The sequence below is a fragment of the Haliotis rubra genome, unplaced genomic scaffold (assembly GCF_003918875.1).
Source record: "Haliotis rubra isolate DU_JTF1 unplaced genomic scaffold, ASM391887v1 Scf156, whole genome shotgun sequence".
NCBI classification, from domain to species: Eukaryota; Metazoa; Mollusca; class Gastropoda; order Lepetellida; family Haliotidae; genus Haliotis; species Haliotis rubra.
The window spans coordinates 1,559,046-1,680,941 of NW_025765514.1; the positions used below are offsets into that span (position 1 = coordinate 1,559,046).

At 39.9% G+C, this 121,896-nt stretch overlaps 5 protein-coding genes and 1 long non-coding RNA gene across 8 annotated transcripts in view; all 6 read left to right on the top strand.

Moving 5' to 3' along the window:
* Positions 1-4,663, top strand: part of LOC124270963 (cyclic AMP-dependent transcription factor ATF-3-like) — a 9,974-nt gene extending 5,311 nt beyond the window's left edge. Inside the window, exon 4 of the mRNA XM_046706033.1 lies at positions 1-4,663. This exon is cut by the window's left edge and continues 254 nt beyond it. The gene's annotated coding sequence lies outside the window, so the exon portion shown is untranslated.
* Positions 4,664-8,808: 4,145 nt separating this feature from the next.
* On the top strand, positions 8,809-13,125 carry LOC124270962 (cyclic AMP-dependent transcription factor ATF-3-like). The gene is made up of 4 exons (XM_046706032.1): positions 8,809-8,903; positions 9,772-10,091; positions 10,984-11,091; positions 11,516-13,125. Exons 1-4 carry the CDS (start codon positions 8,858-8,860, stop codon positions 11,666-11,668), a joined length of 627 nt encoding a protein of 208 aa, XP_046561988.1. The 5' UTR covers positions 8,809-8,857; the 3' UTR covers positions 11,669-13,125.
* A 1,822-nt stretch (positions 13,126-14,947) lies between these two features.
* Positions 14,948-48,167, top strand: LOC124270964 (cyclic AMP-dependent transcription factor ATF-3-like). 2 transcript variants are annotated; one of them, XM_046706036.1, is made up of 4 exons: positions 14,948-15,088; positions 23,768-24,115; positions 43,439-43,546; positions 46,897-48,167. In XM_046706036.1, the coding sequence occupies exons 2-4, from the start codon at positions 23,783-23,785 to the stop codon at positions 47,050-47,052; spliced, it is 597 nt and encodes a 198-aa protein (XP_046561992.1). In that variant the 5' UTR covers positions 14,948-15,088; positions 23,768-23,782; the 3' UTR covers positions 47,053-48,167. The 2 variants fall into 2 exon arrangements, with proteins under 2 accessions (XP_046561992.1, XP_046561991.1); XM_046706035.1 differs by lacking the exons at positions 43,439-43,546; positions 46,897-48,167 and adding exons at positions 31,873-31,980; positions 33,978-40,474.
* Positions 48,168-58,340: 10,173 nt separating this feature from the next.
* On the top strand, positions 58,341-62,761 carry LOC124270965 (basic leucine zipper transcriptional factor ATF-like 3). Its single transcript, XM_046706037.1, has 3 exons — positions 58,341-58,694; positions 61,038-61,145; positions 61,966-62,761. The coding sequence occupies exons 1-3, from the start codon at positions 58,467-58,469 to the stop codon at positions 62,116-62,118; spliced, it is 489 nt and encodes a 162-aa protein (XP_046561993.1). The 5' UTR covers positions 58,341-58,466; the 3' UTR covers positions 62,119-62,761.
* Positions 62,762-74,771: 12,010 nt separating this feature from the next.
* Positions 74,772-95,591, top strand: LOC124270966. Of its 2 annotated transcripts, XR_006896912.1 has the most exons (4): positions 74,772-75,618; positions 91,008-91,115; positions 91,782-94,022; positions 94,081-95,591. XR_006896912.1 is itself a non-coding variant. In XM_046706038.1 (3 exons), the coding sequence occupies exons 1-3, from the start codon at positions 75,379-75,381 to the stop codon at positions 91,923-91,925; spliced, it is 492 nt and encodes a 163-aa protein (XP_046561994.1). In that variant the 5' UTR covers positions 74,772-75,378; the 3' UTR covers positions 91,926-95,591. The 2 variants fall into 2 exon arrangements, 1 of the variants encoding a protein (XP_046561994.1); XM_046706038.1 differs by having other exon boundaries at positions 91,782-95,591.
* A 17,700-nt stretch (positions 95,592-113,291) lies between these two features.
* On the top strand, positions 113,292-118,679 carry LOC124270967. The gene is made up of 4 exons (XR_006896913.1): positions 113,292-113,473; positions 114,029-114,276; positions 117,367-117,474; positions 117,557-118,679. It is a non-coding gene; the product is annotated as an uncharacterized LOC124270967 (long non-coding RNA).
* Positions 118,680-121,896: the final 3,217 nt, after the last annotated feature.

Consider the following 121,896-nt stretch of genomic DNA (forward strand, 5'->3'; position numbering starts at 1 on the left):
GGAACTTGTAGTAAGTGTAGACCAAACTGTACAGGTAGCAGAATTGTCATGGTTACCAACAATAGCCAATCAGGGAACAGCATGTGAGAACAAAATCATAAATCGGTAATCATTGTCACTGTAGTTGTAATTGGTTCTACTTTTTACAAGTTATAAAGTGATTTCAACTCAAGTCTCACGTGGCTGACTCAGATGAGTGGGAGCATCATAAAGTAATGGTGTCAAAATTGTTCAAGCTGAAAACTGCCTTTGCTTCGAGCGCATGAGTGCTCGATCATGTCAATCTCTACGGGTAATTAGTTTTATAGGGTATGACGTTTAGCACAAATTTTCAGTGTAGGTGCCATTCACTTGAAATGACGTCACGACGCATTGTCAGAAAACTGACAATAATGGAAGACTGTACACCAAACCATGGTGCTTCACCTCTCCACCAAGGCCATGCATTTTCAGTACTTCAGCAAGTACTTGCGACACTGTCCGTCGGTCAGGTTTGTGAAAAGCCTTCACATGCTGTTTCTTGAAGTAGCTAGTCTCCACTGATGACATGTAGTATACTTGTTTTGTATGATTTGATGATGTACATTCAACAGGGTCACAAACAATGTTTCATGTTTCATGTACTATATGTACTGAGTTGTGCATGTTGCCATGGTGATGTGTCTCGGTTACTTCCCCTTGTCTCAACGTGACCCATGTCCAATCAGATCTGTTACTGAGAAACCCTCAGTTTTGTATCTTCAAGGACAGAACCCAGTAATGATCGCACACATATGCTGAATCACGTTCATTTTTATGAAGATTTATAACAAAATCACTTTTTTCATTGTCTGGCTTGCCACAGTTTGCTAAAAGTTTAAACTGTTATTATCATTTCCTTCACGTATTAAGCCCCGATGTTATATCTTGTCACTTTTGTACAAAAGTCTGATGATTTAAAAATACCGTTTGACCTCGACATGAATATACATTTGGCATCAACCATTCCATTGTAGGGGTTGAATTTTCTCCCTGCACAGATAATGATATCACCCTTATAATTGTCTTCTTCATCACACATTGATTTACCAGAATAAAGGACATCAGATGTTCTCTCAACCACAGGCAAACTGTAGCGCAAATAGGGTTGCGCATCAGAGAGAAAATGACCAGTCTTCTTATATGCTCGCTCGTCTAAAAGAAAACTGGTCATTTTCTCTCTGTTGCGCAACACCATTTGCGCTACAGTTTGCCTGTGTCTCAACATACAATGAAAGAGTCGCACCTCCACGGTGTATCCTAAACTCTTTCGTCTTCATCACATCGGGCCTTAACTGACTCGCCCTAATATTCAAAATACTTTTCAAGGTTTCATAATCGTTTCGGTCAGAGTCGTCAAACAGGACATTCACACACCTCTACCTGGCCTACCTTCGCAAAACCTTATGGCGCAATACCCGCACTATTTTCTCACCCATACCTACACTCACTAGGATGGTATTATTCGCGAATGTCCCTTGACAGTGAATGTTCTTCCTACCGTTGTTGATACTACTACACGATTGTTTTCATCCACTGAACTTAAAACACTCCAGTAATGTGTCTAAAGTACAATAGTTAGCACAAGATAATAGTTTTAAACCGTTTCCAAAGAGTTCCGTATACAGAGGGCCCTGTTATTCCAGACAACTGCAAAGCAAACACTCTGGATTAACGTACCAAGCTAGTCAAATATCATTTGTTTTCATATCAGATTAATTTTCTCTCATGCATTTTTAGTTGCACACCATTTTTGCTAATTTTAGTTTAGTTTTCTAAGTAAATTTACTTGACGGGCACAACCGTTCCCCACCCTGTAGTTTGACTCAAGTAGAACATCAGCTTCATACAATCACAGCAATGTATATATCTTCTCATTTGCAATATATTCCCATTTAATCGAGATTATGAGACTAGGCCATTTTGTATCATGTTTCGTATATTGGCTCATGCAGTTTGCAAAAGTACAACTTTTCAGTTGGACTTCTCTATGTATGTATTTTCTGGTAAAGCTAAAATCGAAAACCATCATATTTCACCCAATTCAACACTTTTCATATTTTCACTTTGACTTCAAACAAGAAATACTTTAGGCTGGCCCAGTAGACCATGTTTGAAAAGCATCTTGCCGATGACGATTATGACAGGCTAAATGCATGTTGTTTTCTTTGTTCATGTATACCACTCAAAACAAATTAAGAACACCAGCGATTGTGTTACAACTGCCTACAGCCATGGCAGATTGACAATAGTCGTATGTAAAATCGGGTGTGCATAACCTCTTTTGACAAGTATACAAGGAGACGTTTTGAGACCATTCCTGATCCTTTACCGATTGAATTTCTACTAAGACTATAACGATAAATCCCGAAATCTTTTCCTGTTGAGTTTTTAGCTGTAATTGCAATACAACCTTAGAGATGAATAAGTAGGTTTGCTGTAGAATGTTCGCAATATTTTATGTAGCTGCCATGCCAGTTTATCCTAGATTTCTTTGTGAATGTAATAACCTCCCTTGTTCAACTTCCGGCATAGCCTCGTCTTGCTTCAAGACGTCACTTCCGACAAATGTAGATTTGATTTACAGCTATTTTAGCGTCGAATTTGTGTCATTCCAAAACGAGGCTATGCCATGGTTCCAGGGAGTTTAGTATGGTGGCCGATACACTGGATAAACGAGGGTGAGCATCAGAGTGGGATATTTCCTGTTGTTGTCTCACGCCCTTGCAACGAGGCAACTTACCAGTAGGACACAAATCTGATGACCATTGTTAGCGTCCCCGTTTATCCAGTTTATGATGATATATCGCACAGAATGACTACTGTACGCTGGATAATCGAGTGCATTGATAATTTCATGTTGTCATTCCGGATTTTAGACTGTAGGTGTTTTTTCTCGCATTGTGCCGCCAGTAATATGTATTACGTGTATTCTGTCCAGCTGGAGCATGTGATAAGCTATCAAGATAGGTGAAAAAATGACACATTTGACCCCTCCCAAACCCTGATGATCACATACCTCAGGGAAATCCAGCTTTTACCTGAAATAATATCCATTATGTCAAAAGGGTGATATGCCATGTACAAGAGGGTGCGATAATATGTACAAGAGGGTGAGGTGTTCTGTACAAGAGGATGAGATTTTGTGTACAAGAGGGTGAGATGCTATGAACAAAAGGGTGAGGTATTAAGTAAAAGCGGGTGAGGAGTTATGTACAAGAGGATGAGATTTTATATACAAGAGGGCGAGATGCTATATACAAGGTGGTGAGGTGTTATGTACAAGAGGGTGAGATGTTATGTACAAGAGGATGAGATTTTATGTACAAGAGGGCGAGATGCTATATACAAGATGGTGAGGTTTATGTACAAGAGGGTGAGATGTTATATACACGAGGATGAGATGTTATGAGCAAAAGGGTGACATGTTACGAACAAGAGGGCAAGATGCTATGTACAAGAGGGCGAGATGCTATGTACAAGAGGGCGAGATGCTATGTACAAGAGGGCGAGATGTAATGTACAAGAGGGCAAGATGCTATGTACAAGAGGGCGAGATGCTATGTACAAGAGGGCAAGGTTTTATGTAAAAGGGGGTGAGATGCTATGTACAAGAGGGCGAGATGTAATGTACAAGAGGGTGAGGTGTTATGAACAAAATGGCGATATGTTATGTACAAGAGGGCGATAAGTCATGCACAATAAGGTGGGATGGAAGGTTAAAAGCTGCATTTTCATACTTGCACCTGTCTCAGACAATGCCGTGTGTCTATTAAATGTTCTTTGGGGTAAGTTTTAAAACAAGGGCTGGGCCAGAAACCTTCCCTTCACTTCAAAGTCAAAGTACACTGCATGACACTGGGACCAGAAATGTATTTAACTCTGGTCTCTAGGTGGTGAAAATCTGGTCTCGGTACCCTTGTTCATGATATCCCCTGCTGTGCGTGATCGTTGATATGTTCTCCAAAGTATTTCAGTCCATTCGTTAATGACATTGCATAACTTGACTTTCTTCCCGTGTGGTGTGAAGTGTACCCATCAGAAAGTGTATATCATGCGATATGCTTCACGCTTGTCAGGCTGCTGTGCCATTTTTTTCAAACGCTCAAACCATTCCTGTATTTTCAGTTTTGTTATTCTCCCATACCAAAGCTTTAAGAAATGTGTTCATCCCGACTCATTCAATACCATAAATCATTGATATCCTTCATCATGTGTTTACTACATTGTCACACACGGTACAACTTAAGTTTTGTAAGATTTCGGTTGAGTTTCGTTTTATACCTTCCAACATTAACTGTAAGGTATTTCCTTATGTTCTTACACCGTTTTAGTACTTCTGTGTTGTTGTTTTTTTGTATACTGAAGTCAACGTGCATGCGGAACACATGCATTAGTGTTGTGTTACTTCCTGTTGTTGATACAATGCACGATCAGGGCCCATTGCCAAATATCTTCACCAGTATGTATAACAGTAGCCATGATTTGATTGACAGGTGTTTGTTTGTGCCGCTACGTGTCGGCCTCTGTTGTTACATAGTGTACAGTCCGTTTGAGTCAGAAACGGACCGATGAATTGCAAATTTTATCATTGTACAAAATTGCCACATAAATATAAATAGTACACATGTTTATCATTTACTAATACCCAACAGCTTTCTTATATTTGAAAATTTTCCGGACTCCACCAAAAAAGTTCTTTAAGAAACTATCATTAAAATTCTGACACAGTTCACTATTTGTTACGAGGGAGGAGTGCAGGGAAAGGGTCAGCCAGGTGTGCGAGAAAGGATGGAGACGGCACAGCACAGGCTAATGAATCAATAACTTGGTGGGCACTTGTGCACGTGCTTCTCTAACACCTGGCTGTCCCTTTCTGTGCACTCCTCCCTCGTAACAAATAGCGAACTTTGTCAAAATTTTAATGATAGTTTCTTAAAGAACTTTTTTTGGTGGAGTCCGGAAAATTTTCAAATATAAGAAAGCTGTTGGGTATTAGTAAATGATAAACATGTGTACTATTTATATTTATGTGGCAATTTTGTACAATGATAAAATTTGCAATTCATCGGTCCGTTTCTGACTCAACGGACTGTAGGTATAGACGTAGATTTCACTTGTTACTTTCATTTTGCTTCATGCTATGACACAGATTGTTTTGTTTGTTACTTTTATACCCCGGATGACTGTGTGTATACATGCTTGTGTCTGTATACATGTGTATACGGTTAATGTTGTCGCAGCTGGGGGTGGCTGCAGTCAGATGTTTACGGTTGTTGTACAGATGTACGGTTTTTTCCATTGATGATCATTATGGCATTATATTTTTATATAAGCATGAGAATAAATGAATATTTGCGAATCGTTGTGTCTTATCGTCACTGATAAACTTACACCAGAGCTAAGGTTAGAAATGGTAAGTAGACCAAGCGTTTACTTAGAACTAATTTAATATGGTACCATAGAACCCTACCCGGATTAGAATTGGTCTTCAGGAACCCATGCTTGTCATGAAAGGCTACTAACGGGATTGAGTGGTCAGGCTCGCTGACTCGGTTGACACATGTCATCGTATCCCAATTATGCAGATCGATGCTCATGCTGTTGATCACAGGTTTGTCTGATCCTGACTCGATTATGTACAGACCGCCGCCACATAGCTGTAATATTGCTGAGTGCGGCGTTAAACAACAAACCAACCAACCACCGAACCCTCTACTTCAGTGGTTCTGGTTTTCCCCATCCGGCAGTGATGTCATTATACGAGGTTGTGCTTATAGCTTCGACTGAAGTGCAGTTTGAGGAGCATGACTAAGAGGAGGATCAAAGAGATTGGTGAGAGATCGTTCAAACGGTTCAGTGTACTTTGGTTCAGTTACAGTGAATCCAGGCATCCAGGATACGTTAGGGGTGGGGCTGCTTCTATTTTGTATATAATGCAAATCCCTGTCATGCAGGCCCCGAAACAAATGTCCAAAACAATCTATGCAAGTCAATATGTTTTGGCAAGTGCAGTTTCTGAAAATGAAAAGAATCTCCGAGCGCCGTTTCGGTTTTTAGTAGAATAATTCAACTGACTGCCCGTTAGTCGCCTCTTACGACAAGCATGGGTTGCTGAAGACCAGGATCTTCACTGGTCTGTGAATTTGGAACAGCAAACCGAAACTTGAGTCTCATTAACCAATTCAGACAATGACATACTTTTCAGCCGATCCGAATTTCTCGTGTAAAGGGAAAAGAGACACTACAAACAACTATGGTTACACCGAATTCCACTTCCTTGTTTCATAAGAAAATGGTATTTACAAATTGATTTTAATTTTAAAGTTTTAAACAATCGTATTTTTATATTTTATGTCGAGGTTTAGGCAGCATGTCGTTAACTAAGACGTCACAGACTGCCCCTGTATGAAGAGGTCGTACAATGACTGACAATTCATCTGGCTCACTGGTTACACTTATTATGTGTTTTTTGCGCTTATTAAGTGTATTTTTGTAACGTACAACGTGATTGACATAATATCAAGTCCGTACCAGACCGCCGAGGCAGAGCCTCGTTTTGAAATTTGCACGATTTCCAGATTTCAGTTTGTCAGAGCACGCTGTACGACAGAGCACGCTGCACGACGTGTTTGCAAGGATTAGAAGGAGCGTAGTGTTGCAATGTACAAGTGATTAGATGTGTCAGATAATACTGATTAATATTTATATATCAAGTTGAATGAGTTGGTCTCAGAATTCTGAACTGGTTATTGTACTAAGTTGCGCAATAGGACGGAACCTAGTCAGCAGGAAACGAGACTGTTGTGTAATCAGTGTTTAGACTTGCACTGCTCTATTTACATAAAACATGCCTTGATATGATTCTACGAAAAGAATTTATAGAGATGTGCTGTGACGCAACTGTTTCGCGTGAGTGAGCGGGCGCCGGGCTGGGTTTTACCCCGCTGTGACCCAGATTTTAGTCATATGACGACGTGTTAGATTGGTGTGGGAGGGAGTCAGAAGTGCTGCAGGTCTGAACACGGCTATGTTGCACACAACCCTTAAAACATAATCATGATGAACTATGGATTCGAACCAGTCATCCTGTACAACAAAGGGACGCAACTCTGCACAGCGAGTGGTTAGCCTAGTGCTTAAAGCGTGGGCTCGTCACGCCGAGGACCCGGTTTCGATTCCCCACATGGGTACAATGTGTGAAGCCCATTTCTTGTGTCCCCCGCCGTGATATTGCTGGAATATTGCTGAAAGCGACGTAAAGCCAAACTCACTCGCTCCGACATTAAGCTAACACGCTTGGAACACTCTTCAAAGCGACGTTATGACAAATTCACTCACAGATATTCTTCCAATAAGATAACATGGATTAATGATACATGACATTATATTTAATATAAAGCTGATTGAGGACGGGCGAGATTGGTTTTATCTCAGCATGAGTGTAAGAAGCCCGTGCTTCTATCTCATTAAGGAGATTATCTATGCAGCCTCCACGATAGACAATCGTTTCAAGTCGTACTGACGAGAACTCACAAGTGGTGGGTGACGATGAACACGGCCGAGAGAGTGGTGTACATACGTTGGGACTGTAAAATAAATAAATTGTGTATACATATTTTAAATATGTACATACATATCGCCCCTGTTATTCTAACATAATCAAATGAATATTTCGACTTACACGGAAATATAGATATAAACCCATGTCAGAGAAGTTAACGTGGGCGTATTGGACTGTCTCAATAACTATTTGAGGTTACTGTCTGTACAAGTGATACCCGTGAAGGTCCGGGTTAGAATATTGATCTTCAGTAACCCATGCTTGTCGTAAGAGGCGACTAACGGGATCGGGTGGTCAGGCTCGCTGACTTGGTTGACACATGTCATCGGTTCCCAATTGCTCATATCGATGCTCATGCTGTTGATCACTGTATTGTCTGGTCCAGATTCGATTATTTACAGACCGCCGCCATATAGCTGGAGTATTGCTGAGTGCGGCGTAAAACTAAACTCACTCACTCACTGTACAAGTATGATACACGAGCACTTGTGAAATATTCCAGGAAGTTGAAAATTTAAATTTAGATTTAGATAAAACGTCTGTCGAATATATCCACGATCATATATATATATACACGTGTATATATATATTACATGATCGTGATTATATTCGACAGACGTTTAAAGTTGAAATTCAGAGTTTCAGCTTCATCGAACATTTTACAAGCTCTCGTCTACTAAACTTCAACGGCAGCCACCTTCAACAGCCAGTACCGGGGAGGTTAACCTCATACCGTCAGAGAGACACTCCAATACGCCCACGTGAACTACTCTGACATGGGTTTATCCTATCACACACAATGGCACACTGACAGCTGACGACACATTTGTGTATGGAGAGAAAGTCTAGAATATTCAAAACCACGTATGTAAAATGGGTGACGAATCAGCAAATATCTGTTTAAGCTATATGTTCACACATCTTGTAATTATTGCCACTTTTGAACAATGATTATCAAATCATGTAAATCATTAGTAACAAGAAAAAACGTTGATGATATTTTGCGTTCAAATTAGCTCCGTTCCAGTTCCTGTGAAAGGCAGATAGATGAATGGAATGAATCAGCGATGTATGGGCGGAAATGTCCGAGTATCTCCGTAAACTGCCGATATGTACTCGTTAAATTCCGCATTACTTCCTATTGGTCGTGTTCAGACACGTTCGAGACGAACAAGTCTGGGCACTTGCCTGTGACGTCACCGTAGTAAGGCCCTATAAATACTTCGGCGGCGGGAATATGCTTCATTCAGCATTTTGCACAACGACTGGCCGGTTATGAATCAGCTAGCTCGCCATCGTCGCCAAAACACCACGCTTGCCGGTAAGTGCTGAGTCAGGCAACGATGCGGTGCAAAAGCTCAGTGTTTGGGGAAATGGAGAACTTTGGACCACATTTGGCTCGGAAGTGACACAAAAAAAGGATATTGAAATATACTCATTAAAAACTGTAAAAAATAAAGAAAAAACGGAGGGATTTTAATTAATTGAAAACTTCAAATAATACAACGTTTATGAATGTTATGTTAGCTTCGCGGTTGATTAATAAAAAGAGATGAAATCTAAAAATAGTTAATTTAATACAGATATGTACAATACTCAATAGAGATTATTTTCAATATACCGATGCCAATACATAACTGGCAAATGTAAGTAAGCATATATTCATAAAAGTATTGGATAATTATTTTGATAAAAGTTTCTGTATTAAAAATGATATTGAAATATTTCCACAGGTGAGTACTGATTTGATGCGAATCAATTAATAGTGTACTTCATTCGAGAATAGTGTTGTGAATTAACATCCGGGTAACTGAGAGGGGCGGTTCTTGGTCGTGCTGGTTTAAACAGCAAAACAGCTAATAACTATATCAATATACGACAGTCAGTGAACAGTCTGTGCGTTGTCAGTGCCTCACGATGTGTGAGTTGTAACTGATCACGCCAAAATAGAGTTGTCGTTTATATTCAAGCCCGCCAATGCGCAGATGGGGAGGTTTTACCGCGTGCTATAAATAGACTGGCTATGACACAACCATGTGAAATCCACGTGGACCGACAAACGTCAACACTGCGTATTTCATATATATACAACTGTTGGTCCCTCAACCGTCACAGTCCGTACAACATTTCAGCTAAGAAAAGACGTGATAACAGGCAGCTGACAGATAATTCAACTCGCTCCATTTCAGATATGACAAACTCTCGAGCTTATGGCATGGAGGACGGCGTGGAAGAAACGCTCCTGAATAACTTACCTGTCATGGCTGTGGCTCCGATGCCAATACCCACGACTGTTACATCTATGGCTGAAGATATCAGCTACACTCCGGGTACTTCTGTCCCAGTGATGGTTGATGAGAAGATGGTGGCAGCGACCCTAGCGGCCATTGAGACTGGGAGCATCACCCCCCTCGTAAAAGAGGAGCTGAAATGTTCCATCTTAACCCGGCGGTTCGTGGAGGGAAAAGAGGATATTAAAGTAGAGTTTACCGTGCCGGAGAAGAAAGTGGTGAGTACTTTGTTAATTATATTGTTAAAGACAACATGAACAGGTTATTTCTGTGCATTAGTTTGTCAGTTATTCAAAATTAACCCATGTTTCCGGAGATGTTAGATGTACAGGCGGAAGGATGGCCTAGTGGTTATAACGCATCCGTTTGTCACATCGAAGACCTGGTTCGACACCACATGTAAATTGTATACAATGTTTGACAGAATCTCCTTCCCCCACCTCCCACTCTATTATTACGGGGGGCGGTGGGGTAGCCTAGTGGTTAAAGCGTTGGCACGTCACGCCGAAGACCCGGGTTCGAATCCCCACATGGGTACAATTTGTGAAGCCCATTTCTGGTGTCCCCCGCCGTGATGTTGCTGGAATATTGCTTAAAGCGGCGTAAAACCAAATTCAGTCAGTCAGTTTATTATTACGGTATTGTCTGAATATTGCTAAAAGCAACTTTAGACTTAACTCTGACATTTGTTTTTTCAAGTGAAACAGAATTACGTACTGTCGTCAGTAGATCGTGTTACAATATTTGTAAATACTTACATACATCCTGGTTACGAGAATGTATGTTTTTGTATCTGTTTAATGCGGTATGGTTCTATAGTTAGTGTCATATGAGATGTATTAAGATATGTAACATATATGTATATGAATAATAATATTGTACCAGTAGAAGTCGATGTTTTAATATAGGTCGGATTGTTATATTTGCAGAGACAATCTGATTTATATACTACTCAAACCTATTATTTACGTAGATGCATAAGTGAACAATTATATATGTTATAGATAGAATATATATTTCCAGTCCCTAAAAAAATACGTTTTTTACAGGTTGTTTCTTTACAAAGCTGACCGATCCGCAATCACTGACCAACAGTTGACTTTTTTGCAGTTGACGGAGGAGGAGCAAGAACGAGCCGTTGTGCGGAGGGAGCAGAACAGAATGGCTGCACGGCGGTTCAGAAGGAAGCAGAAAGACACGTCAGAGTTTCTACTCAAGGTATGCATGTATTTTATGTTGCAAAAATTATAAATGATGTGTAAATGTGTGAGCAGGTTAATGTGATTTTAAGGGAAGAGTCTTTATGTCAAGTTGAGAAAACGTACTGATGTAAGTTCGAGTCTAGGGGGCTATGTCGAAAAGAACAGTTAAAAAGGTATCAGCTTACATGTTTAGTATCGACGGCAGCAAATTATATATTAGTACGTGTGATACTGTGACACAGAATATGTAATTAATGTTCATTTGTTCAGTGTTCATTGTGTGAGAAACATAAGCAATAATCAGATAGGGGCTGATCTTTGGACATTAGATACTTTAGATATAAATAGAATTATTGTTATTTGTTGGTCACATCTCCCTTGTTATGTGTGTTTAAAATATATTTGATTTTTTCTTAAATATATTATTTCAATGTTTTCAGAAAACTCAGAAACTTGAGTCCTCCAACACCAAAATGCGGTGCGAGCTTCATCGACTGCAGCAAGAGAGAGATCGGCTGAAACAACTCCTCACAGATCACTTAATGGTCTGTCCTGTTCAAGAACCGTCTCTCAACCTCACTTTACAACCATGACGTCTACAGTAAAAGGAAATCGTTTACAGAAAAACCTAAAAAAATCGGAAACCCCCAAAACCGAAAAAAGACATTCTTCCTTGATGGACAGAAGTATCCATGCTTGTCACATGCTGACACGTCATGACATCAACGTGTCATGGTGACCTGGAAGCACGTGCCGGGTCACCGTGACATAAGGGAAGATGAATCTACCGAAACGAAACAGGAAAGCAGCAGGTTCATCAAGAGACTTCCATGACTGTATACACATATTCATGAGATATGTATGTATCTACATACCTGTGTCATTGTATCATCAACCATTCTATATTGGACATTCTGTATGCGGAATGAGTCATGTTAATGATAGAGCCCAAGTCATGGAGATTTTCTGTTTGACATGTTTCCTGTCGATGGTCGATCTTACAGTGACTTGTCAGGAAACTGATTTTATATAGATATCGACAGGCAAACTGTAAATATAAATCAGACTTAGCCAATGCATGCAAGAGTGGAAATCGTAAGGTGATGCGACAAAGAACATATAATGATATGAGCATGTTCTGTTAGTTCTGCTGGATTTGTACAATCAGCTTCATGTTAATATCTTCACTGACCGGTCTCCTGTAATCATTCGTTAGTCTATACATAATGAATATTCAACGGTGGACTCCTGTCCACCAAGCATGTTTGTAATGTGTCCGAGTTTCTGACTGGTTTACGAACGCCTCTGTTCAATGTCTGATAACCTCTGGCAATAAAATCAGCAATTTTCACAGAACTCTCAACTTTGAAATCGCTGTAATTTTTATTTTACGAAGAACTTGATTTGGCGCAGGCGCCTTATCCTGTTAAATGAGTCTTTTTCAATGTGAAATGTGTTTCGGTGTTTCCTGTTTGTATCATATAGTCAGGCTGATGTATGTCGTTCTTTACTTTATTTCAAATACTCAGAGATATATCTTCTCGATTTGTGATAACGGTTTCTACTATTTTGTACCGGAATTTATACCAACATTGTCTTCTACATATATCCTCTGTCGCCTTGTATCCATGGTAACATTCTCATTTTACTCCTTACCTTCATGTTCTGATGAAATATGTTTAAGTGCAGACTGAAGGTTTGGAGACTTTAAACTGTATTTATTTGGAAACTCTGCAGGGAGGTCTCATGACACTTTAAACGAGTTTGGAATGTGAGAAAATCAGAAACTGTTGGCGTTATGATCAGGTTAACAGTTGTCGGTTCATGTGTTCCGAAGAGTCAAGTACATTCGGAACATACTATAGCGTTGCTCTGTTTGAATTGTGTAGCTTGTATTTCATGTGCTGGCCATGTAGATTTCAGTGACGCTACAATTGTCTTTAGACGTTGTTTAGATTCGGTGCCTGTTACAGTTGTATTGTTTTGTAACATATATTGATTTTTTTTATTTTTACGTCTATTTTTATGAAATAAAAAGTATTTGTTATAATTTTCGTCTGAGAATTAATGAAGTGACCCTGGGTTTAATTACATTTAATTTGCTTGGACAATCACTGATTTGCTTCAGAAATATATGTCGGATAGGTATTTTTCACATTTGTAAAAGATGAAGACAAAAAGCTTGGCAAGCGTATTGAGTCACTAGCAAAACAAATGGCATGCATGCATGCATGCAGACTCTGTATGTATGTTTTTAAAGTGCTATCTATGGCATGTCAGTATATTGATATGCATGCGATCAGAGTTTTCATGGTTCTATACTTGCTGAAGTGTTTCATTATATTATTATCCCACAACAAAATAATCATTTGTTCTTCGGAGAATTAAATTTTCTTGTGCCATACTTCAGCAGCTGCCAACATTTCACAAGAAAAAATGTCAAAATATTCAGCTTTCAAAAACAGTAAATGTGAAAAATACCCATTCCAACTTCTTAGGGCCATGTATTGTTTACAAGGTTTGGCCTTAGGTTTACCGTATTCTAGCGGAAAGAACCGGTTTAGTAGTGCTAATAATAAACACAAACTTGCATGTCACATCACGTGACCGACGTGTCAGTGCAAAACGATGCAGATAGGTGATTTGGGTTTTTCGTCTATTTTTGTGTGTGGGATAGAATAAATATTTGAATACTAAATGAAGCATTTCTCACTAAGAGCAGTGATATAATCTGAAGGATTTTACTCCTTTCGTCCAATGGTAGTCGACATAAAAAGGGCTAGTGGTTAACAATGTGGTGTTTTTGCATGTGTGCATGGGTGACCGTGCTGTTGCACGTGAGTGAGTTTAGTTTTACGCCGCACTCAGCAATATTCCAGTTATATGGCGGCGGTCTGTAAATAATCGAGTCTGGACCAGACAATCCAGTGATCAACAGCATGAGCATCGATCTGCGCAATTGGGAACCGATGACATGTGTCAACCAAGTCAGCGAGCCTGACCACCCGATCCCGTTAGTCGCTGTTGCACGTGAATAATGACGTCACCGATCTATGTATATTTGGTGGTGCCGGAAAATACTGGAACCAAGACATTTATTAATCACTACATGTGCAGGGTAAAATATTGGTTACAGCTTTCACTCGTCAGGTACAATGCATGGGTTCGAATCACCTCATTGGTACGTTGTGTGAAACGTTCTTTTTATTGCTAAAAGCGGCGTAAAACTAGACTCACTCGCTCACTCGTGTACAGTGAATTGTAACTTTTATTCAATTCTTTTTGCTCACATCTTCGAACAGCTTGTACATATTTTAGCGAAATGTTGATTTAAGTTGTAACTATAGTTTATATTTTCACTCTGGACTTGAACATACACTTAATTCCGTTTCCACATCTTTGTGTTTTTGCTTGCATTTTAAACAAAAGTTCAGTTTGAGGTCACGTGTTGTCTCATGATTGTACGTAACAACGGTTGTCATGTGACCGAAAAGGCTGATGACAAAGTTTGGTGTATACATGTCTTACAGTGCAAAACAGAAAAGTGTTCTTACATGTGTTTTATTACCATTCATTGTTATCGAAATGTGTGTATATAAACCCATGTTTGTAGGTATTTAATGCCAGATATGTATATGAACTATTAGTCATGAAATAAAACCATCAGTGTATTTTAGCTTAATAGTGTTATTGTTTATTGACTGTGTGGATATGCAGTTGATCGCATATGAACAAAAAAAGTGTAGTATGATAACATAACCGTACTATTATACAGACCCGCGCACGTTGAACACCAGTCTTTGCATGAGGTGACACGCTCAATATGTACAGGAAACTATCGCTACACGAGTTGCCTCCCCTACCTAGGTCAGTCTCGCGATTTCGTAAAAGCCGGAGCCAAGCAGGTGATGTGAGACCTGCATGATACAGTCAGTTGGAGAGCAATGTGAGAACCACGAACTGCGACCACTGCAACATCAGCACATACAACAAAGTTCCAGGAACGAAAATTGGTAAGGATTGCAAGTAGACATTGCGTAATTTTAGCAAACAAGTGTGCGCGGTTGTGCAGAGTCGATATGCTGTAGCGGCATAGCAAGGGAGACCACTTCGAAATTACCGTAAATAATCAAATAATAGAGAGCGCATATATACTAAATTATGCAACCTATTTCGCAGTAAGAATGTTTAGTACTTGTGAATGTTATCAGACCCGGTTAGTTTCGGATTTTAATGATAGTCAAGGGAGTTTCTTAAGGTTTTGGAAAGTTGTGTAAAGTCCATTTAATTTTTATAACATTTTAAATTGATAAGTTATCTAAATATTTTTGCTCTTTAGTTACAGAATGCCAAATCTGTATTTTACTATCCGATCATTGACTTGTCAAATGACCACATCATGTGTGAAATTTAAGCCGTGATTTAAAAGAATGTAGATCTAATGAGAATTCTATCATTCAAACATGTTAAGTGTTGAGAGATTGATTAAAGAATATCTATTAAATTGTTATATTGAGCAACATAAAATATTTACAAATGTATGACCAAATGCATTGAAAACCATATGAATTGATTCATTGCATCTTCATAGACATTTTGAAAACACTTCTGCAAAATATGCTAATTAAAGAGTTTTAAATTGTAAAACTTGGCCTATTTGCCCGAATGTTTTAAAAGTATTGTCGTGTTACACTTTGCCTTTGATTAACATCAAATACCGTAAGTACATGTGCATGGCTCCCACTGCGGGATTTTGTCGCGGTGTGTTGGTCAGCACGACTAAGTTCAGTTGCGCCCTACATTGGTAGAAGTGCGGTAATGTAACCTCACATGCGTGGAAGGTCTCCAATTCATGTCGGCATACTATACACTAGTCGAGATCACGCACCCGCCAAACCGGTGACTCGCCCGTGTCGTAGTATCGTGTGGAGTGCAAACTATTGAGCTTTGATAAATTTGAGTAATAAATGCAGATTTGCAGACGCGAAATGTTGTCGTGGCGTGTAACACCCACGAAGCGACGGTCTATTTTTAGCACTGATACGTCCCGACATGTTTTTATCTAGATCAAATGCAACTGGCGGTACACTGTGCGCAGTGCTAGCAGTTTGAACGCTTTCCAGAACTGCTCGCATATTTGCAAAATGTCAGCCAAACCATCAACTGCATCACATGAATATTAGCACAATATTAGCAGTTACAGTTTGAAAAAGACGTAGTGCTATATGAATTCTGGAGAAATTGATCTAAGAATAGCTACTTAGTCATAGCTTTTCACAGCCGCATATCTCGTCGCAAGCGGCGGTGTATGGTCAAAGTACAGCAAAACTGAAGGAGGAAGTTTAAATCTAATAAATACACCCATTGTAGCTATTTGAGAAGGGCTTGTCACAAATGCAGGAACCAAACGCGAAACTTATCAAATGACAACAATCCCGCGCGTTCGTCCACGAATGGACGGTTGTAAAACGCTTTTTGTTTGAATGAACAAGCCAAGGTTATGGCTATTTTTAGAAGTGACATAACGCGATTGGAATGGCAGTTGTAAACGCACTGGGTCCGTAGCGTAGTAAACAAGAATTGAGGTCACTTGAAAATACAACATTGTTCCCGTATTGAATAAAGATATAACACACAGCGCTTGTCCAAAGAATTCAACATTGGATGCAAAGATTAAGAAGAATGTAGGGTGTTTTCGAATTTTGAAAACCCACACTGCATAAAATTTGCCATCCTTCATAGCTCGTATCTGTCATATATTTTGATAATATTAGAGAAGATATATTTTTGATATTATGTTCAAATATGGAAACAATATTGCATTGTATGGTCAAATTGTTGGACAGCTTATCCATTGTATGTGGTAAATAAATGTCATATCTAACTGATGTAATATCAACAAAATATGTAATTGTTTCCCAGTGAGATAATCTTAGTATATCTTTGTAACTAAACTATTGGGTTGACAGTTGCAGTGATGAAAATAAAAAGTTTGAACTATGAGCTAGAACTTGTTATGGGGGCGGTAGGGTAGCCTAGTGGTTAAGGCGTTTGCTCATCACGCTGAAGGCCCAGGTTCAATTCCCCACATTGTATGAAGCCCATTTCTGGTGTCCCCCGCCGTGATATTGCTGGAATATTGCGGCGTAAAACAATACTCATTCACTCACTCACTCACTAGAACTTGTTATGAACATATGCAAGTATGCATCCAGGAATATGGTATTGGGAAATATTATATGCATCCCTTGATGCATTATCCTGTGAAGGCAAATCTTTTACAGGAGTATAGATAAAATATGTGAAAGGTATGGAATAGTTGCCCAGTATGCACTGCTTGCAATCAGGCCTACCAAAGAAAACTTTCCCACTGTGCAGAAAAACGCAGAAAAGCTTATATTAATCGTGGAAATAGCAATATAAACAGTAAAAACGGTAACAAAAAACTATGAAACTGCAACATTTTTATATCTGCGAACTTTGACCTCTACTGCGCATACGCGCATTCTTTCAAATTTCCGAGCAACCGTGAATCGCCTCGCGTAGAAAAAGTATTGTATATGTCGAAACAATTGGTGTCAATCGTTTCATAAGAATGTTAAGTAAACTAAACAAGTGTGCAAATAAGTATCATGATGATAAATGCCAAATAACACAGCAGAAATACTTGAAAAAAGGGAATATGACTTTTGTCCAAGCTGGAAAATGTCAACATTTCTCTTCCATTTTTTTTCCAGTTGTAGCAATTTAAAGTTACTGTTTTTTACTGTTTCAGTAGCGAGGTATTATGTTTATGTTGCTATTTCCACGATTAATGTGGACTATTCAGTGTTTTTCTGCATAGTGGGAAAGTTGTCTTTGGTAGGCCTGGCAATGGTGATTGAGTGGATGCAGGAAGCAGTGTTTCAGCTGTGTATCCACAGTCTGTAATAAACCAAGTCTTCACTTGGAGAACTGGTGACTGGAAGCATGAGCAACAAACAGTGGGGTTGGGACATCAGTCAAGGGCCCAGTCCCACAAAGCTATAATTGTGCTTAGATAATGGTTCTCTCTCTCTCTCTCTCTCTCTCTCTCTCTCTCTCTCTCGCTCTCTCTCTCTCTCTCTCTCTCTCCTCTCTCAACAGATATTTTACCCCCTAACAGTATATATTTCATAATGTCAGATAGGTTCTCTTGTCGTCAGTGTTCAAGGTATGAAAATGAAGTTAAACTACTTAGGATTGGACACTTCGTTTTAGGATTACCAATCACAACATGTCTACTTTCAGTTTAATGTTGAAAATAGGACAGGCAAGTTCCCATACTTTAACATAGTTACGATCTGCCACTTGTAATGTTTTAGAGTTACCAGCCTGTCTGGCTTGGAATTTTGGGAGTTTTAAACACTACTATAGTCTATGAGGTGTATGGTTTGTTTACAGTGTGCCTGAACTGTCCGATGCTAGTTGTTGTTTGTTGCTTCTAAAATCTGTGTCACCATCTCTGAATTATAATATCTTCCTTCTAGTGGTGTTCCGATTAATTGAAATAATCAAAGATTGGTCGCAGTGACCAAACGACCAAGCAATCGATCACATTTTCTCATAATCGAACATAAACGATTTTGGAACTACTGTTTTAATCTTTGAAATACTTCACAATGGGACATATCGTTGAAGTTGTCAGGGCCTGAAAACGTGTTTAATTCTTAGAAAACTCACTTCACTAACTGAAAACCCATGACTGAATATTTCTTAAAGACTCCGGGAAGTTTATGTTCATGATATATTAGTCATCACTTTAAAGTAGCAAGTTGCATTATGTTATACATATCTGCAATAACAACCTGGATAGGAAAATCTGAAAACTGACGCTAACCAATTTTTATCGATGATTGTTCGTTGGTAATGAATCAATCATCAATTGTGAGATTTCAACCAATTTCCAACACTACTTCATTCCAACCAGATTTGGCTGTTATGTTATAGCTATAAATAAAGCACTTTAGTTTTATACAGGTTCTCAATCTCCTGTCTCACGTAGGCTCCTTTTGAATTTAAATGTAGTTACTTGTGTCTATGATAAAATTAGGTGTTTTTAGAAACTGAGTTGACAATTTGGGTTTGATCTTTGAGCATGTCAAGTCTGCATGTATGGAATGAGTGATGGCAATTCATCAAGTCACGGGCAGTGGGGTAGCCTAGTGGTTAAAGCGTTCACTTGTCATGCCAAAGACCCGTGTTCGATTCCCCACATTGGTACAATTTGTGAAGCCCATTTCTGGTGTCCCCTGCCGTGATATTGCTGGAATATTGCTAAAGCGGAGTAAAACTAAACTCACTCATCAAGTGACATGAAACAGTCGTGCCTGAGCATGACTGGAGTAGTGAAAGTAACATAAGCCAATGCCATATCTCAATAGCTTAATATTAAACAAGTGCTATTTATATGTCCGGCCTTGTTTCACAAATGAATTGTAAGCTACGACTGTAATATGTTTGTAAGAAGTGGCAATCCCATCCCAACAATGAGTTTGATCGAAACAGGAATTCATGTCGTGGGTGTTGATCCAGTGAATCAAGTCTGAGCACTTACACGCTACATGAAACAAGTTCATCACAATGCATTCATTGTGACGGAAAGACTGCATGAATGACATTTTCTTTGATGAATGAGTTCTCCATTTTAAAGAGAAGGATATCACATTTCAGCTCATCTAAACTGAAACACTTCCCGTTGCGAGCCATGCACTGTGTCCCCTGCAGCAGGCTGGGTCTCCACTGGAAGTAGGTTATCAACCAACTGACAGTTAGCCAGCTGGAGGGGTGGTGGGTTAGCCTAGTGGTTAAAGCGTTTGCTCGTCACGCTGAAGACCCGGGTTTGATTCCCCACATAGGTACAATGTATGAAGCCCATTTCTGTTTTCCCCCACCGTGATAATGATGGAATATTTCTAAAATCGGTAAAAAACTAAACTCACTCACTCACTAGTCAGCTATGACAATCAAATTGTCAACTAAAGTCCTAATGTTGGCATGGTCTCCTGTTTAAATAGGTTATCAACTAAGAGTTAGTCAACTATAACAATCAAATAGTCAACTAAAGTTCTAATACTGCCATGGTCACATGTATAAATATATTTGTGATCAGTCTAAGTAAACTTAGGCTCAGTATTATTGGTTACACTGCTGTACTGAGTCTAACAAAACCTAGTAGAAGGTCGCGTCAGCTAACCTTTGAGCGACCTTTGACCGTCCAATCAAACGCGAGACGGCCGAACGGATTTAACCAATCAGACAACGACTACTTGTCAGGGTTCGGCGGGACTTACAAAACGATTTTTGAATTTTCTCTTCCCTGGTCGCTGACACTGATATATCAACAAACAAAAATCCGCATAAAACACATATTTTTACCTGCAGTATATACACTTATGGGTTTCTAATGACATGGTTACTATTTGCTTATATTTTTGCAAGATGCCATCCTTGAATATTGACAAAAACGCTATTTTCAGCAACTGTTTACTCATTGCGTGTATCACTCGGAAGCGATCGTGCGGAAAATAGCATTCGGAATCGTTCGAGCTTTTTTAGGTAAAGGTTCAAACGGTAAGTGCGAATGTTAAATTCGCGATTTGGTAAGCTGTGTTCTGATTGGTCAAGCCTAAAGGTTAGCTGAAGCGACCTTCTATAAGGTTTTGTTAGACTCAGTATAGCAGTGTAGCCAATAATACTGAGCCTAAGTTTACTTAGACTGGTTTTTGATGAAATACACATCTACAATATCAAATTTGTATATTCAAAAATATAATTTGTGTGAAGTGTGTGAGATAAATTCAGGAATAGAAATTAATCAAATTATCTACAAGCCAAAATAGTGATTACACAGAACAATTACTTCAAACGTTTACACAACTACCTTCAACTAGTCTTTATGGTATCTATAACACAACTGGCCCAGGCTAGCAGGCTTGTGCTAATTTCATTGCCTGGAAATCATGATTACCAAATTGAACTAAAACTGGTTGAACACAAACATGCCTATGAACTTTGAAAAACTTTAATATGTAGTTAAGCTGTATTTCTATTCAGATGACGGCATCAGTTACATATGAACTATAGGAAACACAAACATGGCATGTCTTGCCGACTGGGACGGAGACATTTATATTGCTGTTACTCTGTTAAGTGACATGTCACGATGTGACACACTTGGGACTGCACCTGAACACATGCAAATTAGGATTCACCAAAAACAGCACTTTTAAGGGAGTTGTTAGACTAACAACTTGTCTCTGAAATAAACATATTTTACAGAAAAAAAGACTTTTCTATACACAAAAAGACACATTTCTAGACTTGCATGGGCTTTCTTGGATATGTTTGCTTCAGGGTCTGTATGACAGACTAGAGAATTGTTTGTTTCAGAAAGTATGTGCATTGGTTTAGTTTCCACTGTCTAAGTAAACTTAGGCTCAGTATTATTCGTTACACTGCTATACTGAGTCTAACAAAACCTAGTAGAAGGTCCCGTCAGCTAACCTTTTGGACTGACCAATCAGAACACAGCTTACCAAATCGCAAAATGAACATTCGCACTTACCGTTTGAACCTTTACCTCAAACACTCGAACGATTCCGAATGCTATTTTCCGCACGATCGCTTCCGACTGATACACGCAATGAGTAGACAGTCGCTGAAAATAGCGTTTTTGTCAATATTCAAGGATGTCATCTTGTGAAATTATAAGCAAATAGTAACCATGTCATTAGAAACCCATAAGTGTATATACTACAGGTCAAATATATGTGTTTTAAATGGATTTTCGTTTGTTGATAGATCAGTGTCAGGAACCAGGGAAGAAAAGATCCCAAAACCGTTTTGTAAGTCCCGCCGAACGATAAACAAGTAGTCGTTGTCTGATTGGTTAAATCTGTTCGGCGGTCTCGTGTTTGATTGGACGGTCATATGTCGCTCAAAGGTTAGCTGACGCGACCTTCTACTAGGTTTTGTTAGACTCAGTACAGCAGTGTACGAATAATACTGATCCTAAGTTTACTTAAACTGTTAATTTCCATAAACATATACCAAAGGGAGTGAAAATATTATTTTAGATGCCCCCAAAATCAAGCAATGGTCGGGGGGTAGCTTAGTGGTTAAAGTGTTCGCTCGTCATGCCGAAGACCTGGGTTCGATTCCTCACATGGATACAATGTGTGAAGCCCATTTCTGGAGTCCCCCGGCATGATATTGCTGCAATATCGCTGGAATATTGCTGAAAGTGGCGTAAAACTAAAACACACTCATTCACCTAAAGGAAGTTACTTTGCACACTAAGACAACCTGAGACAAATGAGTCCCTTGTATGCATGTGTCAGCAAATATTTGTTAAAAAACATACAGACCAGTAGTTATATTTTGAGTAAGTCCACATTTATGAAGACTCATTGGCAACGGATGCAGAAACAGCACTGATATCCATTAGAAAATGCAGGGTTACACAATATTCTATTAGTGCTGGTATTGGCACTGCGATACAATACATCACAATACTAAAATTTTAGTCACGACGATATATTGCCAAAGTATTGTGCACTGAAGCTGCGAGACAATACGAATCCCGATACTGGGGTGGTGAATGATACGTATCACGATGCTAAAATCTTTAATTCTAACACCAGCTATAAAACACCTTAAGATCAAAACAGAACCATTTTAAAGTATTTCGTCAAATTCCGCCAACGTTTTTCAATGTTCATTCGGAAATGAGATAATTAAGTTTATACACAGATTTTGTGGATGTTAATAAAATGCGAGCGCGCTATGTTTGATACAGTTCCTGACACAAGAATTTCCGAGAAATTTATAAAGGATAAAAAGTATTCATACATTTGAATCATCAAACAAAAGTAAGTCTTTTTCAGAGATATCGCAATTCAGCAATATTCAAAGTCAAACATTGATGTATTGTGGCCCATTTAAAGTATCGTATCGGGATATATGACAATGTAAAACTTTGTTCACTGTATTGGCGGCCGATGGATCGATGCATCGATGCGTATCGATTAATCGTCACACCACTATATTCTACCCTCCAATCAATCAAATCTTTGGAAAGCTTAGCGGTATTGTAAATGAGCAAAAGATTTCATTTTGTGAAATTGGAATGTTGCTGCAGAAGGTTTAAAACCGACTCACTCACTCACTCACACATTCACTGACTTGGATACCTCATTTACTTACCTACACTCAATCACTCACTCACTCACATACTCTCATTTACTTCCATACATTCCCGACCGCCTCCGTGGTGTAGTGGTTAGAGTGTCCGTCCGGAAAGCGGAAGGTCGCGGGTTCGATCCCCGACCGCGTCATACCAAAGACGTGAAAATATGGTACTTGTTGGTCCCTGCCTGGTGCTCGGCATTAATGGGTACATCAAGGACTGGTCGGCTCAGAGTCAGTATAATGTGTCTGAGTGGGGTATTCATGCTTCACTGCGGCATGGTATCTCAGTGGGCTAGTACTATAAAACCAGCTTCAGTCTGGGCTAGTACAAGCAGCCACACATACACATGCATGCACGTCGTCATATGAGCGAAATATTCTGAAGCACGACGTTAAACCCAATTTCACCTCACCATACATTCCCTCACTCACTCACTTACTTCCCAAAACTCACTCACTCACCAGCTGAATGTTTGTTGCAGGGTTCCGTGAAGTAGATGATGACGTCTGTATCGGCGCCATCAAATGTCCACGTGTCCATCATCAGCCCCGTGACATGCCCTGACCAAGTGCTAGTGTCCCAGGGGGGGACGTCGTCCGCCGTGATGAACTACGTGCAGGAAGACCGGATACAGAACTCGGCCAAACTCATCAACATGAAGAATCTGGTGCAGGACGAGAAGCTGGTGGTCGCCACGTTGGCGACGTTACAGTCGGGCGGACCAAGTGACATCATCAAGGAGGAACTCAAATACATTATCCAGTCTCGGAGAGTGGCAGAAGGAAAAGGGGAACTTAAAGTCGACTTTAGTCCACCCGAGAAAAATGAGGTAAGACATTTTATATTATCATTTGTTAGATTTCAACTGTTGCAATATTATGGTACTTTTTAAACATTATTTTGCAATAATTGTGCACTAGTTGTACTTGAATTAAGGATGTAATGATTCAGTTGTACTACAGAAGTGTTCATAGCTGATGCACAGTGAATTTTCTCCAAGTAAAAACTTATGAGTAGAAATCTCCTATGTAGATTTTTCCTTTGGTAACGTCAACCTCACTGTGTGATAATCACTTATATTGACAGGGGCCGTCAGGGTAGCCTTGTGGTTAAAGCGTTTGCTTGCCATGCCAAATATCCGAGTTCGATTCCCCACATGGGTACAATGTGTGAAGCCCATTTCTGGTAGTGGTGTTCCGATTAATTGAAATAATCGAAGATTGGTCGCAGTGACCAAACGACCAAGCAATCGATCACATTTTGTCATAATCGTACATAAACGATTTTGGAACTACTGTTTTAGTCTTTGAAATATTTGACAATGGAACATATCGTTGAAGTTGTCAGGGCCTGAAAACGTGTTTAATTCTTAGAAAACTCACTTCACTAACTGAAAAACCATGACTGAATATTTCTTGAAGACTCCGGGAAGTTTATGTTCATGATATATTAGTCATCACTTTAAGGTAGCAAGTTGCATCATGTTATACATATCTGCAATAACAACCTGGATAGGAAAATCTGAAAAATGACCCTAACCAATTTTTGTCGATGATTGTTCGTTGGTAATGAATCAATCATCAATTGTTAGATTTCAACCAATTCCCAACACTAATTTCTGGCATCCCTGCTGTGATATTGCTGAAATATTGCTAAAAGTGGCGTAAAACTTAATTCACTTGCTCACTTACTTTCGATGGTGTTACAACCTACACTCTCCTAAATTTAATGAAAAAAAGTTGTTCATTCATTTATTTTGTCCTTACTCAGCACTCCAACTTTTAAATGCCCCTAAAAGTTATGTTATAATAATCATTTTACTTTTGATAAGTAGAACCCTAGTACCTGTTACCTGCACATATTGCCTTGGTACCAGAGACCTGCCACATAGTAAACCTGACCTGACAAGTAGAACAGCAGTCAGCATAGGTGTAAACACTTCACTAAACCTTCACTACTCACCTGAGTAACTTATGAAGAACTGGCCATGCTAATCCCAATCTTACAGTACTTGGCCTGTTAATCCCTAAGTCCCAAAGAGTTGACATTGAGTTCATGTTGCTCCATAAGCTGTTCTCAGAGTCATAAGGTAATAAACATCAAAAGTGCATCAGGGCCGGTATGGTAGCCAAGTGGTTAAAGCGTTCGCCCATCACGCCAAAGACCCTGGGTCGATTCCCAACATTAGCACAATGTGCGAAGCCCATTTCTGGTGTCCCCTGCGTGATATTGATGGAATATTGCTAAAAGTGGCATAAGACCTCACTCACTCGCTCAAAACAAAAGAGCATTCTGGAGAAGAGATGGCAATACCAATGTAGCTTTTTTTAGAATTAAATCTAAAAATGGAACACTGATTTTAGGACTGAAGATTATTTTAGATACTATATCACATATGTTTTAGGCCTAAAAAGAAATGTTGTGGTTCCGATTACCTGACCTACCCTTGAATTCTGGTGCCGACCCTAATTTTGTTAAGGGGTATAAATGTGATAAGCTTTTAGATACCATTGTTTTTTCCCGCCACCGACGGACATCGGTCATTCTGATAGACAAAGTCGACATGATGGCCGAAACCTTGATTGAATAACAATTATACATTAATAAATGTGTTATTAGTTTGTACTTTACTTCTAAAAGAATCTTTAAAACAAATCCTACCTACCTACCCTACATTTTAGAGAGGTGTAATCGGAATTACAATATATTTTTTATTTGGCCTTACAACTCAAAGGAGGTGTGATAGATGAGTCAGTACTGACAGCCAAGGCTGTTACCTGGAAAACCTGTTAAGAAGACGTCTTCCAGGTCCCTGTAATTTCTATACTTGCCATAGCTGCACAGTGCTAATGCTGAATGGAAGTTAAAATATCAATATTTATCAAGAATGAGGTACCTTCTGTGGATAATATCAGTGGGAATGATACGACAACAAATTCTGTTTTATCATTTCATTTAATTGTTATGTCTTGTTTGAACAGTGTGAGAGTACATTACTGTAATTCATGAATCGGGTGGTCAGGCTCGCTGACTTGGTTGACACATGTCATCGGTTCCAAATTGCGTAGATCGATGTTCATGCTGTTGATCACTGGATTGCCTGGTCCAGACTCGATTATTTACAGACTGCCGCCATATAGCTGGAATATTGCTGAGTGTGGCGTAAAACTAAACTCACTGACTCACTACTGTAATTCAGGCAATAATCAGAGGTACCTTGGTACCGATTCCTCTGGACCTCTGATCACCCATTTAAACAATGCAGTCTCCTCATCATATATGACAGTGTTAAAGCCATAGGTTCTCTGGTAGTACTGCGATAGTCCTGCAATACCTGGTAGACAGTATTGTTGACAATAGGACTACAATAGCTGGTAGACAGTATTGTTGACAATAGGACTACAATAGCTGGTAGACAATACTGTTTACAATAGGACTACAATAGCTGGTAGACAGTATTGTTGACAATAGGACTACAATACCTGGTAGACAGTATTGTTTACAATAGGACTACAATAGCTGGTAGACAGTATTGTTGACAATAGGACTACAATAGCTGGTAGACAGTATTGTTGACAATAGGACTACAATAGCTGGTAGACAGTATTGTTGACAATAGGACTACAATAGCTGGTAGACAGTATTGTTTACAATAGGACTGCAATAGCTGGTAGACAGTATTGTTTACAATAGGACTGCAATAGCTGGTAGACAGTATTGTTGACAATAGGACTACAATAGCTGGTAGACAGTATTGTTTACAATAGGACTACAATAGCTGGTAGACAGTACAATAGGACTACAATAGGACTACAATAGCTGGTAGACAGTATTGTTTACAATAGGACTACAATAGCTGGTAGACAGTATTGTTTACAATAGGACTACAATAGCTGGTAGACAGTATTGTTGACAATAGGACTATAAGAGCTGGTAGACAGTATTGTTTACTATAGGACTGCAATAGCTGGTAGACAGTATTGTTTACTATAGGACTGCAATAGCTGGTAGACAGTGTTGTTTACAATAGGACTACAATACCTGGTAGACAGTGTTGTTTACAATAGGACTACAATAGCTGGTAGACCGTATTGTTTACAATAGGACTACAATAGCTGGTAGACAGTATTGTTTACAATAGGACTACAATAGCTGGTAGACAGTATTGTTGACAATAGGACTACAATAGCTGGTAGACAGTATTGTTGACAATAGGACTACAATAGCTGGTAGACAGTATTGTTTACAATAGGACTACAAGAGCTGGTAGACAGTATTGTTTACAATAGGACTACAATAGCTGGTAGACAGTATTGTTTACAATAGGACTACAATAGCTGGTAGACAGTATTGTTTACAATAGGACTACAATAGCTGGTAGACAGTATTGTTTACAATAGGACTACAATAGCTGCGCAGGTGGACTAACAGGACTGCATTAGATCTGCGATAGTTTTGCTGTTGGCAGTAGTGTTGGTATACAACTGAAATTGTTCTTCAATGGTGCTGCAATAGTTTCTCACGGGGTCAGAAATGGCTTTTCAATAGTACTACAGTGATTCTACAATAGTATTTCACCAGTCCTGTAATAGTTCATCAATAGTTCTACATTAGTACTATACCCGTCCCACAATAGTTCTACATTAGTACTATACCCGTCCCACAATAGTTCTACATTAGTACTATACCCGTCCCACAATAGTTCTACATTAGTACTATACCAGTCCCACAATAGTTCTACATTAGTACTATAACCGTCCCACAATAGTTCTACATTAGTACTATACCCGTCCCACAATAGTTCTACATTAGTACTATACCAGTCCCACAATAGTTCTACATTAGTACTATACCCGTCCCACAATAGCTCTACATTCTAAGATGCCTAGCGGTTAGAACAATCGAAAAAAAAATACATTATCAGACAATAAAGGTATAGTTTTTTGATGACGTAACAATTGAATGACCTTAACCCGTCACTGCGCCATTCTAGTGTGCCCCCTCGTAATCGAACCATTTTACATTACGTCACAATGTAAGCGACGTCACGATGCATGTCAGTTGTCATCGCCTCGTACGGCCTCCTACAGTAAACTACACCGTTGCATCCAGTTTCTTGGTTTGCTGTTGCTTCACGCAGCTAACATCACTGCTGGAAACATTACGTTTATGTTTTACGACGGTTAAATGTGTCATTTCGACTCACAAGTTTTCAGCGACACGGTAACGTTAAGTAATGTTTACATTCCCACAATGCAATTGTGGAATGTCGCTGACTACTCAACTTCCTCTGGATGTACTGATCTAAACTTACGCTGGTAGTAGAAATGCAACGTTCATATTGCCCCATATGGTTTACGTTAATGACAGATGTAATTAAATTAATTCAGAGAAGATATTTAATCCGCGTAAACCGTCATCAAACTGTTATCATTTGTTTTTCTGGTAACGTTAAGTCTTAACGTGGGGGCAGACACATCAATAGAACAGCCAGTTAGCCCTGTGCGAGGATTCTTAATTTAGGGCACCGACACCGTCATTTGTTTTCTGCCTTAAATTAATCGTAATTATCTTTAGAAAGTATTAAATTTGGCATCTTAGAAAAGAAATACACTTCGCCCTACCACCATGTTTAGTGTAATAAAACACACTTTCGCCCTGAACTATTATAACGTTAAAGCACTCTGACGCAAGCGTCCTCGTGCTTTAACTATAAAAGTTCAGGGCAAAAATGTGTTTTATTACACTATACATGGTGGTAGAGCGAAGTGTATTTCTTAATTAGTACTATACCCGTCCCACAATAATTCTACATTAGTATTATACCAGTCCCACAATAGTTCTACATTAGTACTATACCAGTTCCACAATAGTTCTACATTAGTACTATACCCGTCCCACAATAGTTCTACATTAGTACTATACCAGTCCCACAATAGTTCTACATTAGTACTATACCAGTTCCACAATAGTTCTACATTAGTACTATACCCATCCCACAATAGTTCTACATTAGAGGGGCGGTGGGGTAGCCTAGTGGTTAAAGCGTTGGCTCGTCACGCCGAAGACCCGGGTTCGATTCCCCACATGGGCACAATGTGTGAAGCCCATTTCTGGTGTCCCCCGCCGTGATATTGCTGGAATATTGCTAAAAGCAGCGTAAAACTAAACTCAGTCAGTCAGTCAGTCAGTTCTACATTAGTACTATACCAGTTCCACAATAGCTCTACATTAGTACTATACCTGTCCCACAATAGTTCTACTTTAGTACTATACCCGTCCCACAATTGTTCTTCAATAGTTCTACATTAGTACTATACCAGTTCCACAATATTTTTCTTCAATGGTTCTACATTAGTACTATACCCGTCCCACAATTGTTCTTCAATAGTTCTACATTAGTACTATACCAGTTCCACAATATTTTTCTTCAATAGTTCTACATTAGTACTATACCCGTCCCACAATTGTTCTTCAATAGTTCTACATTAGTACTATAGTTCTACATTAGTACTATACCTGTCCCATTAGAACTATACCAGTTCCACAATATTTTTCTTCAATAGTTCTACATTAGTACTATACCTGTCCCAGAATAGTTCTACAATAGTTCTACATTAGTACTGCAACAGTCCAATAGGTATGCAGACCAGTGAAGGTCCGGGTTAGAATATAGGTCTTCAGTAACCCATGCTTAAGAGGCACCTAACGGGATCAGGTGGTCAGGTTCAGTGACTTGGTTGACACATGTCGTCGGTTCCCAATTGCACAGATCGATGGCCATGACGTCGATCACTGGATTGTCTGGTCCAGACTCGATTATTTACAGACCGCCGTCATATAGCTGGAATATTGCTGAGTGCAGCGTAAAATTAAACTCACTCACTCACTCAATAGGTATGCAACAGCAGTGATACACTTCTGCAATAGTACTGCAGCAGTCATGATTTCCCCCAGTTCCCCTCTCGCCAGTATCCCCATCGTTCTGATGAGTACTATCCAGCCCTACAATGATAGTGTCCATTTGGAAACAGTGACAAGCCCAAATTGTTTACTGATGGTACAATGGATTGATCGAGTAATATATATAACAGTCTTGTTCTAAAGTCAGAAACAGGTTCTTATTGGATACTATATGTCTATTGGAACAAAATATATTTTATATGACATGTACCGTTAAGTTACCCAGGGTTTTGGCTCTCCATATGTTTTCTATCCGTTTGAAACTAGGGACAGGTGGGAAAGATGCTATTACATTGAGGATTTGACAGTAAATATAGGACAGTTGGGTAGGCTGGAGGTGTAAGTGTCAACTCACTCCACTGATAGCTGGTTTGAGTCCAAACATGGGTACCAGGGTGAAACCCGTCCGGTTTGTCCAGTCCGTCTTTTTACTGGAATATTTAAAGAAAATGGCATAAACAAACTTACTTGAAGATAAATTTCCCATTTCATATTGTAAAAGCTAGTATTACAGTGTTTTAAGTCAGTCAGTCTTACCACTGTTCATGAGGTATAGTATTTATTGTCACTGTGTACACAATTATTAGAATTTGGATTCGACTGACTGGATTTGTTGGTTGATCTGGATCACAACTAAACCAGGGACTATTTCACTGATGCAGGACATGGTTAGTCTCAGTTAGATGAGAAGAGACCGTAACAGAAACAGGAAAATGATACATTTAGCCATGACACTAACATCGTGAAAAGATATCAGTGATTGACAAGCTTATCTGTATAATAACATTTTAAATAGAAGAGCTTTGTCCATTATTCAAATATAAAATTTCTGTTCTCCATGAGCAAGGCCATATCACATTGTTCGTAACTTCAAACAGAATTTGGTTGGCCCTGATTCTGTTTGAAGTTACGAACAATGTACCTGTACTTATTAGTTTCACCAAAGTAGTAAATATTTTTTATGTGCTTCACTTCAGGCTGTCGTCCCGCATTAATCTGATATGGATGAAATTCTGTTCAAATTGGCCTTAAAACCAACTCACTCACTAACTGTAATCAATATTAATATATGTGTCAAGTTGATTTAAATATTTATGATCAAGTTGATTGATATATATTGATGATCAAGTTGATTGATATATATATTGATGATATTTTGTGAATTATTCTTTAAATAAGAGGGGCGGTGGGGTAGCCTAGTGGTTAAAACATCTGCTCAGGACACTGAAGACCCGGGTTCGAATCCCCACATGGGTACAATGTGTGAATTCCATTTCTGGTGTCCCCCGCCGTGATGTTGCTGGAATATTGCTAAAAGCGGCGTAAAACTAAACTCAGTCAGTCAGTCTTTTAATAAGTAATTGCCAATACTGATATCCTTCTTCAGATGTAAAATCATTTCTTATGCTACTAAAGTTTATGAGTGATATTCTTTCAAATGAGACGTTTAAGATGGTGTTGTGTGAGTTGATGATGTGAACCATGATTAGGGTGATGGTCAGCTGGTGAAAGTAGTGACAGACTAGTGTGAGGGTGTACCGTAGTCCCATGTTACCCTCTGGCCGAGAGTGGCTGGAGCCCCGCCCTGCGGCGAGTGAATATAAACCGGTCTTCTTTGCACAGCTTACGCCAGAAGAACTTAAAAAGGTTGAAAAAAGGAAAGAACAAAATAGAATTGCAGCCAGACGTTTTCTCCAGAAGCGACAAGAAAAAAACTGGACTCTGATTTGTGTAAGTACATTAATTTGAACATATTTGTAACTGTTCGGAAAATTGATTATCCAAGTGTTCAATGTTTTCTGTAAAATTCAAGCTTTAAGGAAACATCTCAAATGACATTTTTATGAATAATTTTGTGGCTTACCATGTGCATTAACAAATACTGGCCAGAATGTTTGACAATGTTGTACACTGTACACAGAATCTACAGCTTACCACTTACAGTTATACTGTTATATGTCCTACACTTGACCAGACACTGTTCAACAGTTGCGTTACTTGCACTATTGATAGAGACTGTTTAACAGATCCCTCCCTACACTGTTGACAGGCACAGTTTCCCTCCCAACAGGCACTGTTTCCCTCCTATCCCTCCCAACAGGCACGGTTCCCTCCTATCCCTCCCTACATTATGGACCAGACACTGTTTAACAGATCCCTTTCTACATTATGGACCAGACACTGTTTAACAGATCCCTCCCTACACTGTTGACAGGCACAGTTTCCCTCCCAACAGGTACTGTTTCCCTCCTATCCCTCCCAACAGGCACAGTTTCCCTCCCAACAGGCACTGTTTCCCTCCTATCCATCCCAACAGGCACAGTTTCCCTCCCAACAGGCACTGTTTCCCTCCTATCCCTCCCAACAGGCACGGTTCCCTCCTATCCCTCCCTACATTATGGACCAGACACTGTTTAACAGATCCCTTTCTACATTATGGACCAGACACTGTTTAACAGATCCCTCCCTACACTGTTGAAAGGCACTGTTTCCCTCCTATCCATCCCAACAGGCACTGTATCCCTCCCAACAGGCACTGTTTCCCTCCTATCCCTCCCAACAGGCACTGTATCCCTCCCAACAGGCACTGTTTCCCTCCTATCCCTCCCAACAGGCACTGTTTCCCTCCTATCCCTCCCAACAGGCACTGTATCCCTCCCAACAGGCACTGTTTCCCTCCTATCCCTCCCAACAGGCACTGTTTCCCTCCTATCCCTCCCAACAGGCACTGTATCCCTCCCAACAGGCACTGTTTCCCTCCTATCCATCCCAACAGGCACTGTATCCCTCCCAACAGGCACTGTTTCCCTCCTATCCCTCCCAACAGGCACTGTTTCCGTCCTATCCCTCCCAACAGGCACGGTTCCCTCCTATCCCTCCCTACATTATGGACCAGACACTGTTTAACAGATCCCTCCAAACGTTATGGACCAGACACTGTTTAACAGATCCCTTTCCACATTATGGACCAGTCACTGTTTAACAGATCCCTTTCCACATTATGGACCAGACACTGTTTAACAGATCCCTTCCAGTATTATGGACCAGACACTGTTTAACAGATCCCTTTCCACATTATGGACCAGTCACTGTTTAACAGATCCCTCTTCCAACGTTATGGACCAGACACTGTTTAACAGATCCCTTCCAGTATTATGGACAAGACACTGTTTAACAGATCCCTTTCCACATTATGGACCAGACACTGTTTAACAGATCCCTTCCAGTATTATGGACCAGACACTGTTTAACAGATCCCTCCCTACACTATGGACCAGACACTGTTTAACAGATCCCTCCCTACATTATGGACCAGACACTGTTTAACAGATCCCTCCCTACACTATGGACCAGACACTGTTTAACAGATCCCTCCCTACACTATGGACCAGACACTGTTTAACAGATCCCTCTCTACACTATGGACCAGACACTGTTTAACAGATCCCTCCCTACATTATGGACCAGACACTGTTTAACAGATCCCTCCCTACATTATGGACCAGACACTGTTTAACAGATCCATCCCTACATTATGGACCAGACACTATTTAACAGATCCCTCCCTACATTATGGACCAGACACTGTTTAACAGATCCCTCCCTACATTATGGACCAGACACTGTTTAACAGATCCCTCCCTACATTATGGACCAGACACTGTGTAACAGATCCCTCCCTACATTATGGACCAGACACTGTTTAGGAGGTGTTTGTATTGTTTCAGCAACTGGAGCAACTGGAGGAGTACAACATGCTTCTACGTGAGAAGCTGTCCACGCTGAGTGACGAGATGCAGCGGCTACGTGGGTCCATCCTCTCTCACGTCAACACCTGCCCCTGCGACGGCCAGAATAGTCTTATGAGGGAACTCAAGCCAAACAGCACACACCTCCCTTTATGACAACTGATTCACTCAATCGCTTTGCTACTGCCATAATATTGCATCAAAATGGAATACCATCTGCCACTCAGTTTTTGTCTGCTTGCGTATAGCACAGAAATGGACGTATAGCATTTGATAACAAAATATTGGGGATGATTTAGTGGAATTGAAAATGTTCTGAAATTGAAAGAATCGTGAAATGGCGTTTATACATGGGCCAAGATTGATCTCAGCCCTTTGACACTGTATGACACTGTTGTCAAGGAAACCGACAAAGCTTCTCTAGGTAGTAGTAATAATGGGTTATGTAGGCCGGATGTCCCAGCTTAAAGGTCAGAAATACCAACTGACCAGGGTCAAGTCAACATAGGAAGTCTCGATGGGTATGGGAAGGTCAAGAAAAACAGTGTTTGGATAGAAAGTGTTTTCTACAGATATACTTGTTGGGCACACTGTTTACAACAGGTCAAGAAATGGTTCAAAGGAGAAAAATATTTCAATTATGCCAATGAAATTGAAATTAGTATTATTATTTTGGGTGGATTGAATGAATGGCAAGAGAATGTGATGACTTTGTGATTGAGGGAGGGGAGACAACTCCTTATGAGGAGTTAGTCAGTGACATATCATTGAGGGGGAGGTGTTTTGATACAAATGACGTTTGTGTTGGATGCAACCTACACCAAATGTTGGTTCACCTGTATGATGTAATTGTGTGGACTAAGGAAAGTGCCTGTTTCAGAACTGTCTATTTTGAACCTGAATGTGTCAATATTGTCTTGGATATTGTAACCAGCCTTAAGAGTAATTTTGTACGTGGCATTAAAGAAACATTATGCATTTTATACCAAAGCAATTAATGTGGAGAAGTTTTATATTGTTTTTGTTTGAAAGTGTTGTACAATGTTGAATATATTTGTTTTGTATTTTACATATGCTCCAAGCATTTTAAACAGTTGCTCTATAAACCTGTTTTGGTGTATTTTGTTGAAATTGTTTATTTGATACATTATAGGGCATCCTTCCATCTAGGTCTTGTTACTTGGGAGTACAGTTGAATGTGATGTGGACATTTATTTCTATTAGTTTGTTTTGTGTGTAAATTTGTTTATGCTAAAGTTTGTTGTTGTAAGTGTTTATGTAGATTTCACCGTTTAGAATCATGTTGAGAAAAATTGGACTAAATTTATTAAAATGTCTTTGAGAGATTTTTGAAACTAGGATTCAGTTACCAGTAGTGGTTCCTGCGACTTACATCTCTGTACTTAAGAGAACCCTTGACAAACAATGCATTGATTTCTATGATGGAAATTACAAACTTGAAAACTTGTTTCATTATATAAGGATGCTGAATCAAAAATAAGTGATAGTTCAGTTGAAATAACAAAGTTGACTTTCGAATCAGTTAAGTCATGTCTGCAGAAGAAATTTGTATATGTGTGTGGCAATGATAATGTTTTGTGTTATTTTTAGAAATATATACCTTTTGTTTCAAGCCCCTGTTGCATGAAGAATACCACTCTCAGCCGCTTGAGCAGTTGGTTTGAACAACTTTTGCTATAATTGCCTAATTATACGCCTTCACCAAGTGAGGCATGTCATGGTGACTGCTACCTCAGCTGATTTGGCCTTTAATAATGACAAGAAACCTCAAAACAATTGTTTATAAATGGTGTGGAAAAGATGTTGAAATTACAAGTTAATTGTATGTAGTTTGAGAAAAATATTTGTTGAATACCGTAACTGATGTTGTGTGAAGCCTGGTTGATCCATGACTCCTGGAGGATTAGTCAGGGGGTCTATACGTGGGATGTTCCTTCTTAGGACAGGGACCTAGTTAGGATTCCAAACAAAGTGCCATTGGCAAGCAGCCTGGGAAAGGATGGATATGTCATTCTAGTTGGTCTGTGAAATACAATTCACCTCAACAGAGCCATAATATTTATTTGAAATTGTTTCATTCCAATATTTGAATTTTTATGGACATTGGCTGCAGAGTTGGAGTGGAATATCTGAGCAGGTGTAGACAGTTTCCTGTACGATTCACAGATGCCGTGACCAGAGAGAGGAAGGTCTTACATTGTACAGAGTTGTACAGTAACACTCACCACAGAAGTCACTCCTTGCCTCTTGTACTGATCAGGGCCGGTGGGGTAGACTAGTGGTTAAAGCGTTCGCTCGTCACACTGAAGACCTGGGTTCGATTCCCCACATGTGTGAAGCCCATGTCTGGAGTCCCCCACTGTGATATTGCTGGAATATTGCTAAAAGTGGCATAAAACTAAACTCACTCAGTCACTCACTAGTTCTGATTTCTTCATCAATAGTTGATTCGTGTAAAACATCCTAAATCTAATGCTTCACAGTACACATTGAGGATTCTTCTGTAAAGTCTATAAACATGAAGGTATTATATTGTGCAGGTCCTTGTATTGAAGTTTCTATTTGTGAAGGAGTGCTATTTACATCCATTATGGTAAGTGTCGTTCAACACTTCCACATACCGGGTAGTATGTAAGACGTGAAACTATTTTCAAACCTCATGTAAAGAACCTGGGGGTAGCCTCACATCTTCCATTGCTGGACATAGCTTGCATTGCTGTTCTCGATGATCATAATTGCGATATGAGTTGTTAAAAGATGGAGATGATGATGATGATGATGATGATGATGATGATGATGATGATGATGATGATGATGATGGACGGACATGAAGGAAATGAATTATTTTGTATATGTGTGATTTTGTTTACTAACATTTTCTTTATATAATTTTACAAATGTTAAAATAAAATTATAAAACAGTTAAGAAATGTTTTAAGTACATAAAAGTTGTTTTATGTTTTGAATATTTGATTGTTATCAATGATCCAAAAGTTTTGATTTTAGAAATGGTCACCAATATTGGTTACTTGCGTGTTCAGAAATAGACATTGTTAAGTGTGTATTATTCATTCTGTGGCATATATGGTTTGATTTCGTATATTTTCATTGTAATAATCATTGATTAATTTATTGTCTCTTTGTATATGTTGGAACAAGTTTCTATTTTCATAATCCAGAGTATTGTGTGTATACAGATTTAGTGTCAATGATGCTTTATTTGTCAGAAAGTAATGATGTAAAACAATGCAAATGTATTATGTATGTGCTATTTCTAAAGAATATGTGCACGCCTTATAACAAGTGCATAAATAAGTATACAGATGTTTCAGCTGTTTAGATACTGTGAATATCAAGATAGACATGTTAGTCAATGTCTGTTCAGATTGTCAGAGTTTGGTTTGTGAGAATATTTAACTTTGGTTTGGCATTAGATAGAAGGTTTGTGGTTGTTAAACACAAACTAGGTACTGGGGTGGTTGCATAAGCATTAGCTGTCTTGAAGGTGAGTTGGTGACTGTTGAACTGACAGACCCAGTCAGGTAAAAATAAGTGACAGAAATATTTCACCTATTGTATATTGAACACCCCAAAAAATGCAAGTTCCAAATATAATTTATGTTTTGTAAGTGTAGGCTTTCTATTTTGTATGAATTGATGGGAAAATGCTGAAATGACGGCGGAACTGATGTGTTGTATATGGATTTTGTACATGCAAATCTGGGGCAAAAGGGCCTGCATTTTCTCTCTGAGATACCCTCGGATGTCAGACACTGGTACAGTCTTCACACTAGAAGGTCTACAGCTGAAGATGCTAGATTGTCATATGCACAATGAGGAATGGGCGTAGGGATGTTGAAGTGTTGCAGCTGTTGTTGCCAGGCAGCTGGGACGTCATCTCACTAATATCAGAAGACTTGCACTAGGTCAAACAGGGTTTGTTGCTGATTGCTTGCAATCAGGTATATCATGAGTTACAAGATCTGGGGCGGTGGGGTAGCCTAATGGTTAAAGCGTTGGCTCGTCACGTCGAAGACCTGGGTTCGAATCCCCACATGGGCACAATGTGTGAAGCCCATTTCTGGTGTCCCCCGCCGTGATGTTGCTGGAATATTGCTAAAAGCGGCGTAAAACCAAACTCAGTCAGTCAGTCAGTTACAAGATCTGCTCAAGGTCTCTTTGTATGAAGCAGTCATCACAGGAACAGTCCTGAGGTAGCATCAACAACAGCAGCTGTAGTTCTGGGCCACGGTGGACAGTACCAGCACACACAATGTGATGATGTCTCTATGCTGCAAAACTCCCTGTTGATGGTCATATTTGGGACCAGTTTTCAGAAACTAGCTCTGTTAGTGACATTTACAGTGTGTCCAGCAACATCAACATCGACGACGTTCCCAATGGCATCAAGTTGTCCTTTGAGATGTGTGTTGCTGCTAGGTTTACATCTATCACCAGATACGAACTGAATATGAACGTAACTGGACATTGGACTGCAGTTGGTAGACATACTTGCAGAATCAAGACAGAGATTAGTGTGTGAGCGGAACCACTTGCCTCGGCCATTCTTTCAGACACTGGTCACATATGATGTGCTGTTGAACTGCCTGTGTGTTATCCAAGGAGACAAAACTCACTGCTACAAGATATTCGGTGCTGCCAAGGGTATTTGTCTTTGATGTTCAGCGACAACTGCCTTCAGCTCTCATTCTGAAAGTTTATATAAATCTGTGACTGGGTACTATTGTGATTGTCTATAGTTAAAAACTTCAAATGAATTTAAGACATGCATTACTTCTGCTGTTCAGTATAATTAAATCTGATAACCTATTTTTTGAACAAACAGGGTAAACCTATAGGAATAACTTTCAATCAGTTGATTAGTGGATTTCATGCTTAGAAAATGACACAAGACATAAGCACAATATTTTGTTCCGTGAAATACAGACATATATATGGTTAGCATACATAGGGCACTGCAAGACTAGTGGAACAATGAGTGAACCCCATTTCTGATGTTCCCTGCTGTGATATTGCAGGAATATTGGTAAAACTGGCATAAAACCCAACTCAAACTCTGAGGCAGTTGGTCTTGTGTGGCATAATTGTAGCGCTGGCTGAATACAGTGTTAAACAATGACTAGAATGTTAACAGAGGCAGTTGGTCTTGTGTGCCATAATTGTAGCGCTGGCTGAATACAATGTTAAACAATGACTAGAATGTTAACAGATGACTATAGTGTTAAAGTATTACCACAGTGTTAGAGGATGGGTACAATGTAGTAGGATGGATACAATGTAGTAGAATGGATACAATGTAGTAGAATGGATACAATGTAGTAGCATGGATACAGTGTAGTAGTATGGATACAATGAAGTAGGATGGATACAATGTAGTAGGATGGGTACAATGTAGAGGGGTTATCACATTGTTGAAGGGCTATATTTCCACCAGTACCTCCCTATTGGTAGAGATCTATTTGTAATCAGTGTAACCTCAAGATATTATACCCATTTATTAAATAAACTACACAAGGATGTTAAGAAACATAATCAATTGTTTCATCAACAAAGTATTGTAAATCTGCCATGGCTTAGCACACTGACTACAGCCATAGGAAGAAACTACGTGTTCTTTACCTTCTTTGAATAGTATCCTTAGTAATTCTTCAACCATTCCTTAAATTGTCATTGCCTAGCAACAGTAATATTTTGGTGCTAGGTGTATCAAGTAAAATATTGTTTTCAGGTAGATGTTTGAAGGTCATGGGTATTGTTGGGTTCTGTGGTCATCTCCAAATGCCCTCTGGTCAGTATTCCATCAGCTGTAGAGTGTCTAACATGGATTGCAAGTTTCTGTGGGTCTTCAGAGCAAAATACGGGGCGGTGGGGTAGCCTTATGCATTCGCTTGTCACGCCAAAAGCCCTGGGTTCCATTCCCCATGTGGGTGCAATGTGTGAAGCCCATTTCTGGTGTCCCCTGCCATGATGTTGCTGGAATATTGCCAAAAGCGGCGTAAAATCAGACTCACTCAGAGCACATTATTATCTGTGAATTGCAGAACAATGTCACCTGATTTTGTGGAAACATGAATTTTATCAATACATTTTGGATCAGAGGGATGTTTTGGGAGAAATGTTTCGAGAATTTTGACATAATGTTTGATCAGTATGACTATAATGTTATTACTTTCTCCAGTAAATGAGAAAGAAAAGCAACAGTTTTGATATGTGATTGAACTGAGTGAGCTGTTCTCAGACATTTGGGTTGTCAAGGTCGTTTCACTATAGTGACCGATTTCGATAATTAGTAACCATTTATAGACAGTATATAATGTAGATTGAGACAGTGCTCTTAGATTGAAACTGCCATGGAATCACTGTCTCACAGCACTGATTTATAAACAGTGTATTTGGGGTTAGTTTTGTAGTGAAATAAAATGGTAGTACGTTAATTTGGCTGTTGTTGTTTGTGTGTATTGGCTTACTAACTGATAAAGCTTGATCCACTATTTGTGAGATACAAGCTACTTCTACAATGCCCTATTGTAAGTAATGATTATAATGTGAATTGGGAATTTTTACTGACATTTGCTAGGCGTTTTGGGTCTTGAAAATCTCAGATCCAAGTCATCAGTTATCAAGGAGTGTCTACTGCCTATCCTGAGATTGTGTGGAATGTCGGTCAAGATACATACTAGAAAAAATTGGGGCTGCGCAATATAACCGGTTTACCGGTATTTACCGGTTCAGACATGAAAACGATACGTATTGTGATACAATGATCGAAAACCGGTATTTTGACTAGCATTCGGAAAACTTCGTAACACTCGGAAATCTTCGGATATTTCCTTTTTTCATTTGTGCCATATATTATTCACATTTTTATTTTTAATCATGAATATAAGTTGTTATTGAAGCTTAATCAAGCATAGTGATTTTGCTGTGTATTTGCTCTATAAATCAAGCATTACCTCGATTATAAGTAGTTTTTTGTTTAAAAATACTTCATGCAATATATTGCAAAACATATCGCAATACATTCTTTCGCATCACAGTATATCGCAATATGATAATTCTCTGCAATACCCACCCCTAAAAAAAATAGCATACACCACAGGGACAAAGATCACATCACTTGTCAGACAGGTCAGATCCTGCTTCAAGGCACTCGGTCATTTGGGGTCATGGAAGTCTTGGAAATGCTATTGGAAGTCTTTGAAAGTCATGTCAATGTACCTCAGTTCAGCCTGTAGACAGGTTCAGTGTCACAGAGTAGTAATCTAACATGGCACACGGCTTGAAGGTACATCTTGGAATATTTCCTGGTGATATAGGGGAAGGGAGACAACTCTTGATGATACACCTGTGCCAACCCATGAATGACACTTTGATTGGCCTGGCCTGAGTCATGTGGCTGAATACATGTAGGTCTCAAGATATATTGGGCAATAAGGGACCGTTCATAATTAATGGCAAGGGGTGATGATGATGATTTTTTATATTTATTTATTTATTTATTTATTTATTTATTTATTTTTATTTATTTTTTAAAAAAAAACTTAAAATTTTTGGGGGTGGTAGGGGTCATCAATTTTGTACACATGACTCTAGAGGGGGGGCAGCAATTTTGTACATATAAATATTTAAAAATATGGAAAGGGGAGTAGGGGTCATTGACTTTGTACATGACATGCAGGGGTCACTTACTTTGTACATAAATTGGGGGGGGATTCACATTGTACATGCTTCTTCATAAAAATCATCATCACCCCCAGCCATAAATTATGAACGGTCCCTAAACCAGTGAAAATTAGGTAGAGTCGTCAGTAATACTCACAAGGGATTTCCCATTAATTAATCTTTTCTAATTAAGGCTCATTTATAATTTATGACAAGTGGAGGGTGGGTGTGTGTGTCTCACCCATTTTGTTCTAGGGATGTAGGGGGGTCATACACATGTACTGAAGAGGGATGGTGGGTGTGTCCGCAATAATTATTTTGTACACAATATTATTTTTTAAAAAAGTATGCTTAAAATGTGTGTGTTGTGTGGTGGCATTGATTTTGTACATAAATTGGGGGCTGGGTCACTCACATTGTACATGCTTCTTCATAAAAATCATCATCACCCCCATAGCCATAAATTATGAACGGTCTCTTATGTTTGTAGATAAAAGTATCTGAAACAGATAAAGATATTGCAACAACTCAACTTTTAAGATAAATTGTTACAAAATGCTTCTGCCTCTAACTGACCACAGTGACAAAGGTTGACAATCAGTCCTGTCCAAGACACACCTACATATCCTCCAGGCTGAAAGAATTGATTTCAGTCAGTGAGTGAGTGAGTGAGTTAAGCTTTACGCAGCACTCAGCAATATTCAAGCTATATGACAGCAGTCTGTAAATAATCGAGGCTGGACCAGACAATCCAGTGATCAACGGCATGAGCATCGACCTGCACAATGGGGAACTGATGACATGTGTCAACCAAGTCAGCGAGCCTGACCACCCGATCCCGTTAGTCACCTCTTACGTCAAGCATGGGTTACTGAAGATCAATATTCTAACCCGGACCTTCACAGGTAGATTTCAGTAATAGGACATCAAAACATTAGGACAGTATACGGATGTACTGAATCCCGCTTTGTAAGGTAATAGTTAATAATTTACAGTAACCCACTTTAATATTTCTTCCATATATTGAGATACAAACATGTAAACCATCGGGTATAAAGTATTGGGCAAAAAAATATAGCAGGCAAATTTTATAAATATATGTTCTCAATAATATCTCTCAAAGTGCTTATTTAATCACTAAAACTAACAGTTGTAGACAACAGTACAAACTAAGTGACATTGCTCAGTGCAATACTGTAATACAAGCCCAGCCATTCTGGGGGCGGTGGGGTAGCCCAGTGGTTAAAACTTTCGCTCGTCACACCGAAAACCATCCCCGCATACCCAACCCATTGTGTAGTCAGCCAATCAAGAAACACTTGTCACTTAGTCTTGTAACCTAATGTCCGTTCGGTTTATGGAAACATAAACACAAAATAAACATTGCATGGTTTGACAATCAAATGCCATTGAATCACTTGCAATATTTGGTTGAAAAGTACACCATCAGCAACAACCATTTATATATTCTATGCCATATGAAAGATTTCTCTCTCAGAACTTCAAAATGAAAAAGAAAGTAGAAGGGATTAACTTTAAAAATTGAAAAATACGACATTAAAATTGTTTTTCTTTTAAAGACAGTGATCCAAAACCATTCTGGATGAGCCACAAAGGATTCCGACTCCATTTATCCATAAACCAATTATTAGACTGCTTTAGTGCTAGACCGACAAACAACACTTGTTGTTCATGTTGTAAGTGTGAGACGTTGTTGACAAGGCTGACTGTTGCAGCTGACGCCTCAGGACGTGGAGAGGAGGGAAAAACGGAGGGAGCGGAACCGACTCGCAGCTCAGCGGTCGCGGGAGAGGGGGAAACGCAAGATGGATGAACTCATGCATGTAAGGATGTCAGTGTTAACTTGTGTTGTGCTTAAATATGTTTACCATGTCCGGAATCTGGGTAAAGTCCCCTGCAACCATTGCTGGTGGTACGAGGTGACTTACATGGATCTGGTAGTCTTGGATACTTCATTGATTTTATGTTCCAACCCATATGTTACCAAAGAGTGTCTAAAAGTCCTTCCAAATATCAGAAACACATTTATGTATATTGGTTTTGAATTTTGAAATTATGGGCTTCAATACTTTGAAAATACATTCTCAAAAGGAAGGGGTGGGCTTGTTTTCCGGAGCACAACTTGAAAACCATTCAATATCTTTCAAAAACTTAGCAGATATATCAAACAGACCCCAGAGTGGTGCCTTTTTTCTATCTACTGATTTTTGTCATTTTTATTTTTCTCAATTTCCATGCAAATGTTTTGGATTGAGTCTCAAGAGGGAGGTTTTTGCTTTGTTTCCAAAACTTGGCAGATACGTCAAAGAGATCTTGAAGTGGGGCCTTTTGCAATTTGCGGATTTTGGGCATTTATATTTTTCTTGATTTCCATGGAAACGTTTTGGACTTAGCCTAAAAAATCAAGTTGGACCTTAACTGTCAGATTAACTGTTCTTTCAAATTTGTTGGGGCCGGAGTGATTTGTCATCCTTTGATGACTCTTGTTTAAACATGTCACTCAAGAGATTACTTTGATTTAAATGGCCAGTCCAACGACAATGTGTGTGGTCACCTGGGACCCTGAGTGTCTGGCTCCCCAGGTCCTAAGGTCCACAGTTCTCTCACAGTTTCTCATATGAAGCGACTAGATAAGAATGATGACTTGCTAGATGGCATGTCATCATGCTCCAAAGGCTTTGCCCATAGTAGGGCTTCCACGGGTACTCGAGTACTCGAGGACGAGTCGGGTTCAGCTGGACTCGAGTCCATTTTCAAGGACTCGAGGACTCGAAAAGGGGAGATAACTCGAATTATTTGACGTTGACAGACTGTCTGCCATGTGCTAAGCGAGTGAGTGAGTGAGTTTAGTTTTACGCCACACTCAGCAATATCCCAGCTATATGGCGGCGGTCTGTAAATAATCGAGTCTGGACCAGACAATCCAGTGATCAACAGCATGATCATCATTCTGCGCAATTGGGAACCGATGACAGGTGTCAACCAAGTCAGCTTAAACTGACCACCCGATCCGTTAGTCGCCTTCACTACGACAAGCATAGTCGCCTTTTATGGCAAGCACATGGGTTGCTGAAGACCTATTCTACCCGGATCTTCACGGGTCCATGTGCTTAGCACGCAGCGGCCGCTAACGCCTAATATTAAGATAAGATATAACTTTATTATCCAGGTGGAAATTCGTATACATCCAAACTGTCTGAAAATGAATATATACACAGTTCACAAAAATATACACAATAATTGCATGCTCAAAACGAATGCTATTTACAAATAAATCTGACATGATGTAATTCAATTAACCTCATAGGTAAAGAAGCTGAATAATTTTAGTTCTAATCACATGATGGTGTGATTCAAAATATTTGTTGCATTCACAAATACTTGATGGTATGAAAGACTGTCGAGCTCTGTTTGTTTTGAGGGAAGGTAATCGACAGCAGCGTCCAGAAGGAAGTAGTTCAAAATGTTGAGATCAAATATATCAACTATCAAATCTAATTTTAGCTGCCTCTTTGACAATCTGGCTTCATAGATAAAGGGAATATACCGAAAGACACTCCAGAAATTTTGCAAGCAGTATTAACAATTTTGAAAAGTTTGTTTTTGTTGCGATGAGACAGATCCCCATATCAACATAGAAAATTGTAGGTCAACACACTTTGAATAAAGGTTTGATAAAAAACTGTCATTACAGTTTTGTCAATGCCTTCACGATAATAATTTTCAGAATCAGAAATTAGGCCAGTAACAGTGGCGTCATCTGCAAATTTCACAGTAGGCAAGTCATATATGGACAAGTAACAGTCATTAGTATGATGAAGAGTATGGATGAAGGAACACAGCTATGTGGATCTCTAGTAGAGGTTGAGAGAAAAGAAGATTGATAGCCATTGACACTGACATACTGAGTTCTATGTACCCTGAATTCTTTAACCCATCTGATAATGTTTTCATTAACACCTAGATTAAATAGTTTACTCCTCACACGGTGTGGCTGTATGGTATTAGTTGTTACAAGTCTGCAGATGAGAGTAAATATTATACATCGCTTTGAGATTCACTTCTTAAAATGATTAGGTAACTATCTTGACAAGTGATAGACATGGAGAAAGATAAAAAAATCAATGTATGGGCGTTATCTTGATCTGAATAGTGAAAAGAGCAAAATAACCAAATGCCGCCAGCGCGGTATATCACTCGCGCTTTGAAGTACAAGAAGTACAAAGACAAAAAAATTTGTCAAGTAAACATCCAAATACTGATTCTGACCAATGGGAAATGTGTTAGTCACATGACGATATGAAGTCGGAAAGAAGTAAGTGTTCACTTCAGGTGATTTTCGAAAGTACCTCGTCCGGATCTCATCCTCGAAAGTACTCGAAGTCCAAAAAATGGACTCCCCTAGCTCATAGTATCAAGTCGTCCTAGATCAACTGAACATGACATGTCCTCTAGTGGTGTTCCGATTAATTGAAATAATCGAAGATTGGTCGCAGTGACCAAACGACCAAGCAATCGATCACATTTTCTAATAATTGAACATAAACAATTTGGGAACTACTGTTTTAGTGTTTGAAATACTTGACGATGGAACATATCGTTGAAGTTGTCAGGGCCTGAAAACGTGTTTAATTCTTAGAAAACTCACTTCACTAAATGAAAACCCATGACTGAATATTTCTTGAAGACTCTGGGAGGTTTATGTTCATGATATATTAGTCATCACTTTAAGGTAGCAAGTTGCATCATGTTATACATATCTGCAATAACAACCTGGATAGGAAAATCTGAAAAATGATGCTAACCAATTTTTGTCGATGATTGTTCGTTGGAAATGAAGCAATCATCAATTGTGAGATTTCAACCAATTCCCAACACTAATGCTTACTGGTTCATGAGGCCAAGTGGTTGAAGTATTCGCCCGTTACGCCAAAGACCCAGGCTCCACTCCCAACATGGGTACAATGTGTGAAGCCCATTTCTGGTGTCCCCTGCCGTGATATTGCTGGAATATTGCTAAAAGCGGCATGAAACTAAACTCACTCACTCTACTGCTTCATGAAAGAACGATATTTCTATTTTTCTTAGCAGATCTGTTAAAAGACATGTGGACCTCACACTTTATTTTGTTCTAATGATGATGTGTCATGTCGATTTTTAATTTCTGTTGTAGGAAATCGAACAGCTTCAGTCCAAGAATGCTGAGTTAGAACATATGTTTGACGGTTTGAGCAAAGAGAGGGACCGACTCAAACGAGCATTATTGGATCATCTTTCATTGTGTCCTAGCTATGAAGAACCCCTAAACTTGTCTCTGAAGGATACTTGAACGATGCCAATTTGGCAAGACTTTATCAAAAGCAGCTGTGATATGCTAGACTGAAGGTATGGTGGACAGAAGTATTCACAGGTAGAGGCCGCTGGTCAAGGGAGGTAACTCCAATCTGACTGCACTTCACGACCAGCACTCTGCGGGACTAGTGCTAGAAGCTAGCTTCAGTGAAAGGAGAGGCAGCAAGTTGTGTTGACAACAAATGATTGGTTAGAGAGTCTGAAGAAGGGATATGATTGGTTCTTGGAATGATTGAAGAATTGGATATGACTTATGAACAGGTATTGTTCAGAAAGGTGGATAATTTGTCAGTTTCAGTGCCATGAGTCAAGTTTTGTGTTGCAGGGATAAGCATACTGCATGGAATTGTAAAAAGGATGTGTTTGTTTTCTGTAGAAGGGCACAGTGTGTTGACGGTAGACAAGAACCATGTGGAGCTCCATGATTTTTTCTGGGCAAAGTAGTCCAGTGAGCATTTATGTAACGTCAAGTGTCAGCAAGTGGTTGCTAGCTGTAGAGGTAGAAGAACGTCGACGCCTGTTTTGTTGGGTCTGACTATATACAGCACTCACTGAGGTCCGCTTGGGTTTGTCCGTGTCTTTGTGTCTTTGTTGTCTGGGGAAGGTACTTCCTCGATGTTACCTCAAAGACTACAATTGCTCTGTCTCAGAAACTGTGCAGCAGTGTGTTTGATGACTTGTCCACGTCGGTCATTGTTTTCCCCCTCATCCAAGCCATACAATCTCATCACTATCAAATCATTGAACAAAGAACCTCTCATTTATCATTGAAGACAGATCCACTGAATTGTAATGAAAGAATGCGTGTGTTACTATGGATCCCAAAATGCATGACGATTCCTCATATACATTAATGACCAGTCATTTGGACTCTTTCGGATGCTGGAAGAAAACAACATGGAGTTGTTGTTTCAATCAGTTCAGCAGCAAATCTGGTCCAAGGGAGATAATTCTTGAAAAAGCCAAATGAGACATTCCAAGCTAAACTATCATATTAGATGATTATGTGTGGAGGGACATCTTAAAAGATTTTGGCTGGATGTTGACAGGAAAAAACATGTGTTTGGTTGCTTAAAATCCTGAAAGTTAGAAGAAAAAAAATGCTTATTACTAAAATATTGTGATATATAATCTATATTTTTTTCTTGTTGTTGCATTTATTGACTTTTTCATGATATATTTGTGTGGAACACAGGCTGAATTTAACTTCTCTTTCAAAATAATTCACTTGTGATTCTCATTTAAGGTATAACATAATATTTATCATGTGTAAGAGTGACAACAATATTTTCATGCACAGTAGGGAGAGTTTTCTCACCCATGTTATGTTTATGAAGTTGCCATGGTGACTGTGCTCTATTGTACCTCTAACACTTCATGTACTGTCATACAGTTTCTATATGTACTTAATAACTTTATATCAATGTAATATATAATGATATAGTACTTAGAATTACTTCTTTTTAGTTTCTTATAGAAATTTTGAATATTGACCATTGATTGATGTTTAGAATCTCTGTAATTTACAACATAATTATGTTCTAGTTGCATTGCTTTAGCAAGGAACATGGTATGGTTACTATGGTAACAGGATCCATGCCAGTTTGGTTTTAAGGAGTTTTGTAGCTTTTAGAGCCAGTTAGCGTTGTATGTTGTCAGTCTTTGATAAACAACGTGACCTCCTTTTTGAAATAATTTGTCATGTTTATCCTCAAAAGTGAAGGTCATATAGAGAATGAGGTGGGTTTAGATTCAGGCTGTGTGCTGAATATTTTAATATTGTTAGATCGTCAAAACACACGGATTGTATAAACATGGGGAAGTAAGAAACAGCGTTTTTTGTACAGCAGTTTTCTCAGGTCTATAACAGAAAATGAAAGATTTTCTCAGGTTTTATCAGGATACAGCTTCAGGCATCCTCAGTAGACAGCTACTTCAGCTGCTCTGTGTCCGCCAGCTACTGGCTACTCCAGCTACTGGCTACTTCAAGCAGCTGTGAGAAATGAGCACAGACATTGTGTAGCAACCTGTGAAGTCAACAAGCCAAATATGGATGTACACTTGATGATTGGATATTTCCATGTTTAGTGTGAGAATTTGATATTTTCAAAGCTAATTATTGTAATTTGATGAAAACTTTGGTTTTAGTTTGTCATGTATGTTTAAATGGCTTGTACATTTCAGTAGAGTCTGTGTTGTGTACCGAGTTAAAGGACATGTTCCAGTGTTGGAATGTGAAAGTTATGTCACAATGTTGGTGTGTCTGTAAGAGTGTATCCCAATGTTGGCGTGTCTGTCTGTGAGTGTATACCAATGTTGGCGTGTCTGTAAGAGTGTATCCCAATGTTGGCATGTCTGTGAGAGTGTATCCCAATGTTGGCGTGTCTGTAAGAGTGTATCCCAATGTTGGCGTGTCTGTAAGAGTGTATCCCAATGTTGGCATGTCTGTGAGAGTGTATCCCAATGTTGGCGTGTCTGTGAGAGTGTATCCCAATGTTGGCGTGTCTGTGAAGAGTGTATCCCAATGTTGGCATGTCTGTGAGAGTGTATCCCAATGTTGGCGTGTCATGTATCCCAATGTTGGCATGTATCCCAATGTTGGCATGTCTGTGAGAGTGTATCCCAATGTTGGCATGTCTGTGAGAGTGTATCCCAATGTTGGCGTGTCTGTGAGTGTATCCCAATGTTGGCATGTCTGTGAGAGTGTATCCCAATGTTGGCGTGTCTGTAAGAGTGTATCCAAATGTTGGCTGTCTGTTGGCATGTCTGTAAGAGTGTATCCCAATGTTGGCGTGTCTGTGAGAGTGTATCCCAATGTTGGCGTGTCTGTAGAGAGTGTATCCCAATGTTGGCATGTCTGTGCGTGTCTGAGAGTGTATCCCAATGTTGGCATGTCTGTGAGAGTGTATCCCAATGTTGGCATGTCTGTGAGAGTGTATCCCAATGTTGGCGTGTCTGTGAGAGTGTATCCCAATGTTGGCATGTCTGTGAGAGTGTATCCCAATGTTTGCGTGAGAGTCTGTATCCCAATGTTGGCATGTCTGTGAGAGTGTATCCCAATGTTGGCTGTGAGAGTCTGTGAGAGTGTATCCCAATGTTGGCGTGTCTGTGAGAGTGTATCCCAATGTTGGCGTGTCTGTGAGAGTGTGTATCCCAATGTTGGCGTGTCTGTAGTGTATCCCAATGTTGGCATGTCTGTGAGAGTGTATCCCAATGTTGGCATGTCTGTGAGAGTGTATCCCAATGTTGGCTGTGTCTGTTGAGAGTGTATCCCAATGTTGGCATGTCTGTGAGAGTGTATCCCAATGTTGGCATGTCTGTAAGAGTGTATCCCAATGTTGGCATGTCTGTGAGAGTGTATCCCAATGTTGGCATGTCTGTGAGAGTGTATCCCAATGTTGGCGTGTCTGTAAGAGTGTATCCCAATGTTGGCAGTGTCTGTAAGAGAGTATCCCAATGTTGGCGTGTCTGTAAGAGTGGTATCCCAATGTTGGCGTGTCTGTGAGAGTGTATCCCAATGTTGGCATGTCTGTAAGAGTGTATCCCAATGTTGGCATGTCTGTAGAGTGTATCCCAATGTTGGCATGTCTGTAAGAGTGTATCCCAATGTTGGCATGTCTGTGAGAGCGGCATCTGTAAGAATGTATCCCATGTTGGCATGTCTGTGAGAGCGTGTGAGAGTGTATCCCTATGTTGGAATGTCTGTAAGACTAGTGTCCCATCCCAATGTTGGCATGTATACCAATGTGAGCATGTCTGTAAGAGTGTATCCCAATGTTGGCATGTCTGTAAGAGTGTATACCAATGTTAGAATGTCTGTAAGAGTGTATCCCAATGTTGGAATGTCTGTAAGAGTGTATCCCAATGTTGGTGTGTCCATGAGAGTGTCTATGAGAGTGTATCGCTATGTTGGCATGTCTGTAAGAGCGTATCCCAATGTTGGTGTGTCCATGAGAGTGTATATGAGAGTGTATCGCTATGTTGGCTTGTCTGTAAGAGTATATCCCAATGTTGGCGTGTCCATGAGAGTGCTCACCAAAGTGTGATAGTGAATGTTGATGTATTACTTCTATAACCAGGGCTACACCAATCTGCTTTAACTTGCAACATACCAACCATGGCTGCTTAGCAAGCTTAAGAGGTATTCAGATATTTTTATATAAACCGAACCAGAAAATACTGGTTTACATGTAAGGAAAGGGTCTCCCTCTGCTAGTTTGCCAGGGGTCCAACTAGACACATGGATATGTTCTAGGTTGTTTCCCTGATGGCTCAGGTTTGTGTGGGATCACTGATTGATCCTAAATTGTCATTACAAGCCATAGATAAGGACTATTAGTTTCAGGTTTTGCACTTTCAACCCAAGAGTGGCTGATAATTTTATATATTTGTTTAAGTCAGGAATTCATTTTCAGTAAGCACTGCAAGACATACATTTGTTTTCTCGAAAATATGTAACTGAACAATTTGTTTTGGAACCACAACTCGGTATTTAGAGCATGTCCAATGACTGATGCATTTGTGTCACTAAATTATTAGTTTTTGAGGATGTTCTGGAAGATAATCTTTTTAATCCCAGCCCCTAACCCACACAATATCAATGTTTAGATAGGAATGTTGAAAATGATCACATCAGTTTCGACGAGGAATAGCAAAGGTGTGATTTGATTTGAGAGGTGTGACATTTAAGAGTCAGCATGGTTGTGGTCAGATTGAAAGAATGAACTGGTTGATGATGCCAGGTGTCATGTATTATGTTAACTGTCAAAGTTTGTGTGAAACACAGTATACCATAAGGGCAAAGAGACTGACAGAGAGCTTGTGCTGGACACCAGTTAACAGCTGGTCTCCTTGTCAGCTGGTGCAACCCAGTAATAGGTGTGAGATGTGAGAAAACCAGGTGATTCTGTGGTAGTTAAACTACTGAGTGCATACAAGGAGATGCCCATGTGTTCACGGACCAATCTGTATCAGCAATGCAACTGCTAATGAGGGCCTGTAAATTGTAAATATAGTGTATCAGTGTAAGTGATCAGCGATGGTGGAATCTCGTGAGATGTGGGGACTCACATGTCTGGCTTGGATTCACATGTCTGATGGTGGTGGATTCACATTTCTGAGGATTTGGATTCACATGTCAGAGAGTAAATGATTCACATTTTGATGGTGCAGGATTCATATTTCTGATGATACAGCATTCACATTTCTGATGGTAGTGGATTCACATATTGGATGGTATAGGATTCACATTTCTGACTATGGATTCACATATCGGGCAAATGGATTCACACATCAGAAGAAATGGATTGACATGTGGGATTGTATAGATGGTAGTTTACTCACCAAAAGCATTGCAGTACAATGCTAATGAGACCCACACTTTCACTTAACAACTGAGCTTGTATTCCTGTTCTATGGGCTTCATCAGTGGAGGACCAGAGACGGATGCAGGATGCCATGCTGGTCATGAATGAAGGGGCTGTCACACACTGAAGTCCAGTGTCTACTTAAGGTCAGGACAAGTACCATGTCAGTGCTGATTTCTGTGTCAATGTGACACCGTGCACATACATGGTGGTGTATGAAGGGTGAACATTTCATCACAGTTTAGACCACAGAGTGATGTAGTGAAGAGCTGGGAAAGCGAGATTCATCACCAGGTCATAAGAGAGGATTATAATGTTTGAAATAAGAAGAAACATGATTGATTACATGTATAAACAGTGTATGAAATAAGGCCCGACCGAGACATCTAGATTTCTGACGGAAGGTCTAAATTTACAGCAAGCCAGCCCAATGGTCTGGTAAAAAATTTAGATGCTCCATACACCTGAGTAAATTCACCGTATTTGGTCTGGTTAAATCCATTTTGGGCTGGTAATATTTTGAAGTTACCAGCCCTGATGTCTGGCTGGATTTTGGCTTATTTCATACACTGGTTTAAACCTGTCATGTTAATAATGCACTTCTCAGATTGATAGGGGTGGATATATAAATTTTTGTCAGTGTGAAATCAAGTGTTGACCATTAACTATTCGTAATAACACATTCAGTAAATAATGGGTATTTACGTTATTTCTCTACTGATGTTTAAAATGGACAGAACACAATTTGTGAGCTATTCCAATCTGCAGATGTATGTTCTCTTCAAATGGCCTTTGTTTCAACAGAATGTTTCCACAGTGGGGAACCAGGTTCTCAGCCTCTGCTGCCTATAGTGCTTTATCAGTGCCTAGCGGTACAATACGTGGTTTGTGAAACTGAATTGATTAGACCATTCTACTCATCATTTCTGTATTGTATTAATTTGTAACAACTTGATATTTTTTGGTGCTCTTTTTGAAAATTAACCCGGTGTACGAGTGAGTATGACACATTCCAAGTAACATTTTGCCAAAGTCAGTCAACCAGCAGCCTTCACCTTTAGCAGTTTTCTACACTGTATATAGCTAGCTTTTGTTACCGTTACCGAGGCAACGCTGCCAGCCTCGAGCATGACAATTACACGTGGGTATAGGAACAGTGGTCAACAAGTGTTCAATAATATTATCGGAAGAAACTATCCAACTGTGTCATCACATACCAGTCTCGTGTGATTCCGGCAGTCAGAGCAGATCGGAATTGCCGTTGCTTTGGCAACGTAAGTTTAACTTTCGTTATTCGTTGCCGCTAGTTTTTCATACGTGGTTCTTGCATTATATATCCCATTTAACCCATTTTTTTAAAGAAAAAGGGCATTGTAATAAAATGAAACTATGTGTTTGTTTTTACGTTTTTGTTTGAAAATATTGTTTTCTATAAGACATCACGTTCATCCCTTGAGGATCGCGAAAAGTGGTCTTTTATCAGCATATTTCATAAAATTAACCAAACATTGTTATTTTTGTGTGGAAATTGATGAACTGCGGAAGTTGGGTGATTGGTCCAGAGGAGGGACCTGGATAGCGGAAGATAACGTTTTAGATACGGATGTTGTTTATGATATGTTTAAAGTTGGCTGAAGGCGACAAGTGTATCATTATAGATACAGTAGTTGTAGCCGATTAACTCCAACAATCTACCTTGTTCATGTACGGAAGTAGATTTAGATTTGAACTATTTTTTCAAGACAGAATATTATTTAAAATCGAACGATTGTGTTACATCGTATATTTTATCATTTTGTTAATACGTAATCACATGCTCATTTACATATAACCTTTGCGTGACTGATATGCGCATGTGCGGGGTTGTTGTCATGACGACATACTGAATATTCATGCATTATCCATTACTGCAATTATGATGAATAAGCTTAATGACTTTGAGAACTGTGGACATATCAGTCATACTACCTTAACAGTGTGACGTCATAAGCAAGCGCGTGCACTGTCGTCACGTGGTATGATGATGTGTTGCGTCAGACTTGTTAATTTGTTGATTGATAACCATTTTGTTACGTTTCTTCAGTCCTCGGACACATCTTATAGGATCACAAATAAAGCTTCATCCGTCATATACCGTCTTTCTTGTGTGTTGAACATACATCCAAGTGACTTTCTTTATAAACAACGATGGGTCCACGATAATCAATTTTGTACACGTACTAGAGGCAGGGGTGGGGTCATCAGATTTGTACATGTGAATATTTAAATATGGGAAGGGGGTGTAGTTGATATGTACATGTTTCTCCATAAAGATCACCACACACACACACACACACACTATATATATATATATATATATATATAAATTACCTACGATGGCGAAAATATCGGAGTTCATATTTTTCATATATCACTTTTTCGTGACGTTGCTTTCAACATGCGGCGACGTCGGGTTGCCAGCCTATGTTTGAAAGTAGATTTGGGTGTATTTTCCTCAATTTACAACTTCGGTAATAAACAGAATATTGTATTCGTTCCCATATCATACTATGTTTACGGCACTTGTGCGGTTTACGGCACGGCTTACGGCACTCGTGCCTAAATATCGGTATACCCCTCGCTCTCGCTCGGGAAATACCAACATTTAGGCCCTCATGTCGTAAACATAGTATGATATGGGAACTCATTAATATCCTCTATATATGTATATCTGAGCCTGGTTAAGGTATCAACGCAATATCTGCATGGGGGATCCGGGAAATGTGTCGAAAATGCAAACAAACCCATCCTGTCTATTTAAAAGTTATAGAAATGGCCTTTCTGTTATTATATTTAAATAAAACAAACTAGACATGGTTTTCCGAAATTGATGGATTTAATAGTTGTGTTTTGACCTTTCGTCCACGGTGCTCTGGCGACTGTCTTCAGCCTAATAACGGTGTGATAACGAATGTCTTTTTATGCTTTCTTTTGCCAGGCAATATAAATATTCTTCATATCCCACTGTACACTGGAACATGCTAGACTAAAAGGTAACATGTGCCTTGGCAATGTATTTGTTATTTCTGTCAGTAGGTTTTCGGGAGACAGCTGAAGACCACATCACTACCAAATTCAAGATTGGATACGCGTGTTTCAGCGTATCCTGGGGCAATATGTTAATGAAACTCAAATCTCGGAATAAAGCCTTGAGGCGGGGAAATATAAAGTTAAAAAATCAAAGTAAATTAAATTATATCCTTGTTTTTATTTTCTATGACAATTTCGACAGGTAGTTTTTAAAAGGTATTAATGATTCTCCTATTAATACAGACATATAAAACTCTTAAAGAGCTTCATACAAAAACCGTAATTTTTAATCAATATATTTTTAACGTATTTTGTTTAGGAATTCACACTTACATTAAGTGATTTCTAATGGAGTGAGAACCTTTTTTGAGTAAATGCTAAACTGTATGTACGTCGAAATGATTAAATCCGAATATTGTGTTAATTTTATACTTAAAGATTATTTGATATTGAACAAGAACGGGAACCAGCTATCAACTGAAAATAACAAAATGAAAATAAACTACAAAAACAGTGGCCAGAAAATTGAATGAATGAAAAGATGAATAAAAAATAGGACATGTAAGTGGGATAAAAGTAAAAACCTCGCAGTATATGTTTGGCCGATAGCTTTAATGCGAATATGTTTCAGCTTTTGAGTACGGGCGAGGCATATTATTGTTATGATATGCTAATCAACAAACATGAACGACAAACCAACTTTGATAAGTGGTGACACCGATAGAGTTGGACAAGAACTCACAATTGACCATTGTCAATGCACAAGAACATTCCATTAATGAGACGGGGATGGCGGGATAGTATTACTTTCATGGGCATGCGTTCCCATTTCACATGAGCACCACGGACGAATTCTATAATTTGTTATTAATCAGTATCAATAAATTCTAACTATAAATGTTTTAAAATTGATTTTTATCTCCAGAAATAACATGAATAAAACACAGACTATGCCAACACCTTCCAGAAAGTGCACCATTCACGGTGAGTCTACTCGCTATGGACTATCAAAAGGAACATTGTCGCGTTGATTTCCAGCCTGGTAAATTTTACGTGAGTTTGCAAGGGCAACAACGCGACAATTTCCTTTCTAGTATCCCATAGCAATAGGAAAGCCCAAAGCGACACAGGTTGGATGTCAACTGCCAGCTTGACACCACGGAACACGGGTACGGCGCGGACCAGCCAAGAACCAGTTTGAAGCATGTACTCACAACGAGGAGGCAGTGCGACCCAGGGACTGGTGCGATCGGATCTTAGAGCTTGGCTCCGTCTATTGATATCATAAATTGTTCCCACTAATTACATAACTGGGGGATATTCCTATTTAATGTACATAAATACAGATTATAACAAGTGTCCTATTGATTTCATGAGTCATAAACTCTACTCGTAAACGATGTATGATTCCGATACGAACGTAATGACTCTTCATTGCAATAAGTTCTGTATATTTTATACTTAAGAATTGTTTACCTAGTGTATTTTATTAAAGGGCATCGTGAATGTGAACTTGTCTTGTAAATACTGTATATGCTGGTTTGGTGTTTTACGGTTGACAAAAGTTCCATGTCACTACAATGCTCGAAGGGAGCCAATAACTACAGCAACAATGACTCGACACAAATATCAATATCGACGTTTCTCTTGTTCAATACAGTGGTCCAAATGCCAGGCTTTCGTCAGTTTTAGAAGCGCCGTAAAAGACCCACGGCGTATGAACAAGACTGTTCCGAAGCCATGGGTTCAACATTGAACTTTTAAAAGTGATCTGTGTTTATCAGAGGAGAGTTCGTTCGAGCGATGGCTGTGTACGTTTAATGGTTTAAATTTGAAAATAAATTTTAAGTTAGTCGACACGTCATAAATCGGAAGTTCTCAATTAACACTAAAATAATATAGAATAAACTTTATGGATAACAACTTCTTTTATTCGTGAGAGCGACGTTTCTATACAGATTCTTGTACCATTGTCCATGCTTGACAACGGTACAAGAATCTGTAGTGAAACGTCGCACTCACTAATAGAAGAAGTTGTTATCAATAAAGTTTGTTCTATATTGTACTTCCAAACTTCTAATATGCCACTCAATGAAACACTAAAATATCACTACATCAAATGTTCAAGCGGCAAATCAGTCCAGGATATTTGTAATATCTTTACCTAAATATGGATGTTCTTAATCCATCTCCTGAAAAGTCGGAAAAAGTAAAAACTTCGTTTCACTTTCTTTTCATTTGACCACAAACCAGATGACCCTGTACAACGTGTAGAGATTGGGCATAAACAAATTGATGTAATGAAGACCGCTTTAATGAATAATGAATTAATTTAATTTTACTTATGATTTGTCAATAAATATTTATTTAATCTTTTCATTGATTTTTTGTGTGTGTGTGATACAAAAACTGTATCCATATAGACAGCATTTGGTGACCCATAAAGCGACAAAAGGATGCACCAGTTCGACAAGTAACAAGATTCCAGGTGGGAAAGCGACTAAACCAAATAAAATCAGTTGATTATATTTGTTCCCTGTGGTATGCCATCTGGATTAAGAAAAATATGATTTATCTATTATCATTATTGATACATGATATTAAAAAATGTAGATTGAACTTGTGCGGTCGGCTAAACATGAGTCGCCCTTCTGCACTGTGACAGATTGTTCAGCGACACACCGCTAGCCTCGTCCCGCCAAGCTAAGCAAAGTCTGACAAGTCCACACGAGCTGCCGCGACAAGTTCTGCTATAAATAGACTCACCTTGCTGACGTAATGTCATTCGTGGCTTCAAACGAGCCTTGGGTTCGAGAGTAACGCGCGTTAATGCGCGATAACAACAACAGTAACCGCACTACATCGACCTGACAGTTGAGTCGCGTGGCGCTACGCTACAGCACGGCGGTACTACACACACGTGATTCCGCGTTATTTCCAGTCTTCCTTTTTGAAAATGTTTTCAGAAGATATATTTGATTTTAACTTACCTGGCAATGTCGATGTTGGTTGTATTCAGGACCAGGAACTGCTGAACGCCCAGGAGCGGGCGTTGGCGAGTAACTCCATCACACCCCTCCTGAAACAGGAACTCCGATATAAGATACAGTCTCGCAGACTTACAGAGGGAAAAGACGAGCTGAATGTATCCTGCTCTAACACTTCTACTTCCCACTCGCACGAGGTAATAATACAGGACTTTTGACATGAGCAAGAAAATATTGTGATTCGACAGTCATGGCGTTGATTAATCGCTACGTAATATCTATAAATGAGGGTTAGGGAAAGTTTTGTTTAACTTTTGTTTGTATTGTATTACTAACAATCGTTCCTCTCCAAAACCTGAAATGACGAAAGTTGCGTCATTCGCATTGTTGATAATTAATACTGATGAACAGAATTAATATTATTGCTGGGGTACTCAGTATATTTAATTACATATATTTATGATTGTGTTACATTTCTGTTAGGTGACGTGAGAAAACATAATTGTATTCAGGTCAGAGTAGATAAGATTGTAGAAGCTGTACGGATATTACGCGACTTTATCATTTCTCATCCGCTTGCCATAATTTACTGATCAGTGTCTACACAATCTTCATCAATCGATATCTTCAGCATACGACTGCAGAGGTAGATAATTCCTCTCGTTTATATACGCAACAGAAATAGTTTGGGATTAGGAGAATCTGGGGGATAAGTTTTGTCGCGAGGTTGAGTTTCCTTTTATGTGTACGCTATATCGAACATTTCATGATCCCAATTGTTTGTTCAGTTTATACACAATTCCACCGCTCATTAAAACAAACGGATAAATGCGAAGTACTCTTGTTTTAGTATGTTTTCATAGCATGGAGGGGCGCGTGCGTATTTTGTGTACACGCGTAAACGAAGCCTAAAAACACATATCAATATACTGAGAAAAACAAATAAAGGATCAGAGGAAAATTCAAGGGTTCCTTTAATATTTTCCAGTTTACATCACCAGTTTTGAATAGCGCTGTGGTGATGAAAACTGGAAAATAATTAAGGAACGCTTTAATTTTCCTCTGATCTTTGTTTGTTTTTCTCAGTATATTGATATGTGTTTTTAGGCTTCGTTTACGCGATTTCGATTTCGATAGTTGTTTCAGATGTCAGCAGTATTCACGTAACAGATTATATTTAGTATGATCCTGAAACACCGCTGTGTGTTTGATTGTCGATTTCAAGTTACTTTAAATTTATTGCAGTTTGTGTATGAATTGGTGTGAATATTACAGAACAAACATATCATCGTGCTTTTTACCCAGACCATTATCACCAACATTAGTTCAATGAACGCAGCCATGTTCCCGTGCACAAAACTATTTACATAGTGATGTGATACACTGCAAACAGGTGATTCTGTCTGGCTAAATCAGTAGTGATTTAAAAGGAAAGCTTGATGCTGAGGGGCGGTGGGGTAGCCTAGTGGTTAAAGCGTTGGCTCGTCACGCCGAAGACCCGGGTTCGAGTCCCCACATGGGCACATTGTGTGAAGCCCATTTCTGGTGTCCCCCGCCGTGATATTGCTGGAATATTGCTAAAAACGGCGTAAAACCATACTCACTCACTCACTTGATGCTGATCAGCCTTCAGCCTACAAAACGTGAATTTCCAAACTGAAAATACACTTTGTTATAAAACACTACTGGATATTTCGTCGTGAATAAAGGTTTCAGCAGTCAGTCTTTGACACTTCCAGTGCCTTTATTTTTCATTCGTCCCTCATTCAGAGTTTTCGATCTAGATTTCTTTTTAAATTATTTTTTTTATTCAAGTAACCTCTGCACCGATGTATATTGCTTTCACACGATCCGTAAACATATATTTATATATATATATAACGTTTTAGCTGCTGGACAAATACATGTACACTCTGATTCGATTTGAGAAACGTAAATACTAGTATTCAAAAGGGACAACAGTTTTGTGACAGTCTACTGCGTTTTGATCACGACTAGTACATTTGTTATAATAACACAAACAATATTCGCTGAAAACATATTATAAACAAGAAGTGAGTGAATATATCCTAGCGCCGCAGTCACCCACGTTCAAGCAACATGACAACGACGTGGGTATAATCGAGCTGGAACAGAAAATATTATTCTTTTTTTTTTTTTTTACCATTTTGTATTAGCAGTTGAATGTTTCACGTAATGCGGTGCGATGATTTGTATATTTCCTATTTGCTTTTTGTCAAAAGAAGACACTACACGTATATAAGATATGTACTCATAGAAACGAATAAGGAACACATGAAAGTACAAGTGTCCCTTTATTTATTTCCAGAATTTCACACACAGAGCAATACATACCTTGTGAAGAAACCTGAAAGAGAATAAAGGAACACTTGCACTTTCATGTGTTACATTATTCGTTTCCATGAGTATATATAATTAAAAGTTACACAAATTTAGCGATTTGGGTCACAAACACGAATAGTGTTGTGGAAACAAATGGTTAGTGCTTGGTTAACCTGCAGTCTCGTGTGTTACTGCAGCTGACGGCAGAGGAAATAGAGAAGAGGGGGAAGAGAAAGGAACAGAACCGACAAGCAGCTAAACGGTTCCGACTGAAGAGGAAGGATGAAACAGACGCGCACCTGCAGGTCGGCCGCAGCTAAAATCTCTTGTCCAATGAAATACTGTCATTTGATCACGTGGAAGAAGTTATTGACGTCAAATTTAACCTCAGCATTCCATGCATAGAATTACGTGCTGCACGTGCAGTTGATGCTAATTGTGAGTTGGCGTGTTAAGATAAATAGGTATTTAATAGGTAACTAGTCAGTGTATACTGTCTCAATATACAGGCCCTGATTTAAATATATTGCTTGGGAAAGTGACTTTTTGCAGAACACGTTTGGAGTAACATGTCAGCAACTTCTACATTTGGGAAACCTCGTTAATCCAGACACTGTCGTTACCCGCAAATATCAGACTGAAATAAATAGCTGCGACATGGGGAAACAGTTCAAGCCCAGTTACCATGACGAAAAGTATACTTAAAATTCTCCATTCGCTGACCATATATTGACATGTACTTCACTTCGACGTATGCGGACGGGGACGGCTGGATGGGGCTCATATAATAAGCTCAAAGTATAGTCTAAACGGAATTCACAATTTTTCACAAGGGGTTTTATAGATAAGATTAAATTAAAATGAGATAAATTGAATTAATAACATGTTACATTTTATGGCGTGAACGATACCGGTGTACATTTGAAAACGTAATTTTGAAATATAATACAAAATATTATGGATGCAACTTCTTTTATATTGTTATACAATAAAGAAGAAGTTGACATCCATAATATTTTGTCTAATATTTGAATACCAACTTCTATATGCCTCTAAAGAACTTCGTAATTATGAAAGCCAAACTTTCAGCTTAGCTTAGTCTTTGATATACTTTGTGCTTTTCAGGAGATGGAACTGCTTCAGCAAAAGAACACGGCCCTCCATGCCAAGGTCAAGGATCTTCTACAAGAACGTTCGCGCCTCTTTTCTCAACTCGCCGAGCATCTTCTCACGTGCAGCAACCCGATGATTATCCCTGCCCATACCCCGTTGTGTTAACACCGTCAGATGGAACCCATGGGGTTACAGCTGAAAGTGTACATCTCACGAACTTTTTTGTGGGCATTCGTTGACGGTCCAAAATAAGAGGTGCAAATGAAATGATCATTGTTAATTTGTTCCCTTAATCTGCTTTAAGCACTTGCAGTACGTGGGTTGGCTGCATAACCCAAATGTACACCTATGCGGTGTGGGTGGTACTTTGGCTTGTGACTGTCTGTGTAGAGGACGGGCTGTGCCATGACTGATATTGATCGTGATCTCATAACTACGTTTGTTTTATTCCCGTCATAAAATCAACATACCGCGCTTACATATATTTATATTGTCATCTAGTTCATATAACCCTATCTTCATTTAGTTTCATCGAGTCGACAATCGTCTTTCCAAAGATCTCTGAAACCTTGGATACTATTTCATAATCCAACAGTCGTACCAAGAACGAAATGAGATTAATCTTGTCAGCCAAAATATGTTCACATGAGTAACTAACGTATAATGAAAATAATGTATATTTTATGAGTCTGATCGAGAAGATTGGAGTTGATTGTCTGTGTTGTTGATGTGGTATTACGGAAGTGGAGAGGGAGTGTGTGACAGATGCTGATGTTGGTTTGTACTGATAAATAAATATATAGATTCACGCAGGCAATGAAACCATTGTATTGATTTTCTTAACCTGTCAGACTGGAGGAAAACCGTAATATTGAAATAAATATTCTGAGCCTGAAAAACTGCGTATTTCATTATTTCGTTATTGCAGTAATGTTCAATCCAAAGTGAATGCACGCCGTTATAAATGTACATACATAAACTATGGTTGATCGAGTATTTGGAATTCACATAACAAAATACATGAGTTACGGTGATTATGATGCCATCTGGTTTGTTATTAGATGTCAAAAGATAGTTATTGATTGTTGGATGCGATATATGCTACATGGGTATTTTCTCTAACTCAAAATAGAAAATCCGTTCAGTCAATGTCATCCGTCGTAAATATAACAAAAATGCAAAAGACTGTTCTCTTGAAATATTTTTTATGTATGTCTGTATTTTGTCATTGGAAAAGACATGTGCTGGGCAAAGGTAAGCGCATACCCATGCTGGATGGTGTCTATAGTTTGGCATGAAATGCATGTGGGCCCGTTTGTTTGTAAATATCTCTTCATCCAATGACCCAATCGATCTCAAACTGTGCAAGTTGATGTTTTGTCAGACAACCTAATCACATTGGAAATCACCGATTTTATGCATTTGTATTACAGAATCTGTCTATGTAACTGTCAACGAAATAAACAGCAGAAAGCAGACGGCTTGCAGAGGGAGGGAGCCAATGACCTGTAACAGCGGCAGTGTTGGGTCATAAAGTTATGGGTTATAGTATGTTGCTTCGTATCAGATGTTTCGGAAACTGTTTTACGCCTGAATACAGACAGACAGACAGATTTATTTCGTAGAGTGGCCATGAGGCCAAAAGTACAGTGACATTTTTACATCATGTTCTTTGGAGCGCTGGCATGAGAAGTACACTGGCATTTATAAGTATCATAAAACGTTATGGATTTTGTTTACAAATATGGCTAGGCGTAAAATAACATTTGCATTTTGGGTATTAAGTAAATTTACAAACTTCTGTATGTTGGGATTTACACAATAATATTGTGGTATATACCTGATGCGTAAATCAGAAAAAACAGGACATTGTAATAGAACATGGTACTCGTCCTGGACAATATTGACTCAATGAGCGCACATGGCAGAACTGATATCATCATCTTTGGATCTTCTATAGGTTTGTACATTCAGTTTACTGATGCCACATCTAAATTTTGTAAGAGTGAGTGAGTGAGTTTGGTTTTGCGCCGCTTTTAGCAATATTCCAGCAATATCACGGCGGGGGACACCAGAAATGGGCTAAACACATTGTACCCATGTGGGGAATCAAACCCATGTCTTCGGCGTGACGAGCGAACGCCTTAACCACTAGGCTACCCCACCGCCCCAAATTTTGTAAGAGATCTGCGGAGTTGCATAGAGGATAATACTTCTAAATATGTTTCATGGACAATGTCATGTTTAAATAGTGAATATGCATGCAAATATTTGGAGCTTGCAATATCGGATGACCATTCTTGGTAATATATATCTCTACAGCGTTGTTTGAATAGCTTTAAGAACATATTAGGATCTCCAACTGTTTGGTGGATCCATACATGTGCGTAACCGTATTGAAATAACAATGTTCTAACTGAGGAGGTCCAGTTAGTATCTCCATTATCATCTAGATTTTTCATCATATTATAGCAACGTTTAGAGTGTGTTGTGGCTGGCTGGCTAAGTAGTCGTATCCAGCATGATATAACTCTTGTTTAATAATTGACTTGGAGTGGATATCTTCCACATTCCGCTAAAACAGCTTTATTACAAGAGCGATAACGAACTCCTAAGACAAATTTGCAAAACTTAGAGTGGACTTTTTCAATGTTATGACGATACATTGTTCCCCAAATTTCTGAGCCGTAGAGCAAGATTGGTTGAATTTTGCCATCAAAAATCTTAAGGCATGTATCTGGGGGAAGAGATTTAAATCGACATATAATTTTTTTGATAGGATATAACGCCTTCTCGGCTTGTTAACACAGAACCTCACAAGCTCTTGAAAACAGGTTTCGGCATGAAAACACTATTCCGAGATATTTGTAATAGGAAACAGATTCCAGTCTTTCAGAGCCAATAAACCATTTTTCATTTTTTGAAAGTCCACCACCTTTTTTAAATACAACAATCTTAGTCTTTTCGGTATTAATCGACAGTCCCCATTTTTTGCAATATGATTTAAGAACATCTATATTCTTCTGCAAGTTTATGACACTATCTCCAAATATGGCGACGTCGTCCGCAAATAATATGATAGATAATGCATCTACAGTTTCATCAATGAATGCACCACTGTATTCGCTATTCACAATATCGTTTACGAGTTCCTCTATATATAGAATAAATAAAACGGGAGACAGTATACAACCCTGTCGGACTCCGGCTGTCGACTTAAATACATCAGTCATAGTCTGCTTACTGCATCTCACAGCTGCTCTCACATTCGAATACATATTGCGAAGCAGAGAGGTTATTTTGCCATGTAAATCATTATTCAAAAGAATATACATTAATTTATTTCTTATCAACAGTGTCGAAGGCTTTTTTGAAGTCTACAAATATATAGAAGAATTTGCCACGTTTTTTCTTATGTATTTATGAATTATTGAGTTAAGTTTTACGCCTGAATATTTCCATAATGTTTGTACGTTATTGGCCAAATCCAATTTTCAAGCATGACAATCAGATGTTATCATGTCGACAAATGCAAGTTTAGTGTGAGTGAGTTTTGTTTCACGCCGCACTCAGCAATATTCCCGCTATATGGCAACAGTCTGTAAATAATAGAGTCTGGACCAGACAATCCAGTGATCAACAACATGAGCATCGATGATAGGTTAGAGTAGTAAGATTTATCTGCAGTCATTTAGTACAAAACAAGATTTAGTTAGACTGGGCAAATGATAAATCTCTTCAAATATGTTCATATTGTATACGTAGCAAGAGGCGACTAACGGGATCGGGTGGTCAGGCTCGCTGACCTGGTAGATGCGTATCATCTTATCCCAGTCGCGGACATTGATGCTCATGATCTCAAGCACTGTTTTTCTGGTCCAGACTCGATAATTTACAGATCGCTGTCATACAGCTGAAATAATGCTTAGTGGGGAGTTAAAAAAACCAACCCACACACACAAAAAAAAAGGACAAACAAAACAAAAACACACAAACAAACAAAACCTCTAATATAACAAATGAGTGAGTGAGTGAGTATGGTTTAGCGCCGCTTTTAGCAATATTCCAGCAATATCACGGCGGGGCGGGGGACAACAGAAATGGGCTTCACACATTGTGGGGAATCGAACCCGGGTCTTAGGCGTGACGAGCGAACGCTTTAACCACTAGGCTACCCCACCGCCCCATAATATAACAAAGGACACGTTCTATTATACCAAAGGTGAGTTACGGACTGCATTTTGTCCACGGACTGCATTCTATTCCTCTGTCAAACAATAATAATTTCTCGCCTTTGATACTTGACGAATCACTGTGAGGTACATGTGATACAAAACATGTATCAGTTTCAGTTCGGGCGTAAATCCAGTCGGTTAGGGCAGGCTGACATATTTATTTATTCACCAATGCGTGTACTATGAGGTTAGCCACAGCGAAAGGTTTTCATACAATAGTAGACTAACGCTTAGTTCCTGGATATATATCATTTTTATAGTGACAAATAAACCCAAATTGAAAAGGGGCCCCAGTGAGTTTGGAGATTCGGGACCTGGGGAAATCTAGACTTGCTTCATTTAAGGCTTTAGCATTGCAGGGAGGGCTAGGCAGTAGCAGTAAAGTGGTTCAGGGACTGTGAGGTGAGGTGACATTGGGTTTTACGTCGTGCTTGAGAATATTTCGCTCATATGACGACGTGCATGCGTGTGTATGTGTATGTGAGGCTGCTTGTACTAGCCCAGACTGAAGCTGGTTTTATAGTGCTAGCCCACTGAGATACCATGCCGCAGTGAAGCATGAATACCCCACTCAGACACATTATACTGACTCCGAGCCGACCAGTCCTTGTTGTACCCATTAATGCCGAGCGCCAGGCAGGGACCAACAAGTACCATATTTTAACGTCTTTTGGTATGACGCGGTCGGGGATCGAACCCGCGACCTTTCGCTCTCCGGGCGGACGCTCTACCCATTACACCACGGAGGCGGTTTCAGGGACTGTGAGATAGACTAATTCAAAAGGCGTTCTTCACTGGGGCACCCCCAGAACAATTATACCCCGATTTTCTTCAACTAAACCCTTTCTTGAACAGTGTCGCTATGTATGTTGTTGACCTGGAATGTGAATCTTCAGTGTATACCCAGGCATTATTCTCGTGGAACCGTTTAGCTGTGCTCAAATATATATAGATAGATAGAGGAACCTTGACAGGTCTTTATCGGAAAATAAAGGAAAGTCGTTTCTCCTCAGTTCAACTCCATGCATACGTCCCTATTAAATACCGTCCTCGTCCACAAGTGTGTGAAGAACTTCGACCTCGTCAGATAATGGTAATATAGTGAGTGAGTGAGTGAGTTTTGTTTTATGCCGCTTTTAGCAATATCACATGGGAGGACACCAGAATTTGCCTTCACACATTGTACCCAAGCGAACGTTTTAATCACTAGGCTACCCCACCGCCTGTGAATATAGTGGACATCCACTTCCATACGTACGCACTCGCACGCAGACGCACACATACACGCGCCAAAGTAGCTAAGTTTAGAATATTTGAGATGCCATGGTTTAAGAAGCATGTTGATAGTCTAAAACGTCACCGCCTAATCATGATCAGTTATATGCCGAAATCTAATCCTATATTCCATTGGGCGTAAATACTGAATAGTAGTGAGTGAGGGAGTGAGATTAGTTTTACGCCGCACTCAGCAATATTTCAGCTATATGGCGGCGATCTGTAAATATTCGAGTCTGGACCAGATAATCCAGTCATCAACAGCATGAGCATCGATCTGTGCAATTGGGAACCGATGACATGTGTCAACCAAGTCAGCGAGCCTGACCACCCGATCCCGTTAGTCGCCTCTTACGACAAGCATGGGTTACTGAAGATCAATGTTCTATCCCGGACCTTCACAGGTCGAATAGTAGTGAACATTATATGACTTGACAACTTAAAAATAGTGATGACACCATGGTGGCCATGGCGACTCCATCGGTAAACCCGTGTTCATGGCAGGACGGTTTTATGAAATACGGTAGGCATGACGAAGAGCTTTATTTAATTATCTTTAACCCCGTCTATAAATAATGCCACGCATGCATCTACCTAAAATATAACAAGAAATATGCGTACGTCACTGTCGGTGATAAGGCCATATACAGCGATGATGACGTGTAGTATATTGACCTGTATGTGTACATGTATCTTACATGCTCTAATCCTGTTCAGGTGGAATGTGTCCCTAACAACAAATGTTTGTCGTGTGTAGCCGACTACGCTGTTGCCGACTTTCGGCTTCAGTATGATACAAACAACATTATTCCTACTTATATAGATATATGTACACATCCCAAAACAAAAAACAAAACAAACAACAAAACCCAAAAAACAAAACGAAACAAAAATACCGAAAAAACAACAAACTAAAGGTACCAAAAAACCCAAAACCAAAACCAAACAAAAAAACTACAATAATAAACAAATACAAAACAACAACGAAAACCCCAAAATACCGAAAAAAAAACAAACTAAAACAAAGCAAACCACACAAAACAATAAACAAATACAAAACAACAAAAACACACAACCCCAACAACCCCTCCCCGAAAAACCCAAACACCCCTTCCCCAAAAGCCACAACAAAACAAACCCAAAACATCCCCCAAACAAAACAAAAACAAACAAGCAAACCAAAACAAAACAAAAAAAACCCACCCCCCAAAAAAACACACACAAAAACAATAACAACAGACAAACTAAGAAAAGGACATGCTACTCCCTTTTAGTATTTTCTTGCGCCCCGAATTTCGAATTCAGTACAAACAAATGTATATGGCACTAATTTCATTTTGACAAAGATACCACTGGTACCTGTCGGTGTTTTGACAAAGATACCACTGGTACCTGTCACTGGTACCTGTCGGTGTTTTGACAAAGATACCACTGGTACCTGTCGGTGTTTTGACAAAGATACCACTGGTACCTGTCGGTGTTTTGACAAAGATACCACTGGTACCTGTCGGTGTTTTGACAAAGATACCACTGGTACCTGTCTGTGTTTTGACAAAGATACCACTGGTACCTGTCGGTGTTTTGACAAAGATACCACTGGTACATGTCGCTGTTTTGACAAAGATACCACTGGTACCTGTCGGTGTTTTGACAAAAATACCACTGGTACCTGTCGGTGTTTCACACAATGGACGCCGTTACCGAGTCATAACAGAGGGAGAAAGAGGGATCCCGAAACCGACAAGACATAAAATCAATTATAGTTTTTAAAATAATAAAATACTGTAATATGTAACAGTAACGTGCATGTCGGTCTGATTTAAGGGTTTATCGGAGTTCCCAGAATGTTCCCTGAGTTTAACGCCGGTATGGAGAATCTCGAAACTGAGTCACCTGAAAGAACACTAATATTTTCTGTTAAAAATGTCTTAGAATGTATACTAAAACACGTTTAGAATGGTGCAAAGCCTAAACGAGTGTGTTCTATCTAAACACGTTTAGTGTCTAAACACATGAAATGAGCTCTCGTCCCAGTGCCACCTCAACACATCCCAACGTAAATGTTTAGAATTTCAACATGGCAAGGCAAAAAAGCAGATCAATGTGAGGTTATCCTAATAACACAGAAATGTTTAACTCACATGCAACGTAAAACACAACTTTGCAGATTCTGATACCTTTCGGTATGGACATACCGAAACAAATCGTCAAAAATGCAAATTCAACTTATAAAGTTGAAAAATAACGCGATGAAAAAAAACGCGAAATCGGAGTTCAAACGTTTCACTAATTTTCCCCAGACTTTTCTGGGGAAAACGGGTTTCAACAGCTGGGCTGCGCTCATAACACGTGCGCAAGTAAATAGGTTCGCGCAGCTTGGAAGCGGGTTGTCGGGTGAATACTCGGTGAAGGCTTTGGTGTGAGCTATTTTTCTAATGTTTTGTTGATATCTCACAGGCGCGAGCTTTTTATATGTTATGACAGTAAATTAACTGTTTATATAATTTCATTTGTCTATTTCACCACACGTTCTTCTTACCGAGTCACTTTCTCAGTTCGATACTTAAAAGCAATGTCATTATTTAGCGTTGACACAATTTCTAACTGTGATATAGATATGTCGTTGTCACAGACAAAACTCAATGTCTTGTTTTATTGACACCTGTGTGTCTGCCTGCCTGTCTGCTAATGACAATATTCAATACACAGCTGCTATCACTGACCACATGCAATTCGAACTTAACACCAATCAGGCTATACACCATAAACAAAACGCATTGTTTATGGCCCGAGTTCGGTCTCTGTCACATTATGTAATTACACAGACAGGCAGGTGTGATACTTGAACACATGACATGTTATGATGTCTGTTGATTGCAAAATGTTATACACAAAAAATGAGCATGTATTTACAAAACCCAACATCTCTATATATACACACACAATGAGCCGTGAAGGCGGCATCTGCAAATGAACCAGCCGTTACACTTGAGTGCACACACCCCCTTTTGACTGGGTTCGGTATCCCGGCTGCTTCGTTTCGAGGGAGGTAAACCCAAGTACAAAATATTGCACTTTTGATTTGCGATTATACGCTTATAATTTTGTTTATTTGTTTTTTCATAATCAGCAATGCATATTATATGTCATGAAGAAGTGATAATTGTGTTTTAATTATGTTTGATTTTTTGGTTGCATGTGACCTTTTTAAATAAGTGCTGTCATCACCTAAACACATCCCCATAATCTAAACGTGTTTAGAGTTTAACATGGTCAGACAAAATGCAGACCATTATGTGGTTACCCTAATGACGTGGAAATGTTTAGGTAAAGTGCAGTCATCAGGCAGTAAGTCAAATATAGATACGATGTATATAACATAAATTGAAACTAGATGTACAAATAAGATTCATGAGCCGCCAGAGCTTATACGGAGTTGGAATACTATTAGCATAAAATTGTATAAATAAACCCAGATAAGTTGATAGTGACGCGGAAACCTGACATTAGTGACGAGTCTCCGCATCAGGCTGAAGGGCCATACATCAACAAGATGCACGATCTTATCCCGCTGAGGTTTCAAAAGTGTTGTTGTGTTCATAAACGTGTTTTTAAATATAGTTTCTTGTACTACCTACAGAAATGGAAACTGAAAGTTCACTGACATTTCACTTCATAACCGCAACTCCCCTCGACCCAAAACCAACACTACGAAACACACAGAATGCGCCCTACTAAAAATCCGCAATAAATTAAATTACAAGTGTGTGTGTGTGTGGATTCGACCACCAACTCCAGTGGCCCATGCCCATCAAAGGCGCAGATTTAAGCTGTAATTATGCATATGATCCGACAGTGTGGTTCGATGCTCCTCTTATCGACAATGATCAGTCTGATCAATTTGGCGTTGATATATCGATATATATTTATACAACAAAATCACTCTCTCACGTCTCCTATATGTCTATTTCAATTGAGGACATTTGTTCCACATCACTTGCATGAACGGGTTACGTATTAAAGAGAATGGAGGGAGTATTAATTCCCGCTGCATCAGTAGCAAATCATGTGGGTAAGGAGAAAAGTGTACAGTACAGAGATAACTACATTTAACACATCTGGACGCAGTAAGAATCACACCCGGATGGCCAAATATATTACAATCTCCGAGACTCGTATCGAAAGGTGTTGATATATTTTATCATCAAAGCCACGTGGGTAAAATTTTATTTATCCTCCAAAAATATTCTTCCAACTTTTTCATTTTGTAAACAGCAAAATACGGTGTCTAGAGTGTTAAATATACAACTGACCCACTTCAAGGACAGAGCTGTTGGGGATGTGATTTGCAACGTCATGCCTTGGATGGTAGATGGTCATCACTGGTGCAAGATTATTGAACACAACCGACATATTCATGAATACCTTTATGCAACATTAAATCGCGGAAATCGAACTTTGGGATGATGGATTGATGTAACATATTCTTGTAAAACTGTTTACAATTGTGTTAAATTGTAAGAAGAGAAAGTAAATGAGTTGTTTGTTTGTCAGATAACGGTAAAGAATTAGATATACGGGGATTAACTGGGATTAAATGTGTGTTTGTTGTGTAATAGGAATTACAAAACTAAATGGTGAAAAAGTATACTTTATATTTTAAAATATAAGTTATACTAAACCCTAAGACATTGGTGAAATCTAAATAATAAATTGTACTTAAAGTGTATCCATCAGGTGGTAAAACCTGTATATTATATACATGAATTCGCGAACAGTTGCTTATATATCAGTATGTACGATTTGTTTTTCCAGTTTCTGTATAACAAAGTAAATCTCTTCATTATAAATAAATAAAAGTACTTTTAAAATGAGAATATTGCAACTAAATTAGCAAATAACAAACACACACACATACACACACGCACATAAAAGGGGACACACACACAGTGTAGAGATAATGTGTATGAATCCTTTGAATTTTGTCATAATCGACTAAACGGTTCCTTGGAGTATTTTGTTAATCTGTCTGTAGTTGAAAGTCACTTATTTAAAACACCCAGGTTGAACATGGTGAGTATATACACATCACATACATATTGCGAAAGTATTGTAAGTAACTTGCTTCATTAATTAGATTTGTTGATCAGCAAGACCTCTGAAATAGACACCCTAAACAACATTCAGATTAGTGTGTTTGTCAACAACAAACAAAGCATAGTAACATATGTATGTGACTTATGAAATCATGTTGATATTATCACGGGAGGGCGGAACAACTGACGCACGTATACTGTGTTCACTTCAAATCTTACACCAGGTTATCAAACAAATATGTAATTAATATTTGGCGACGGAATTCATCTATATAGGACTATAATTCCGTTTAATTACAATGAAATAATGTAAATATTAAAAATGTCAATAAATATATTTTTAGAATTAAATATATAAATGCAAGTGTTTATAACATTGTTAGGGTAAATATGTTTTGATGATTTTTTATTTTGAGAAGATTCTGGTGATATGACTTTTGAAACACTATGAGTATGAGTTGTATGTAAAATTAATGTATAAATAACTGGGTACATTTGGTATTGAAAGCAAGGTCACTGCGATAGCATTACTGCTGATCGTCAGCACCATAAATATAACCTCTCAGGGTTCGTATAAACATCGGATAGAATTATAGTCGCATTTGAAACTAAATATACAGGTACTTAGGTGTTAATTGACAGAATTGTAAGTGAGGTTTTAATATTTCTCTCGACACTTGAATAAATGGTGTTTGTGTGGACGCGAGTAATCCCGATCGCGTCAAACAAGAGTTAGGTCGATACTGGCCACGGAAGCTTGCCTCTGGTGTCTAAATGAAGGGATGAGTCATTCTAAGCTATCTTTGAGATGCTCCCTTGACGAGATCTTCCAGCTGTACGTAACGCGAGTTACTTCCCTTGAATGACGTGATGATCTATACTGGGCGTCTGTCGATGGCCGAGCACCACGGCAACATGTTGAGTCTTGTTATGTATCCTAGTATAAATAGCCACCTCTCGCGCTCTCTCGCTAACGACAACACACGCGCGTATCTCCACTCATAAAACAGACAAAAAACCTAGACCGCGAAAAAACAAGGAAATTTACTTTCGTCTTGGAAAAAAAATTGTCTACCGATGTAATACTTGCCCTGTGTGAGAGTGCTGTGTCATTGCTGTTAGTCGGGCCCACTGTATATACATGACACACATTTCATTGATCAATACGGCCGCACTTGCTGACTACTGCGATAATTACGCCTGCCTATGATGGCTGTCAAATACTAACCGCAAACTCACTGACAACCAGATTACAAAACTTTAAAAATCCTGGTACCTTTCTTAACATACCATTGTCTCCAACGGTATAGACACAGGTGCTGCAGAGAATACTATAAGACAGATCACAGCTGATGATATAACACGATCGAAGCACGCAATATAGTATAATCGAATCATGAAGCACTGTCGCTGCCGACGACGGCATATGGAGAAGTCCCCAGCCCTTCGTAATCCGGATCCTGAGCATACACATTCACTACGTAATGCGACCAGACGTACACAGCTGTCAGGGACTTAGGGGAATGCTGGCTGGTATATTGGCGGCAATGTGGTTCCTTGTTTCCAGAAGACAGTATGAGTCAGCGCTCGCTAGTGCAAGTACCACTCCTCGTAAATACTGCCCATCCTACACGCAATACTTCCTTCACCGGTAACGCCGACTGGTCTCCTGTCCACTATACGCCCCCTCCTTCTCTCTTTCATTCAGTGTCTGTCGTTCTGTCATTCCGGATAGAGGTATACGGCTCGGACGACGGCTAAAGCAGTGCCTTTCAACATGTGGATACCGTTTTTTTCCATGGCAGACAAAAAAAGCAGACAGGTCTATTTGTGGTGCAGGGGTCGAGGTATGGACGACGGGGCTGGGAACGTTGTACTTGGCGCTCCGCGGGCTTCTCGCTGATCTGATTTGCCGGTAAGTCGGCTGTTTAGCCTAATCGTTTGTATGAAATGAGTCAATGCGTTGTGTTATGGATCGTTCTACAAAGAAGTTGATGTACTTTCTAATTGACCTCTCTATGAGAAATAATGAGAGCGCCGTACTGCTCAGTGTATATAGAGGTTATTAAACGTCTAGACAAGTACATTTGATGTATACCTCAGTAAAGCATAGTCCCACGGAGACGGGCAAAAGTCAGGCTATATTGCTCAATGCTCAGACTGGCTGTAGGAAAAGTTTAAGTGGAATAAAATAATACCATTAGTAGGCGATTGTCAAATTAGGGGTCTAATTTCATTGCAAGGTTGGCATCATTCCAACAATATGGCGTGCATATTTACTAGTTTCGATCAATTCATGGGTCATAAAGAAGTACTTGGCATATTGTCAACAGAAGTAGTGAGGTGGGGAACGGCCTACAGTGTCAGTTCAGTTGTCTCCCCTACATCGTCGCCACGGTGTCGCAAAGCCGGAATGGTCATCGAAGTGTTTAGGCTCGCGTCGACCACGAGGAATTAATTTATTTCCGATTGAGGAGATAGTGATGTCATTCTTTTAGCACAACGCGAGCAAGGCAAAATGTTATTGTTTGGAATCTAAAAATAGCTCTATCTAATTCGGACTGGTGACGTCACCTTAGAAGGCATTATCTTGAACTTTGCTTTATTCTGATTAAATATTAATTTCAAACTTACCAAAAAGGATACATTATCGTTGATAAATAGCCAACAATCAATATTTTAAGGAAAAGAAATTTTTCGCAGCTGAATTTCGAATTATTTCGTTTATTTTCCGCTGAAACCATTTGCTTCGAGGCTCGAGCTGAGAAATACCACAACACGTCTTGCCCCCAGCTGATCGTAGTAAAAGCGTGTCTGCCATGACGATGGCGAGCAGTGTGGACGTGCACGAGTCAACGTCGTTGACCACGGCAGCATTTATGCAGGAGCTGAGCGACTTGGACGACCTGACACTGGTCAAGGCGACTTATGCCGCCCTAGAGAGCGGGCGTCTCACTCCCCTTTTGAAGGAAGAACTACGATGCCGAATACAAAGTCGCCGCCTCTCTGAAGGGAAAGACGAGCTCATGGTCGAGTTCACGGCGCCCACCAAAGACGAGGTACAGACAGAAAATCAGACATTTTCACACCTTTGATAAATTTACTTCGCTCTTATTGAAATATTCGTTAACATTTTTGATGCCCACGTGTTATTCCATGTTCAGAAAAAATGTCATTCCCTTTCTTACATACATAGCATGGATATTAACGAAAAATGTTTGCAATATTTTTTTGCAAAATCATTGTTAACCTTATAACATTTTTGCATGTGCTTTATCAGAATGTGCACTCAAACTATTTGCAGTTATATCAACCATTGAAATCGTTGTTTGTTGTTGCATAAATATTAAACTTTTCAACCTTGTTTTGGAACTTAGTTGTATTATGTTCCGCTGCGATTTGATAACACAAAGCAAATGTCTGCAAAATCTGGGTTAATAACCCTTATACCACCTATTTCAGAGGTATGGGATGGGTCAAAGATGGCATCTCGCGCCCTTTCCCCATAATTAACCCGCCAGATTTTACCAATCCCAACAACCCGTTGGTAGAAACTGCGTCGGTAGGGTTCATAGTGATTATCACCATCACCGGGTTTTACAAACAGGAAATATAAAGGATGGTGCACACAAAGTGTATTTTTGTGATGACAACAACTTTTTACATGATCGAAATGTAAACATGTATGTGTCGGGACGGCATCGAATTGCGTCTTCCATGATCCTCAAGCTGCCTCCCCCATGCGTCACCCTCGGCTATTGGTTACTTGGATGTGACAAGCAAGTAAACACTTCATTATGTCTTTAGAACGCTAACGACTAAAGGTTAGATGTTTTGTTTCATTTTTTTTAGGAAAATGAGTTGTATTATTTCAAATTAGATGATTCAATGACATTGTCATGCAATTTTATAAGATACTTGAAGCTTTGACGAGTTAGCATAGATTATGTTTATGAAAGCGCTTCATTACGTAACCGATGAAGCTTTCCGTAGTCACCTCAGTGTAATGCGTTACAGAGTTACTGGATCATTTACTATTGAGATCCTTGTACCATTTCAGATATTTGGAACTGATGTTTGTTCAGAGACAACTGACAATAGAGCAGTTGTGATTTATTTCTTACTTTTCACCTGTACCTGAGTCAATTGAATTAACCTTTGATGGCGCTATAGTCGAGAGAGGTTTTATGGAAACAATACGTACTTGTTTTTTCAGTCATTGCTGCGCTTGTATTCCATATTGAATTATATAATTAGAACTAGCTGCACACGTTGTTGTTGTTTAATATTTACGGCATGTCTTAATGTACGCTAGCGCGTGCATAAATTATCATTTTACCCGCCCTCTGTTCATGGCGAATATTTGATGAGCATTACAACGATATGTGTATATATTTATTCGAATAAGGAACAGAAGTACTATACACCGGCACAGATGGAAATATTCTCACACTGTTTTGGAAATAGTTGTTTTTCGTTTCTGAAATAATTCCTTTACTTCATACTCATATATGTACATTATTTTCCTGTTTGGTGCCACCGATGGGGCTGGATGAGCCCATCTTGTTGCGGCCTCATGGAATTATCATTGCTTGATAGTATGATGAATTCATGCTAACGATTTAGTCGGGATAGCACATGCAATCGACTCTGTTTTTATATTTCTTATCATTAAGTAAATGCCTTTGTCGTTTATATTTGTACAAATGCCGTTCTGAGATGTATTCCGAAGATGAAATTGACGATTCTGTTAATGAGATAAGCAACCAGAGGTTGTCATTATAAATATTACTTGACTAGAACTCATATTAATTTTACCGTTTGTTCATTTCTCAATATGGATGGGAAAATCCCCATTTAAAGACAAACTGTATTTTCAAGTCATTTCCTTAAGGTGTTACAGACAAAAGTGTTTGACATTTATTGTAGTTTGTAGAACGAGGAACGAATGTGTTTCACCTTATAATATCATTTAATAATTTAGCATCATGGCCGTGAGCATTATATTAAATATGAAACAATATAGGTAGGTGAATATTACAACGTACATTATAAACGTTTATGCTATTCTCACATAACGGTTAATGGGAAAGCGGGATATAACATAAATATATTAGTTATTCTCTTCCAGAAATATATTGATATATGTTAAGTTTCAATGATATAGATATATATATACATCAAAGATAAACCTTCTCATGTAGGTTCCGGCTTAAAGGAAATCTGTTGTGCCGACCATTTTGTTTTAAATGCCGCATATCGTTATTTGCAGTTTATTCTTAAATTATTTTACTCAATATTGAAAAGAGTTCAGAATAATTTGTTATGTGTCAAGATTTTTCTTTCTGGTATAGTATAATAGATACGTTTGAAGCATTATGACTATGAATGCTTTGCGTCCTTCTTGTTAAAGACGTTCTGGCTAGTCAAGCATTGACATTGTGATCAAACACATACCAATAGAAGATATTTAGATCATTCATGGTGATATTTTCGTTAATTCATATTTCAAATAAAATGTGTTAGGTCAGTTTCGTTATCTCAAGTCAGTTTCGTCCTCTCAAAAGTGTTGATGAAATACATTTTATATTTTCGTACAACATAAGTTGGGGATATTTAGATGTAAGAAATTTTTGCATATTAAGAAAGATTTAAATTATTTTCTTATATTTTCATTGATGTACTGAATAGACGTGAGGAATTTTTGCTTTCAGTTCTGTTGAAATCCTTACCAAACCAAACGAACGGGACAGAACGATCTTGCCAAGCAAAACTTACAACTATTTCAGCAGAAATTCGAAACCCTGAACAGTTTGAAATATCCCACAGTTTGCCCATCCTTATTTTTTTCCAATTGTCCGAAAGAATTCTTTCCAGACGCGATGACCAATGGTCATTTCTGTTGACCTTGGCGTGACCGTGCACTCCCTGGGCGCGTGATTTCCTTACAACCAATCGCAGCGGGTCAATTTCAACAAAAAGGTTTCATTGGCTGAAACTGGGTCAGGAATTATGTGGCTGGGTGTCGGCGAGCGAGACCTTGAAACAGCTTTATCAGTCTGAAATTACAATGACACTGTCGCAAAATGCACGATTGTTCAGATATCTGTGTATTTTAATTCAAACTATCATGACATATTTTTTCAAAACTAGATTTCCCTTAAATGTGATTTTGGTTATTTGGGGTTATATTATTTTTCAAATACTACACTCGTGCTATACATACTTTTATTACATATTTTATGACATATTCTGGAGGTGCATACAGCATTAATGCAGCTCTAAAATTAAAACACTATTGGAATGCACATTGTTACTTAAAAGTGCGAGATTCGTTCTTTAACTGATTTCCGTGATAAAGCTGGATCATTGCTGAGCTCGGCCGTAAAAAAAGATCTCAAAACAAACGAAAACAAACGAAAAAACTCCAAACTCCAACACCCCCACCCCCCACAAAAGACCGTCATATAGCTGGAATATAGTGCTGGGTGCCACATTAAACAACAAACAAAACAAACCTAAACAAGAAATACTAAAAAATATTTTAAAAAACACCCTAAAATCATATCAGCGTAGTTATCATAGCACTCAAAAGAAATAGAAACTTCTGTCCCAGTATTTACCAGGTAAATCAAACGAAAGATGTCAGAATCTTTATCTGAAACTACCGAAAAACTTTTAAATTCAGTTAGTCTTTAGAAGTCTTAAAGGAAGTTAGAAAACCATCCCAAAAAGCGGTACATGTAAACAAGAAATCCGGGTCGTCAGGACCCCCCGCTACGTATCCTTCAGCAATTGTAAATCGGTTCCCTATAGCTTCATAATTTCACCACCCGCATGTATTTCACCTGTCTGGGCTGTTGTCTAAAGGAATTCGGGATCGGCGCCGCGACGGGACGTCGCAAGTGTAATCCAAAGAAACACGACTCAAGCATCAGACGATGCTGCTCCCGATCAAACAAAAACATAAATAATTGTCATGGAAACGTTTTTACCTGAAATCTCGATGGAAGAGAAAGACATAATGAGGTGGTTTTGCAGGAAAAAGTGTTACATACTTCCATGAACATAACGAAAAAGAAGCTTGCATTTCTTGGCATAGAACACAACTCGGATGCTAAACGTTTGTTCTGAATCTATCAACGCCGAAATGTTATACATATCGCGGCGACCTGTTCACTGAGAGAGGCTATACATTTACTCGTATAGATGACTGAGACAATGGCGACAAAAATATATACAATATTCTTAAAAAAATAGCGAATAGGTATCATTGTAATTATTCCTAATCCAGGACACTACGTTTTACTTAACTACACAAAGATTAAGCCCCAAGGTGCAGACTGTTCAGGTCGTTGTTATCATAATATTTAAAAAAATAATTTATGTTGATGTTGTCATGGTTATGAACGTAAAGTTTATGCTGTATGAGGACACGAACAAGCTGCACTAAACATGTACCACAAAAATCGTAACGTTTTGTATTACTCTATATATATATATGATAATATATTGCGCCTTCCCGTTTCGGATAACCCCATACAATAAGGTAGAAGGAAGCTGTGCTTATCCACTGCTACCGATTTTTCCTGTCTTGATTAAAACAATTCATGCATACAATTTGAATAATATGCATCTGCGACTATTGTATATATAATTACTTACTCAGGAATATAATATACCGCTTGTTGTTGGACCGAATATCTCAGTAATAACTGGTGACAGTCTTCGTTCAATGTATGTCGGGACGATTCTAAACAGGAAAAACAATTTTTCTTTGAAAATATGGAAATAGAGACTGTCACGTTTCGGCATCCTGTTCTGAAAGCACATTATACATTGTCTTCGAAGAAACAGGATCCGCGTACACGACATCTAACAGGACTTATTTTCCTGGAAACATTTCCATGAAATAACCTAATATAGCGGTACATGTATGCAGTGTCCAATTTGCAGAACTATATTCCAACCTTGGCCTGAAATCTACTCTCGGATTACAAGATAATTATTCTAAACAATACTAGATAAACCTACATACAATGTACACGAGATTTTGGTTAAATGACAAGATACTCTGTGTCTATAGCTTTTGCAGACTGTCCCAAAAAACCGAGCAGCTCGTCTAGCAACGACAGGTCATGCATTATCGACATAGTAGAATGCATAAACCAGATAAGAATTATGTGGAGTAAGTACGCAAGTCCTGTGAGATAGCGTAAGTGAATTTATTTGGTTTAACTTTTAAGTAAGTGTTTGTCACTCCTCGGGCCTGTTGTGCATGTGCGTTAGTCTGTCTCACAGTCCCTGAACCACATTATTTCCCCTACTGCCTAGCCCTCTCTGCAGTGCTAAAGTCCTAAGTAAAGCAAGTCTAGATTTCCTCAGGTTCTGAATCTTTGGTCTCCCTAGGGCTCCTTTTCAATTTAAATGGGCTTGTTTGTTACTATCAAAATTATATATATTCAGAGACTAAGCATTAGTCTACATGTGCGTGTGCGAGTGCGTGTGTACGAGATATAGAGAGCGAGCGAGTGGGAGAGAGAATGAGAGACTTTTATAATAGTTATTTTGCTATTTATTATCACGTTTTGAAAATATACCTAAAATAATTAACCAACGCGTCAGCTTAAAACAGTTTATTGAATAGGATCTTTGTTGACCCCCCATCTCGTAATATATTTAGTTAAAGTGTTCAATGAAATCCTCATGTTTGAGCGGCATTCTGGAAGTTGGTGAGTCAAAAATGAAACATACAACATTATGGATGACAAGAAGTTGTCAGCTAAATGTAATTAACAAGGAGTTGTCATCCATAAAGTTGTATGTTTCACTTTTGAAATCCTCTTGGTCAATGGCGTTTACTTCTCTTTTACTTCATCCCGTCTGTAAGTTAACGAACTGACTTCAGTGCGAGATCATTGGGAGTACTTATTGGAGTTTGGGATGAACTCACACAATGTGAAGGTAGTTCTTGGTTCTAAGATGTGGCTATTGTGTACCTCGAATGATGAATGGAACCACGATTTCGTTCAGTAGTTGTCACTTCATGTTTTACACTGATTGCCGTATAACGATCAACTGTATGGTGGAAAATAGTATCGAGAGATGACGTGAGTGCATATTTTCTTTAAATACGTCTCTGTAACAACTTTTATAGTTTGGTTACAGTGTATAGATGTATCACAGTGTTCGCAATGTATATCCTCCAAGTAGAGATCGTCAAAATGGCCACCGACACGATCAAAGTGACAGAAAGTTCCAAAGTTGTCAATGAACCTAAAACGATCGTTCTAAGATTATATATGTGTCGAATAGATACTGAAGTTAATTCTTAGACTGATCTAGAATATCGTGAATTGTCACTGAAAACACAGGCTTTGGCCGAGTCTGTAGTTTGGAGGTGTATGTTTGGTTTTGGTCCCTGGAATCGGTCATATCGGGATTCGATCAGGGGCATACGGTCAAACATTCTGACTATTCCCAGTGTACTCAAACAGCTGAGTCAGGGTTATAGTTTTTGAATGATCGCAAGCATCACTTCTACATTCATTCGTGCCTATGAATTTCCAGGGGTTTTCCCTTGAATGCGGAAGTGGTTGAAAAGTGTTGACGTCATTTCAAGAAATCGGGGCTCGTTACAGAACGTAAGAATGTCAGGGTGTGTCGCGTGCAACAATAAACGTCCATTTTGTGGCCATGTGACCGGTATCTCTTCAAGTGTAAAACTAAAAGCCATACGACGTGTAAACATAGTGTTAAAACGTACATACAACGGATCAAGCCATGCGGTTAGAAGTGTATTTTGTGATGCATGATCTTGTGTGAAGAAACAGGGCACACAAAATAGTAAATGCCTGTTAAATCCTCAATTAAATAACTATTAAGTTTGCTGGAGTGTGGAGAAAGGATATCTGAGCCTCAGAGCCCAAGTATAATAAAGTAGAGAGTTGAAGAGCTGCAAGGAGCTTGTCGACATGCGTGTCCGTCTCGCGTCATGAAGAACAGAAATAAGGTCACTCAATAGGGGTTTTGTCTAATACCTTCTGTTTACACGATATCATTACCTTTATAGATAGAATGTATTGTTCACGATGTCGCACGTAGACTCTGACAGTGAGCGGAGCTATCAGATGGTGCGCTATTGGAAACATGTTGAACACTGCATCTGATGGTATAGGTTAAACCTCTCACTGACCTGAGAGTAACGACGTTGGCTGGTTATCCATCGGTTGTACGTACAGGAAGCATGGCGTGCGAGGGCCTTCTGCATTTCCTGTGTAGCTGCAAAGTGTCAGAAAAGTGTGTATTTTTTACGAGTTGCAATGCGATCACGAAGTGAAGTCTTCCTCCGATAGCCAAGTCGGCAGTGGGTTGCCCATGGTTGCAAGAGACGGGTAGATGGCCCGTAGACATTGTTCTTACACGAGTCGATGCCATCCCTTAATATTTCCAATAAATTCGATTCGACTGCCCCCTTTATACACAGGGAAATTAGTTCGTTAAATTCAGGGAAATTTGTGTATTTCTGATTTCATAACATAATTTCCTTGTTAACGGGCTGTGTGTGATGCACAAAAGTATGTTACAAGTCCATTGTGCTTGTATTGGCACTTGTTCCACATCTGTTGCTATAAGTATACAATCTGTATACCGTCTCAGTCTAAACGTTCAATTGTATTCAAGGTGGCAACATTCTGAATGAAACTTTCTTGGTATGTTTTCAAAGACATGAATATTAACCCTTCATTCTTAGAACACTTATTAAATGACTGTCATATACCAGAATCCAGAGGTTTATACAGTAAAACCTCCTTAATCCGAACAGCAAATCCAGAGTAAATCACAGTGTCTCTTTAATCAGACACGCCAAACAGTAGTTGCGTTTTAGGATTATTCAGATTGCATTGTGGGTATAGAACAGCGAACGGGAACTAGCGCGACCTTTGCTTTTTTCACCTTTTCCAGTTGAATGTCATTTGAGACTATCTGAGGTAAAAGTACACCATATATTGATCTTTCAAACGTATGTTGGGTTTTGCATTACAATGCCGTCTACCTGTGTCTGTTCACAAACACCCCACGGGCGTCTTATTCAGTGGAAGTTGACATTGACATAGTTTAGGATCGTGAACTTAATCAGCGAACAGTGTTAATGTGATCGTGTAAATCGCAGTTAAATATCGATACAAATCGTTATCAATCATGTGAAGTCGTGCATATGAGACATTAAACTCTACTTCCGCCTTGCAAACAGGCACACAGCCGGTGTCATGCGTATGTAAATATATCAGTTGAATCAATATATTTCCCGTCGCCTGTATGTAACAGTGAATCCACACCACCATCCGACCTACATTGATGTCAAGGTGACGCGAGACTTGAACCAGAGGCCCATACTTGTAAGTATATAGACTCTTAAAGAGGTGCTTGGCTCGAGACAATTGGCAGTCCCGGCGAATTTGATGCATGTACTTCAATGTCTGTTGAACCAGTTATCTCAACTATTATGATGATTATTTCATGATACTGATTACCTTCAATACAGAACACGCTGTCTCTGTTTCTCACATAGCGCTAATAATATGTTTTTGACCTAGACTGTAGACTGGAGCAAGGCCATTGTTTTTTACCTAGGCTGTAGATTGGAGCAACGCCATTGTTTTTTACCTAGACTGTAGATTGGAGCAAGGCCATTGATTTTTTCCTAGACTGTAGATTGGAGCAAGGCCATTGTTTTTTATACCTAGACTCTAGATTAGACAAAGGCCATATACCTAGACTCTAGATTGGAGCAAGGCCATTGTTTTTAACTAGAGTGTAGATTGGAGCAAGGCCATTGTTTTTTTTTACCTAGACTGTAGATTGGAGCAAGGCCATTGTTTTTACCTAGAGTGTAGATTGTTTTTGAGATTGGAGCAAGGCCATTGTTTTTTACCTAGAGTGTAGATTGGAGCAAGGCCATTGTTTTTTACCTAGACTGTATATTGGAGCAAGGCCATTGTTTTTTACCTAGAGTGTAGATTGGAGCAAGGCCATTGTTTTTTACCTAGAGTGTAGATTGGAGCAAGGCCATTGTTTTTTACCTAGACTGTAGATTGGAGCAATGCCATTGTTTTTTACCTAGACTGTAGATTGGAGCAAGGCCATTGTTTTTGACCTAGGCTGTAGATTGGAGCAAGGTCATGGAGTTAACGCTATACCACCACAGATTAGGACAACGTTCTGTGTCTTTCATAAATTCAGGATATCGGTGTAAAACGCAGAAAACTTGCAGAACACGGGCTATCATTTCTGCTCATTATGAAGGATAAACATTAACAAGCAAAAGTATGTGTGTTTTTCTGAATGTTAAATACAGTTTGGATGAGCATGATTACACGTCAAGTATCATGCAAGTGTTTGGATTAACATACTGCACAACGGTCTAGGGTAGCCTTACACAGCAGGAATAAACTATATTCCGTGAACGTCTACCCGTAAAGATCCGGGTTAGAATTGATCTTCAGTAATCCATGCTTGTCGCAAGAGGCGACTAACGGGATCGGGTATTCAGGTTTGTTGACTTGGTTGACACATGCCATCGTATCCCGATTGCGTTTCGATGCTGTTGATCACTGGATTGACTGGTCCAGACTGGATTATTTACAGACCGCCGCCATATACCTGGGATATTGCTGCGTGCGGCGTAAAACTAAACTCACTCACTCACTCATCGTGAACGTCACTGCTTGTACCAATACTGGCGTCCTTGGCTAAAATATTGGCGACTTTAAACCATACAATTATTGTGTCTATGTCAAGGACATTGGCGAAGCGCTTGCGTGTTAATTATCAAATTATCAGTGCGAAGAGTTGTGTGAAAGTCGTAGCAAGTGGGACATGGGTTCGAATAGGTACATAGATGCTTTCAGCATCTCATGCCGGGACAAACGTACTAAGTAGTCTCAGCTGGTCACGACGACAAAATGGAAAGTATCCACACAGCTTAGTTTGGAATGTTTCAATGTTTCTTTCTTCATAATATATTGTAGTCATCAGGGGCGGATACAGCTTTTTGAGATAAGGGGGATGCACACTATTGAGAATAGTTTTTCACCCAAGTTTAAATGGATCATTTAATAAACTTTCAGGATGAGGAGGGGGGCACACACACGGATCCGCCTATGTTCGTTATGATGAACCTGAGGAGATCCGGGTTATAATTGGTCTTCAGCAATCCAGGCTTGTCGTAAGTGGCGTCTAACGGGAACGGGTGGTCAGGTTGACACATGTCATCGTATCCCAATCGATGTTCATGCTGTTGATCACTGGATTGTCTGATCCAGATTCGATTATTTACAGACCGCCGCTATGTAGCTGGAATATTGCTCAATGTGGCGTTAACGGCAAACCAGCCAACCATTATGATGAACTTTCTAAGTATAATCTGTCGGGCCATGGAATACATACTGGTTTCACGTGTGTGTCTTAGGACTGACAAGACTGGGGTGTCTGAGGTGTCTTAGACTCTCCGTGACACATACTGCCAGTTTTCTAATGAAGACACAGTTTGCAATGATGGGTGTTTTTTAATCGTTGGGATTTGATTTAAGTTATAATATCATCTGTGTTTGTATTCACGGCGGGATGAACAGGCTTATTGGTGATATCTACATTTTTGCTAAACAGGTGATAGAATAGCTTGACTACAACCTTCTCTTTGAAATAAATTAGGCTCTCGGTCGATATGGGAGACCAAGAGGGGCGTGTGCATAAAAAAAAGCGACCGAACCCTTTCCATAATAATTAATTTGTTAACAGTTAACAGTCTTTTATTATTTCAGACGTGTTCATACGCATGGATGGATCACTATTTAACAGTAATGCTACCAGTTGTTTCCATATCATGTCCCACCGACGGCATTCGTCACAAATACATGCAAAGGAAAGTCAATTGTTGACCTGAAAAATTAAATTTGGCATCATTATTTTCACTAATTTTAAATGTATACCACATGTTTGCCTATAAACTTTTAAAGCTTTACTGATACCTTGAATGTTATACGTTTGATCAACCATCTTTGAGCAGTGTCGCATCGCGCTGTTTGAAATCTCCGAAGACGATATTGAGTAAATAATTACAACAGATTCAATAAATACCAGATCGCTGCGGCACAACACAATATATTGCATCCTTACATTGTGTCGCGAAGAGGAGACGAGTTGGCCACTGCCAGAATATTAACTATGAAAATAGATAATACATGTGTTCTGTAATAGATAATACATGTGTTGTGTAATAGAACATTAAACCTTTACACTTCCAAGAATTGCGGGTATTTGACACAAGCAAGTTTTTTTTTAAATACAAGACTTATAACGGTACAGTTATTTTGATTTCACCGAGTTTCTCTTGAGATTGGACTTGTTTATTTTCAGAAAATGATTATGAACATAAACAAAGTAATCAAATACTGAGGCCAGGTAGATCTCCGTCTAAACGTTACTATGCATTAATTATTTCATGCCCCCCTGATTGCTGTGATGATGATAATGATGATGATGATGATGATGAGTGTACACCAGTAATATATAACGTTCATTTCAGGAATAATATATATAATGCTGTACCAGTAACATGAACACATATATTATTCATTGTTACTTTCGAAAATTGATCGGACTTATCTTAAAAATCATAGAAACATTTGATTTGAGTTTTCTCACTCTCCTCCATTGTTAAAACTTTCATTGTTCCGTAGTTAATATACATTTTATTTTTTGAGTATTATGAGGTCTGTCCATTGTCGACAATATTCAATATGAAAATATTTTTAAAAATCATTAACTGGCATTCAAACCGTCATGTGGAAATACATGTATAAATATATCACTTTTGATAAATATAACCATTTTGATTCAACTATATACGGCGGTGAATGTAAAGTGATATCTCATGTCTGTTATATCAAAGAATATGCACGTTGCCCGTGTGCTCCAACTTGTCCTCAACAAAAGCGTTACAGTAGAGGAAGAGACCACTTCCTGTATCCTGTTTCAACCACCACGTGTCATCTTATGTAGTCTGCATTTCCTCCTTGGTACAAGTAGCAATGTGAACAATGTTATCAGAACAATCTTAACACGAACACAATAAACAACATCTGTGCGTTATAATGAATCGTTTAGTTTCAAATTTTAACAAAAGATTTATTGTGCAAAATAACAACTGGTGTCATAAACAGTACTCCATTCCTGATCTTCCAGTGTCAGATTTTTTTTCAGTGATGCTTTCATATATTTTTCATAACTATTTAATTTGTTTTCCCGGAAAATCGAAAAAAAGTTATTCTTTTGCGTAGTACTCCATTCCTGATTTTTCAGTGATGCTTTCATATATTTTTCATAACTATTTAATTTGTTTCCCCGGAAATTCGAAAAAAAGTTATTCTTATTCAGCTTATCTATTTTACGTACTGTTTAAACCAGCTGTTTTAAACATATTGCATTTGTGTAAGACCGATTAGCATATATTTTCCATCCTGTGACACTTCGTCATGAAATGTTTTAGTATAAGACAGACCATTGCTTTACAATGGCGTGCATTGTGTGTCTATATAGTCTGTATATATAAATATGTAGTTACATGACCCATACGTACCATTTTACTTATCTATTTTGTTATCTCGTCACTATATGGCTGAAATATTGTCGAGGTGACGTTAAATTTTAACTCACTCACTCACTTTGTTATCAACAATTCATGTTCGTGTGACATATTTCCTTAATATTTTGATAAACTATAACAGAGATCGATCCTGATAATTGTTTCACGATTAATTAACGAATAACAGTTATGTTCACGCCAGTGTAATTGGTTGCAACATTTAGTCGTTATCATTAAATAAATTGCGTTTAGTACATTTATTTCACAACTGGACTCAGTGTTTTGGAATCTTTATATATTCACCGCCCCTGATGCCGAGACAAGCCCCGCCCCTCGCTAGTCGATACCAACAGCGACATAACTAACATGTTGAGCATAGCAACTAACGAACCAGACAACCGAACCGACGTACACAGACACAATATAGCCCCCATTTTTTCCAGCATTGATTCAAATACTTTGACAATCCATAGCTATATTGTCTTGTACATCCCAAACTACGTACCCATTGATTAATTTGAACCTTTAATTTTGTTGTATTATCGAGAAACATTATCCGCACTTAGTGAAAATCGTATTGCGTTTGACCGAGCGCCAGACGTATTGTAATACGTCATTTTAAACGGTATTACTGCGCTGCGGGGCAATGTCACCATCAAAACGGATAATTATGGGATTTATATATTTCTATTGAAAACTCTTGCTTGTTTCATTTATTTTAATCTTTTAATCATAACCATAATCAATAACAACAATGATAATAATCATTTTCAAAATAGTATATTGCTTATAGTGTAATATTTTTATCATCTCTTTTCATTACACCCGGGAGTGTTCGACTGGCGTTAGTGTTATTATTTGGTGCCATTTAAGAACTGTTTTCATTTTACCTTGTCTTTAACCTTGAGTTAGGTTTACTTTGGTTACGTTTCTGTCGGCTTAGAATATAAATGGCAAAACCAGGACCTCTTGGTGTTTTCAATTACTCCATACAACTACTGTACAGCGCTAGCAACGAAACAACCGCCAGTTACCGTGGCGCAGTCAGTCAGTGGTTTTTAATGCCTCGACATCAGCCAGAGCGAATAATGAAAAAATAATGGCATGTTTTCTGGAATCTCCTTTTGGCAAGCTTGTTTGTAGCAATTCCAAACTTGTAGTAAACAATCTGCCGCTCTCCCCATATCTGATGTATCCAGTGACACATTTGGCATCACTGGAAGCTTTCTATAGTCGCATGGCTGGTCTAACTGACGGCCCAGTGCGTGTAAGTACTGTTACCCACCCGATACACCGCCGCGGGGGTATACCGACACCTACTCAGCCATTCCTTGGACTACCAATGCATGAAAAACATGATTTTAAGTGCAGTTTGCTTGTTAGTTTGTATACAATGTCATTAGTTCGTTAGAAATGTTTCAAATATGATCTGTTTGACACCGGTATAGGAATCTATACCGAAACATTCCATCATAATATAATAGAGAAGTGGTTATCCATGAAGTATCATAATTTTCTTCATGTTTCAAATATGTTTCTTCAACATTCAGTTTTTCCTATTTTATAGTTATCATTCTTTTACTATTAAAATACTAATTTTGCATTAATTATGTCTATGAGGCAGTAATATGCTTTGATGATGTGATAAATATTTGTTTGCAAGGTTTTAGGAAAATTGTATCTATATTTCGTGATTCCGTCTATTTTATTCTTTCAATCATGACGTTAATCATATTTGTATTTTATAGTTGTTTCTATGTGTTTGTTCGCGTGAATTAAATACTCTGAATTTAACTATATCCAGTTTTCATTTCGAGTAAATACTTATATAACAGTAATTATTTATTCAATCTCGTTGATGTCTCGCACGGTTTTCCCGAGAAAACTGTACATTTCTTGACACGACATTAACTGTACGATCAAGGATTGTAATATTCGGACATTTTGTGTTAATGTTTAAATGTTCTGATTTTTATTATCAGATTATATTAATTTATCGTTTTGACATCGAATACATCAAGTTATCCGAATTTCGAGACAAACGCTAAATGATGACTAAAGAAGGAAAATACAGGGACCAATCTTTTACTTCGTGACGAACGCTGAATGATGATTAAAGAAGGAAAACACAGGGACCAATCTTTACTTCGAGACAAACATAAGTTCGAAAAACGACACATAAAGTTCAACACAACGTTAGTTGAATTTATTACTCACCCGTTGAAGATATCACCGTTTAATAATTTTACAATGTTATTACACATTGTGTAATAACATCACGTGGTGCCGTACTATACGTATGACGTAAAACTGGTTTACAGTTATGGCGTCACAATGCTAATACCTCTGTCACAATAGTATTAGACCTTGCTTGACTCGCGGGAAGCTGAGAGTCATCACACTCGTTGAATTCTTAGGAAAGAAGTACTTTGCTCGATATTATTTTGCTAATGTTGGGTGAGTAATAAATAAAATACTAAACTATGTCCCGTGTAATGCCATATTTATGAAACTCGTGAATGGTATTGGTATCAAACCATTCACTCGTTTCATAAATATGGTATTACACTGGACAGCGTTTAGTATTCTCTATGTGTTAGTATTCAGATTATATTGTCTGAAAGACATCAAGATTGTAATATCAAGACCTTAGTAGAATGTGCTTGGTCCATCTAAAATATAACGATGTCGCATGTCGACTGTATTGTTTCTGTTGATGTTTACAGTATTATGTATAATATTTATTGATGATTAACCCGGATGTTGTAAGCCACTGTCCAACCACGCCCTGTTTCTCTGCAGCCCCGCCCCGAGGAGCTGGCCAAGTTAGACAGGCGTAGGGAGCAGAATCGACGAGCAGCTCGCAAATTCCGTGAAAAGAAGAGAAACAAAACGGACATTCTCATGCAGGTATATTAACATTCTTGTGGTAATGTTTTCAACCCCTCCCCCAGCTCGCGAACAAAAACGCTTTCAAAAACTGAAAGCGAAATTGTTAGCAAAAATTGGTCCCCCATTATTTGTTATTAGATTATAGATGTTTTAAAAAGGTATACATTTTCGTGAAGGGTAATATATCATACATAAAGTACGCTATGTAGACATGTGAAGTGCTCTTGGAGATGTGTTGTATTTTGGCTTGATACAGACAAGTCTCCTTCGACTGGGTTTATGGGTTTTCTGTCCTTACGAACCCGACGGCCTTGTTTCGTATCTCTTAACGTCTTCTTAACGTATCGTGTACATTCCTCCTGGAGACAGGGAGAATATGCGTACTCAAAGCGGTAGCTGTTTCATTTCAGGATTCTTGTTTCAGGGTCGAGAACACAGCGGCAATGACGCCTAGAATGATATAATCGTGGGTTCGAACCCGAGATTTGACCTGATTATTGTTCCCGGTGTGTCGGCACCAATATCTTGGCACACATCCAGCTAGTGACGTCAAAAGGCGGTCTCAGCTTGGGCCTCCCGCAATATTTAGCGGACACGCCGTGATGGAACACATTCTGTTTAATTTGGCATTAAACCCAACTCACTCACTCACTCACTCACTAAGCGACGAATTTACTCTTTCAGGAGACCCATCGTCTCGAATCCAGTAACGACAGCCTACGCTCAGAAATATCCGAACTAGGCAAAGAGCGGACCAGACTACTAGCTGTACTTACTGAGCATGCGCAGCTGTGTCACATGACCAAGGTGGACAATCCACCACCCTGACCTCTTTGCCCAGTAGCACCAATCAATAAGCTCACGTGGATCTATTCACTCATCGCTCATTGGTCAGTCATATGTCACGTGTCATCATCTCCTTGTGTCAAAGACAACCTTCACCCCTGACAGAAAGTTCATCTGATGATGCAGCTTCGGGCCTCCCGTGTCACTGCCTGTATGGGATGTAGTTGCTGGGTATTCTTGTAGCCTTGGCAACGTACCCTTCAACAAGAAACATTTGATCAACAACGACGTATCTCATGTATGGACAAACAAGACGTCGTCGTTTTCCTCTTCCCGAAAATATGACAAAATACACGCTGTCCAAAGCCTGACATTTATGACTTCATTTAATACAAAATATAAACCATTTGTGCAGATATCATGAATATGATATATGTAACAATTCGATGTATTATATATATGGAGGTTTTGTCTGATTGTTCAGATGTATGTAATATATACTGATTGTTACAACTGTCTCTTAAAGTGTATATACGGAAATATTCTTAGTATGGACCGTTCTGTACAAATATGACTTGACTTTCAAATGGACAATTCGTTATATTGTTAAAGTTTAAATTGGAATCATAAATGGCATGTTTTTAAGTCTATGCGTGATTCGATTATCGAAATATCGAAAAAATATATACATGTATCAACAGAGACACAATTTACCAACAACTTACTAAATAAGTCCCTTTGCGGCGACAGTTAGAAATATGTGACAGTCAACAGCAATTTGTATTATGTTTGATATTTGACCACAGCCAAACGTTGAAACCATTCTCTGATTTTTGTAGCAAGAGTTATATATGTACAACGTCTCCACGTTACAGAACGAGAAAATAAAACCATCGGTCATGAAGCCGTAATGATGTGGACAATTTCCGTAAATTTGATAATTCCACAAAAATGTCTTTTTGAATAAAGCAAAATGATTTAACAATATCCATGTGTATATTGTGCCACGTACAGGCCAACTGCTGCTCTTTAAATTCTTCTACCTTTTCACAAACACTAGAATAGGGCTTTAAACTGGATTTATAAACTGTTGTTTGTTGTCTTTATTGGTAATCGACTGGGAGTATATAGAACATATTGTACAGACATCTATATCTAATTATAGCGTAGTACATTTCTAGGGTAGTGATGTTAGAAACACTGGTACTGCTTGTAGGCCAGACAGATTGCTTTGCATAAAAATGCAAGATATGTTAATGTGTTTTCCTGAATATATCAAGAGCGTTCGAGATAATATCAACATTGTCTGCGGAAAAATAATTATATATAAAGAAGTATATTTGTCATTGTTTTATAGCCTGGTGATGTCACAAGGTCAAATTTGTTTGAGAAACATTTGATTAATTCCTCATGGCATCTGAGTGTCACACTGCGCGTAGAGGTCGGTGTGAGGTGTTTGTTTCATTCGGTATTCACATACTTTGATGATGTGGTATACCAGGTGTAATATATCCGAATGTTTTATAGATCTGACCATTTCCTTCACAATGACGTCAGTAATTAACACGAAGTTTTTAATTGAGATGAAGTCATTACATGATGTCATACAGTCACCACGTGTCATGCAGCTACTTGGTAAAACGAGGTCACTGCTTGTTATGCTACGTGTCATGTAACACTGACGTTACGTTGATCACGCGACTAGAAGCGTCATGTCGTCACTACGTGTCATTCGACGGGTAGAGCTACGTGTCATGTGTCCAGATATACTATGACAAGCCTTGTTTTACTGCGTTATTGGACTAGTAGCGCTACGTGTTATGTGACAAGTAACGCCATGACGTCCCTTGTCCTGAGACTAGTAACTATGTGTCATTACGCGTCACATGACTAGTCGAGTCTTGTAGGTACTTCACGAGCAATGCAGCTAGAAACGGTGTGAACCCACCGAGTGTCATGTGATTCTCATCATCTTTCTGTCATTACCCATCATGCAGCTGGAAAAGCCATGTAGTGATAACGTCATAACTAGTAACGCTACGTTTCCTTTGACTAGTTTGCCATGTTACTCGTAACGTCACATAGTCGTCAATACTGACGCTACGTGTCTGTGACCAGTTACGCTTCGTGACTAGTAAGGTTACGTGTCATGTGATTAGTAACGTCAAGTAGTCAGTTACGCTTCGTGACTAGTAAGGTTACGTGTCATGTGATTAGTAACGTCAAGTAGTCAGACCGTTTCGTGACTAGTAACGCTACCGATCTACTGACTAGTAACGTAGTCAGAATGTTTCGTGACTATTACGTTTACTTGTCCTGTGACCATTAACGCTACGTGTCCTATGGCTAGTAACGTGATATAGTCAGTACGTGTCATGGCTATTATAAGCTACGTGTCACATGACAAGTAACGCCACGTGTCCGGCATATAGTCAACTGTAACGTCTTACAGTGTTAGCCTCATCTACCTCCTGATGGATGCCACTACCCCTAACAAGATGAAAAGGGCGACGTCACGCTGCTGTCGTCTCACCAATGGCTGCCTGGCAGATCTGACAAACCTGTTATTCACCTTTCGCCAACTTGAACCTCACCCCCAGTATTGCGCCAAGTAACTTGTTTAAGAATACGATGAATAGAAACATCGTCGATAAATTGGTTTAGTTTTACTCTAAATAGTTCCTTATGTGAAATTATTCCAGCGCTTATATATTCCTCGGAACGTGGAACCCTGTCTTCTCACGTCACTGTGTTTGATTTGTAGTGACGCGCCGGGAGGTTGACACGTCTTAATGAGGAGAAAAAACAACCTCTTACTGACAATTCAAGGAACATACGATATATCTAACTGTATGAAGGAGATAAGCTCAGTATCTTGTTAGGTATTAATTATACAGTCATTTGTCGTTAACAGTATCCTCCGTGTTCGGAGAACCTGGCGACGCCATACTCGAGCATATGGTTGAGCAAATATGTCACGTGGATAAGTACATACAGGGACGTCCATGCATTGGCGTCATCAATGTCTTGTCTTGCTCAATGTCCCGACCTCATCGGGTCACTTGTCCTGACCCTAGTGCAGGTCATCTTCCTGATCCTAGCAGACGCCCTGTACTGACCCTGCGGGCGTCCTGTCCTGACCCTAGCAAACGTCCTTTCCAAATCCTAACTGGCGTCGTGTCCAACCCTGCGGGTGTCCTGTCTTGACCCTAGCAAACGTCCTGTCTAAACCCTAACTGGCGTCGTGTCCAACCCTGACGGGCGTCCTGTACTGACCCTGACGGGCGTCCTGTACTGACCCTAACGGGCGTCCTGTCCTGACCCCAGCGGGTCCTGTACTGCCCCTGGGTATGTCCTGTCCTGACCCCAGCGGGTCCTGTACTGCCCCTGGGTATGTCATGTCCTGACCCCAGCGGGTCCTGTACTGCCCCTGGGAATGTCCTGTCCTGACCCCAGCGGGTCCTGTACTGCCCCTGGGTATGTCCTGTCTTGAGAGGGGTAGTGGCGACCTTCTGATTGTCCCCCTGATGTCAGCCAATCAATCATTATCGATCTTTGTGTTCAAGTAACTCAGCATGGGAAATGATCTCAAGATCAATACTGTTTTTGATCAGTTTTCAGTACATGATCATTATAATCAGATTTTTATTCTACCTTTTGAGCTTTTTTATCTTGAGCCATAAAATGGCAATAAAATTTGAGGATGCATTAAGTGTTTTGTCATACTTTTATCTGTTCTACAAACAATAATTATATTTGACATTGTTTGTAACCTGACTTCGTCATAACCTGAAGGCGTCTGCCTGCTGTAAAGAATTACATATGTGGGTGACTACAGTACCTTGTCGGAGGTGCCTGAATCAGAGGTTCATGAGTGAGGAGCGGAGGTGCCTGGTCCGTTCCACAGAGGTTCATGAGTGAGGAGCGGAGGTGCCTTGTCCGTTTCACAGAGGTTCATGAGTGAGGAGCGGAGGTGCCTGGTCCGTTTCACAGAGGTTCGTGAGTGAGGAGCGGAGGTGCCTGGTCCGTTTCACAGAGGTTCATGAGTGAGGAGCGGAGATGCCTGGTTCACATTAAAGAGGTTCATGTGAGAGGGGCGGATGTGCCTGATCCGTTTTAAAGAGGTTCATGTGAGAGGGGCGGGGGTGCCTGGTCCTCCGTATTGAAGGACTTTCTTGTGAACGGAGGGCTGTATTTGCTTGGATGTACTCAGTCCGTTTGAAAGGCTTTCACGCGAAGGGAGTGAATAAACTTAAACACTTCAAACACTGCCACACAAGAGCACTTCATTTTTAGAAAGACGTTCGAATGAAAGTAATGCAGACATATATCAGGTTAAAGGCATCGAAATTCAAAGTCTGTTTTTAATGCAGGTATTGAGAGGCACTCGCCACTGGCACGTAAGTGCTCTCGGTATTCTTGTGTACGTACATAAACACAAGGGCAGAGCGTTGATAAACAACACTTGTCTGCAGACACTAATAGCCCCCTGGAACTGAATTACTGTGACAGAATGCTACCTTGATCACCGCATTGTGTGGACCGTTTCATCCAAACCCTCGCAACCAGCAAGGCAAAAACACCTGTGGGTCTGACACAACTCTAGTCTATGGTGACATAGCAAACATTCTCAGATGCTATTGTTGCATTGTTACATGGCATGCAAGCATTTGGTGAGAATCATTACTGCGTGATTGAAGCTGAGAGAGTTTGTACTGGGAAGACACCGACAGTGACGACTGTCTCAACATCTCATTATTATTACATTACGTCCCCGGCGACACTCGTACATGCATGACGCCTCTGGACAATTAGAAACATGGTAACACAACAGAAACTAATTTTACGAGCCGACTTCAGTCAAACCAGAACATTAGTTATCTATTTGATATAACCATCTATAGAATATAGCGAGACTTCTGACTACACTCTTATAATATATGTATGCATTTCGACCCACTGGAATTATCGAACCAGAGTGATCCATACCTTTAGCAACAAGGTGGAATAAACAGGTGCGTTCTGTAATCAGCAGCTGTTTACATATGACATTCAATTTTAATTATATTTATGAATTAAATAATGCATAATGCTTAATTATCAAATATAGACTATTTTGAGCTTTATATTGTCGACTACAGAATACATGGGTCATTCAGGCGTGATCCTTAGATCTTTAGAATAGTTTGAATGTTCTATCAGCATCTATAGAACACACGGATCATGCAGTCCTTATCTTATCTAGAACATTCTGTCGCATTTATAAAATGTAAGGAGCATCACCAATCGAATATTCCGTTGTCAACAATATCATCCAAGGAACGTTCTGTTGTCAACAATAGTATATAAGGAACATTCTGTTGTCAACAATAGTATATAAGGAACATTCTTATATATATATAGGAGCATTCTGTTGTCAAATAGAGTAGTATATATAGGAAATTCTTATATTATATAAGGAACATTCTTAGTTGTCAACAATAATATATAAGGAGCATTCTTTTTTCAACTATAGTATATAAGCAACCTTCAGTTGTCAACAATAGCATGTAAGAAGCATTCTGTTGTCAAGAATAGTATATATGGAGCATTCTGTTGTCAAGAATATTATATAAGGAGCATTCTGTTGTCAAGAATAGTATATAAGGAGCATTCTGTTGTCAAGAATAGTATATAAGGAACATTCTGTTGTCAACAATAGTATATAAGGAGCATTCTGTTGTCAGCAACAGCTGAGTATATGAATGATTCTTTCGTGTTCTGTTAAAATCTGTAGCATTCTGGCGTAACTAGAAAATTCAAGAAACATTTGCTTCGTCTACAGAAATGACGGAACACTTTGCGGTTATCAACAGTTTGCTTTGTTCAGTTTAATCACATTTTAATAGTTTTATGATATCGTAAGGACTATTCCAGGTGCTTGTAAATGACTAAAAGCGGTATATATACTAGCTGCTGTATTAGAAAGTACAGATGAAGTGCATATCCTTGGAACGCGGACCTCAGGTTGCACGTGACATGTACATGGGAGTATATGTTCATATAAGCTGCAACAACAACCTGACATGGAGAGTAATATACATGGATATGTTTAAACGCAGAACAGATGGCGGGTTTGAACAGGTGCCAGAGTACTTCTGGCTGTCGTGCACAGGCAATGACACGGTCTCGCTTGACTGACCGGCATTAGAAAGTCCATTAATGTATCACATGTACTTTCGTAAACACTGGTTTATCAGTAAGGTTAGATTAAGTAAGTTTCGTTGAACCTTTGTTCAATATATACATTCCTTTTTGTTTAAAACTCTTTTGTCGAAGCATTGTCCAAACAAAAAAAGAAAAAAACGATCGATATACAATACTCGCTCCAGAAGATCTGTAGACACGGATATCGTTATCTATTTAGCAATCTTGAAAAGACTCGTTAACAAAAGCCAGATGATATATTAAACTTTTTAAACATGTGTTTCTGTGTCTAGTTTGCACTGCGGAGAAGTACTGGCGTCCCAGTCTGTCTGTGTGTCGGTGTCTGGCAAGGACACGCCTATCACTTTGGCAAACGTTCAATAAATTATCTATATAACAAATTGCCTCAACAGCTGCTTGTGTCTTCATCAATTTCGATGCACGCATGCGTACGAATTTAAAACGTGAACGCTGTTGTCGTTGAGATGTGTCACGTGACAACCGTTATAGTCTAGCGTTCCAGACAAGTTGAGGGAGGGCTGGGGAGAGGAGGGGGGCACCTGTAGCGTGAGAGTTGGCGATCAGCTGACTGCCTGGCTGTTGCAAGGGGAATATTCAGACAGGTCTACAGTGTCTGCACGCGTGTACCGCATTGCTATATTATCCTACCGAAATGGTAGCCAATACTATTTATTGTAAAGGTTAGCATGATATGGAGGAAAAAAACGAGCAGGATGCACGCAAAGTTCAAAGGAAGGTTTGGATACACCCACATCAGTCATGAATCATTCGGACTTTTAACAATATTTATTAGTAGAGGTGTGACGATACAGAAATTTCACGATACGATACGTATCGCGATAGCTTGGAACCATACGATACGATCTTATGCATATCAGGATATGCTGTCTTTAGTTATTTTCTTTTAAAAAGTATATTTTAATAGCAAGTACCAGTGTAAATGTTGACATAACCGTCAATTTCTGGTGAAAATTAACAACTTTAAGGTCAACGATACATATCACGATACGAAAAAAGTATCGATATATTTATCGTCAGATAAAGTATCACGATTATCGATACTACGATACATCGTCACAGCTCTATTTATGAGTGAATGAATTCGCTTTTAGGCCACATTTAGAAGTATTTCTGCTATCTCTGAAGCTTTAAAGTTAATGTTTCCCACATGGATCAAAGTCAAACTCAAACTCGCGATCGGATTTGAACTACATCCTGAAGAATTAAGACCAGTGGGCCATCGTAACCTCTCTCATTGACTTTAACATTTTGTGTAATATTGAAAACCCCGAAATAAATGCAATGCACAGGCAACTGGAATAGTTACTGCAGAGCTGGAATATACATGTATATTTATCTGTCAATATACATGCGTCATACTTTCTGTTTGGATAAAAATAATGTCGGTGTACAAAATAGAAGGATGTCACAGTATCCGAATGCCCATGTTGTTTTGGTAGTCGATGGATAGTGGTATGGATGGTCCATGGATTTTCGATGGGTGGTGGCATGGACAGTCGGTGGATAGTGATATGGGCAGTCGATAGATAGTGATATGGATAGTGGAATGGATAGTCATATGGATGGCGCGCCGCTAATGTTGAGGTGAGTGAGTGAGTGAGTTCAGATGAAGCATATTAACTTGCATTACGGGGTGGCAGAGTAATGTGTTACGTATTTCTAAACTAAGAAAGGGGTCGTTTAGACGTTAAGGACGTTGGCGGAACTGACGAGGCATGGTACTGACTGACTGAGTTTGGTTTTACGCCGCTTTTAGCAATATTCCAGCAACATCACGGCGGGGGACACCAGAAATGGGCTTCACACATTGTACCCATGTGGGGATTCGAACCCGGGTCTTCGGCGTGACGAGCCAACGCTGTAACCACTAGACTACCCCACCACCCCGGGCATGGTACTAACAAACCAGGATTTACTATTAGGGCAAATCTGGGATTCAAACCCATGACTAGACCCGTGAAGATTCGGGTTAGAATTGGTCTTCAGCAGATAAACTTGTCGTAAGGCGACTAACGGGATTGGGTGGCCAGGCTCGCTGACATGGTTGTCAAATGTAATCGTATCCCCATTGCGTAGATCGATGCTCATGGTGTTGACCACTGAATTGTCTGGTCCAGACTAGATTATTTACAGACCGCCACCACATAGTTATAATATTGCTGTGTGCTGCGTTAAACAACAAACAAACAGATAAGGACAAACGCCATGGACAAACAACTTCTTTATTCAGGTGATACGACGTTTCAATTCAGATTCTTGTGTCTTGTATACCTGGTGCTCCTTACACGAAGCAATCTTTACTAACTCCCATTCTTTAACATTGCCCTAAGGTTACCTTAGTGACTTACGATCACCTTAGTGCTTTGTGATCTGACTCTCCAACTTCTACAACAAATGCATGAAAGAAGTAAACAAACAAACAAACAAACAAACAAAAAAATAAACATCAAACCCATGACTAACCGATCTTGGTATCCAACTTTTGCACAGCGGATAACAAGCTCTTTGAAGAACTGACTGACTGACTGAGTTTAGTTTTACGCCGCTTTTAGCAATATTCCAGCAACATCACGGCGGGGGACACCAGAAATGGGCTTAACACATTGTGCCCATGTGGGGATTCGAACCCGGGTCTTCGGCGTGACGAGCCAACGCTTTAACCACTAGACTACCCCACCGCCCCTTCTTTGAAGAGAACTATAACACGCACCGTGAAAATAAGACTACTGTTTTTGTTCAATTCACAAATGACCAGACACCTGGTATAAAACATATGCAGCCATACACATTTGGAGTGTCAAAATATGTTCATGCTTAATAATGTGCATTTTAATAATCGGCACGCTAACAAAAGTCAAACCTAACACACGTGCGTGGTTGGCATTAAAATGACGTTAGCGGCAGCGCTGATTTAGGAATAGCTTTATTAATACTGATGTTGAGACTGTTTTCATGATACCCTGTGACGGATAAACCACGTGCCGTTCCAGTCTGCTTGCTGAACACCGCGTGACTGCAATGAATATTAAACCCAGACATTTATTTGCATATAATGGAAATGCTTGAAAAGTTGTAATACACAGTAGGTAGATATGTTGTGAGCTCGCAGATGGCTGGTAGACAATAAACTAAACCTATTGTGTTTAATCTGACTGACTGACTGAGTTTGGTTTTACGCCGCTTTTAGCAATATTCCAGCAATATCACGGCGGGGACACCAGAAATGGGCTTCTCATTGTACCCATGTGGGGATTCGAACCCGGGTCTTCGGCGTGACGAGCCAACGCTTTAACCACTAGACTACCCCACCGCCCCTTGTTTAATCTGAAGGTGTCTGCGTTTCAAAGTACGTTAACATGCCGTTCATATTCATAACCTGTTAGTGGATCCGTCTGACGTCGTTCACGAGTTTGTTGGTATTGGAGCTTCATATATGCCGAACATATATACATAGGTATGTCTGTTTTTCATATATTTCATATTTAATATTTCATAATATATTGTAAGTGTGTGATCCCAACATTCTCTGTGACGTCTTAAGGTGACGTTATATTTATATCCGGTTATATCTGTCGTTAACATTCCCTTTATATCTAATGACTAATGGTGACGCTATTTATAACAAATAACTTGTATGGGTAGAAACTTCTCACACTCATTTCAGTGTCTTGTATATATGCAAGCAAGTAGTTCTGATCTGATATTAATCATTTGCCCTAGTATGCTATTCACATTATGTCATTGCTTGAAGACGTGTGCCATCTTTGTTCACATATTCAGGAACATCTGATGAAATGGCTGTTTAATAATGGCCAATGAACTCCTGCTATGATACCGTCGGATTCGTTCATCGATTCTGCTTTTAATGAGTACTGAAAGGACTTTGATGCCGTTATGTGTCACATAATACATTTGTATACTTTTTTCATACTTCTGTTTATACATAGCATCTAATATTTTAATTTATTGTTTGTTGTTTAACACTGTTGTTTAACGGCGGCGGTCTGTAAATAATCGAGTCTGGACTAGACACTCCAGTGATCAACATCATGAGCATCGATCTACGCAATCAGGATAAGATGACGTCTCAACCAAGTCAGTGGGCCTGACCATCTGATAGTAGCCCAGTAGCCTGTTACGACAAGAAGACCAATAATTCTAACCCGGATCTTCACGGATACTGTACCTAATACGATGTAGTACACGTATGCTCTTTGACTGTCTTAAATGAAGTACATGCCCGACAGCGTTGAGAAAAACGGTCGTTGACACAAGAGTGGCGTTCCAATACTTTATTGATAGCTGATGATTCGACCAGGGAACACTACATAAAAGTGCGCAGCTTTCTTTAACATCGATATAACGAACGAGAACGCAATGTATAATAATATCATTTAGATACATACAAGTAAGCAATTGATATACATTATGTTATTGGGTGTAATTACCAATTAGCTACATCACTTGTTCAATTCCAGCGGACGAAAAATTCATGTGCAACACAAAATTGATTCTGTTGATACCCTGACGACGTTTCTGCTCTGTCCACTTGGTCCAAGGGGCGCTACTCTAATTTCAAGACTAAGTTCAAGGTCGTAGGTAGATAGAAGACGATTGCTGAGATGTTATTTCAACATGTGTTGTTTATTCGTGATACTCTGAACCTTAACCATACAACGATGTTTGTACTGCTATAATAGACTGACTGAGTTTGGTTTTACGCCGCTTTTAGCAATATTCCAGCAACATCACGGCGGGGGACACCAGAAATGGGCTTCACATTGTACCCCTGTGGGGATTCGAACCCGGGATCTTCGGCGTGTCGAGCCAACGCTTTAACCACTGGGCTACCCCACCGCCCCTGCTATAATAGAAATGAGGGGCCGTATACAGTCTCTATGGAAAGTATTTGTTCTATGGTCTCGTGGATTTGACATATTCAAGTAACATACAGCTTTGAGATGCAAACATCTGTGGCGTTTTGTGGAGGAATGTTAGTTTCTTTTGGGAGGCGATTATCCGTCAAGGAGTGGCGTACACTTGCTTCCCACACCTTCTAATGACCAGCTGTCTACGCTTGATGTTATTTCTTAATAACGCTGTATTATTATGAAGCCGGTGATCTCTTCACCGGTCAGTAATAGGTAATTATATTGTGCTTCACACAATCTACCTATTGTCACTTTTATGCCCAATTTATTATATATGTACAATAAATAGAAAGTAAATAGATAGAAACGACATATTTTTTACAAATACACACAAACATACCATAGTATAATAACATATTCCCAACATCTCAGCCCTTTCGGTAATGCAAAAGCCTTGACTTTCCAGTCTGCATTTCTTGGGGCTCCTTTTCAGTGTAAATGGGTTATTTGTTTCTATCAAAGTTACATATTCTTACAAACTAAGGGCTACAGCTAGTTCACATCATGGTGAACTACATCGCCAACCACAGCATCAGGGATTCAATCTCGCTTCCAATTCAAGGGCAACATCGACTTCAGGGTTTTCGTTGGGCACGTCAAATTCAACGCTGGCAATGTCGGAACTGTTGCCGTGTGCTTTACTCTGATCAGAGCGGGTTCCAACAGAGCTGATGTCAGATCACAGATCTACAGAACTGGCCACAGAATCCGTCACCTCCCCATCCACAAAAGACCTGAGGTCACATTGTAAAGGCACTGAGACGCAATGGACGGCATTTCCTGGTAACGCCATTAGACGTCAAACCAACTCAACGCCGTGTGCGCGCATGCATCTGCGCAGGTCAAGGACATCATTGGCATTAGTTTTGTGGCAGTTATGATTATGTTTATTCACACTTTTTCCCGAGTGATGTGAAATCCTTGTGTGAAATCTCAAGAGTGCTGTTTGGGAACTAACGGTGACGTTGAGACTTGACGGCAGTTATTGTGCATATCAGTGTTATATCAGACCATACGGTTATGTCTTAGAAATATGACGTTGGCATCAACTGATATTTTTCTAGGTGTTTTACATTTTATGAAAAACCACTCACCTAAAAATAATAAATGAAGCAAAACACAAAACGCTAACAGATAAGTAAACTTAAAAAACTTGGAAACTGATAGTTTTACACTGACAAAATCGACATCTGATTCAACATGTTATCTCTATTGAAATCCTTATCATGGACCATGTTTAAGTAATGATCCGTTTCAATATTCACCAGACGATGTATAAAAAAGCGTCAATATATCTGGAACATCTGGACCAGACATCTGACCTTACCAGACATGATACAATCAGACACTATGTCCTTAAACCATCAACCAAATCACCTAAAACCTTGTCAGTGATTACTTTCAACTCTTCAATGATCTCCATCGCGATCTGGTAAGCACAGTGCGTGAGGTGTGACCCAAATTAATGAAGGTACGGCGTATAACTATGTCAGTGGGCTGTTATAGTTTATAATCACGTCTGAGCTCGCCATATCCCGCCGTGCAGCGCACCCATGACCAGTCACTTGAAAGGCTCCCCTTGTCGCTCTTCAATGAAGCATGAGACAAGCTAATCGCTAGGAATTGATGGCGGTTTTGTCTTCACTCAGCCAAACCGACACATTAAAGCCGCTAACTCAACGTTTGTGTTAATTTTCTGTAATGCCAGAGGAAACGAGATTGATTGAGTAGGTTTGTAGTGAAGTTGTGTCGGTTGCTACACATAAAACGCATATCAGAGTGTAATCATGATCTACAAACGACGCCACCCAGTCAGGCATTTCCGGTGCTAGTGTTCGGGTGGACCAATGCGCATGCGTGTATGTAAGACTCATCGCTGAGTGCGTGGACGTCCTATTGTGCTGTGACCAGTCCACTGTAGTACCTTCGCATTCCGATATCAAGTCAATTAGACAAGAGGTAGTGTTTTCTTGCTGCCTGCCGATAATAGAAGAAAATCAATTATCGTGTACTGTCCGACTTTATCAGTTCAGCCTCGGGTCAGTGCGTACGAGTTTATTACGGTCGGTGACGATGGGATGGTGTTGTATAAACACGGCACCATATGGACTTCCTGTGGTATCGCAGTTACCATGGGAAGTACAAGAACTCTGCCATGAAGATAACATGTTAACACTCAACACACACGGGGCAATCCGTCCTTGAGCATCCCCCATACAATATTAACCTCCGAAGTTGAAAGTTAAACATAGAAGCTTGACACGAATAATATTTACTTTAATTAATTTAAACATATACATTTTACTCACTGAAATCTATGTTTTTTAATGCAACAGTTTTTTCAACCAGTGAAACTGTAAACAAGAATGTCTTTTTCCATACAAAACGTTAAGCATGATTGAAAGAGTTTTCTGGATCATATACATGAATGTTCACTGACGTATTAATCAAAATATTGTTTATTGATAAGTGGTTAATTTAATTACTCCTTTTAAGTTGTTAGAAGAATAAGTCAAATTAGTAAAAGTCGAAACTTATTTCGACAACGTCTTTAAGGAAATTAGGATCGACGATGTACCATACTACACGACCTTGTGATTTCATCAAATCTTATTCGGGACAGAAATATTGCTTTCCGTCTTTCAAACATATCCTGTTCCGTGATTGTAGCGATGCCCTGGAACTGTAAAGTGACATGACCTTCCTAGTCCCCAGCTATCGCCTAACGCCAAGCCCACTCAGCCACATCTATTACTATCGGAAAGCGAGCTAACACGATGTATCATGTCTCACGACACTGGGTACAGCCTGGTATGTATTCGACATGAAGAATGGGAGAAGAACTGAAGATGACCCAAGAGCGTAAGCTTGGATAAATAAATTAATGTGTCATACAGACCCTGAAACAAATACAGCCAATCTAGCCCATGCAAATCTAGAATGTGTGGCAAGTTTAGATTACCATAGTTTCTGAAAATGAAGAGTGAAGTCTCTGGGCTCCTTTTTACAGCATTTTGTTTTATTTGAAAACTTTTTTCTGCAAAATATATTCATTTCAGAGACTAGCCGTTAGTTTGATAGTTAATAAACAATTGTTCATCTGAATGTGCGGAAATCTGGATTGGACTAAACTGTTACAGACGTTATGGAACTGTAATAAAGCCGAAACTGTTGCCGAAACACTACTAATTTAACATGGGCCAACACCCATATGAAATACACCACCATCGAGTAACCGTTGCTTGCTTGTTTCATGTTAGCCACCACCAAACACTAGAATTAACTTTTTCTTTCCCGCTGAACATTGTACGTACATGTAATTATTGTTTTTATTCCCGTTCAGTATGCTTCCTCTGCATATATACAATCATCATAATCACCATGAGCTAAGCTGCAGTGATAAAACATATATTTTCCTTAAGCATTCAAGAATTGCAAATCATTTTAAAACCAAAACTCTTAAATTCCTTTGACTCTTCACAAGGGTCTCATTGGGTGCATTTGAAACGCTAGCCTTCACACGACGAATTTCGGAGCCTTACGATAAAAAGTCGAGCCAACACATACAAACGCGGTGTTAGGGATATCACATTCCAACACATGTCCGGCCGGTTTGTAATGCCCTATTGTTTCCGTTTGCCGCCTACTACTCCCACACAACCGCACCTGTATTTGGGGGAGGGGTCGCTAAAGGGGAAGGGTAGGTTCCTGACACCGGTGCTACCTGATATTTGATGTGATTGTCAACAAACACCTGCACTGTCTACAGAAGATGCCGGCAGCTTGCCGTTAACGCTTCATGAGCTTCAGATTAACGGGGGAAACATGGTCGTTAAGGGGACCGTATAATCATTTTCTGACCTTGATTTCCAAGGGATTTGTGACAAAGTATTTTTGTATGGAGAATCTCAGTTTACTTGTACATAATTCACACGCCGGAGCGATATTCAATAACATTATTTATGTATTAAAACACACATTTTTAATCGAATTATAATTCTGCAAAAACAACAGCATTTAAAAAATGTCCATCAGAAAACAATGACGTTTTAAAGTGTTAGTTATTTCTAATCCAAGCTGATGGTACTCTTTCATGTGTTCGAATTCTATCACAGCTATAGAGAACATATTTTTACGATAGTTAATCCTTGAAGTCATATATTGTAATGGTACTCTGTACCGACAGAGGGGTAGCGTGGTGGTTAAAGCGTTCGCTCGTTACGGGTTCGATTCTCCACACAGATACAGTATTTTGATAATAAGGCCACTTACATAACGCTGAACTCCACGCAACACAGGTATGCCCTAAGCTCATACGACATAGTGGTCATTATTACCCAGGATAACCCAAGCTGCTGGCCAGTCGCTAGAAGGTAAATAGTCATAGGACTTATCCCATGGGTGTCAATTTTCTGCTGGGTGAACAGAGGTGAGGTGAGGTGAAATTGGGTTTAACGTCGTACTTGAGAATATTTCGCTCATATGACGACGTGCATGCGTGTGTATGTGTATGTGCGGCTGCTTGTACTAGCCCAGACTTAAGCTGGTTTTAAAGTGCTAGCCCACTGAGATACCATGCCGCAGTGAAGCATCAATACCCAACTCAGACACATTATACTGACTCCGAGCCGACCAGACCTTGTTGTACCCATTAATGCCGAGCGCCAGGCAGGGACCAACAAGTACCATATTTTAACGTCTTTTGGTATGACGCGGTCGGGGATCGAACCCTCGACCTTCCGCTCTCCACTACACCACGGAGGCGGTCCTGAGTGAACAGAAGCGATTTTGAACAAACTCACTTGTCTAAGGTGAGACCACATGTGTTTCGTTGTGGGGCAACGAAAAAGTGCTAGAATAAACCCGGAGTTAAGCTGCCAAACACGGTCACCCATTCAAGGACATTCCGTGACGAACGTTACTTAACTTCAACTGATATGTGACCGAGGCTCTGAGAACAAGACCACACGCCATCCATTTCTGTTGCAGGACGTCTTGGTGTTGAAGGGATGATGTTGACAGCTACGTAAAACTGAACTCAGTCACATTCTGCACTGTTTGAAATATCGGCTGGCATCATTTACATGCCCATATTAACCATGGGTATTGCACGGAAAAAACTTGAACTGTCACTCACCCTGTCAGAGTACAACAGACTTAGATGACGAGGGTTATGGAATGACATAGGACAACTGACTATACTGAAGATAAATGTTTTTTTGCTATTCAGATATCCCAAGGCTGACATCCCATCTAAATGACTGTGGACCGCCTCCGTGGTGTAGTGGTTAGAGCGTCCGCCCGGAGAGCGGAAGGTCGCGGGTGCGATCCCCGACCGCGTCATACCAAAAGACGTTAAAATATACTTGTTGGTCCCTGCCTGGCGCTCGGCGTTAATGGGTACATCAAGACCTGGTCGGCTCGGAGTAAGTATAATGTGTCGGAGTGGGGTATTGATGCTTCACTGCGGCATGGTATCTCAGTGGGCTAGCACTATAAAACCAGCTTCAGTCTGGGCTAGTACAAGCAGCCGCACATACACATACACACGCTAGTCTGTCTCACAGTCCCTGAACCACATTATTTCCCCCACTGCCAAGCTCTCTCTGCAGTGCTAAAGCCCTAAATAAAGCAAGTCTAGATTTCCTCTCCTGGGGCTCCTTTTCAATTTAAATGGGCTTGTTTGTTACTATCAAAATTATGTATATTCAGAGACTAAGCATTAGTCTAATACACACGCATGCACGTCGTCATATGAACGAAATATTCTCAAGCACGACGTTAAACCCAATTTCACCTCACCTCACCTAAATGACTGTTGGAAGTAAGTGGGCGAGGTTGGTCTCAGACGTTCAACACTTTGGTAAGCACGGTGCTGGCAAATCTAGAAACATAATCGGACCGAACTGGGACTTGAACCGTCCATATGTTTTGTCGTGCCCGAGGGATGCATGCATACACCTTCGCTAAGCTAATTGCGGCGCCTTTTTATCTTTTTGCAAGAAAGACTCCATCTTTTATTACACAAGGTATTTCTGTTTTAAATTTTCCAACGTTGTTAGTGAAATATAGTTGGACTGGCCATTTTTTGATGATTTTGACTAGCTTCGATTACTTGCAAATATTCCCAGGGCCTGCAAATGTTAGTGCAGGACTGGGGAAAACTCCCGACACATTTACAACAAATTCCTAGATGATAAAGGCGACAAAACCCTTTGCATAATCACCAGGAATGTTAAGCAAAAAAGCAAAAACATTACATTGATTTTTTGGCGTTGTTTCTTCTGTAGAACACGTGGCTGTGCACTCTGGACTCACAATAGCGTATTGAGCGATTAATCTCACGTACATCACGAAACATAATGGCCACTATGGAGAGAGTGACTTCTCAGAGCAACTGAAGGAGCTGGGCATAGCAGGGTGTGCCATGAGGTGTTTAACGACTACATCTGCAGGTGTGATTAGAACATCCAGCTTCACATTCACACTGTGTTTATGGCCATGATAGAGTACAGACGTTAACCTTACCAGGGCCCCGTCCCACAAAGCGATCTTAGCGCTAAGTCTACCCCACCTCCCTTTCTATAAAACTAACGCCAAGGTCGTTTTGTGAAACCGTCCCGGGGCCTACCACTGCATTGGTATTGGCGATAAGAATCTAGAAACATTGTATCCTAATTGCGTAGATCGATGCTCATGCTGTTGAACACTGGATTGTCTGGTCCAGACTCGATTATTTACAGACCGCCGCCATATTGCTGGAATATTGCTGAGTGCGGCGTAAAACTAAACTCACCCACTCACTCACTAGAAACAAACAAATACTGGACGTATTCGTTCATAATATGGTCTGTCTTCTTTGGACGTACAAGCCCTGCCAATAATCTGTTACGAAAAAAACAGACACCTTCCAAATGATTTTACCAAGTTCCGACATCCCGTCGTTTAGCTATCATGTAAAGCATACATGTTTCCCTCATTGGATCAGAAACTAGACATACTTAAATATGATCTCTTGCACAATGGCGGAAAACCAGTTTTATTACATGAGTTCAAAGTTTGGTTTCTGCTTATCTCCACAGCAGCACATTTAGTCATTCCGTGAAGCAGACGACGAGGCTGAGTTTCCCGCCAGACACCTGGGGGAGCAGACGTCAGACAGTAATTACCACTAGCGACGTCTGCAACTGTTGGGGTCACCGAGTGCATGCGCAGATATGTGGCGGTTTGTTTGTGATATGATATACATGTACATGTGCATAGGTGCGTACGTGTTGATTACATAAGTGAAGTGTTTGGAATTGGTTTCGTTTGTTTGCGTCTGAAATAACCAGATAGATAGCGATGTAGGCGTGAATAGTGTTACAAATGAGTTCTTTGCATATAATATGTATGTATAGTAATGAAGGACTATTTTTATCGCCAAATCTGAATCGATATTTGAAAGAATAATCTTATTTTGCAATGACTATCCTATCGAGCGAACTGTTTTGCCGGAACTACTTTCACGATGGTATTTAGAGCAAGACGGTGAAGGTCATTTCGCAACCTGGTACATTTAGTATGATCCACCATATTCTTATGTTTAATCGTAGATCTGAGGGAACGATCGTGTATTTTAGTGTGGGTGAAGTTATGTAGGAACTTGTGTTCATATCCAGATACATAGCAGAGATTATTGATTTCGTATATATGTGTGTGTGAGCGTGTTTGCGCCAAATGTGAATCGATATTTGTGAGAGACGTGTGTTTTGCCGGAACTATGATAGACCGAAAACACCACCCAACTACGTTTAGTATGATCCACCATACTCTTATGTTTAATCGTAGATCTGAGGGAACGATCGTGTATTTTAGTGTGGGTGAAGTTATGTAGGAACTTGTGTTCATATCTACATAGATTATTGATTTCGTATATTGCGTGTGAGCGTGTGTGCGTGAGAGCGTGTGTGTATGATAGACTGAAAACACCACCCTCTACGTTCAGGTTATATACACAAAGGACATATGACTGGCTGTATAAGCTATCCTGGAAATGCTCGTTACAACAACAATAAACATACGTGGATCTCCTACACGTCAATATTTCTACAGCAATCGAGAAACAAAGTAGTGTGCCAGGTACAGTGTTTGGTTCAGTGCGTGGTACAGTGCGTGGTACAGTGTTTGGTACAGTGTTTGGTACAGTGCGTGGTACAGTGTGTGGTACAGGGAGTGGTACAGTGCGTAGTAGAGTGTGTGGTACAGTGTGTGGTACAATGTGAGGTACAGTATGTGGTACAGTGCGTGGTGCCCTGTATGGTACAGTGCGTGGTACAGTGTGTGGTACAGTGCGTGGTGTCCTGTGTGGTACAGTGCGTAGTGCCCTGTGTGGTACAGTGCGTGGTAAAGTGTGTGGTACAGTGCGTGGTGCCGTGTGTGGTACAGTGCGTGGTACAGTGTGTGGTACAGTGCGTGGTGTGGTACAGTGTGTGGTACAGTGCGTGGTCCCCTGTGGTACAGTGCGTGGTACAGTGCGTGGTGCCGTGCGTGGTACAGTGTGTGCGTAGTGCCCTGTGGTGGTACAGTGCGGTACAGTGCGTGGTACAGTGTGTGGTACAGTGGTACAGTGGTGCCGTGTGTGGTACAGTCGTGGTACAGTGTGTGGTACAGGGGAGCGGTACAGTGCGTAGTATAGTATAGTGTGTGGTACAATGGGTACAGTGTGTGGTGGTACAGTAAATGCGTGGTACAGTGTGTGGTGCCGTGCCTGGTGCCGTGTGTGGTACAGTGTGTGGTACAGTGCGTGGTGCCAGTGTGTGGTACAGTGCATGTGCCGTGCGTGGTACAGTGCGTGGTGCCGTGTGGTACAGTTCGTGTGCGTGGTACAGTGCCATGGTGCCATGTGCGGTATTATTGCATGCGTGGTACAGTGCATGGTGCCGTGCGTGGTACAGTGCATGGTGCCGTGCGTGGTACAGTGCATGGTGCCATGCGTGGTGCCATGCGTGGTACAGTGCATGGTGCCATGCGTGGTGCCATGCGTGGTACAGGCATTGTGCCATGCGTGGTACAGTGCATGGTGCCATGCGTGGTACAGTGCATGGTGCCGTGCGTGGGTGGTGGGAGCATGCGTGGTACAGGGGTAGTGGCATGCAGGGCAGGAGGGTACAGGAGGGTACAGGTGCCATGCGTGGTACAGGGGTGGCAGGAGTGGTGTCATGCGTGGTACAGGGAATGGTACAGGAGCGGTGCCGTGCGTGGTGCCGTGCATGGTGCCATGCGTGGTACAGGAGTGGTACAGGGAGCGGTGCCGTGCGTGGTGCCGTGCATGGTGCCGTGCGTAGTACAGGAGTGGTACAGGAGCGTGGTACAGTGCGTGGTGCCGTGCGTGGTACAGTGCGTGGTACAGGGGAGTGGTACGGGGAGCGGTACAGTGCGTGGTACATTGGAGTGGTACGGGGAGCGGTACAGGGAGCGGTACAGTGCGTGGTAGAGGAGTGGTACGGGGAGTACAGGAGGACAGTGGTACGGGGGAGCGGTACAGTGCGTGGTACGGGGAGTGGTACGGGGGCAGCGGTACAGGGTGCGGTACAGTGCGTGGTACAGGGAGTGGTACAGGGAGTGGTACGGGGAGCGGTACAGGGAGCGGTACAGTGCGTGGTACAGGGAGCGTTACAGTGCGTGGTACAGGGAGGGGTACAGGGAGTGGTACAGGGAGTGGTACAGGGAGGGGTACAGGGAGTGGTACAGGGAGTGGTACAGGGAGGGGTACAGGGAGGGGTACAGGGAGTGGTACAGGGAGTGGTAAGATGCTGTTGTTGCTGCAGTCCAAGGATGTTTTTTTCTGCCAGATCACATTCGAGCTTGTTTCCTAGGTGAACCCAGTCGGGCACAAAATATTGACGTGTTTCCCTGATCAAAATCATGTTTCAAACAAACCTCTTGAGTAAAAGCGTTTCGGTTTCCGAAGCTCCGTCAGTCTTGAAGAAAACACACAATGGAATCTGAAATAATTACGTCATGCTCAGAACCACCGTTTCTGTAACACGATAAACTAGGTACAGTAATCCTCACACTTGATTTAACACATTTAAAGATCACTTCATTCAATTACACATAAAGCGTAAGGGCCACGTAAAACCAACTTAACAAATCCAACATTAATTCACAACCTATTCACATTTCTCAAATATATTTTTTTTTAGATACGACGTGGCACACAAGTGCAACTGGCATGAATATTTGAGCGTGTCGCCTCAACGCCTCCCTGCTCTCAATTCCATTGGGTCATTATCCGGCGCGTGAGTGGCACGCGCTGTCGGGTGGGCTTGAACGCGTCGATATTGAACCCGAGATTACCGCGGACTTGAGGAATGAGAGCAACGACCTAGATGGCAACAACTGCACTATACCGCCAGACAGACGCATCGATTTATACCCGCCAGACCGGTATGTAAATTAATACCATATTTAGACGCCCTTGTGTTTATTTACGTTTCGGTCTCCCCAACACGGAATAGCAAGGCAGTGGCCACGCCCATCACTTCATGGGGCAACTTGAACCGTTTCGATGTGAAAGAAAAGATACTGTTAGTAAAACAAACACAAGCCAGCAAATACCCTGGAAAAATATAATCTCTCAAATTTATGTAAATACGTTTTGTTTTAGAGATATGGAATGGTATATTTGAACCACTTCACTGCTGTTCAGTTGGTGTAGATCGACCTATATCTGAACATTAACCGTATTAGTGGATATCATTGTCAATTCTGTTCGCCTAACAACTTGTACATATTGACGCGACTGCAAGCATTTGTTTCGTTCAAAGCTGGCTCTGATCACGGAGCCCAGTCTGTTTGTGTATACCTTCAGCGTTATCGTCACCGACAAGTTCTTCTGTCGACAAATCCCGCTACCTGCCCACGTTAGGGGAATCCCCTCACCCAACACTTCGGTTCGAGAGTAGTACACAAATAGCGCTTGGGTATGCATATATTTGTCAGGTATCACAACAGCGCGTTACTCAAAATGGAATCTTTGCAATCAGCTGGTCCGACACGTCAGGTACGAAGACGACCAGGGACACGGGGACTGGACAAACGGGTGGTCAGTGCGGCAAGGGAGGCGATACAGAGCGGCTCCCTCATCCCACTAATAAAGGAGGAGCTGTGGTGTAAGATCCAGTCCAGGCGTCTATCGGAGGGACAGGGGGGAATTAACGCTGCTTCCAACACCCCCAGTCACATCCAAGGTAGGCAGACTCGTTCTCGTATTAAACAAAGTGTTGTTAAAAAACCCGTGGGTCGTTATATCTGTTCCCGCCAAAAATGACACCATCATGTTAGGGAACGATGTCATCAAAGGTCATTTCTATATGATTCTGAACATGGTTTATTTGCTAAGTTTTTCGACCCTGTCTGATAGTACCGTGTTGGTTAAGTCCCGTCAGCACTTTTTACGACTGAGCTAGAAGCATCTAGAACTCCATGATATGTCAAGACTTCAAATAGGAACGATTAACCTAAAAACATTTTTCTGAAATAAAACTACTGAGGAATCTTTGTTGACAACGTCGGACTCTAGAAATCAAATATATTTTGATATTGCCCCTTTACAATTTGTCGGCTGGTAAACCTCGTTGTAGAAATGTACGTTTCTTGGGTAGTGTGGTCACGTGGTCGTGTGTAAGGCAACGTGGTTCAGATAGTGATGAAATGGAGGTAATGCTGACTGTGGTTTAATATAGATCAAGGAAATGATTGGCTAACGTGTGACCCTCAATATCCGGAAATAGATCCTGCCCCGCGTTGTGACGAATTTTTGTAGAAATCCAAATACACGACTGCAAAATTGGTTTCATTACAAACTATATATTATTATTATACGATATTCCTATAGCGCACATATATAACGCTGGTATTTTTTCCCTCGATCACTGGATGTCAATCTCAACGGCACAACGTGTTATCAATCTCAACTCCCTGGGGAGTATACAACTCTTGCAGCCACTAGGCGCACCGAGTTATTGTGGCTTTCTCATCCTAACGAGGTACCCATTCACAGCTGGGTGGACTGGGACACATAGTCACAGTACTTTGTCCAAGTTCACTGCACGTTGCTGTTCCCGCAACTAGGTGTTTGCACGTATTCATGTGGCCACCTTCTGGTCATATACCAACGGATTCGTGGGTTCTTTTAAGTGCACAGGGTTGTGCACTGTACACTAGGGGTTGTGACAACACTGAAAGAGTCTGCACACAAAGTTGACTCCAAGGTTTTACACCCGGTCACAGGTGGGCTCGATCCCGACACCTCAACCTCACTGGATCACTAGCCTGGCGCCTTAGCCAGCTCGCCCACCGCACCCCATAAACATATACGACATGGGAATATAATTCTTGTCAATTATGTGTCGTACTGTTTGACATTCGTTATAGTCCTCCAACATCCGTGGTGAGGTGGATATTGAGCGTCCAGCGAGACAACGGACGGTCCGTGGTTCGATCACCTGCTCTCAAACCAAAGGACATAAAGACACTGTTACCTTGACCCGTCCTCGGCATAGCGAATATGACAGGAACCTGGCGGGTCTGTGTCAATCGTATATGTCAGAGTGGGGTATCTGTGTTAATTTGGACTATACTGACTGACTGAGTTTGGTTTTACGCCGCTTTTAGCAATATTCCAGCAACATCACGGCGGGGGACACCAGAAATGGGCTTCACACATTGTACCCATGTGGGGATTCGAACCCGGGTCTTCGGCGTGACGAGCCAACGCTTTAACCACTAGGCTACCCCACCGCCCCAATTTGGACTATATGTACATCATTGGGCTAGCACGTGTGGACAAGCAAACTGAGACTCACGCATACACGCACGAACGCGACTTAAACCACATTTCACGTTCCAATCTAGTATTAATCTCTCGGAAGGGTAATAACAACATTTCACCTTCCAAGCTGGTATTAATCTCTCGGAAGGGTAATAACAACATTTCACCTTCCAAGCTGGTATTAATCTCTCGGAAGGGTAATAACAACATTTCACCTTCCAAGCTGGTATTAATCTCTCGGAAGGGTAATAACAACATTTCACCTTCCAAGCTGGTATTAATCTCTCGGAAGGGTAATAACAACATTTCACCTTCCAAGCTGGTATTAATCTCTCGGAAGGGTAATAACAACATTTCACCTTCCAAGCTGGTATTAATCTCTCGGACGGGTAATAACAACATTTCACCTTCCAAGCTGGTATTAATCTCTCGAAGGGTAATAACAACATTTCACCTTCCAAGCTGGTATTAAAGGGTAATCAACATCACCCTCCAAGGAAGGGTAATAACAACATTTCACCTTCCAAGCTGGTATTAATCTCTCGGAAGGGTAATAACAACATTTCACCTTCCAAGCTGGTATTAATCTCTCGGAAGGGTAATAACAACATTTCACCTTCCAAGCTGGTATTAATTTCTCGGAAGGGTAATAACAACATTTCACCTCCCAAGCTGGTATTAATTTCTCGGAAGGGTAATAACAACATTTCACCCTCCCAAGCTGGTATTAATCTCTCGGAAGGGTAATAACAACATTTCACCCTCCCAAGCTGGTATTAATCTCTCGGAAGGGTAATAACAACATTTCACCTCCCAAGCTGGTATTAATTTCTCGGAAGGGTAATAACAACATTTCACCTTCCAAGCTGGTATTAATTTCTCGGAAGGGTAATAACAACATTTCACCCTCCAAGCTGGTATTAATCTCTCGGAAGGGTAATAACAACATTTCACCCTCCAAGCTGGTATTAATTTCTCGGAAGGGTAATAACAACATTTCACCTCCCAAGCTGGTATTAATTTCTCGGAAGGGTAATAACAACATTTCACCCTCCAAGCTGGTATTAATCTCTCGGAAGGGTAATAACAACATTTCACCTTCCAAGCTGGTATTAATCTCTCGGAAGGGTAATAACAACATTTCACCTTCCAAGCTGGTATTAATCTCTCGGAAGGGTAATAACAACATTTCACCTTCCAAGCTGGTATTAATTTCTCGGAAGGGTAATAACAACATTTCACCTCCCAAGCTGGTATTAATTTCTCGGAAGGGTAATTACAACATTTTACCTCCCAAGCTGGTATTAATCTCTCGGAAGGGTAATAACAACATTTCACCCTCCAAGCTGGTATTAATTTCTCGGACGAGTAATAACAACATTTCACCTTCCAAGCTGGTATTAATCTCTCGGAAGGGTAATAACAACATTTCACCTTCCAAGCTGGTATTAATCTCTCGGAAGGGTAATAACAACATTTGTCAGCTTTCCCAATTATCTATTTTTAGCTGACGCCCGATGACGTAGAAAAACGTTGCCTTAGACGTCAGCAGAACAAGAACGCAGCAAGGCGCTTCAGGGCCAAGGAGAAGGTCAAGGGCAATCAATTACAACAGGTAACTAGATGAACAGGCTATTAAAGAATAAACAATACACAAGTTAGCAAGTAAATACCTATTTATTTATTTGTTTTCGCAGAAAATATCGAGGTTGGAAGAAGACAAAGTATCCTTGGAGGCATTGCGTGAAAATCTACGTCAAGAGAAGATCGGACTTGTTTCAAAGCTGAAGGAACACCTCGTGCAGTGCACAACTTTTGATGACGTATTTCACCATCATATCCTTTCACTTCACAGACAGCCTTCTGACGACACAATAAGCGACCATCCAACAGTATCGTGATGAAACTAAGGACTTTAATGTGCATGTCATGGACATTATATTACCATGACAATGGGACCATTGATACGTCATAAGTGACGTCATTTATCTGTTACGGTTGTGGGACATTTCCGCTTCGAATCCTGCCGGAAGTGGAATAAACATTTCTCTAACTTTCCCTCCAACGACCCTTTTGGGTGAAACCAACGTTACTCGATCTTAACACGTTTTACTGGAATACGCTTTCAGAGATATAAGACAATTCCATTTTAGCCTTGTGGTAGAACTGAGGATATTTATGAACTGTGATGAGTGAGTGAGTGGGTTGGGTTTAACACCCACTTGTACAGTATTCTCGATATATCACGGTGTGTCATGGTAACCCCCACGTGATGCAGAAAATTAGACATTTACCACGAACTGATGCTCAGCTGTTGTAAATGTTTTCATGTCATGGTGACCTAAAGTGTGGCAGTGTTACTTTAAACATACGTTCGAAATCAAGCAGTTTATCAATCAGAAAATCACTATCGACGAATGCTAACCGGAACCGGATGTATTTGCATATGTGTAAAACACGAAAATATCAACAAGCTGCTAAAACAACAGATGCATATCTTTATATTTGCCTATCATGATGCAGGGATATTCAGTTTGAAAGTGTTAACAGACACTTGTGTTGATATAGTACAGTTGCACTACAATATGTCAAATGACAGCGTTCACTGCACCGCTGTAAACCACTGGCTGTCAATGTGAAGGTCGGAAAACAAAGCGGTATGACATCCGGGTGCCTGGAGCTAAATGACGTGATTTGTCAGCCTGTGTTTGGGACACCTGTAGGTGTTGGAAGTATTTTATATCGTCTCGACGGGTGGTAAGGATAACGGAACCGATTCGTAAATGTACAGTTTCGAAATAAAAGAGGTTCGCGAGGAAATATGCGATTCATTTTGGTTTTAGTGATTACGCTGATACGGGTAATACTGTACGAGGCACCAAAGAGGTTGGTATGTTGGTTTGTTGTTTAACGCCGCACTCAGCAATATTCCAGCTATATGGGCGTTAGATCACTGCGTGGTTACCTTTTCAAAGAGAAAAGTCCTTGGAGAGGCAAGGGCAAGAAACTGATATTTGGCAATCGTATCATCAAGGTGTCGTGGGGTAGCCTAGCGGTTAAAGCATTCTCTCGTCACGCCGAAGTCCCGGGTTCGATTTCTTATATTGTGAAGCCCATTTCTGGTGTTCAGCACCGCAGTATTGCTGGAATACTGTGAAAACAGCGTAAAACCTTACCCATTATTATGCTTCCACACAAAAGAGACGAAAACTATTCTAGTGTTGGATTCGAACTCCCGACCAACGGACCTGGTAGCTATGGGACAATAATCTCTTTCAGTTGAAGCCTGAAACAGCTGGACACCTGTTTGTCCCTGGTTCCGCGAACTGAGTTTAGTATACTTTTGTAAAATAATATTATACAATAAAAATGCTGTTTTGTCCTCGTTTTGTGAGCAATCGTATTACCCCGGGCCACGCCGTAGGGAGAACACAGCGTGTAGCGCTGCACAGAACAGCAGAGAGAAGCGCGGGACAGCTGCAATGCATACGTGCATCCACCACGCCGTCAGTGTGCAGCTGCAGTTGAATGAAGAGTCAGAAAATCTCCCCCGCTGTCCTGTACATTCACAACACACTCCATTTCCACAGAAACAAATAACATGATATATTCCTGACTCTTAGAAGCATTAATACGTATTGTTCTCGTGGACATAATTAGTGCATACAAATGTTTTCTGTGTGACTCAACCCAGCCCGCCGTCCGTCTCTGCCGATGTGAAACAGAACAGATTCCTGGAGCGGTGCTATCACCTCGCTACTCTCTACAAAAAAACTTTCAGACAGAGTATATCAAATGGTCTACTTTATTTCACATGTTAGCATAATGGTTGGAATACAAGACCCCATTATCTGAAAAATACAGATAGATCCTTTACATAACCACCGTGATTCTAGTAAACCCGTATGGGATGAACCAAGCGATGTCTGTGTTTAAATGTTGAAAAGCTATAAACTCATACCGGTGAAGCTGTCCAACAAGATGCAAACAAATGATTTGTTTTTTTTGTTTTTTTATAATGGTGTAATATATGTAGTTTGTGGTATGTATTATGCTAATATCGGCATCGATGACGTGCGGCGGGGTCAGGGATGTGCCTGTTGCTGTGTAGTGTTGTCGGAGTGAGTCAGCTCCTCGGCTACACATATTCTGTGGAACACTTGGAGAAGGGTCCATGGCACCGTTACTATAAGCCCATTATTTATGTACACAAACGCTCTGCATACATCCCCTGCATTGCAGAGCACAACATTCCAACACCTTGTCCTCGTCTTACGACCTCGCTCACATGGGATGGTTATGCATGCTACAATGTTGTACAAACAATTTTCATAGTCTCAAAACAACATGTCTGTTTTTCCTCAGGACTCCCAATCGATATTCCTTTCAAGGAACGTGATTTACCAAATACATTTACATAAATGTTGCTCATAAAAAAATACGTGATATCACCTTTTATCATCCAATACTCTATCCCATAATGCAACTTATAAAGGACAACGACCCCAAACGAGATTTGTCCATTGTAATCACATGACATGTTCTACTTTGGATCTAAATTTTTATAAAAACGGTTTGAATTTTGATGAACATTCTTATTTCAAGAGCAAGTTTTATATCATACAATTCGGAGATACAAATTTACAACTGTCCATATTGTTCTGTTTCTAGATGGCTTAATGGTTTAACACTGCATACAACCTCTTGTATCTCGGGGTGGGGTGGGGCTGAAGGGGTGGGGGTTGGCTTGACACATTGTACCAATGTTTGTTTCCCTGTTACGGGATGGGCATGGGCATGGGCATGGGCATGGGCCCTGAATAGCAGGCACACAGTACTGCAGTTTATGCATGTTGAACAAAACATCTACAGTATAATCTCTGCAGAATTCCGGCTTTTAAGCTGAAGTTCAGGCGTTTGATGCTCATTACGTCAACCCTTGGTTTCCCTGGTCCAGGATCAACCGCCGTGAAGAACCTGTGATAGCATCTGATAGTGAATGACTTCATATCGCATCCGACTGACACACACTCATTTAAAATACGGGCGATTTGGCCTTTGGAAAATTCATTTGTTTCATGCAAAGAGATCGTTCGTGTGGGTTCGAATCCCAAATTTGAACTGAAGATGCTACCTGGCTTCGTTCGTGTTTTTAACACAAAAATGAAATCTGACTACAACCAGCATTACTTTTGGCTAATTTCTTCACAATGGGAGATGATGTGGCGTCATGGAGGTGGGACGCTCTGGAGCCGTTAAACCAGATTCTAGCACACTCTAGCCGTATCTCGGCCTGTTAGCTTAACGTGGGAGGGAGTGATGGGGTAGCCTAGTGGTTAAAGCGTTCGCTCGTCGCGCCAAAGACCCGAGTTCGATTCCCCACATGGGTAAAATGTGTGAAGCCCATTTCAGGTGTCCCCCGCCGTGATATTGCTGGAATATTGCTAACGTGGGGGGAAAACCCGTTGTTGCAGGTCTCAGCATTTACCTCTTGGACGACACACATGAGCACCCGTATGGTACAGACAAACCTAAAAATATAATTCAAACCCACGATCATAGGTTTCAGGTGCGTGCAAAGGACGCAACTCTGTACGACGAATTGCGGCGCCTGAGACGAGGGGCGCACCCGTGCAGTCTGATAAAAGGTAAAATCTGGAGTTATATACACACAATGTAAGTGCCACCCTGTGTTGGAGTCACTAATAAAGTCTATATGACGTCAGAATGATAGAGATGCAACCATTTTCTTGGAAAGGCATTATACATTACGTCATCAACGATGTCAAAAAAATGGGGTCTTCATTTTTAAATCAATTTCTCAAGCATAACTACTTATTCAGATGACATCAACACTGCTGTGAATAGGTGAGGTGAGGTGAGGTGAGGTGAGGTGAAATGGGGTTTAACGTCGCACTTAAGAATATTTCGCTCATATGGCGACGTGCATGCGTATGTGTATGTGTATGTGAGGCTGCTTGTACTAGCCCAGAGTGAAGCTGGTTTTATAGTGCTAGCCCACTGAGATACCATGCCG

Excerpts from the sequence above, each read along its gene's own strand:
- LOC124270962 (XM_046706032.1), top strand. The coding sequence starts at position 8,858 with ATGAATCAGCTAGCTCGCCATCGTCGCCAAAACACCACGCTTGCCG. Across the intron at positions 10,092-10,983 it reads CCGTGCCGGAGAAGAAAGTG|TTGACGGAGGAGGAGCAAGA; the intron begins GTGAGTACTTTG and ends ACTTTTTTGCAG. Across the intron at positions 11,092-11,515 it reads CGTCAGAGTTTCTACTCAAG|AAAACTCAGAAACTTGAGTC; the intron begins GTATGCATGTAT and ends CAATGTTTTCAG.
- LOC124270965 (XM_046706037.1), top strand. The coding sequence starts at position 58,467 with ATGTTTTCAGAAGATATATTTGATTTTAACTTACCTGGCAATGTCGAT. Across the intron at positions 58,695-61,037 it reads CTACTTCCCACTCGCACGAG|CTGACGGCAGAGGAAATAGA; the intron begins GTAATAATACAG and ends GTGTTACTGCAG. Across the intron at positions 61,146-61,965 it reads AAACAGACGCGCACCTGCAG|GAGATGGAACTGCTTCAGCA; the intron begins GTCGGCCGCAGC and ends TGTGCTTTTCAG.
- LOC124270964 (XM_046706035.1), top strand. The coding sequence starts at position 23,783 with ATGATGACGTCTGTATCGGCGCCATCAAATGTCCACGTGTCCATCATC. Across the intron at positions 24,116-31,872 it reads GTCCACCCGAGAAAAATGAG|CTTACGCCAGAAGAACTTAA; the intron begins GTAAGACATTTT and ends TTCTTTGCACAG. Across the intron at positions 31,981-33,977 it reads AAAACTGGACTCTGATTTGT|CAACTGGAGCAACTGGAGGA; the intron begins GTAAGTACATTA and ends GTATTGTTTCAG.
- LOC124270966 (XM_046706038.1), top strand. The coding sequence starts at position 75,379 with ATGACGATGGCGAGCAGTGTGGACGTGCACGAGTCAACGTCGTTGACC. Across the intron at positions 75,619-91,007 it reads CGGCGCCCACCAAAGACGAG|CCCCGCCCCGAGGAGCTGGC; the intron begins GTACAGACAGAA and ends GTTTCTCTGCAG. Across the intron at positions 91,116-91,781 it reads AAACGGACATTCTCATGCAG|GAGACCCATCGTCTCGAATC; the intron begins GTATATTAACAT and ends TTACTCTTTCAG.